Source organism: Amblyomma americanum, chromosome 3 (genome assembly GCF_052857255.1).
Source record: "Amblyomma americanum isolate KBUSLIRL-KWMA chromosome 3, ASM5285725v1, whole genome shotgun sequence".
NCBI classification, from domain to species: Eukaryota; Metazoa; Arthropoda; class Arachnida; order Ixodida; family Ixodidae; genus Amblyomma; species Amblyomma americanum.
This window is the reverse complement of record NC_135499.1, coordinates 65297645-65407629: the sequence shown is the minus strand read 5'-3', so window position 1 is coordinate 65407629 and position 109985 is coordinate 65297645. Positions and strand designations below refer to the sequence as shown.

Sequence of the window (109985 nt, the reverse complement as noted above, 5' to 3'; positions counted from 1 at the left end):
CTATTGCAGTAACCGGTCTATCGTCCTTCGATAAATTGCGTGCAACATTTCTTTCTTTAAATTTTTCTGTCAGCCTTGCTCCTATGTGTTTTATCGCTTCATCCCCTTCTAGTCGAATACCCTGATCTGTAACAATAAACCTTTGTTCTAGCCTAGTCTTATTACTCATTGCATTTAGATACTTCCAGGATTTTTGAGCTGCTTTTCTATCCTTTTTATTTACTTTTGACATCCATTGGGCACCTTTTCTTCTAATTTTCTCATTAATCAAATAGGATGCTTCCCTTCTACACTTTATAAAGGTATCCCATTTTCTGTCTACTTCAACTTCTGGTTCCCCCCTCTTCTTGGAATATCTGTCTTCCCTGGACGCTTCCTGACGTTTCTATATCGCCCTCTTGACCTCCTCATCCCACCAACTCTTGGGTTTGTGTCTTTTCCCTTTTAGCTTTACTCGCACCTTAGCTAGATCTAGCTCCAGTAATCGAGTTAATTTGGTATAAGTCCATTCTGTTTCACTATCCTCAAAAATTACTTTCTCGATTTGTTTGGCTGCTGCTTCCAATTGCTTTTCTGAGTAAAAATTCCCCTCTGATTGTTCATCTCACTTCAGTCCTACATTGGTTTCTCTTGTGAAACTCGATACGCTTGTGGTCACTGCCTAGACTTCTGGAACCATGTTCATCTATGCTCATTACCCCTAATCTATTATACATCCTCTGACATTAGTGCATAATATAATTTGAGTGCAGACTCCCTTCCTCCCATGTTATCAGCCCTTCACACTTCTCGGTACTGTTGCATAAAACTAAATCATGCCTGTCACACATGTCCTGCAGCGTGCTTCCTGTCGAATCTGTGTACCCATCCAGGTCTTCTATATGTGCGTTCATGTCGCCTAATATAATTATCTCGCCCTGTCCTCCTAGCTCATCAATGTCGCCTGCAATACATTCTAAGATTTTCCTGTTTTCCTCTTTGGCATTAGCTCCTGTCCACAAGTATACAAAGCCAATGAGTGTTTGCTCCCCTGCCACTTTTCCTTTTAGCCATAAATGGTCCTTGCATCCCAGTTTAACCCTCTGAAAATTCATACTTTTATGAATGAATGCCCCAATTCCACCCCCCTTTCTGCTGCCCTCTGCTCTATAGCAATATTCCCATGCATAGTCTGGGTTACAGGGTGGTTACTCCATGTCTCTAAGATGCGTTTCCACTAAACCGTATACCATTAATTCCTCCTACCTTAACTGTTCTTCTATTTCCTCCCATTTCAGTCTATTCTTGCTACCTTGCATGTTAACGAAACATATATCTGAATTAACTTGGCCCTGGCGCTTGTGTCTATTTCTCCCATGGTTCTATCATCCCTTTGATCTTGGTTCTTCCTTCTCTACACTGGTTCCCTCAGAGCTCTGGGTCCCCCCAAAAAAGCTGTTGCCTGGCGACCTATCCTACTACCCACCCTCTTGCCAGTGGCACTACCGTAGTGAATGCCATCCTGTGCAAAAGGGAGGGATCTGACCTCGTACACTTCCCTGTCAACTTCCATTACCCCGTATCCTAGTCGTCGACTCATTAACCTAATTACGTGGTTAGCCTCAACGACCCTCCTTTCCATTTCGCTAGACTGCCTCTGGACCTCTGGGATTGTGCATATGGTCACATGCACACTCTCAGAGGCCTCTCTAAGCCTGCGGATTCCCACTCCTGACTGCTTCTCGAGATTCTGGCTTTTCCCCTCCAGCACATAGTTGAGACCAGCATGGATAACGACAAGGTGTTCGACATCCATGTTGCCCCCCACCACCTCCTGGGCTTTGGCCATTGCATCTACCATGCACTTCCCTGACTGGGCCTCCACCTGCACCCGCCTGTCCGCCTTCACTGTCATCAAAACGCCTTCCTTGCTACGTTCGAGTCACCGACTACCAGAACTCTCCTGTGCTCTAACCGTTCGCTTCCTAACTGCGACTGTTGCCCTCCGGATCACACTACCTGTCTCTCCCGCCGCCGTACGCTACTGTTGCGAGTTTTTACCTCTTTCTCTTCCCCACCCAAAGCCTGCTGCGCTACAGTACTGTAGGATCGACGAGCCTCGTCCCCCACCTGACACTGCTCCGAACCCGCGACCTGAGTGCTTTTACCTGCTCTTCTAGCTGGGCCCGCTTTTCCTGCTCCTCCTACAGCTCGCCCACAATTCGCTCCAACAGGTCGGCATTAGCCTCCTCCCTGTTTAGCGACTCGGCGACCCGAGTTTCTAGATTAATCCGTTCCCCTCGTTCCACCTTCAGGTCCCCTTTGAGTTCCTTAATCATAGCTGCCCATTCCCCTTTCAACGTCTGAACAGCCTCCTCAAAACGCTTACATATCTTGCATGCGAAGCTAGCCCCATCTGCCTCGGCTAAGCTCCTGAACTTTGTCTCGTCTAAATAGCACCAACGGTCGCACTCCTGGCACTGCACTAACTCCCTGTCCCCGTCAACCTTGACTTTCCTAGCTTGCCGACCCATCGTCCGGCCGACTATGCAGCGTAAAAGCCCGCCAAAATTTCTACACAGAAACCTTCAGCACTATGCAATGTAAAAACCCGCCAAAATTGCTACACAAAAACCTTCAGCACTACGCAATGTAAAAGCCCGCTAAAATTCCTATACAGAACCCTTCGGCACTGCGCAATTTAAAAGCCCGCCAAAATTCCTACACAAAAACCTTCAGCACTACGCAACGTAAAAGCCCTCCAAAATTCCTACACCAAAAACCTTCGGCACTACGCAACATAAAAGCCCGCGAAAATTCCTACAGAAAAACCTTCAGCACTACGCAACATAAAAGCCCGCCAAAATTCTTACACCAAAAACCTTCAGCACTACGCAACGTAAAAGCCCGCCAAAATTACTACAGAAAAAACCTTCGGCACTACTCAACGTAAAAGCCCGCCAAAATTCCCACACCAAAAGCCTTCGGCACTACGCAACGTAAAAGCCTGCCAAAAATCCTACACAAAAACCTTCAGCACTATGCAATGTAAAAGCCTGCCAAAATTCCTACACAAAAACCTTCGGCACTAGGCAACGTAAAAGCCCGCCAAAATTGCTACAGAAAAAACCTTCGGCACTACGCAACGTAAAAGCCCGCCAAAATTCCTACACCAAAAACCTTCGGCACTGCGCAACGTAAAAGCCCACCAAAACTCCTGCACAAAAACATTCGGCACTACGCGACGTAAAAGCCCGCCAAAATTCCAACACCAAAAAATCTTCAGCACTACGCAATGTAAAAGCCTGCCAAAATTCCTACACAAGAACCTTCGGCACTACGCAACGTAAAAGCCCGCCAAAATTCCTACACAAAAACCTTCAGCACTACGCAACGTAAAAGCCCGCCAAAATTACTACAAAAAAAACCTTCGGCACTACTCAACGTAAAAGCCTGCCAAAATTCCTACACCAAAAGCCTTCGGCACTACGCAACGTAAAAGCCTGCCAAAAATCCTACACAAAAACCTTCAGCACTATGCAACGTAAAAGCCTGCCAAAATTCCTACACAAAAACCTTCGGCACTACGCGACGTAAAAGTCCGTCAAAATTCCTACAGAAAAAACCTTCGGCACTACGCAACATAAAAGCCCGCTAAAGTTCCTACACCAAAAAACTTTCGGCACACACACTTCCGCTAGCCTTCCTACCCTTAACTCGGTTTAAACCAACGCCCGACACCATGTGCAAGCGCAAATACCAAAAAAGCACTTAGCTTCGGATGTAGTCGCTGGAGCTCCGAAAAAAAAGCGTCCTCCTCCGACAGCGTCACGAGCTAAAAAACCTTGAGAGTGTTCACCAGTGCCACCCTCATCCATAGTGGCGGACGTAGTATGTCCTGTATTACCGCGAGTGCCACGTACGAACGTGATCGAATGGTTTGGGCGGAAGCTGTGTGAGAATGCTCTTATGCTACCTACGGACTGCCCGAACCGATGCCCTCATTAAGCTGTTGAGCAGACAAGGGTAGGGTAATGAGGGGCTCATTGTGACATACATGTTAAGGAGCGAAGAGTCATCAGAACCAAGGGGCATAGCAAAGAAAAAAAAGATCCCTTATGCTCCTTGGCTTCGGTGACTGTTGGCTTCGTCATATGTCTGTTTCCATTTGTTACTTTTGGATTTGGCACCGCCTCTGCACAAGCATCTTTTGCGCCTTCCGGTGATTTCCCACTCTATGAGTGTGACTTGTGCCATATCTCAAGCCAAAACTTCGCTTTACCTCAATATGCAGTAGGAGCTGTGGCAAAGCTGCGTTGGCAGGACTTTTTGGGACAGCTCGCATGAAACGATGGAGAGTACTCAATTATAACTTGTTGCTGGGTTAGTTGGTACATGGTTCTTGGTCATGGAGAGTAACTATAGTGCTTTGCTTTGGAATTAAACATTGCATAAACCATTCTGCTATAGACTGTACAATGAAGCAAGAAAGTCAAGGGCGCACTTCGCACCGGGTCATTTAGTTGGCCGTACGGGTGAAACGTTGCTTTCTTTGGTTGCTTTCAGCCACATACAGTCGCATGGTGCCCATTCAGGCTCTGAAACTGCCTGCACAGTTCGGGGTGGGGGAAAGGGCTGCATTGAAACGCAGCTGCAGCGACTACGAGCCAAAAGCCTGGCTTCCTTATTCATCAAGCCAGCTGCTCACAGCCAGCAAGGAACAGGTCAACGGCCTGTTAGCTTCCAGACAGATTTATCACCTGTTACTTCTTGCTGCTTTCGTTGATACTGTAGTTGCAGTATTCTTTCAAGAAAACAACTCGGCGCTCGATTTATAGTTGCACCTGTGCATAAATGTACTGCGCTTGGCACATAATCTAAGAAATGGAATTTTATATTATGGGCTTGTGATAGCAACTAGTGGTAGCAGGGATCCAGCCAGCATGCATGAAAATTATCTGCCCATCACAGCGTTCATTGGTGTGTGCCATTTTATTTTTAGTGCGCACTAGATGCCTCGCTAGTGAAAAAGCGGTCTTATCTGTGGTTGAAGCCTCCACCTGGCACGGTTGGCAGGTGACGAAGTGGAGAGGGAAGACGAAGAGAGCACGACAGGCAATGGTTGTGGGTGGAAAAGCAGAGATGGAAATCCAGCAGCCACTAGAGCGTTCCATAATACCGTCATACGTAACCTCTGCTGAACAGTAGATAGATACATATTGTGCTAGCGCCCTTACATCGCATCAAGTTTAACAAAGTAAATTGGGGGTGAATCTTTTCTTGCCAAGCAGGCCCAAACTACTCTAGTTGCTGTTGGGTTCATTGCAGAGCACGTGTAACCCTTTTTGCTGACCATTTGATCCTAGTATTTTCTCTGGTGCATGCAACAAGCACTTGGTGAATGGTCACTGAGGTCCAACTTTTACTCCTATTTTTTAAATTCGTCAAATTTGTTCTCTTTCAATGTTAGCAAGTGTCCATTCTGCCTCCATTCAACACTGCGACGGGACTTCTTGAAGCATACCAAGTTGCAAGACTTCTTTCTACAAGTTAAGAGTCCAACTTTAACCTGTATTTAAGATGGCCACTTACAAGCCTTCAATTAGAATTGCAGGCCATCGTGCAGAACACTGCCTGCGTCATGCACTTGTGTGGAAATAAGTCCATGTAAATTTGTGTTTTGACAGATAGCATTTGAAACTGAACACTTTGTTGGTTTATCTGCGACTGTTTTATGCGACAGCGGAAGACTCCTGCTCTGCAGAAAAATCGTCTCTTTGGTGGCAACGCGAGCAAAAAATCCGAAATTGGTCAAAAAGAGACTATGTCACAAGAAACAGCGGATTTGTAAAGTTATTAAAACAGAAACCCGGTGATCAGAAGATCGCCACAGGACTCATAACATCATTAGGACATGCAAGCATATAAAATGAACTGTGCTAAATAGAAAATTTGGGTAATAAGTCTGGAATTGAACCCCTCATATGAGAGTCGGATACGCTACTCCTAGGCCACGCAGGCACTATCATACCGCTTGGCTAGAGCTGGCTTTATATGTATGTCATGTGGCCATTCACATAAATTGCCTCAAAGAGGTGGGTTCGATCCCGGCCACGGTGGTCGAATTTCGATGGAGGCGATAATTCTAGAGTCCCGTGTGCTGTGCAATGTCAGTGCACATTGAAGAACCCCAGGTGGCTGAAATTTCCGGAGCCCTTCACTACGGCATCTCTCATAGCCCGAGTCACTTTGGGACGTTAAACCCCCATAAGCCAAACATAATTGCGATTGTGAAAGAGGTAACATGTCCATGTTAGCACGGGCAGGAGGAACCGCTGACTGGACCTATTAATGCTGTTGCATCATACCCTTGAAGGCGGAGCACAATGTCCCCTAAATATGTATGAGCCATAGGCAAGTAGAAATGGTTTAGAATATGCAATAATTCATCAGGGACAATGCCTACGAGGTCAGCATTTTGCTTCCTCATACTTGTTAGCAGCTGCAAGCTGGCTAAACCACTGCGCACACAGCGACTCCTTCCCAACTTGAGAATGACATGTGCATTCCCATTTACAAATTTGGAGTTTGAAACTGCAGACCCTGTGTTTGCAAAGGTGTAGTCAATGTCCCTTCATTGTGGAACACAATGAGAACTTATTGCTGAATTCTAATAACCAGTTCCTGAAAATGAGCTTCTTGTGCTACTAACATAATCCGTTTTGGCGATGAGTGTTGCAGTGGTCATTTGCGAATCCGCTTTTTTCATATTCCTGTGCTGCCACCTCGCATACAACGCTGGAAGCTCACTGCAAGGGTACTGTTCGCCCAACCCGGCCGGACTGAGTGCCGCTGCGGAGCACGTTTTGTTGGAATCTGTCAACCATGGTGTGTCCTGGGCAGCACCTGGTACCCGGAGGATTTCTAGGCTTGACTGATGGCTCGGTGCGAAGTCCGAAGCAGGCTGCTGTGCCCACCGAAGAGCAAATTCTTCAGTATCTCCGATCATCCGGTATGCGATGCGAACGACAGCTGAGCAAGGGCCGCCGCTTCAGAGATGAAGGCTACATTCGGAACATAATGTTCAATGAAATATCCCCGATCAGTGAGGGTGGCATTTTCCGCTGTATATGCCTGCCATCCATGAAAGGTGGATACTACATCGTGCACGCCGTAGCGCAGAAAACGACTGGGGACAACAGTTTTCACAAGCAATCGTTGTGCTCAAGCGCTGCCGAATAGCTACATGAACTACAAAAGCACAAGCGTACTCGCAACATGGCAGCTCTGCTATAATTTCACTTTATTTTCCCATAGCACACCGTTGCATAGGTTAAACAAGCATGCGCGTCCATAAAGACGAGTGCGAGAGGTGCACATTGATCCATTCTGGCGATACCACGCAGAGCTCTTCATCATGGATGTGATTCGAACACATGCATAACGCACCTTCTTCTGCCTCTTAATACATGGCACATACCCACACCGGGGGATTGGCCAGGGCGTAGTGGCATAAACAAGGAAATTTCCATAGGAGATTACGACAAAATTTAAGCCCCATGCGTGAATGCTCTCGTAGCTTCTTTTTCGTTGTCCACTCCATTGCGCATTGAAACGGCTCACAGCCCTTGCCCATTCGGCCTTCTTGCTTGAGAAAGCAAAAAGCGTCAGAACGAAGTCTAAATGCCGCGGTGACATTCGAGGCCTCCCTGCCCATGAACAAAACATTTCATGATAGACTGCACATGCACTTAACCACAGTACCTCGTCCGTACCTGTCACAAAGTGATTTTCGCACAGTCTTGATGTGCTTGACTGTGCCCAAGGGCGGCCACGATCGTGGAGCCGGCGAACTGCTTTTATCCACGCTTCGCGTCGAAGGCGGTCCCGGGAAGCGTTCGGAAAGCAAAAAAATCCGAGTTTGCTTCCCTTTATATATTGGGCATTGCAGCCGTGTGTAAAAGATGTCGTATGCATCGCCAAATGCATCGCGCTAAATGCCCGACGGCTGCAGCAACGCACCCTGCGTAAGAAGCCGGTTTGTTTACATTTCCACGGCCGGTCTCGAGTGGAGCGCGCGACCCTTCCAATATGTTTCGCGACACTGCCGCCAGGGGATGGGCGCATGCGCAGTCGTGTCGTGAAAAAGGCGGATTGTGGACTATTAGCAAGGTGAACAAGATGGCTGCTGGTGCTCAAAAGTGCACACATCGATTGTGCTTTATGCCATGGCAGGCACCAACTGTGCTGCTATTTTGAAATGCTTCAAACGAATCCCACTATCTCTGCCACCAAAGAATTGAAAAGACAAATGCGGAGCATGAAGCTGTGGAATCAAAATTTCACCATGAACAAAGCAAGGATAAGACATTTCATTTTATTCACACCAAGAAATGGTGCTGTACAAGTTACAAAAAAGACGGGAGAGAGGCTCAAGCACACGGTGCAGCAAATTTTGCATAAAATCTGTAACTGTAAAGAACACGCTTTTAAAAAATGACATCTATATATATTTATATATATATATATACGTACAAAATAAGCCTTTTTTGTAGTTTCAACACTTCTTACAAAGGAGGAAGGGCCACAGGTACACCTTATATTGAAAGCATCAGAGCCAGACCACTTGTTGCCTCTCAACAAGAAGTTTTTTCCAGCCAACTCGACAACCTGCTACACAACTTGCGGATGGACAATGCCTTGTAGCTGATGGTTACCAATCCTAAGCTGATGCAAGTGATGCTGCTTGCAAGGCCAATGCAGTGGCCACTGTTGACAAAGGCCACAGCACGCACGTACCAGGCACTCAGGTGTGGCTCTGTCCAGGGACAAAGCAAAACTTCCATGGCAAGTGCAAGGGTGTAGAATGAAAGGCATCTTTTTCCTCCACAAGAAAACACAAGGCCGAGATATGCTTAAAAAGCTTCCCCAATTGTCCATGACAGATAACACATAGTTCCAGCTCTTGTCTTGCCAGATGGCGGTTCAACATCTGTGGAATTCTCATCCTGCGTGCAAAAGCTGAGAGTCCAAAATAAACAGGGCGAGTGTTCTGTCATGGAAGGTTCTGCTTCATCCCTTGTGACCAGAAACTGTGCCGTGCAAAACATACTGTCCACATGTGACAGCAGCAGATACAAAACTCTGGCAGAAAAAGGGGTACTTGCCCCTGTTCGCAGAGCCCCAGCACAAGCACCTTGTGGTAAGGAGGCATGGCATAAGTTGAGTGTGCTTGTGTGTGGCTTATCACTAGTAATAAACCAAATAAAAATGCTCCATTGCAAAAAAGCATGGCTCTTCCACTAGTAACAAATCTCCTGACATTATGCACAACCACAGCAATAAAAAAAGCAAAAATAACGACACAAGAACACACATGAGCCAAAAACCTGCCAAAAACATCAAAGTACACATATATATTTGGCAGGCCTAAATGTGTAACGAGAAAATCTTTCTTTACAGAGCTTGAAAAGGCATCTGGCAAAATGCTCTAGACAGAATAAAGAGGAGAAAATATCAATGAGATTCTACAGCTACTACAGATCCAGCACTCTTTGACGCTGTCCTATACAACCTGCACAAATGCAGTCATGACTTCTTGCAACAGGCATCTCAGTCCTCCTACACAGCATCTGTGTCGCAGCAAGTTTACTGAGCAGCCATGCATGCACTACACTCTGCGCACAACAAACTGCCCGCACTGCTCTCTGGCCCAGCTTGTGCTGCAAAGACTCCTCGGCCACTGTACAAAACGGAGCTGCAAAACCAGTGCTGGCCACCCTAAAAATACACAATTCAGAATCGAGAATATCCCCTGGATAGAGGCAGTTATACAAAGAAATTGGAGGAATGCTTATGTGCCTTGGTATGCACTGCCTTTGCCAAAAGCAACTGAAGCTCTCAATATGTTTAATATAAGGAAAGCCATTGTCCTGACCCTTTGAGACCGTGTGGCCTTTAGGGGTGTCGTCCATAATGACTCCGCTATACGGCTGAGAAGCAAACCACGTAGCTTGGTTACTTCTGGCAAAGACTGTACATTCACACACTGCAAGATGTAAAAGAAAAATGCATCTACAACCTGCACACAGGCCTTGCATGACTGCACATTTGCAGTCAAAATCGGCATGCGGCAGCAATTGCACTGGCTGGCTGGCATCTTCGGCCGAGAATTCGTACCCTTCCAAGGCGAGGAGCCAAGGTGCTTGACATGGGAACAGTTGACAGCATCGAATGGCTCCAGTCAACCAGTGAGCAAACAAAGCATGTCACAAACTAGCAGCTACAGCTTCGCTTGTCTGCAGTGTGGGCACAAAGAATATGATCTGCATTATTCTGTAACAAGTAAACAATAAAATGTGCCATGCATGTGTGCTCGGGCAAAACAAGTCACAACTGTTCGCAAACGAGCTTCCCTTTCTGGCACTTGGGCCATGAGACAGGGAAGGCTGCTGCACAGACCCATTCAAAGCACAGTTCCGGGCTACAAAGGCTCTAGCTGTCGCACTTCCAATTTGTGTAGCTGAAAACTCTTTTCCTCAACACTGTTGCCACTGCATCTGCTCAAAACAGTGTGCCTACTCTGACACATCGTAAACGACTAGAGTCGTTCACAGTTTTCACCGTTCTGTTCGTGAACGTACATGCAAGCCAAACTTCGTGTTCTATCAGGGCAAAGTCTGGCCAGATAGTGGCCTGCTGTATTTCACTGCCATGATGCTGGCCATGTAAGACATGCACCACACCAGTGCACCAAACACATTGGGCCATTGAGGGAACTGCAACTGCTCGGTGGACTGTCCTTCACTTCACACTCCTAAAGACATTTCCCTTAGACTTGGAGACTGTTCTGTCACACAGCATTCCAGCCGCATAGCCGATACTCCTGGCAATAAAAACAAACAGTGGCAGACAAAAGGGAACCAGTGCATCTGAAGTGCAGTCTGCCAGGTGAGGCACGGCAGTTACCACCCTGAGGCTCCTTTCTTCCTATGTACTCCATTGCGGTGGAGCTCGCTAGCACTTTTACTCTTTTAAACCAAATCGTGGCACAGACAAAACGAAAGTCAATGTGTACTCGAACAAAAGAATGAGACATGGCTTCATGTTTAGGTTCCACATTAACATGCGAATTAATGCAAGCTTTCCTGACAGTTTCACTGTGGAAAACCAAGTGGCGCACGCATGGTTCAATCATTCAGACTCGTCTTTTTGAACTGCGACAACACCACTGTCATTTTTTTCTTGACAGGAACACAGTATGCTCAGAGTGGCTTTGCACAAACGAATGAGAAAGCCCAGTTCCCTCAAACCATGTGACGGCGCTATCCTATGCACCACACTGGAATGGCCACCCTGCACGTCTGTACATAACAACATGCACAAGTCACATCCTCATGCACAATGCATGCTGACGTGAAGCACCAGTGCAAGAAGTATAGAGTGTTTTTTTGAGCAGATCAGAGGCGGATTTATGAAAGAAAGTGGGGGCAACCAACCCTTTTTAGCGAGAAATTTTACATAGGAAAAACACGTAAACCTCATTTCTGCGCCGAAAAATGCCCCCCCCCCCCCCCCCCCCCCCCCCCCCCAACCCCCTAAACCGCCCCGGTACAGATCCATTTTACATGGGCGCAAAAGGTTGATTTTACTCACTCATCTAAAAGAGGCAACACAATAAGAAAATTTGTCCAAGAAGGAATCTGCACTGACCATTTCTTGATGTACATTTTTTTTTCTAGCCTATCTATGCTGAAGGCCATTCAGCCAGTTTCTCCATACCAGCCCAAACCTTTGTTCTAAGCTTAAAAAAAAGAAAGAGAACACGACGGAGAGCATCACAAGTGCAAAGTGGGTGGGAGGGGGCAACAAGGGGTCGTCTGCAAGCACAATCATAAACTATGATATTATAACTACATATACTGTCTTATGTACACACTAATTAAACATGCACAGTAAAGCCTTTATCAACACAACATTAAAAAAAGCAGTCATAAAAGCAGCAGGCACAGCTATCGCAAAGTGACATCCAAAGAACACGACGTGAAAAGAACCTGAACCCCTTCTCTTTCCTCACTTCAGGACGATAAAAGTAGCTAGCGCCACAAATGTCAAGAAAAAGCTGACATGCAAAATAACCTGAATACACAGAACAACAACAACAAAAAAAGAGCTCATTCCAGCTCAAGAACTAGGACAACTGCCACATGTAGAAAGAGCAATATCTTTGCCGAACTGAACTGCTGGTAGTTCATAAACATTAAATTAAAAAAAAAAAACGAAATACCCTTTAAGCATTGAGCTGCTAGGCTTTACTAGAACTGTGACTGCTAGGAATGTAACACAAGGTGAAATTGCAGATGTAAGTAAAGATTGCAGCTGCAGCCATACAAGCATGCGAGTCAAAGCAAGGACAATATGCTCATTAAATAAGAGGTAATCCCCCAACCCACTGAAAGGCATGGAATGTTGTGCAGCAAGCCACAAGGCAGACCAAAGCCAAGGGCAAAATTCCAAAAGAAGGTGAGGGCAGAGCAACTGGGAACTGGGTGTGACAGAGGCAGCCTTCTCAGATATCTGCACAACACTGAATTGAACCTATTCATTATGAAAGAGCATACCACTTCTTGTATATAAGCAGCTACAAATGCTGATAAGATAGCGGTGTTTCTAGGCGCTTACGTGAGCCCAGCAGGAGCTGCCCCTCTAGAACTCCAAACTCTGCCAACAAAACAGAGCGCTGACGTCTATCCGAGATTCGTCTCAAGTTCCACGACAACGGAGCAATTCATGATAATGTAATGCAACTAGCCAGCAACAACCTCAACCGCCAACAAGTGGAACCCCCGTAACAGGCGGTCGGTGCACTTCTGCCTTCTTTGTGTTTCAGTGAGTAAAGGCACTTAGTTGTGTGAGATCAGGTGTACAGAGAAATTAAAAATCTTCGAAAAAAAAAAAAGAGATTGTCCTCCAGTAGATCCTCAACCAATGCTGCAACAGAAGGGCAGCATTGGCAACACCAGCACAGGGCAAAGCAGAGCAAGCCCTGTCAGAATGCTGTCATAAGAATGACCTGTAGCACACAAGGTCACCTACAGAATCTAGGGCCCAAAGAAAGACAAAGCAGAGCTTAAATCCAGTGTAGGTTCATGCCACAACTGGGACAACAAACTCCAGCAAAAATGAGGATTGACGTTCACTGTACGGCCACTCCATTGGCACGTGCAAAATACCACAACAGCAAGCACGTGGCCAACAATTCAGCATAATCTGAAACTAGCAGAAATTTGGCGCCACTTTTTTTCCCCAATTCCCGCAACATGCGAGATCCTGAGCGCTTTTAATTTTGTTGCACTATTTGCTGCCTGTCACTTGCAAGTGATGAAGAGTCAGCATGACTCATGGTTCCTTGACAATATGTGACAATTGCCCTCCACAAGCGAGCACGAGTCTGATCTCGTGCTGCTTGCTCCCTACCTTTTTGATGCATCGTTTGCTCCCTGTGATGAAGTCAGCAAAAGTCATGGTTTGACCGAGTGCTGCTTGCTACACTGCATTTTGTCGCATTGCTTGCTGCATGTCACTTGCAAGTGATGAAGTCAGCAAGACTCATGGTATCATTTTATGCTATGCTGTCGGTCACTGGCAATTGATGAAGAATCAGCAAGTTTAGTGGTTTGATCCCAGTTAAAAAAACAATTGACTCCAATTGGGAAATTTTCAATTGGTACCAATTGCAATTTCCAATCATAAATTAGTACACAATTGTACCAGTTGGACCAACTCGAATAATAGTTCCCATTAGGTCCCATGCAGGAAATTATCGAATCTAGGAAACTTTCTCAAAGTCTACCACCCAATTAATTAAGCCGCACAAAGTACAGAATGTGAGAGATATTAAGGTGCAAAAGAAAAACTGATCTGTGAGGACTGCGGGCTGAGATGTTTTACCTCGTACCAAGTTTTTAAAGAGATTTAATCTTTTTCGGAAATTAAACGTATCATACATTACACTCAAGAAACAACTAGTACAGTCACACACCTAACATAAGCCGAACACATGGATGAGTAGAATAAACTTTTGCTTTTGCTTATATATCCCATGTGTGGGACTCCCATAATGGGGCTAGCGGCGCTTACGTGTTAAGCATAGTTATTTAATTCATTTTCGACGGCAGAGATAGCATAAATGATGTATACAATTTAGCAGATTAAGTTGCAGATAGTTCTTATTATAACCTAATTAGTATTGCAGTGTTTATCAAATATGCAGTTGTTCACATGAATATATTGGGTGCAGTTATCAGATCAATTGGATGCAGTTGATAAGACCAATTGGGCTCACCAGTTGGTGAAGACTGATCCAACTGAGCATCCAATGTAAACATGAATTACCAGACTACTGCTGTGTCCAACTGGCACTCTATTTAGACTAATTGGAGCAACAATTCCAATTGAAATTAGTTTGAAACTCAACTTGTCCAGTTGGGTGTCGATTTCTACTGTCCAATTGGAACACCATTCCATCTGGAACCAGTTGGAAACTCAATTGGTCCAATTGGCAGACCATTTGGACTATCCAGTAGGAACACCATTCCAAGTGGAACCAGTTGGAAACTCAATTGGTCCAATTGGCATACCATTTGGACTATCCAGTAGGAACACCATTCCAAGTGGAACCAGTTGGAAACCCATTCAGTCCAACTAGAACCAACTGAAAGCAGCTGGAAACCCAATCGGTTCCAATTAATTTTTCTGACTGGGATCTTATGCTGAGTGCTGCTTGCTACAAAGATTTTGTCATATTGTTTGCTGCCTGTCACTTGCAAGTGATGAAGAGAAAGCAAGGCTCTTGGTTTGATCCTGTGCTGCTTGCTACATAGCTTTTTGCTGCATTGTATGCTGCCTGTCACTTGCAAGTTATGAAGTCAGCAAGGCTCCTGGTTTGATCATGTGCTGCTTGCTACATAGCTTTTTGCTGCATTATATGCTGCCTGTCACTAGCAAGTGAAGAAGAGTCAGCATGACGAGTGGTTCCTTAACAATATGTGACAATTGTCCTACCACAAGTAAGCTACCAGTCTGATCTCATGCTGCTTGCTGCATACCTTTTTCATGAATCATTTGCTCCCTGTCATGGAGTCAGCAAATGTCATGGTTCGTTCGTGGTTTATAGGTGTTTAACGTCCCAAAGCGACTCAGGCTATGAGGGATGCTGCAGTGAAGGTCTCCAGAAATTTCGACCACCTGAGGTTCTTTAACGTGCACTGACATCGCACTGCACATGGGCCTCTAGAATTTTGCTTCCATCGAAATTCGACCGCTGTGGCCGGGATCGAACCCGTGTCTTTCGGGTCAGCAGCCGAGCGCCATAACCACTGGGCCACCGCGGCGGCTTGTCATGGTTCGATCGAGTGCTGCTTGCTACATAGCTTTTGTCGCATTGCTTGCATCATTTGCATGTGAAGAAGTCAGCAAGGCTCTTGGTTTGATCATGTGCTGATTGCTGCATAGACTTTTGCTGCATTGCATGCTGCTTGTCACTTGCAGGCGATGAAGAGTCGGCAAGACTTGTATCAACTTATGCTCTGCTGCCTGTCGCTTGCGATTCAAAAAGAATCAGCAAGACTAGTGGTTTGATCTTGTGCTATGTGCTGCCTGCTACATAGCTTTTGTGGCATGCTGCCTGTCACTTGCAAGTTATGAAGAGTCAGCAAGACTTATGGTATCATCTTATGCTCTGCTGCCTGTCACTTGTGATTGAGGAAGAATCAGCAAGACTAGTGGTTTGATCTTATGCTGTGTGCTGCTTGCTACATAGCTTTTGTTGCATTGCTTGCGTCATCTGCATGTGATGAAGTCAGCAAGGCTCTTGGTTTGATCGTGTGCTGCTTGCTACATAGCTTTTTCCTGCATCATATGCTGCTTGTCACTTGCAAGTTATGAAGAGTCAGCAAGACTCATGGTATGATCTCAAGCTGTACTGCCTGTCACTTGCAATTGATGAAGAATCAGCAAGAGTGGTTTCGTCTTGTGCTGTGTGTTGCTTGCTACATAGCTTTTGTCGCACTGCTTGCATCATTTGCATGTGATGAAGTCAGCAAGGCTCTTGGTTTGATCATGTGCTGCTTGCTACATACTAGATTTTTGCTGTATCGTATGCTGTCCGTCACTTGCAAGTTATGAAGAGTTAGCAAGACTTGTGGTATCATCTTATGCTCTGCTGCCTGTCACTTGTGATTGAAGAAGAATCAGCAAGACTAGTGGTTTGATCTTATGCTGTGCGCTGCTTGCTACATAGCTTTTGTCAAACTGTTTGCTGCCTGTCACCTGCAAGTGATGAAAATCAGCGAGACTCACAGTTTGATCTTTTCGTGTGCTGCTTGCTGACAGCTTTTTGTCCCACTGTTTGCTGTCTGTCACCCACAAGTGATGAAGGGTCAGCAAGACTCGTGGTTTGATAGTATGCTGTGCTGCTTGTAAACTGCAAGTGATGAGTCAGCAAGAGTCATGTTTCAATCTTATGCTGTGCTGCTTGCTACATAGCATTTTGTCACACTGTCTGCTGCCCGTCACTTGCAAGTGATGAAGCCAGCAAGACTTCTTCCCCTATGATATGTGACACTTCAACTCTTTCCTACCATGAATGAGCTGCGAGTTAGATGTCGTGCTGCTTGCTGCATACCGTACCGTTTTGTTGCATTGTCTGCCGCGTGTCTCTTTCAAATGATGAAGAATGGGCAAGACCTGTGGCTATTTTACGATATGTAATATCTCTTCAACTCTGTCCTACCATAAGTGAGCTGTGAGTTAGATCTCGTGCTGCTTGCTATGTACCACTGACAGCTGTTGCCTGAAGTGCAATGAGAAGAACAGCAGCAACTGCAGAACATGTGGGCAGAGGCCCGAGGGCATGAACTGAAGGCACAAAGAGTAGCAAAGCCCCACATGGTACGCCACTGTGGAGAAGAATCACACTCCCCTTGCCCAGAGAGCTTGCCATGCCAGTGTTTCTAAACTGCCAACCATCCCAATTACCTCTGCACAGCCTACAGGTGTTGTTTAACTCTGGCAGAACAGCCTGGCAAGCATCAGCTAGGGCTCTGTCTGAAAACCAGAGGACTGACCAAACTCTCCATACTTCACCGAATGTACGGGCAGTGCTCGATGCTCTCGAGGTGAATCGACAGTCCCCTGCTTAAATATAGACTCCGAGTGCACCAGAATGCGTGTGAGCCAGCTTCACAAGAAACTGTGAATGAAGTGATGTCTCATACACGCTTCCCTAATGCTGTGTCACGTTAGCGCTGCCCATCAAGTGAGAATGTCACAATGGGGGCAGCCCCCGATACACATGTTTTCGGCAGTCATCCAGAGCATAACAGCTGAATGGAAGCAACGAGCCACCTCCATTTGGCGAGCAAAGAGGAACCAGCTGGCTCTATTGTACACTCCACTGGCACCTAACACTGCAGTGCAGTAGTATCGTGGCACTCAGCTGCAGATGGAAGTCATGACTCTGCCAATGCTCTCCCCAAGCCTTGCTGCCTAGCAAGCAACCTCCCCTCCCCCACAGACTGGTATCAAAAATGTGCCAGCAGCCAGTACAAAGACAAGCAGAATAAGAAAAGGTGTTGCATGGAAGTGCATGCAGCCCCAAGGTCCCAGGGCCCCTCCTCCTCCTCTTGACTGGTGGAGAGGCTGGCTTAGATGTGGACAGAGGTGGCGGCTGTGTAGCGGGCCTCGCCGTGCAGCCTCCACTGGCTCGGACGGTACTGCGGTGGGTGCAAGAGACATGCCATTAAAGCATCATGACAGACCATTTCGATTCTGGCCACACATTGAGGGGCACAATTACAAAAAATACAGACAGGCATTGACACGCACTTTTCTCACCGATGTGACGCATACACTACACCTACATCTTCTTATGTCAGATACCTGCACTGCACACACTACCTGCCGGGCTACCCTCAGGCATGTGCAAGGGCGCAGGAATCTGTTCTTCCACTGCCTGCTTAAGTGTGCTGCGCATGATTTGCGAGTTCCACTAGGGGCAGTCACTGTGGTTCACAGCCTCACTGAATGTTCGTCCCAGCCGAGAAGTGCACAAAGTGGTTCATTTAAACAGATTTCTAATGAAGAAATGTGTTATGGGGCTTGAATGCCAGATTTCCACCCACTTTTGCACCTGCCTCCAAAGCTCACCTATGTAAGTGAAGCTAAGTCGAAGCTCACATCAAGAACGGTAAACACTTCCAATGTCCTTAAATGCATACACTGCAGACATCACCCTGTATAATGCACAATGGATACACAGGGCCATGTTTTGCCCAAATTTTGCACCCCAAGGAGGTTTCGCATGCATCAAGTTAAACCAGGTTTCTACCTCAAAAGGCCCATAAAATGTGTAGTTTGTCAGAGCAAAAAGCTGAGAAAACTGGCAGATATTTTGGATCTATTCAGTGTTCACAGCTGACTGCAGGTAATCAGAAATCTATTTTAACCCTTGTTGCGCATGCCATGACTTCCCTCAGATAAGTTCTAAAAGTGCTTGGCAAAAGCCAGCCTCCAACCTGAAGTCTCATTGGTATAACTGTAAAAAGTGCCACACACACTAAAGACGTCCTGCTGCAGAGCGTTTCTAATAGCCACTGGAATGCTGGGTATTTCTAAGTTGTGAAGTGTAACTGTTATGTGTGACTCAAGGTATATATCACATATTGTGATTGTTTTAAAATGAAAGACTGTGACTGCAACAGCTTCATATTTGGTTTTAAGCTTGATTTCGCGGGTTGAAACACCAATCTGGATGACAATAGCAACACCTCCAGAGAGCCTACCAGTCTGCTCTCGGTCATGCTGAAAGACTTTATACTTCTTTAAAATATTCCTGTATTTGGGACCTAAGTTGGTTTCCTGTAGGCATAAAGCCACAGAGGAAAGTGCGTTTAAAAGCTCTTTTACGTCACTGTAGTTTAAAAGTCCAAGGCAGTTCCACTGTATTAGGAACGCCATGTTGGATGATTTTAGAGTGTGTAGTTGTTTTTAAAAACCTACACGATTTTGAGTGTCCCATTATTGGGGACTTTTGTATTCGCTCAAGATAGCTGCGATGCAAAGCAGTAGAGGTGAGCTTGGAGTTGTGTCCATCTCACTAGAGGCTCTGAAGGCCCGCAGGGAACCTGCGGGTGTACGAGTTGCAGGACTCTCCAAGTTGGGGGAAGTTATGCTGACTGCCGACTGAGGGGCCGGCAGGCCGTTTTTTAAAGCTGCCTTCGCTGCATCTGCTGGGTGCGGCATTGGCCTGCCTCAGGCTTTGCCTGGGCAGTGGTCGAAGCCCACTGTGGTGTGCCACCCCTACGCACCACACCGGCGAAATTTGTTCTTGCAGTGGAAGAGAATGTGCTGACATTATGTAAAAATCTTTTCAGTCTTCCAGCTTGGGCAAGACCTTGAGTAAGCGAGGTGATCATTCCCATAATTTGCGCTTTGCAGTTTTCAGAAGCATGCTCCTTTGAGGTGCATTGCGGGCAAGCTTGTCGGCCACGGCAACTATGCAGCCCATGACTGTACTGTTGGCAGCTGAAACACTGGGGTTTGGCATGTAGTGTCGGACTTTTTCAAATAACCTACTTCAACTGATTCGGAGAGTTTGCTCAAGTTGAAGGTGATGACGAGATGTTTGGTTGGTATCTCTCTGTTTTCTTCCCTAATTCTGATGCCAAGGACATGATGACATTTTGGTATTTGAGACATTCCAGCATTTCTTCTTCAGTGAGCTCCAGAAAGTCAGATTCGGAAATCGTAAACACCTTGGACGGCGTTTAAGGATCAGTGTGCAGTTATTGAGGCAGGATTGTCCCCTACTAAGACTGTGTTGGACAGTTTTGAGTGCTGGATATCGTTGTAGTACCACCACCAAAGCATGTGCAAGGAAGACGAAGTGGTGGGCTCACGCAGCGAAGAACGCTTGGAACCACTGCCTCAGCTGGATGCTGCTGCTGTCGCCTCCTGGGCAACCTCCACACTGCCTTTCACTTCTAGAAGGAGTCCACCACTGGGAATTTCTGTCCACTTGCAGCCCGTACCGAAGGCATTGGTCAGACATTTGGGCACCAGGACATTGTTCTTTTTCAACAGTTTTTCAGCTTCTTCACTGTGGAGGACATGGTACTTGGAAATGTTTGTTTCGTTTTTTGAAAGCACTGGGCAATGATGACTTCGGTCCGCACTCTTTTCAGAGCTAGATCATTTTCTGTGGGAGGTGGAGCCATAGAATATGCTTTATGGTCAGCCACGGTGCCAGCAGCCGACCAAGGAGCCCGATGAGGGGATGAGACAGGAACTTGCAAGCAAGTCCTGCCCACGTCAGCTGTACACCCCAACTACAGTTGAACCTCGATAGAACAAAGTACAGCCTAGCCCGGTTATAGTGAAGTCGGCGGGAATTGGAAATCACTTCGATATATCCACAATTTCATTATATCTGGACTATGAAAGAAAAAAGACATATTGGCAAATTGATTTATTGCCGCTGTAAGAACTGGTCCAGCGTTCCATGAACATGTTTTGTGAGTGCGGACTTCAGGATCGCGGCTTCCATGCCATCCAACTGCAAACCGAAGTTCTCGTCGAACTTCGAACTCCCGAGGAACATGCGCAGAGTGTCAAATGCTGCGGTGACCGCTGTGGAGGTCACTGGCTTAGGGGGCAGAACCAGCATCATCACAATTGCTATCGGAGGCACCGTCCACCGTGGCCCTTCACCAAAGGGACTTTCATGTTGGCCATGCTGTCAGCAGTGCGAGCATCGATGAGGAGGCCGCATAATTACTTGGCGCCGGTAGTGGACCTTGACGTTGGCAATAAATAACCCCCTGATCCATGGGCAGCACCTTAGTGGTAGGAATTGGGGGAAGGAACAAAACCTCAACAGTGCTCAAGTGTGCATTCACGTGATGTGATAGACAGCATCTTGGCGAAGCCGCGTGGTTTCTTGGATTTTACAACAATCAACAGGTCTCTCTTGTCCCAACCATCCATGTTTGAGCAGATCAGCACAGTGATCTGGTTTTTGTTGTCTTTTCCGCCCACGCATTTGTCCGTCTTCGCCGCGAGAGTCTTCATTGGCAGCAGTTGGAAAAACAGACCGGTTTCATCTGCGTTGTAAACATCCTTGCCGGAATACGCAAGAATCCGATCACGGTGCTTGGCCATCCACTGCTGGAGCGAACTCTTGTAAATGGACGCAGCCTCCCCGACAATGTTTTTACACGTGATGCCGTGCCTCTCCTTGAACCACTGAAGCCACCCATTTCCTGGCTGGAAGCTTTCGTGACTGAGAGCAAATCCCAAGGACTTGGCCTTTGCCAGCATAATCGGTTCACCGAGTAGAATGTTCTTCGACTGCATATCCAGAACCACTTGTAACACGCGGCTTCTACGTCGCTGTACATGGCGCACCGGATCCTCTTTCGGTCCCCGCTGCCAATGTCATCGTCGAGAACGGCGCCGATCTTGCTACCGCTCTTGATGACATGACTTGGAATCTGCTCTTACCATGACTTGGAATATGCCCTTACCAAGTCATGCCCGCATGCAATGCGTATAAGCTTTAATAACCAAATTGAAAGGCTGCTTTCAGTCGGCTTCCCCTGCGACGTCATAACAGCTGTGGCCGAGAATCTTCTTAGGAAGATAAAAAGAAGAGATCAAGGTAGTGCGAATGAGCCACTGCCAAAAAAGAAGATCGTGGTGGTGCCCTATATACACAAAGTGGCGCACAATGTACAAAAAAGTGGCCAAGAGGCATGGTGTCCCTCTCGTATTTTCTGCCCCACAGAAACTCGCAGGCTTGTGCCCTAGAATCAGTAACCAAGGAGCTAGAGGCAGTGGATACGGCATAAAACATGCTGAAATGTTTGTCAAATGTGCCACGGGTGCGGTTTATGAAATCCCACTCAAGTGTGGAGGTACCTACATGGGACAAACAGGCCGTTGCGCGAATGAACGCGCAGGGGAACATGCCCGATCAATTCGAAATAAAGAAGGAACGAATCTGCCAGCCTCTGCTTAAGAAGATAAAAATTCTAGGAAAAGTAAAAACAAAACAGCGCGTGAACTTTTGGAGGCCTACCACATAAAAGAAAGCGGCGATAAATGTATAAGCGACACTTCTGTCAAATTGTTCAAGAAGGAGAAGAATTTTTTCTGCGCACATGTTGTTGATCAGGAGATGACTGGCTTTACCCCCCCCCTCTCTCATTGCCCTTGTCCTTTTGCTGTGACTCTGCATATATAAGGCACCTTCCCACAAATAAACTCAGTTGATAGTTTGCGCTCTCTCCGTCTTCTTCGACTTTTCCTGTGTTTGCCTCTTTTGAATGTGCAACGTGGTTCTTCATATCGAAAGGCAACACGCTAATCATCCTAGGAGACTTTAACGCCATGAACAAAAGCTGGGGATACCAAACAGCAAACCCAAAAGGCAAAACGATAGTGGAGGCAGCAGAGAACACCGACTGCAACCTCCTCACAGACCCAGACACTCCAACCAGAATCGGAAACAGCGTTAGTACCAACACCCGTCCTGACCTCACATTCATACGAGGAGCGGAACAAGCAGTGTGGGAGAACCTGTTAGAGAACCTGGGTAGTGACCACTACATACTCAAGACGCAAGTAACCTCGGACAGGCTAAAGAGTCAGCTGGGATCGGCAAAAATTACGGACTGGAGCGCTTTTCGAGAGGCATGCGATGGGAATCGCGCCGAGAACGGGATCCAATCGATACAAGAGTGAGGAAACATGCTCAAGGGAAAACAGCGCAAGTACACCAAAGAAATCGCGCGAACGACGCAGACACCCGAGGTAGACGCCAGGCTGCTCAAGCTGTGCTCAAGCTGTGGGAAGCTCGACACGGCCTCACCAAGAGGTGGAAGAAACAAAAGTACAACAGGAAGCTAAAGCTTAAGATGGCAGAAGTCACAGCGAAAGCAGAGGAGTACGCGGCGCAATTGGCAAGGCAAAATTGGCAGCAATTCAGCGACTCCCTCAACGGAACTTTGAGCGCAGCGAGGACGTGGCATATCCTCAAGGCTCTCATAGATCCGACCAAGACCAAGGCAGAAAACAACAAAGCCATCTACCTGTTCATCCACCAGTTCGAGGGACCAGACCGAGAACTCCTGGAGAAGGTACGCGTTAAGTGCTTCGGGGACACAAACCCAGCAGCTTAAGCAGAGCGCTACCGGGGAAGGGAAAACGATAACCTGGACAGACCCATCACGCGAGAAGAGGTCTACGCAGCGATTCGAAACACAACCAGAAACATGGCCGCAAGTGCAGACAAGATCAATAACACACTCATCCGCAACCTCAGTGATGAGTAAGTCGCAGAATTAACCAACTTTCTCAACAAACACTGGGAAGTGGAGACCGTCCCAGAGGAGTGGAAGCATGCGGAGGTACTCATGATTCCTAAACCGGGCAAAAAACCGCAAATTGAGAACCTCAGAGCTCCTGCTTCAGTTTGCCAGCCACACTGCAGTTGCTGCGGCCAGAAAGATGCCTTTCTTTTTTTAGTTCTTCGTAAGTGGCCTTGAGGATTCTCACTAGAAGATCTTCCGTGACTAAAAAGCGCGAAAACAAACTTTCTGACGTGGGCATTCACTTCTCATTTGGTTTTTTGCCCGCACTGCGGACACGTCTTGAGAACAGCGTTCAGAGGTGCCTTTGACGGCCTACCACCACACCGTGAAAAGAATCAATTTTCTTCTTTTCTACTGCTCAGATAACAACCAAATTTGGTGACAATATTCTTCATTAAACCAGCAATCCAAAACAACTCAAACTTAAAAACCGCATTTTTTTCTGAAAATCAGTATCTTAGGTCAAATGTTTACGGGAATTCCCAAGGTGGAGTAAATTTGAAATAAGGAAGTAATTACTCATTGCCATCCACCCAAGAGCAGCCATACGGCTATACAAAGGAAAGCTAAACAGCTTCCTCAGAAACTTCGTAGTTAAAGAAAAATCCGTCCTGGTCAGGGGTTCGAACCCGGGACCACCGCTTCACCAGAGCAGTCGCTCTACCAACTGAGCTAACCGGGACGGCAAGCTTATGGTAGGGCGAGAACGAATTGATCAATAACTCGAACTGGGAACAGTGTTGCTTAACTATTCCGTCCCGGACCAGGACGAATTTTTCTTTAACTACGAAGTTTCTGAGGAAGCTGTATAGCTTTCCTTTGTAGCCGTATGGCTGCGCTTGGGTGGTTGGAAATGAGTAATTACTCCCTTAATCAGTAATTACTCCCTTATCAGTAATTTAACTGCCACCTGCTGGGGTGGCAGGGTGGGTGCGCTGCCTATTCAGTGTGCAGAACGCACTCAACATTACAGATGCCAAGCCACGTCTGCTCCGCTAGATCACGTGGCCAGGCAGCAGCCGCTCCGCGGCAGTGGAACCCCACTGCAGCGACGGCGAAGACTCGGCGCGGCGGCGCGGCAAGACATTCAAGGTCTAACGTGCAGCGACGGCAAAGTCGCTCCGACGAAAGTAGTAAAAGCTTTCACTTTTAAAAAGTTCCGTTGCATCGCGAACTTCGTCTTATTGAGGTTCGCCTGTATAACCCAATATGGTGTAACACAGGGTAGTTGACCACACAAGGTTAACCCTAGCCGCCAGGAAAAACAAAGAACACAAAGGGAGAAGGAGACAGGAAAGTTGTGAGACAGATGATAGGAAAGTGAAAGATGGAGGGGAGGACAGGAAAAGGCGACTACTGATTTCCCCCAGTCACGTCAGTCTGAAGGTGCTGTTAACGGGAACCTGTGGCCAAAGTAGTAAAAATTTTTTTGTTTGCTCTTCTGTATTTCTTGGTCAGCGTCCATATTTTCGCATATTAATATGATTGTCAGAGACCAGGTGAGTTCTCATCCAATTCTAGACTACACGAGACATAGAAGTGGCCTTATGAAACAAGCCTTTCTCGTGTGAGAGAAAAAAAAGGGGACAAAGAAAAGAAACAAGTCTAAACTTGGCTTGTGCAAATGTTTTTTTTTTTTTTAGTTCTCTCATCAATGCAAACTTCAAGGAACCAGAGATTTTGTTTGAATTATTAGAATCTTTTTTATAGATGTCTATGCATACAAATAGTATTTTGGAACCATTCCTCTATGCAAACATAGCTAAGAACATTAGCAAGACATAAAATATGGGTGAAAGGCACTGATGTTTACTTGACCAGCAGTCTCCAATTGGTTGTTTGGCTGAAAAAAGTTAGCAACAATGCACTAGTTTCCCTTGTTAAGTAGGGCCTCAAGGGGCTGGAAAAAAAGATCTCAAATTATCCAATGGTCAAATCATTGCACGGTTACAAAAAGCCCTTCAAAAAACCGCTCTGCACCACAGCAAACTGAACTGATGAATAGGCAATGGTCATCTGCTTATGAGTGAAAATTTTCGCAATTCCGTCACGCTGCGCTGCCTGCTCACTGCCGGAAGTATCAATGCAGAACTGCTAAAAGATAGTAAGGCCCTCCGCGACCTCCTACACAGGCGCGACACAATAGCGGCAGAACCTGCTCGTAAAGACCACCATCCAAACGAGGAGGCTTCACCACTTAAACTAACGACCTGCAGCTCGTGACGAGCATGCATTTTTGGCATAAGAGACCACAGAGACGGAAGCGAGGGGAGTGTACATTTGCACTGGAATGGTGAGACATCTTTAAAAAAAAAGGTGTGTGTGGGGGGGCAAGCCAGTCATGCTGCAACGCAAGTGGAGGGCATAGAAGTCCTGTCGTTTTATCGCCTTTGGTCACCATTTTCCTCAGACTGCTGATCTTAATTATTACTGCTCTACCATGCGGCTGTTGCTCATCGCTGCACGCATACTGTGATGCCCTCCCGCAGACAGCATGTTGAACCAAAACCATACAAAGCAAGCGTTCTAACGATACTCAGAAATTTCATACACCAAACACTTGGATCTAATCAAATAATGAATACTTGAACACTTGACCGAATATTCGAAAGTATCGGATATTTGCTCCTAATCTAAACAGAACAACACCGAGCAGATATCCTACGGAGACACTGAACTCGGATTTCTAAACAAACAAGCAAGCAATGTCTAACACCACATTTCCGTTTTGGATGTTTCAAGCTAGCAGAGTTTCAGAGCCTACCTTGATGAGGAGTTGTCCAGCGGGTGTCTGGGGGTTGCGGTAGGCATACAGCAGCCACACCCCGACGGCTACAACCAGCACCAGGATCATGATGACAGCCACCACCGTGCCCGAGCTGACGGCATGGGACGAGGGGCCACTGTTGCCACCCTCCGAAGGCATGGCTGGCAGGAGAGAAAAGGGCACCTTAAACACTGCCTGTGGTGCCTCGCTTTCCAGAAGCCCAGCCAGCAAACAGCCTTGCGCGACAGCCCACCTTGGCCTAGTCTGCCAGAGGCATTGGTCATGATACAGACAAGTAGGCTGCCCAGAAGATTGATGTGTGGTTTGACTTCCTCGCGATCAATCCCTGTCTCACCAAATGAAGAGACATTAAGTCTAGCACCAAACTTCTTCAGCGACCCTGAAATCAGCCTCTACCAAGGTTGCAAATTGCACAGCCAGCTGTACAAGTAAACAATTAAGAGCATCTTTTGCAGTGCTCCCCGGCTGCCACTTGTATACAAAAGCTCCTGGTGACTTGTGAACTACTTGCACAAAATGTCTCGCATGCCTGTTTTGTCATGTTCACTCAAGCATGCTGCTTGACCAAGCCAACACCAAGCTAGATGAAACAAGCTTCAGGCCATAACTTGCCCATTCAGGCTTCTGCAGTGTTGGCACGAAGTAGAAATAAAAAACACAGCAGCAACCCAGAGGGCTCTTTTCTCACGCTTACACGCACCCGAGAATGAGCACACAGTGACACTGTACTGCATAAAAAAAAAAGTCAAAAAAGAAAGGCCTCTGAACAGCTAAATAAAACATGTCGATGGGCTGGTTGGTGCTGCATTGTCTCTAGAAGAGTAACTGAGAGCTACTTATTTCACACGAGCACTAAGAAAGACATAAGCGGACGGGCGCTGACATGCGCTTCTCTGAAACAAGTACTCAACAACTCTTCTAGAAACCTCTACAGCTGGCAGGCTCAAATCTCATCAGTGCATTGCAAGTGCTGTGTCCAAGTGATGATCTTTCATCCTGAAAATGGTACGGGCACTGGAACACCTTGAAAGCTTGCTCCTGCCATTGTGTCTGCCCACCACAAACAATTGCCACAAGTAATAGAGCCAAGACTGTTAGCTTTGACAGCACACGTCTCTCTCTCTCTTTTTTTTTTTTACCGAGCACTGCAGTCAACTTCAGCCTGCAAAGAACTACTCATTACGCTTATCTGCTCTTGCAAAGCTTCTCATAGCTGACACAGGGTCAGCAAGGTTGCAGTATTGACACCGGATCACCAGGGCCACACATGAAGACTGGTGTCACCTCTGGTGGTCAGGGCACAGCCCCTGGCTCAGATATATTCCTCAGTTGCCTGACAGTACGTCATCTGACCACGACACATGCCCTGTGCTCATGCCCATCAACAAAATTAAAACTTGTTCAGGGGACAAACAACAATTGACAATGACTATATTACCGTTCCACAGCATTTTTGTCTCGCAGAAAATCACAGCGAGTGCAGCAGAACCCACTTTTTGGGCTTTGCCAAGAGCGAAAAAATTGAGCATGGCTGGCAACACTCAGGTCTCAGCAGCTGTTGTGGCATCACACAGCAAGCTTGTGAAAGCATGGCCACGTCATACTGCCACACTTGGGCAATCACCAATGAACATTGCCACTATTTCATAAATCAGTTACCTGTCTCACACAAAGGGCCTAGTTAAGAGGGATGGAGCTTTCAAATCCCCAAAAGTGGGGAAAAAAATTTTTTTTTTGATAGTTGTTGTATCCACTTGCATGCCTTGTTCTTTATGCCACCCTGAAGTTTACAGAAAGTACTTGAAAAAAAAAAAAAAAATGTTTCGTGAATCCTGGTGGCTGCGCACTGCAGGGAAACGCCAGAACAATGGGTGTTTTTCTTCGTTAATATTTTCTGCCTAAATAATAACCTTGCATAATTTCTTCATGACTGTTCTGTCTGTTTTTACCCTATTTGTTTTCTTGCACTCTTAGGACCATAGCTTCAGTCAAGACATTCTTTGTTTTTCAAATTTGTGAGTTTTATATTTTGGTATGCAATTTTGTTCTCACTCTTGATACAGCCGATCACCGAAAATTTGGGCGTCTGGATTTCTCGGACTTTTTCGCAGCACCGCGACATGGCCTACAGAGCCAATGTATAAGAGCACCAATACCCAAGCCACCATATAATGCATACAGTGGAACCTCATTAACTGCAGGAGAGATTGAAAACTTGATCAAACAAAACGAAATTCAAGCTTAAAGGGAGCTTCTTAAATTGAGATGCTGAAATTCTGCGTGAGTCAGTACATTGTGCTCGCGTCATTTTGAATTCATACTGTTCTTGAATGTCTTCTGCCACACGAACTTGAACAGTGGTCAGAGTTCGCGGAACTCATCTGTGCCGAAGTCTTTCGTCCCGAATAAGGAAAGAGGTCGAGCACAAAGAGGGCGTGCGCGGGAGGAAATGGTGGTGCATGTCAAGGCAAGGTCAGCGTACCCGCGACAAAACGCACTGCAATCCTGACTTTTCTACCGTAAAACTGTAAACAACAGCCGTTTCGATGACAGGCAAGACGCCTCCCATTAAACGCAAGCCACCACAGAGCGCATATCGCTGGATACGATGCCAATTTTGGCTCCAGTCACTAGACCTAATATCAAAGGCCAACGCCGGCAGAGCGCTAGCTTCGGCTGTTTCTTGGTTCTTATTGTTTCGCCATCTTCGTGTTCTCGTTCCGGGTCCATCGTACTGTGGGTGCAGCTCAATTTTCGTAGCGGTATGTTCGCTTTCCCGTTTAGACTTTGTCCCAACCTGTGCGTTCATTGGCAACATGCCACGGGCGGCACAGCCAGGCCGAGCTCATGAAAGCGTTCACCGCCCGTCGTTTGTGCAAATGTTGCACAGCGAAATTTAGTCATGAGGAACTTAATAATGTGTGCACTACAACTGACCCCTTCCTCCTGCATAGTGGAAATAAGTTTGTGATTTTTTCAGAGAAATTTAATTTTCCAGGCTGCCTGATTTTTTGGTCGTTATCACGGTCCCTAGAGAGTCCGAAAAATCGGTCGTCGACTGTATGTCAATGGGCACCGTAGCACAAAAATTCAAAACCAAAGTTAGTGCATTGCGAAAAAAAAAAAAATTCTATGAATGTCTTGACCTGCAGCACACCACTAGGTATGCAATGAACCTTGAACCAGTCTTTTTTCACAAGATTCAAAGGAAAAATTAAAAGTGATTAAAAGAGAATTTTCTGGACAAATACGAAATTTTATGAGGGTAGTGATGAACTTACTTCTAATATGCTCGAAAGAAATATTTCATGCGAATATATCAAGAAATGAAAAATTTTTTGCTAAAAGTCCCCCCCGGCTCTGCCTGCACTGCAGTCCCAAGCTGGAGCCTCAAAAAACATTTCCCAAACCAGTGGAGCGTGTCCGAGGTGTGCCACACTCACCAGCTGCACTGTGGGCCGCTGCATCTCCATGCACTTCGTTGCCGTGGACAGGAACCACTTCCGGAACAACCGCTGTTGCTGCCAAAAGATCGGCACTGGGTTTCAGTGTGTGGGAAGCAGCAGCGCAAGCAGGAAACAAGGACGCAAACACCAAATAACAAGGATGCGTGCTACATAAGGTTGGTACGGGTGATGGCAAAGTAGGGCTTAGATTGGAGACGACATTTACTGAAGCAGAAGAGCAGATTGGGCGATTTGGCTCATTCCTGGCATGAAAAACTACACAAAGAGAACATGTGGTGCTCCTTTCTTTGCCATTCAAGGCGGACCAAAATGCTCAACCTACTCGGAAACCTGCTGCCATCATCGCATGCTGCACTCCGTTCATTTGTAAGTGTGCAGGGTTTCAGCTTCCCTGCCCATCCATACAGTGACCGAACAGCCCAACAATGGCTCAGCCCTTCAGAGCAGTGCTAATTCATGGCATGTAGCTGCACAAGAAGAAATAATGCTCACAGGCACGACTCCATAACTGGGTAAAGTAAAACCTTGGTAATTCAAACTTGGCTAATTTGAAGTGGCAGCCTGCACCAGCTCGGTTAATTCAAAGACCTGGGGTGCTAAGCAAGAATGACAGATTCTGATTTCACTGAAAACCGGTAAGCAATGGTGATGCAGATGCCAAGGCTTGATATGCGAAACACCCCAGCCCCAGTACTCCGAGCATGACAATTCACAGGGATACCCAATTACAGCATGTGTTGGCTATGAGACATAATTAGAAGATGTTTACATCGAATTTTGGGTTGTTCTTTCAGGGTCATCTTTGTGGACCCCAAAACGTCTGTATGCACACAACCAGACACCTCTTCACATCATTTCAGCTGGTGTTTAGATGTTTTCCTGAAGGGGCTAGTGGTGGCGACATGGTCACGATGAAGACACACTGAAATGTATAGTGGTCATTTCCAGTCTGGTCATGTAAATTTCGTTCCTGGGTCAGACTGGCAGATGCTTAAATGCCTGGGCAAGATGACATAATAACTCTCTCGAAAATGTGTCAGGTCCAAATAACCTTCTGGGTCACTGTAGACAATGTAGGAACTGCGTCCCGGATTTCGACAAGATTTACATTCTAGGAAAAGGAAAAAACAGACATGAAAGAGACCTACTGGAAGCCTTTCACATTAGGCTGTAAGAAACTGACACGTATGTCAGTGCACAGTCTCTGTCGCTTAAGACTAAAGAATTTAAGCTGCCGAAAATGGGTGGGCACGTGTAGGAATGTAAAAAAACAATTTTTTTTTTTGTCTACGTATCGACTGAAGGTTGAGAGTGTTTTAGGTTACGTTTCATATGGGTGTTTTGGGCGCTCGATACGCATGAGTTCTTTAGTTATCTGGGTAGGCCATCTTTTACTAAAACATCAGTTTTTAGTCCAGAGCTGTCCTGTGTACTTATTCTTGTGCTCCAGCTTCCATTGGCGGTTACACTATGTTGGGCCCACACCAACTAGCCCACATGGTTACATTGCTGCAGTTCTCTTCTTAATGAGCCACTGCTTATATCAGGTACGACCCTAGCCATTTCTAAAAGTCAATACACTGACATGTTATCAGCAGCTTAAGGGGGGACCCTGGTCTTTGAAAATAAATTTTTAATAATGGAGTCACAATTATGCAAACTTCAGGGAACATATATTTTTGTGTGCCGATTCAAAATATGTCATTTAATTTCATGTAAAACAAGTAGGCATGTTCCAATATTTGATAATTCCGAATATTTGGTTAAATAGTGAAGTAGCCGATATCTGACTCGATCTGAATATATTTGGTATTAAAAATTTCCAACCATTTCTCTCGAGCGAATAAGGTTTCTGGAACTGTTGCTCTGTGTGGTTTTGGTTCAGCGTACCTGCTTCAAGATGGCACCCTGGTGCGTGCGCAACCAAAGCCCCGAATCCGCGCCATGTGCCTGTGCTCCAGTGCGTATGCTGGAGCCGGCCTGTGCATGCTCGTGGCAACAGATGCAAGCAGGTGGAAGCGCGATGCCCAGATCGTACCTGCCAGGTGTTCTGTGGCTGTGCACACGTGCCACAACCGGCACGAGGGCGTGCGTCAATAAAGAGATTTAGCATGGTGTGATCTGCTTCTGTGCACCATCAGTGTGCATGTGCTGACTGGTCCTGATGGGGCAAGCGTGCTAACAGCTGGCCAGCAGCTGGCACCTTGTGGAGTCCTCAGGACGATCTGAGCATACGCAGTGGATCCTTGCGGGAGCGGATAGCGGCATGCTAAATCTTGCTAACCGGATGACGCACGGCTCTCTTGACTTCGGCGGAATGAGTCTGAGCTTACTGCAGCTGCTCCAGCCGGTCTTCTCCGAATAAAATTCACTAAACAAGCACCAAAGCATGAGCACGAGAGGAAGCTAACACGAGATGCATAGAGATGGGTGCCCCTTTCCGACGCCTAATGCAGGCTGGTGTTGGACACACGGTGCGTGCGCCTAGCAGGTGTCAAGGAGTCCCCGCTTAAAAGACACCGGTGCGCAACGATGCAACCGCAGTTAAGAGCAGCAGTTGGAGGCGCCCCATATAGACACCACACCCCACAGATATGCCGGCACCACATGTAGGTCGGCCCCCCAAATTTCCGATGGCCATTTTTGCAGAAAGTCGACACAGCTTCAATGAGTGTGGCAAAGCTTCGATGCATTCTCTCTCTCTCTCTTTTTTTTTCATGTAACGGCCTTGTGTGTTCGAAAAATACATGGTTTTGAAAGTGCCTATTGTGCCGTTCAACCTTTTTATGTGCCAAAAGTATTCGAAATAGTCGCTTCGAACCAAAAACCACTATATGCACATGCCAACAAACTAGTCCTTGCGCATTTACGCAATATGTTACGAAAGTCTTTAACAGAGAGCATTAAAAAAATTTTTCACCAGGAAACTTGCTGAAATGCATGCCATTGCTTTTTCTGGACATCAAGAAATGCAATAAGGGTAAAATTACCATCCTGCCTATCATAGAAGCTGAGTTATCAGGTTCGAAATCGCCGCTTCAGAAATGGGAAAGAAAATCAGTATCCATGTTTCTGCAGTGGCAACTTAAAAACCTTACAACTCAAGTTGCGTGATAGGCAGAACAATAAATTTACCCTTATTGCATTTCTTATGTCACAAAAAAGTAATGTCATGCATTTAAGCAAGTTCCTTGCAGGAAAATTTCTTAAATGCACTCTCCAGAAGACTTGCATAACATACTACATAAGTGCACAAGGACTTTTCTTATGTGCAATTAAATGGCATGTTACAATCAGCACACAAAAATACAATTTCCCTGAAGACTGCATAAGTTTGACTTCAATAATAAAATTTTTTTAAAAAACCAGGCTCCTCTAACTTGACTGCCCAACCCATTATAAACGGGGGAAAAAAAAAAGATCAAAGTATTTTGAATTAAGTTATCGAAATTCGGTTTTAACCAAAAAGGTATTCTTGGCATGCAAGGCATAGCTCACTGCATTGTTAGATCAGTAGCACAGTCGTGCGATGTAACTTGTTGCTCCGCTAGTTTACACGTCTCTGCAGACCAGGAAGCACCAACTCTGCGCCACCTACTAGCCAAGCACTGTTTGTTCTCCATCACCACCTGCTTAGAGCAGTGAGCAGGTTAAGAAGGTTAATCAACTGCACATGGGACGCTGACATGAAGCTACGCATAAGTATCATGAAAAAGTATGCTCTAGCTACCGTGATGATTGAGTGGCAGTTCCATTGCTGCCATCAACACGCAGACCACATGATGGCCTGCCCCCGCATCCAACCCACCGCGATGACCCAACGGTCATCATCATCAGCAGCCTAACTACACCCATTGCAGGGCAAAGGCATCTCCCATGTCTCTCCTAACTCTGTCCTTTCCCAGCTGCACACATCCTAACGACAATGATATGTCAACCCAATTCGTAGAAGTAAATCTCCCCTTTCGTTTTTGTCTGCCGGTTACCTCACTTGAGTTTCTCTTTTAATGACGATAGCAATTTCTTCTACAAGCACAGCCCCAAGGACTGCCATTTGCACATTAATTACTGGTAAATAAATTGTTCACAATGACAAAACACAGAGATGAACTTGAAGTGACTTTTGACCACAAATAATTGCTACAGTAAATCACACACAAAAAAGTCAGTATTTCACTTGTTGAAAAAAAAATATTTTCCCCCCAAAAAGAGAAAAAGAAACGTGTTCTGAAATAAAAACCGAAAAAAGCCCTCCAAATTTTCATGAAATGAAAACCGAAAAGTCCCACCCCCAATTATAAGGTAGCCTCTACGTGAGGCACTGCAGCACAGGGGGCCAAAGCTTGCTCACCGTTGCTTGTGTCAGCAGAGCCATTGGCTGGGGCGGTACTGGAGGCATTCGCTGCTGCAGCCGTGGGAACGGGCAGTGGCAGAGACGATGCGGTGCTCGGCATGGCGCTGCACTGCGAGGCATCCTTCTTTTGCTGCAGTGAAAGCAGTGCGTGCGTCACAAACAGTGTCACAGGCAACCCATTCCCCTTTTCAAAGGTGTCAGAAGGGTGGCACACTAGAAGACAGGCACCACAAACTGTGTGGCAGAGAGAAGAGGTACAAGGTTTACAAGCTGGTCAAGGAGAGGACTAATGAACAATTTCAAGAGGAAGGGAGGCAGCACCTGTGCCTCCAAGGATGTTGAATACATTCAAATATCCTGAAGTTTTACAAGAGGAGCCAGACTTAGGCACCCAGTGCCAGGCTAACTAAGCCAGCAAAGAAAACAGTATTTACACTACTCAAGACACATTCTGCACTGTTCATGAGAAAAAGCGACACATGCCCGCCCCCATTCCCGGACACATGCACACACAAGGAGCAAAAAAATTGGCTGTGGTTTAGCTCTGGTTAACCCTAGTTGAATTGCGAAAGCTTCGTTTCCTCAGCACATTGTCTACGCAGCGTCTCATTCCGACACTCTCGAGAACTCGAACACAAACCGGTCTCTTCCGCAGTTGAAGAGCCACTCCGGGACGTGGCATGACTTCTTTTAGCCACATCTTCATTACGACAGTTCTGGAGTCGTGCGGCGCACTCTTCTGGCGTCTTTTGAGAGTGTTGTCTCTTCTTCGCTTCGTTCTATCGTTGTTGCGTCTCTTTCGCGCTCTCCGTAACAACTACAATACACTGAGGGCGCGCGCGCGCGCGCACGCACGCTCATATTCGTGACGCTCATATTCGTCCACGGGCCTGAATTGCATACAGTCGAGCCCGCTTGTAACGAATATGAGCGTCACGTGGCGTTTGTTCGTTATATCCCGAAGTTCGCAGTAAGTGGACGGCAGCTTTAAAGACAGTTGCTTGTCAAAACACAAAATTTTTTCTTTGCGAAAAAGTCCGTGATGGACGTCTGTTTTTTCAGCGCAGATCCTATGAGGGAGGTTTCCAGTTTATTTAAAGCAGAAGAGTGCTCTTCGCCGAGGCCTTTGGCATAGACAAGTTGACTGAGGCTCTTTATGTAGCCCATTGCTACAGGCACGCATATGGGTGCTGGCTCCGAAGTTTCATCCTCATCTGATTCCTCCGCGTCATTCTGCCTAACCTCTCCTATAACTTCATGCTGGTGTGATCGTACAGTTGATTTTCCTGACATCTACATCAGCAAAGCACGTGGAAAGATGCCTTGTACAGACGGCCGCGGGTCACAAGTGCAGAGTTCTAGTTAGAGCCGTCGGCAGAACCATCATCACAGGCTGTCATGTGCTCGATCGCATTATTGCATGCCCGTCTCCATCTTGATTTCGATCTGGAACCAACTTGACTGGCGTCACCACTGCCAATAAGTGCTCCGCCAGCGCCTCCCATTTTGGGCAGTATCTGCTAGCCGTCGCATAATCGAGGCTTTTGATGCATTATCCCTATGGGAAATGCTTCGCAGGGCCCAAGCTAATTTGTCGTAAAATGCGGTTTTTCGCACGAACGGGGGATGCATAATTGTGGTTCCACAGTATGATGCTTCGACAAAGCTGAACTTTTTGTATACGTACCTCAATAAAAATATAAATAGCATAGCTCTGCATGGCAGGTGTCTGGTAACAGCTCCATTTCAACCGGAACCAGAAATATTTAGAGAAGGTGTCTTAACAACCAATAAGAAATTACCTAATTAGGCTTCCATTATTTTCTCATAATATGAAAACTAAATGAGATATACTGAAACTAATTAATTTTTTTAAAACAGGAGGAAGACATACACCTACACACCTAATATCAATACAATATCTCTAATAAAAAAATTTTCATTTTTTGACTCAGTGCCTCCCCTTTAAAGGGGATGCGGCAAATGAAATGGCCAAAAAGATAAAAGTTTACTATTTCTCTATTTTTTTTAACAGGGTAATTTTTTCTGTAACCATGGGCTTTTCTTTCAGTACTTTTTCCCGTAGCTACAGCCTAGAATGTTAAGATCCTGCCCATCAGCGCTGGATGCAGCCTGCACATCAGAGTGCAGCTCAGAAGACTGGATGTTCCAAAAAAAAAAAACAGTACAGCTGACGAATTTGTGCGGGGACCTACCTCAAGGTCGCACTGGTTTTCGAGCCAGCTCTGGCGATGTCTGTCAACACCACTGGAGCAGCGCTGCACCGCATCGCACCACGAGCAGCTGAACGACAGCTGCGCCGAACGACACTCGGTGCACGTCTTCAAGCTCAGGCAAGCTATGTGGGGATGGGAAGGTCACAGTTACAGAAGCTGCCACAGGATTCAAGGAGTCACCATATAGCTAACAATACGCAACGTTTTCTCTTTTGCCCCACAACAAGTAAATACCACAAAGAAGATACACTGCCTTCGCCTGCATGCATGAAATGTTCCACTACACGAAAACTTCGCAAGAGCTTCCGTCTGTATTTCAGTCAAAGTTTACTGCCGGTATGTCACAGCATACCAGCATAAGAACGTAGTATCCCTGCTCAGTGTTGCATCAATGCGTGCTATGAGTTGCTCATAGAAACATGCGTTGCTTATGTTCATGCACAAGGCCAAGAGCACCAAATTGAGAAAGCAAGCCACCATGTTTGTTTCAACCTAAAAACAAGCAACATTCCTCTGAAAAAGCGAACAGCGGGAATGACGTGCTTTCTTGTTCGTAAAATGAACCACACTTTAGAATCAGCTACACAGCAAATCCAGGCACAAGTGTGTACCTGTTTAAAGTTCAGAGGCAAGTGGCTGCCAAAGATTTACACGATACCTGAAATTTTTTTTTTCTCCTTAAATACTGAGAAGCGCCCTTATGCAAAGCTGCACCCCATCAAAAATAACCCCACAACCTTGCACATTGTGATGGCCCCATAAGCAGAGGGTGCAGCTTGAAATCTGGGGGAAAAAAAATCTAAAAAAAAAGGATTTTTTTGAAAATTGTTGTATCTGCTTGCATGCCTCATCCTTTATGCTGTCCTGATGTTTTATGGCTGAAATCAGTCGGGAGGTACCCTAAATATTTTTTTTTGTCAACCGTGGTGGCTCTGCACTGTGGGGAAACGGCCGAACAATCTGTGTTTCTCCCCATTACGATTCTCTGCATAGACAATAACCTTGTAAACCAGATTTCTTGACGACTGTTTTATCTGTTTTGACCCCATTTGTTCTGTTGTTCTCTTAGGACCACAGTGCAGGTCAAAACATTCTTTGTTTTTCAAATTTGTGAGTTTTAAATTTTTGGTGTGCAACTTTCTTCTCACTCCAACAGACACTACATCACAAGAATTCAAAACCAGGATTCTTGCTTTGCGAAAAAAAATGCTAATAACATCTTAACCTGTAGCACGCGAACTGGAATGCAGTGAATGCTGAACCAGCATTCTGCCACATTTTCTTGACTCCGCATCCTTTTCACAAGATTTAGAGGAAAAATATATATATTAGAAAACAATTTTGTGGAGATATAGAAGTGAAATTTGTTCAGAGTGGTCATAGTATTATTTCTATGCTAAAAAAATCTATGAAAATACATCAATAAATAAATAAAAAAAATTCGCTGAAAGCCGCGTCCCATGTCAAAGCTCCCAGTTGAGAAAAGATGCTCTCTCTCCGGCACTGCCGTCTCCAATCCAGCACAGAAAGGCGGATGGAGGGTAGCATACTCACTGGGCAATGCGGTGAACACAATCGCCGTGTTGCTGCGGATGATGTCGCTCTTCTTGCTCACCTGGTGGTACTCGTAGATGGTCTTCCGCTTGACAACTGCACACCAAGGGAGAAGGAGGAGGGGAAAGAATGCTCGGAAAATGCGAGGAATGTGGGTTCAAGGTTTCAGTATTTGACACGCAGCTACACTCCAGCTTGAAAGTGGAAGAAAAAGCGTTCGCAGGTTGCAGCCAGGACCGAGCCTGGCCATGGCAATATGGAGCCATGTGACAGAAACATCCAGCACCAAACATCTCAGGTCAGTCAATCTGCCAAAGAGCACATTGACAGGTGTGTGCCATTTGGAAAGAACTGGAAACACAGTGCTACCAAGGGTGAAGCGCAGCACCATTTTCAAAGGAGGCTGAATGGTGGAAGCACAAAGTTTGGGAACCACAGGAATCCTGAACAGGATGCCAGGGAACAAAGGAGGAAAAGTGGTGGCAACACAAGGGGAGTAAGGGAACTGCGATTGCTTCGAAAGCCCACCATAAGCAGTAAAAACAAATAAATTAAAAAACGGCTGGCAGTTTACCACTTCTAAGCATGAAATATTGTGCTAAGGCATGTTTTTTTTTATAAAAGGAAAGCGTGATTGAGGTGTCCACTGACCAAGGGAGCCAGTTATATGCCTTTCCTTTCCTCAAAATCAAGGCAGTCTAAATCTTCCACTGGTCTTCAGAAAGGAAAGGTGTGTGGCCTCAATGCCACCACCTACTCACAGCGTGACTGAGGTGTCCAGTGAGTCACTTACACTTGCTACTCAGAGGCTTCACATAGACACACATAGCTGAAACCTGGTGAGTGTAGCTAGGAGTGCTATTGCAGTAAAAGAATGCACAGGCAATCATGCGATGTGATGCGACAAACCTGCGTTAGCAGTGTTGGTTGCACACTTCGCTTTAAAACACTCATTGCCGTCCCATTGCATCTTTAAATTTCCTTTCGCCGTGGGCTTTTGGTGGCTGGAAGTGCTGTTACCTAACAATATATCACCAACTCGCACATCCAGATGTAGTGCTGAAGAAGCATGTGACTACCATGTGTACAATCTACCCTTGCAGGTAAGCTTATCTATTGCAATTTTTTATATATCGAACAGGCCTGTGCAAATATTTGATAATTTGAAATACCGTATTTAGGTGCATAATTTGTGCCCTCGCATAATTTGCGTACCCTTAACTTATCACCCAGGTTTAAGAAAAAAAAATTTTTAACTCGCATATTTTACACACCGTGCTGCGCTAGACCACCATCATGCACGCGGGCTCTACCCTATGGCTCTACCCAGTAGCATTCGGCTATTCCGCGTGTTTGTTACGAAGGCTTCTTGAATCTTTTGTGCACTGGGTGTTCATGGTGGAGTCGGGGCCGCTGTTACAATTGTGGCGGCACCAGCAGCATCACCACTCAGAACGGCCAGCAACGCTTCCGGGGAGGATCGGCAGCTGATAGAAGAGCCGTCACCGCTGTTTGTTTGGCTCATGCATGTGACTCAACTGCCGGCGACGCTTTTCTTGGTGGCCCTGACGGCACTGACGGCTTGTGTTTGGTTGTTCGGTTGTGTCTTGCGATGGGATATCACAACTATACGGCAAGTTTCAAACTGCTTCTCAGCGCCTTATCACGACGCGGAGTGGCGAAGCCAGCGAGAATAACCGCGTGCACACAAGTCTGCCCATAGACGACAATCGTTGTGTCAGCAAACTCGTGCGCACATGGCTACTCTCCCTGGCTTCGCCGCTCCGCACCGTGATAAGGTGCTGACAAGCAGTTTGGTCAACGCTCGCGCGGTACTGTTAAAGAATTGTGTCGTGTGATAATTGATTTATTGACTTGCGGTTGCTTTCCCGGACGAAGTTACGAAAGCAATCTTACAGGACCTGGAACTACTGAGCAATTGACTGGGCCGCAAGCGATGACGCTGTTTTAGCATCTTATTGAGCTTCGTGCATGCACCTTCATGCCATCCCGCAAAGGGGGAAGAGTGTGTGGCCTTCCATTTAGAGCAAACTTTTTTTCTGGGGGCGGCCAGCGCGGGGTGCGGGTCTGGGTGCTGACGTATACGCAGCAACATACGCTATACCTATATTGCACGTTATGACCTTTGTGGAGTTTTTTTAAGTCGCGCTCATGAAATCCCCGCGTAATTTGCGCACGCACCCCCTTCTAGGAACCCTAATTTCTGAATAAAAAGTGCGCAAATTATGGGCGTAAATACGGTATTCAGTCATTTTGTGAAGTATTTGATATTCGATTCGATCCAAATGTTTGGTATATGGAATCTCAAAAGCATTTGTCTCAAGTAGATAGCGTTTCTGGAACACTTGCTTTGTTTAGTTTCGGTCCAGCATACCTCCTGCGGGATGACACCACAGCACGCACACTTCCCAAGCATATGCAACGCGTGCCAGCATGCACGTGCATAAGACACAGCCGGTCTGGACACACGATCAGGCGCAAATGCGGTGCACGCATGGTAGAACTGGCATGGTGGCATGCATGAACTGGAGGGCATGCAGCTCCCTTGACTTCAGCAGGAGGAGCTTGAGCTGACTGACTGCACATACTGCAGCCACTCTTCTCGGCGTGAAGTTTGCTAATCACGTGCAATAACGCGAGCGCAAGAGGGAGCTGGCAAGAGGCACATGTATATGGGTGCTCCTTTCCGACACCTAACGTGGGGTGAAACTGGGACCGCCAGCACAGTGCGTACGCCTAGAAGGTGTCCATGTAGCCATCACTTAAAAGCAACAGCTGTGCAATGACACAATCACAAACAACAACAGCAGTTGGAGGTCCCACACTTGACAATTACGTTGGCTCTGCATGTAGATCGACTCCATCAATTTCTGATTGCCGTTTTTGCAGAGAGTCGGCACAGCTTCAATAAGTGTGATAAAGCTTCAATGCACTCCTTCTTTTACATGACCTTGAAAATGCCTATTGTGCAGTTCAACCAGAACAAATGTACTACTGAAACACAGACAAGACACACAAGTGCTGAACTGAATGGCCCCCTTGTGCTGGTTAACTAACCTTTTTTGTGTGTCGGAAGTATTAGAAACATTCGCTTCAAAATTATTTGAAGAAAATTGCTAATCACTTCAAATTCACTACAAACCAAGAACCACTATTCACACAGGCTATATCAAATTATTGATATAGCGATCTATTTCACTATCTTCTTCGCATTCGATATATCCAGGTTCCACTGTAACAGCTTCCCCTCTGTAGCAGCACAGAGCAGGTTTGGTGCTGCTTGGCACAGCGTTGCCAACACTGCACCCCCTGCACTTCACATCCCCAGAAGCACTTTTGCCACTACATGTGAAGGGGACATATTTTACCAGTGCTCTGCTCTACACCAACAATCTGATTATATCGCTGTCAGTTACCACAGGCAGGGCACTTCTATTCTTACAGAATTCCAATGATACATTCACGATTGATACGGAGTTGTAAAATTCCCTGGCTGACGTGCATGTGTGCAATGTGCAGAATTATATGCCCTGAACACCCTCCCATGCCATCACGAATGATGCGAGCCGCAACCTCACCGCTGCGCTGCCCGCACATCATCAATGCCACAATCTGCAGTCATACAGTACACACTGCGAGCAGTGAGCGGCAGCAAGCGGCCCACACATGGTCAGCATTGCGATCACCAGTCACACGATACGCACTGCGTGTTAGCGATCACTGATGCTGTGGGTGAGTGGTGGTGCACGGCCCGTACATCACTGATGTCGTGACTGGCAGTCACGCTGCACACATCATGAGCAGGCCGTAAATAAATCTCGTCATCAGTAAACATATCTGTGTGAATGCATTTCCCATGTTTCTGCATACGGACTGGTAGTTTTGTATGATACGGATTTCGAATGATACGAATATTTTTTGCGATCCCATGAGATTTGTATCACTGAGATTATACTGTATTTCTTTTTTACAGGCCCTGTAGTGTATGTCGGCAATTACAAACCGTTGCCATTTCAGCACTCGTACCTCACAAAGACAAAGCGGAATGTCCCTCACAAATCAACTACAGTAGAATCTCGGTGATACGAATCTTCCGGGGTCACGGAAAATTTCGTATCATCCAAACGAACAAAACTCATATGCAGAAGCACAGGAAACCCTGAAACCTCGGCCGCAGTGCCATAGCCAGAGTCGCCCGCCTGAGCCGTGTCTTCGGACCCCGGACAGCCTGCACAACTCTTGACACATGCGATTTTTACAAGCCCTGAGGGCTCTCCTCCACTCCGCGGGGGGGGGGGGGGGGAGTGATGTGGTGACACACACTGCGCACGTTTCCGCGCAGCCTCCACCGTGTTATCATCCGGCCCAGCGTAACACAGCCACACGCTGGACCGCGTTAACGATAAAGCACAGCGCCATCGCTGCGTCATCCGAGGCACGCGTCCCCAACGGCGGCTACAGTAACAGGCTGCCCGGCTGGGAAGAGCGGCTGTTTTCCTTCCGCTACCCGGACGAGCGTAGCGTGGGTATGCTCATCCGCTGCCGTCGCTAATAAACAGTTGTTACGTTTTATGTTCGGATTCGTCCTTCGACAAAATGGCATCCCACACATGCACAGCCAGTAAACAGGTGACTGTTACTCACAGAAGACCATACGGTCAAACATGTAGGCGTCCGAAATGCCCACTTTGACAGGGTGGCTCCGGTCCGGGATCTCGGTCACAGCCATGGGGAGCTGTATGGGGCAAGACAAGCGGTCAGCGAAACCCAGCAAGCACGCTGAACTGGAAAAGCAAAGAGCATGGCCAATTTCATGCAGGCAGTTTTTTCATCACTGCAACTGTGGACACTATGGCCCCAGAGCATAGGCACTGCTGTCTTTCAGCATGTGGCTACGCCACCGTTGCATGCCTTTTGGCCTTCTGGTCTCAATGGGAGCTGGCACTCTGGCACACTCCTCAAAAAGGGGCACCGAAGACAAACCGAAGTGGACCTGTACCAACAGATTACTGTGTTCTCAGAAAAAATTGGCTACCCTCACTGAAAAAGGAGCTTCTATAAGCTAGAAGAGGTTGAGATAAAAACTAAGCAAACTGTAGTGATGTCCACAGAGTATTCTGTACCCAAATCCCTGAGGCTAAGCTACTGCAGCATCCACTTCCTAACAGTTATCATGCAGTCCTTTTTAATCTTGCTGCTTGACAAAGAAAAAAAAAGGAAGCGCACTGGCCGTGATTTTTGACAAAGTTCTTACACTGTCCAACCAGCTCATAGGCACCTCACAGGTTTCTGGGTAATAAGAGTGATTTCCCTCCTCGCCACTGCCTTCCTCCTACCAATAGCCGCCCGTACAGAGTGATTATGAGAGCCCCAAGGCCTTGCTAATTCAACAGAAGCAAGTAGCACTGAGCAGAAATAATAAAAAGAAAGAGGTGGCAGACAGCGATCTACATTTTTTTTACATGCTGCCTTCAGCCACAACAGTTCACATTTCCTCTCCTCGTGAAAAGCATAACAGCAGGGCTCCACTGCATTTCTGTGTGAAATGCACAAAATAAAAAAAAGCCCATGCATTGAGGTCCATTGGTATTAATGCACAACAATATTAACTTGCAAAATAAATGCCTCTATTTCCAGTATTAAGGTAATTGTCAAGCCCACTGTACAGGGGTGCTTTGCATTTCACCTGCACTAAAATGCAGGCCTGAGGGTGGAACTCCCAATTTCATCCTCAGCTGCCACACTTCAACTATCATCATCAGCAGCAGCTGACTACGCCCACTGCAGGACAAAGGCCTCTCCCATGGCTCTCCAGTTAACCCTGTCCTGTGCCTGCTGCAGCCACCTTATCCCCGCAATCTTTTTAATCTCATCCGCCCACATAACTTTCTGCTGACCCCTGCTATGGCTTGCCTTCCTTTGAAATCCGCTCCGTTACCCTTAAGGACCATCGGTTATCTTCCCTTCGCATTACATGTCCTGCCCACGGCCATTTCTTCCACTTGATTTCGACTACGATGTCATTAAGACGGATTTGTTCCATCACCCACTATGCCGTCTTCATGTCTCTTAACGTTACACCTATCATTTTTCTTTCCATGGCTCGCCGCGTTTTCCTTAACTTGAGCTGAACTCATTTCGTTAGCCTCCACGTTTCTGCCCTGTAGGTGAGTACCGGTAAAATACAGTTGCTGTACACTTTTCGCTTGAGGGATACTGGTTAACTGCCACTCATGATCTGAGAGTACCATCATTAAGCCTCAATCTTTGCTGTTCTCTGCTATAAAGCAAAAAAACAATACTTGACCAGCGCTAATCATACCGGTTGGCACACACACAACCACCTGAGAGTTAGAGGCAGTCCTCCAAAGTAGGGCAATTGCAAACATGAGCGTCACTCACATCTTTGTACACAAACACAATGTCTCCACTCTTGTGTAGCACAGCCTGGAAGGTGTAGTTTCCCCCTGCAAGCAATACCACGCACCATTAAAGAAACTGGGACGAGAAAACTGCACGGTGACGTTTATGTCTGCTACAGCCATCAACAATAATGTCAAACAACACATTGGGCCATCAGCATGGCCTTGCTCGTCCATGCTATCATCTCGGAGCTGGCTAGAAAGCAAAGAAAACATGCTGATTGAGAGAGAGAATCAACTTTATTCAGAGCCTGCAGCCGGTACGGCTACCCTAACATGGGTGCCGAGATACTGATTGCACATCAGGTTTTCACAATACTGCGTAGAGCCGGCACCCACACCAGCCAAATTTCAGTTCAAAGAAAGGCACAATTCTTCAAAAGTCATAGTCATTGTGTGCTGTTCTCATCTCAAAAGCAGGCAACCATTGGGCAATTTTTCATCAAATAAATTAACTATGATGCACGCAGTTCTTGTCATTTTTTTTTTTTAAGGTCATTCGATAATCCGAATTTCGGATAATTCAAGCATTTTTTCTGGTTCCTTGAAATTTGGAATAAGGAGATTTTACTGTATCTGCATTTTGTTAAAAAATTTAAAAGTGATCTATTGCACCTTTGGATAGATGAGCCAACATTTCATAATGTATTTCATCAGTATTTGGTGCAATCTGTTTTCCAGCAGACAGTACTCTATGAATATTTTGAAGGCAAAAATTCAAAAATTTATAAGGCTCATGTGTGTTGGGTGTTTACAGAAAATTTACCTGGTTTCATTTTATTTCTTTTTTGCTTCTTTTCATTCGCGCACAAGTCCGGAGGACTGTGGTATAGCTAAGTGTCCCGAAGCAATAATACAAGCCATAAATTTTTCGCTCACCTACACTGAGATTTTCTGAAACACTTTTTTGAGGCTGGCTTCAGATTTAAACAGCGGCCAGTCAGCTAGGTAGAGCTTCAGAAGCCATTGCTGTTTGTTTGGGGAGACTGATGGCGAGGATGTTAAGATGATTATAACCAGGCAGGTGATCGCCTCCCTGCGGGTTATTGGGAACGTCCCATTTAAAATTGGCAAAAACAGAGGGTGAACTAAAAGACAGCTCATTTTTCCTGAGCTCAGAGAGCAGTGCATGCGTTTTCCTGCATTATTGCACAGAATAAAATCCTCTATAATTTGACCTCTAGTATCAGTTTTTTCATTTCCCCAAAAACAAGAATGGGTGCTTAAGTTTCTAACTAACAAATACAGCTCTGGTAGCTGCTGTAAAAGGTTTTCCAAATCATGGAGGGTTACTGTGACATGTGGTTTGAGATACACGGAGCGGAGCCCACTGTAACGATGTTATACAGCGGTGACAAGAACGTAACATGTAACTACAGACCAATTTCATTAACAAGCGTAGTATGTAAAACACTAGAGCATGTCATTTACACTAACCTAATTAATCACCTATAGAGTAATAACTTCTTTTCACCAACACAGCACGGTTTTAGGGCTGTGTGTTCTTGTGATATGCAATTAATTGAATTTACTCACAATATTGCAGCCTCAATTAACTTAGGTACGCAGGTTGACTGTATATTTTTAGATTTTCCGAAGGCATTTGATTCTGTTTGTCATGCACTCCTGTTACACAAAATATCCCTTCTTAATATACCGGCCAATCTCTTAGCATGGATTCGAGCATACCTGTCTGTAAGAAAACAGTGCGTGGTTCTGGACGGTGAGTGCTCATGAGGTGTGTCTGTATTATCTGGTGTCCCACAGGGGTCAGTTTTGGGCCCCCTACTTTTCTTGATTTATGTCAGTGACCTTACTGACCGTATTACCAGCCGTGTTCGATTGTACGCGGATGATTGCTGTATCTACCGCGAAATCTCGAGTGCGGCGCACTCTCAACATTTACAGAATGACCTGGACTCCGTTTTCTGTGGTGCCAGTCCACGAAGATGTTCCTTAATTTATCCAAGTGCAATCTCATAAGGTTTACAACTAAAGAACAACCAATGCTTACCAATTATGTCATGGATGGAACCTGCCTGTCGGTTGCAAGTGAATATAAATATTTGGGGGTTGTATTCTCTGCCAATTTATCATGAAATGCTCATATACATAACTTAACTCTGAAGGCCAGTCGAATGTTAAATTTCCTCAGACGAAACTTTAATCAGGCACCAACTAAGGTAAAGGAAACATTATTTCTGTCAAATGTACGTCCCATTCTTGAGTACGCTTGCAGTACTTGGGATCTGTCAACCCAGTGCAACTTAACGTGTACTGGCACGTGCTGCTCGCTTTGTGTCATGTAATTATGACTTTTCGAAAAGATCTCGCGATATTTCCAAAAACCTGGGGTGGCCGCTGCTTGAAACCAGAAGAAAATACCTGCGCTTGTCGCTATTTTATAATATCTTTTACTCTAGAACAGGCATTGATAAAGATAGATGTCTAAAGAAACCAACATATGTATCTGCATGAACGGACCATTCCCGAAAAGTGCGTGAATATGCTTGCCAGATAACCTTATTTAAGAACAGCTTCTTCCCTAAGACAATACATGAGTGGAATGGTTTGACTGGAGAATTTGTTTCCGGGAACCCAATGTCTTTAATCCAAGATCTGAAAAATATTCTTTTTTAATGGGTTTTATCACTGCTTTTAACTTCTCATGCTTGTTTTTCCACTTACCATGATACAGTGTGATTAATTGATGCAAATATCAAGGCACCTATGCGTATACGTATCGTTTTATTTTTCACAGCCTTTTCATGCCTTCAATTTGCAGCTGAATTTGTATTATATATCATCTACCGACTCATACTGTTTTTTCTTCTCCCCCTACACTAATGCCCGCAAGGGCGCTGTAGGTATGTAAATAAATATGAAGGGTGGCTGCTCAAGCCTCTAATCTAGTTTTTAGTTTCAGTTAGCGAGCTGGGATGCCAGTTCTTACTATGGCGGCAAGAGCCTACCTGCTCATGGCGCAAAACTTTATACTTAATAACCTTTTGTGGTTCCTAGGTGGGCCCCACTCGACAACATAAAATGCCATTCTGATCTGCTGTCAGGCACCACCCAATAACTTTTCCATGGTTGAATAAAGCGTGTTTGCCTCAATACACATAATGCACCTTTAAACCACACGCTGCCCAAATATTGTTGGAAAACTTGGGCACTTAAAGAAACATAAAAAATAAATATTCCCTGAGTTTTTATTGCACAGCTGTTTTCTTTCGCGGCACCAAAAATTGGCAAAATAGTTTCAGACCAGAACGGCTGCAAGTGGGTAAATGTTTTGGACTGCAAAAGGTTGAACACACTCGTATGCTGGGGGTCCAAGTTTGTTTAGTTATACCCCTGCCACAATGCAAAGTTAATGTCATTCTCATCAAATGACATTTGTTCGACCTAACGTCATTTTTTCTGTGCGCTGCTACACACAAACTAAAATTAAACCCATTTGCAAATGATGGCAATTGTGATGGAGAGAAAGTGCAGCATACAAAAATTTAGATGTATGCCTCAATACATGGCCAAAAGTAATGCTTTGCGAATGAAAACCGATTTTAAAATCTTAATCCTCATTTCAATAATGTGTTGATCACTGCTATCCACCACGAGTCCAAGCCAAGCCAAAGTTCAGCCAGCAGCGGCAGACAAATGGCGGATGTCGCCTTGAGAAATGGACTCACGGCAGCGAGAAGTGAATTCTGCGATTTTATGCTTGCGAGCACAAAGCCGCAGCAGGCTGGCCCAGCATAGAAGCAGATTAATACAGCATAAAAGACCAAACAAGTCCGCATGCGCAACTGCCACAACAACGGGCATAGCCAGCACTCCGGCAACACAACACGCCTGTCAGACCGTCAACATACGGCTGGCTCATGGGCTGGCTACAGGCATTGGTACGGGCCAGGCTATACAAAACATGGCTGCTCATCCATCCGGGCTGGATGGTAGCAAGAGTGACAGTTTCATTTTTCCTAATGCTATATGGCATTTATATATAAATAAAATAAATGACCACACAATTATACAGACAAAGAAATGTTATAACGCTTGTGACGCTTTTGTAAATTATTTTCGGTGTATATTCTCACAGAGTATCTGGTGTTGAGGTAAGTAATACAACATTAGCTCAGAGATCGCTGGTCTCTGGCGTTGATGTAGGTAATACATTAGCTCAGACTGCTGGCAAATGAGTTCTGTAAACTCATTTGATACCCAATGTCGTTTTCATCAAGTGACATTATATTTTCTCGTGTGGCAGCCAACTAATGTCATGTTGAATGAAGGTCATTCGATAGGAATGACATTAAATTTGCCATGTGGCAGGGATATTAGTTAGTTATACTGAGTTTAATAGCACAAAAGCAACTGAGGCTATGATAGATTAAACAAAGGGATAGAGTGTCTTGAGCTCAAGGTGAATCTTTTGATACTTATAATTTGTTTAAAATGCTGGCTTCCTTGAGAAACTTAAAATACATGAAAAATCAATAAGTGCTTCGTCACCTAAAACAGCCTGGGGTGTAATGGGATGTATTCATTGTAGAATGTTGTAAAATACCTTTTTCTTCTAAGTTCCTGCAAACATAAAGCAACAAAAGAGAGTAAATCGAAGATGCCTTTCATGTCACTGAACTTATTTAAAGTTCGCTATTATTTCAGTGTACTATGAATGGCATCTTGTTCTATTTTCGTAGTGTGGAGAACTAGGTTCTTTTTTACGGCCCTGTGATTTGAGGCTCATTTTTTTTTTGGGTTGTTCCAAGGAGCCTCGCCGTTCATCCGTCATCGACAACACAGCACTAGCTTGGCTTGTGTCCATTGCTTCCCTGAACGACATATGTTCTTTAACTTTGAACGTGATGATCTCTTTTTCCTGTTTCCAGGCTGGGCAGACCCACGAGTAAGCAGGATGACTGCCCTCACAGTTTATGCAATAATGTGGTTCAGCTGCACCGTTATCGGTGGAATGGTCGTGGGAGGCACACTTGGCACATGTGGGTTGGCCACGGCAGCTCAGCGAGTGGTAGCAGTATCGCTTGGCCCTTTTAGCAGTGACGTGGGTTTGACATGTACGGTATCAGTTGCATCTCCGTGTAGCCTACCTCCACAGAGTCGGGCAGTATGCTAGATGCAAAGGTAAGGACTAAGTGCTTGGTTGGTGGTTCTTTGCAATCCTGCATGATTTTTAACGCAACAGCTTTAGAAGCCTTAGCAACTGTAACGGGAGCTTAGGTTAAAGCTGAGGCGGTGGCGAAACCACGGCGGCGACAGAGTCTCTCGCCTGTTCAGGTCAGCAGGCGCTCGGTCTGAACGAGGGCAGTGCAACTACTTCTTCTTTTTTTTCTCAGTAAATATAGGATGATGCCCTTCTACTTCCTACAATGAAAAAAATCCGATGCTGTGGTCTCTCATAATATTAGCCGATTCTAATGCTCTCGAAATACCTCAGACATAATACAATTAAATAGGGGTATGCAGATTATCAAACTATCAAATAGTTTTCGAATGGTATTTGCTATCTGATTCGATTTGCACCCCACTTTTACTATTCAAACCTGCTAAAAATTCAAATCAGAAATTATGAATTCCTTGTTTATCGAAACACTGTCGCACTCCACAACGGCAGTATGTTGCACTTGTCACAGGAGTTAACCTGCTCTTTCCTCATAGAATCGATTGCCGGCATGCAGCAAAAGAACACATGCATTAATGTTAGCCCCGGTGTAAAATCAAGGTGCTGATGGCCATTAAGATCCACCGCCGCTTGCTTGTTGGTCGAAAAACGAAGTGCAGCACCACACGGCGCGTCAGTGCATCTAGCCACGAAGCAGTAAGCAACTAGCTATGAACCTGACCGGCAGCGATGCTCTCGTTTCAGGTTACAACAACAAGATGCGCGCACACATAAAAGTGGCCTGACTTGTGGAAGACAGTGCAAGAGGCGAAGCTGTGGCCAATGTGCACTGAGGCGGTTGTTTCGTGGCAACTGCTTTGATCGTTCTCAATTTTCGTCAGTTAGGATTTAGAACCTGCGCTTAGGCCACAGAAGACAAGAATTCACGAAAGAAACATCAGGCTCAAAGCCAGCCCATGCAACAGTGTAATGTAGAATGTAGCATTGGGGCACTGAACGGCGTGGTTTCATTTTCACGTCTTCGCAATTCACGGCAGCGCTTGGGTGGACAGGGGTCCACCACGAGACTTGCAGTCTGGCGAAACCAATATGCAAGGGCTAAGCGGGCTATGTGTCATTGGGAATGCTGTTTTCCAGCCGACATTCTCCAACCGGCGCTCTATCTTTAGGCGTCATAGGGAGCATGAAAAGGATCGTCCCGCTCGCGTTGCAGCTCAGGCTACAGCTCTTCTACTCGTCTCGTGAGTCGTCTTGTAGCGTTTTGCCAGCAGTGCATTGCCTCACCATTAATCGACTACACAACCGCTGTCGTCACTCCTCCAGGTAGGAGGTATCTGGTCACCTTACAATGCTTCGTGACAGCATTCAGTAAGCTCCTATGTCATGCGAGCATTAAGTCAAGCTATGAAGCTAGGCTTTCTTTTCATTGACAACAACTGTTATTCAAAGAACTGTAAGCGAGCTATTAGTCTGCAAAATACAGTTTATTGCTATCACTACTATGCAACTCCCTCTTCCTTATTTAATGCCTCGTAAGCCTTACAAATATAACAAATTATAGACAGAAAGGTTTATTTGAGTGTGCCTCAATCACCAGATGGCCTAAATCAGCACACACTAAGTCAAATACAAATATCATGACACAAATGCCACACATTACAGACAATTTAAAAACATTCTTTTAAAAAAAGCTATGAAAAACAGCAATTTATTAAAATATGTCCATGCTAATAAATGTTGAATTATATGTGATCTGCAAACGAATCATGGGACAAATGGCATGCATCTCATGATAAAGTGTATCAGAACATTTAGCGGCTTTTGCATGAGGCACACGAAATCTCAACGAAATCTTTAATTGTTCACAGCCAGTGGAGCCTCACACGACTTTTTGCAGAAACTGCATGTAACGCATGAGCCACCTGTCATGAAGAGCAGACATACTGAGGTCTGCTAAGAGAGAATCAACGTGGTAGAAACAATGGCGACCAATATACTTATCATGAGCTTACGCTGAACATTTTCAATTCTCTTGCGATAGGTAACAGAGACACTATTCCAAGCTACTGACACAAACTCGACATGCTCTCGCGAGAGCACAGTAAAGAGTGCGCAGACACTTGTATCGATAAAATTTTCTTCTTAATCTAGAAATAAAACCTATTTGTCTCCATGCCCGTGAAACAACTGAAGGTACATGCTGACGATGGGTGAAATCAAAATTTGTTTGCAATATCTCTGTTTCTTTTTATAGCTGTGTTTTGTGGATAAGCATCTCCCTTTAATTCAACTACCTGTACTGATAATCTACATTATTCAATTCGATCTGCAACCAATTTTTATTATTTGTGTTTGTTTTGCATCCAAAAATTTGATAGTCGCACACCTCGAATAAATTTTTTTTTCTGGCCATGTTTCACAAAACACTTCACCTCAAATTTAACTTGGCAGTATTAAAAGAAATATTCAATTAAATTTGCACTAAATTTTTAATATTCAAACTCGCTTCACACTCAAAACTTTGCGATTCACACAGTTCTAAGTGTCCCCGTAGTTTTAATAAGTGTCCCATAGATAATAGTGACATTTTGTTCTTTCAGTCCATCCAGTCACTCAAGTATTTAAGGTAATCATTGGAAATGACCCCCCAACAGTGTTTACTGAGTGACACTGGCTTCAAAGCATGCAATTTCTGATAGTTTTTCATATTAGTGGTTATCACCATCATCAAGCCTGACTACGCCCTCTGCAGGGCAAAGGGTTATAAAGGTCGCTGTTCCGAAACAAGGTCGCTGTTACCTTATTTTTGATCACGTATCCCTGACCCTATTGTTTCTTTTTGTGTCCCTGAAACTACAAACGGCGAGACCAGGCGTGAAGTTATCTCTGCATGTTCACTGTGGGCCATGTGGAAATGTTGAAAGTTGTCCCTATTTTCCTCAAGAACTTTACTGTCATTTTGGTGTGCCCTCTCTTCAGAGGGTGGTCAGATGAAAAAAGGGAGTAGCCATAAAATGAAGTTGTGCTTCAACCGCAGTGCCATCTGTCCATTAAGGATCCCAACAAAAGTATGGGACAAAAATTTTCAAGCAAGCCCTGCCTGCGCCACCTGTACACCCCAACTGTAACCAAAATGGCCTAACTCAGCGTAGTTAGCCACACAAGGTTTACCCTAGCTGCCAGGAAAAAAGGAACAACCAAGAAGAGAGGAGGAGACAGCAAAGTTGTGAGAAAGAAGATAGGAAAGAAAAAGAAAGAGGGGAGGACAGGAAAAGGTGACTGCCAATTTTCTTCGGTTGGATCAGGCCAGAGGTGCCATCTACGGGAAGCAGGGGCTAAAGTGGTGTGCTGCGTCTGCTGAGGGGCCATAAAGGTTGAAACACTTGGCACTAGCTCAACCACCAGGATCCCCTTTTTCCCGGACACAGTCTAACGCCACCACACACGACTACATGTGGGTGGGCAAGAGCCCACATGTGATAGGAACCCATGGTGTTGCAACTCACCACTATCTGTGCGTTGCAGACGCCCCATAGGGGAAGTTGAAAAGGGGGGGCAGAACCTCTGGCCAATCTACTGAACTCTTACTCCCGTCTCCATTTCTATTTTAGAGAAGATAAAAAGATTGATTGACTGAGCTTTTGCTGTTGCCTGACACAAATGCTGCATCTTGCCTAGGCTTCAGCCTGATGGCTTGTCCTTGAAAGGCACTGAGCCCAGCTTTCCATCTCTGTCAGCAGGAAGTGAAAACCTTGCTACTCCACGACAGGCAGGTGGCACAGATATCAATAAAAATTACTGGGAGCACATAAGCGGTGACGCAGGTCTTGAAATGAACATTTTTATTATTAAAGATATTGTAATGAAATTAGGTGTGTGTATGTGTTTCTTCTTCCTGTACTCAAAAATGTAATTAGCTTCAGTATATCTACCATGTTTACACGACTGTAAGTCGACCTGTTTTTCAAAATTTGAAAGCCTGAAGTGGGGGGCTCGACTTACAATCGAAACCAAAGCATGGCACCATAAATAAAGCGAGACAAACAAGATATCAGGCATGCTACAGAGTGGTGCATTTTAAGAGCGTTAGCTCTTACTCATTGCCTTTCGAGATTTCGTGGGGTCTGCTACCACCTTGATTACAGCGCCATCTGTGGCAGCAACTACTCGTCACGTTTCGAGATTCCGTGAGGTCTCCTACCACCCTGAGATCAAAGCGCGATCTGTGGCTGCAACTAGAAAACAGCGCATCTCGCATTAAGACTTGTAGCGCCATCTACAATAGCATTGTAGAAACAACCACCTGCCGCTTGCCAATGATAACGTCACGGTCCAATATGATGGATAGAGGTGGAACTATGTCGTCAGGGGATGAAATGGCGGCATAGTTTCGGTTTCTCGAATACAAGATGGCGGCCATTAAAATTGGTTGTGCTCTCATCCCTCCCCCCTCACCAAAAAATACCCTAAAACGGGTAGGAAAACTGTCCCGTTACGGGACCACTATACATGTACAGTCGCCAACCGATTTTTCGGACTCGAAGGGACCCGAAAAATGCTCTGAATAATCGAAGAGTTCGAAAAATCCGTGAAGTACAAAAAAATCACTTTATTGAGATGAAATTGGCTTAGAAATGTTGCTGATTTTACCTCGTGGCAAATTTCTCTTGCTGGGGACGATTTGCGCCTGTATTTGCGCCAAAGTTGTGCTTTCACCGTACACGCTAGACAGCAAGGTCACCGCATTTAGTTGGAATACTTCCCACGCTTCTTTGACAGACCTGGCGGGGCCATGTTGTCCACAACACGAGTGTGCACCACACCGCTCGTCAAACACACGCAAAGATAAGGCACTTTCTGCTCAAAGCGGCGGAACCGCCGGACGCATTCACAAAACGGCGAACAGATGTAACTTAGTGAAGACTGAGCGCCACTTGGTCGACGCAGTCAGAGAAACCCAAGTGACGAAACGGCGAATGGCAAACGTATGAGACCCGCCGTGGTGGCTCAGTGGTTAGGGTGCTCGGCTACTGATCCGGAGTACCCGGGTTGGAACCCGACCGCAGTGGCCGCGTTTCGATGGAGACTAAACGAAAAGGCGCCCGTGTGCTGTGCGATGTCAGTGCACGTTAAAGATCCCCAGGTGGTCGAAATTATTCCGGAGCCCTCCATTACGGCACCTCTTTTTTCCTTTCTTCTCCCTGTCCCTCCTTTATCCCTTCCCAACGAGATGTGAGATAGCTCCTGCACAATTTCCTTCCGCCAGCAACCAATTTTCAACGTATGGGACAAGCGATAACTGCCCACGACGACGTTGGCGACAAAAGCAAGTTGACGGCGATGACAATCTGGCTGCCTCCTCAAAGTGTCAGAGATCGCAGGGACCTCTACTGGGAACAATGAGGTACCGAAAGTATGTTAAGCCAATCCAACTGCAACGTAAATCCACCTCAATCCAAGATGGCGCCTTTTGAGCTGGTGAAATGCCGATAAGATGGCCGATTTTGGCCTGCAGGCGACTGAAATTATTCCGAAATATCCGTCGCGAATATGCATGTGCTTCTATGGGGTGACTGACGGCGCCTCATCGAGGTGCGAAATATCCTACAAGTCCGAATTACCCTTCGGCTACTGTATACATTTGTTCAGCTATATATACTCCGACAACAACGGTTACCATCCGGGATCAGTTGTATACCGAATTTGGTAGGCAAATAAAACACTATGGGTTGTGGTATAGAAATAAAACTACAATTAAATAATAAGTAAACAATGTATACATGCAATTACTAATTGAAGCCTTACCATATTGCACCGCAAGCAGAATTCTAAGCCCACCTTGACCCCGCAAACGAAGCAAATTCCGTTTTGGACCTATCTTGAGGGGCTGCAACTTGGACAATGGGTAGACGTGCATCATAATTTCTCTGACAGATGGCGCTAGGCGGCAAGCGTGCACGCATAGCCGAGCGGGGTGGCAATCCACACTGTTTCAAAGGGTATTACATTCCGTTTCTTGAGACGAGCGGCACGTTCTTCTTCGCTTTCTTCATCTAGTAAACCAAACAGCTAACGCTCGTTACTTCAACGTCTTCCAGATGGTGGCGGCCTTTTTTGATGCGCGGCTGTCGCACCGCTCTTGGCGCTGGCCTTGAGTAGCTGCTATGTCAATGCGCAGAACCGGCACCTCCTCCACGCGCGTTACGGCCGATGGCGGCTGTCGATAAGCAGAAAAGCGGCACCCCCCTACTCCCCACGCGTGACTGCAGATTGCGGCTGCTAATAAACAGCAGCAGCCCGATAACGCATTCGTGTTCTACTCTTGATAGGCATCCTCAATGTCTGTTTTTTTTTACTTTCAAGTAAACACTCGGCGCTCAAGGAAGTGTCGAGAGTTGATGGAAGGGCCGCTGTTCCCACTGCGGTGGCACCGCCACTTGGAATGGCAGCGGTGCCAGGGAGTGTCAGTAGCCGATAGAAGAGCCGACGCCGCTTATGCATAGTTTCTCTTTGGCTCTGATGCATTTTACTACTGCCAGCCGCATTTCACAAGTATTTAATGTAGTGCTTCATCAGTCATCATTTGTGCTCCGGGTCCAGTAAGCGAACGGCGCTCGTTCACGGCTACATTCAAGATGGCTGTTACTCTTTATGCCGAAGAAACGAACTGTGCGCCGGGCCAAACTTTCAACGTTTAAAATGGGTGATTCCACGCGATGTCGTGACGTGGCTATTAGCGAAGTGCGGGATTTCGCTTCACAACGGCGTTAGAATAACGTGCTGTGGGAGCACAACAGCAATCACGCAGCAGCGCTAGTGAGGACGATGGCACAAGTGTGGACGAGTAGTCCAGTGATTAATGCATTTTCGTTTTGGAATGTGCCCACGGGCACCCCCGTGCACAGCAGCTGATAGCGGCTGGCGATAAGCGGCAACCGCAGGATAATGCTATCGCGTTCTGTTATTAAAGGCCAAACTTAACCTCTTGTGGCGAGAGCAGCGCAGCATGAGACAAAGAAGAGAGAGGTGGCACACGACGCTGGCTAACAACCAGAAGAAGCCTTCAACATCCGACAAAAGAGCGACGTATGCGCCAGCATACCTTCGATAGCGCTTCGTGACAGCAAGATTGATTATCTGCATGCGTTGTCCTAATCTTTTAACACGTGTACATCTTATGTGTTTTTCATGCTTTTTTCTTTTCCGTCTTATACGAGCGAGATGTATCTATTCGACGAACGTGCATTAAAAATCTGGTTGTTAGTCAGCATCGTGTCCCGCCTTTCTCTTCATCTCGTGCTGCACTGCTCCCACCACAAGATCATGCACCAAGCAGCCCAACTTTTCACCTTGTTAAATTAAACAACCTCCAAGTGTTTTTTTATTTTCTGGAATGTGATATGGGGGGTCGACTTACATTCGAGTCAACTTACAATCATGTAAATGCGGTAAATAAGTTCTGCCATCATAGCAAAATAACTGAAGCCTAATTAGTTAAATTCTTACGAGTCGTTAAGACACTTTTTTCTCCATTTTTTGGTTTCGATTGAAATGGGGCTGTAGCCAAACATTTGCCATCTGGAGCTATGCTAACTATTTGTTGCTGAAGTACATCATGATATAAAAATGTTAAATTTAGTCCAAGCACCATAATCGTGAAGTATAGTTAAGTGACATTATGGTTCACAAAATTTGAAATGTTGACTCAGCCAATCAAAAACAGCATAGCTGCACAGTATAGTTCTTTCTGAACTCAACGGTATAAGACTAATTGAAATTGCATCATAAAAACATAATAAAAACTTCCGTAAGACTAGTCATGTTGGCAAAAAACACGAAGTTGAGGAAATCGCATTTGAAGTGTGTGCTCCAGCCATTAAGAGGTCATTGTAGAGGCCTAAAAAAAAAAAAAAAACCGGATTGTGGACGTTCCAAAAAATATTTCATAGTAGTGAGTAATACGAGGTAGTGGGAAAGAGGCCCAGATTTCAAACAAAACCAAGAAGGCGGCCATCAGGGATGCAGTCGTGGGAAACGACGGGTGAAAAGTCCTGCTGTATTTCAGTACGAAATCGCCATTTCCGGGCTTCGTAGGCGCAAAGTATATAGATTAGTAGTTGGAGGTCGAATTTAGATCTTGAAACTTTTTAGACAGGAACTTTAGAAAGTATTGATCCCGAATATGCCATTTTTGCAAAATCGAAATTTTCGCACGTTTTTATCACTTGAAGACCCGCGTCTCCCCTTAGTTACATGTGAGTAATGCAAAAGCAATGCGATTCTATTCCAATTCTAATGTATTCCTTTGTTGATGGTACAGTTGCAAATACTACTAAAGATTATTACTATTTAACATTTCGCATTTTCCACGTTTGATGGCATCACACTGTACCAATCAATAATGACTTTTGTAACGCTTCAACTTTTTGGGAGACATCGGGTCTTCGTGTCGATAAGTCATCTAGTGCTTCCGCATTAATAGTGAATGACTATTCTTGCCTAGCCATAAGGAAAGAAACTGCATTTTAGAAAAAAACTCGTCCTCAGCCAAACACACATTGCTTATATTGTTTGGAAAACCAGTTGGCCGTCAGCTTGCTGCCAAAAAAGAACTTGCAGCTCGCGCCCAAACGGCCACTGAGTCATATATTACATACATTCAGGACGTCTTGGCACTGTGCCGAAAGGTCGATCCCAACATGACCGAAGACGATAAAGTAGGCCACATTCTTAAAGGCATTGCCGACGATGCCTTCCACCTTCTTCTATGCCGGGACTGCTCTACGGTTGACTCCGTTCTGCAGGTGTGTCGACGCTTCGAGCAGGCCAAGCACCGGCGCATTGCACACCGCTTCGACCGCCTGCCTAACACAGCTGCCAGTTCCACGTGCGAGGATCTGCCGACACTAAGGCAGCCTTCCAACCCCGACAACGTGACTCGCATCGTGCGCCGTGAACTGGAGGCGCTGGCTCCTGTTACGCCCAACGCGCCCTTGTCGGACAACACCCTGGCCACAATATCCCTTATTCAAGCTGTCGTCCGCCAGGAGGTCGCCAACTTGGGCATGCCCTCCAGCCATCGTCCCGTCGAACCTCGGAGTGCGAGCCCCATCTCTCCCGTGGTCGCTACTGCTACGGCCCGCAACACCTTCGTCCCACGTTACACAAGGTATCGCAATCCGGATGAGTGGCGTACCCCTGACGACCGGCCGATCTGCTTTACGTGCTCGCGCGTAGGCCACATCTCCCGCCACTGCCGCAGCCGTTGGTCCGCACCTCCCCGACCTTTGCCCTACGTCGACCGCCGTTATGACTATGGACCCCGTCGCTTCACGCCTCGGAATGACCTACCCAGCACCTCCACCAAAAGATGTTACGGGGATGTTACGGCGGTAAGTCTATATGGCGGCTGCTCTGAGAAGGCCAGCACTCAGCTCAGAACCGAGCGCCCCGCTACCAACTGTCAACGTCGTCGTCGTTCCGCGCACCGCCACTTCTTCGTTCGTGATTCGTCCACTTGTAACAATATGTCTATCCTTCTGCCTGTGTGCTTTTCCAGTCTTTCTCAACCCACTACCTTCCCGCTTTCCCCACAGCAGCGCACCAGTGGTCAATCTCACCATTGGGCTTGTCCTGCAGCACAACCTGATGCCACTCCACCACAAAGGACGTGCCTGCAAAAAAAGACAGGCACGCACAGGTTGGAAAGTCAACAAGCAGGCAAAGAAAACAAAACGAAACAAACCGCTACTATTCTTACACTGTAACTGACCCCAAAAAGATGAGTGCTGACTACACATACCATATTAACACATTTAAGGGCAGCACTCTACATGTAAAGGCCACATCCTGTTTTACTGGAGGAAATATTTAAAAAAAAATTCTTGTAAGGGCCACATCCAATGTTTCCACAACCCATGCGGGGATAGCCTTAAAAACGCGCATGCACAGGAGCTTCTAAGCGCCATCCACGGATGTCGTGCGAGCTTTTTGTGGCTTTCAACCGCATGCTCGTTGCGACTTTTGTATGCCGTTAGCTTTTATTTTTTTCATGAACCGCCACTGAGCGTTGTATTTTAGCACGATGTGCAGCACCTTAACAGCTCGGTGGCTGGCTTAAAATTGAAAGTAGTTTGCACAGCTTGTGAATGTGCTTGGCTGGATCTTGTCCGTGAACTCTGTGCCTATGGATATTGTATCCTGCAGTTTCAAGGTGACCAAGATCGCAAGATAGTTCGGCTGGCACTGAAGACGACTATGAGCATGCACTGAAGCACAGCACCAGCTCAGAGTTGCAAGACCCGGCAAGTGACGACCACTGAGGGCAGAATAAATGCAGCCCATCCGCTGATTGGCAGTTCTTACTTAAAAAAAAAAAAAAATATTTCTTGCATTGTGTACATAAGCTGCCCCCCAAAATTGGCCCTTGAATCTAGAAAAAAAGTGCGGCCCTTACACGCATTTGTACAGAATTTCCCGACAGAAACAGAGACAGATATAACTCTTTCTTACAAACAATGATAGGGAATCGAGGGGCTCATTACAACGGACACACGAATAAAGCCAACAGTCACCGAAACCAAGGAAAGCACAGGGGAATGTTCTTTTTTTTTTTAATTTGCAGTGTTCACCAATGAGAAATTAGTAGTGCATCAATTTTTAGCTGAAAATTAACCAATCAGTAAGTAGAAGAAAAAACAACCACATTTTGCTAGTTGGATACGAACCCACAAGCTCCGCATGTTGTGTGCAATGTTCTACCAGCTGAGCTACGGCGGCAGCTGTCCAACCTTGTACTTTGTGCTTCAAGCTCTGCCTGACAGCACGACCCAGATGTGCAAAGATGCATATCCCCACAACTTCCGAAAACAAAACAGGGTTTCCTGAAAGCAACTAGGTTTGTTTTGGTTTTATGGGGTTTAAAGTCGCAAAGTAATTCAGGCTGTGAGAGACGCTGCAGTGGAGGGCTTCGGATAATTACAATCACCTAGGATTCTTTAACAGGCACTGATATCACACAGTACATGAGCCTCTAGCACTTCGCCTCCATCGAAACATGACCGCCGCGATTGAAACAATGTCCACACGACAACCTCAGACCTGCACTACTAGTGTTAGTAAATTTATTTACTCCCTATGTAATTATGTACCAGTTTGCATAAATATGGTAAAACCTTCACACAAACTGCCTAGCCTTTGAGAAATCATTACATTCTTTTATGGTGGTCATGCCATGCTGACAGCAATGTGATTAAGTACTCCAGCTGCACACTGCTTACTGGGTGAGCTGAAGCTGACAGCAAAACGAACTACAGTAGAACCCATCTAGAGTAAAGTAGCTCAGACCAGCAAAAAGCTTTACTATATCAGGGTCTTTACTGTATCAGCTGTTGGTGACGGCATGGCTCTGACTATGCTCTCTGACTGCTCACTAAGCAAAAAGTGCTGGTTTATAGACAAGCGTCATGTTGTTTGTAAACAAAGGTTGTGCTGCGGTTGGCAGCGACGCGGGGTGTAGGCAAAACGCAGTATGCCTATACTGCGCCAAGCGACGCTGCCTTTGAAACCAACTGGTGTATACGAATATTTCAATGTGTGCGCGTCGCTTGTGGTCAGAAACAGTTTTGTTGATGCCCCGGAGAGTAGTTCTGCACTTTTTCACCCTGTTTGCCAGACGGAATTAGCAGGCAGAGAGCTGCATCGGGTGCTTCTCCGCTCCTAGTTGGTGACAAGTAACAGCGCAGCGCTATGGCGGGTGAAAGCGCGAGGTATCGGGAGGAACTAATTGTCCACAGTTCTCAACTTATGGGCTGATAAAGCATATACGATTGCTAGTGCAAGATAGGACGGCGACATGCACGACGCGAATCAGCTTTCTCACGACAAACCTTGCAATGTGCTTCCTATTTTCCCCGAGCCGCTTCACTCCGGAGACCTTGCAAATTCATGAACGCTATAGCTGCTTTGAATAAGGCAAGTGCGACCCGAGAGCCCCATTAGCGCATACATAGACGTTTTCCTAGATCTCCAAATGAAATTTACGCTCACTCTGCTAAGCTATAAAATTTTGCTTGTTATTTAAGAATTTATTCATGTGTGCGCATTCTGCTTGATCGGAGTGGCTTTTGACGTGGAATTTGCTGTGTTCGCCAGGTTCTGATCGACCTACAGTGTGAAAATTCAAATTTGGGAAATAACACTGTGCACTTTGTCCAGATCCTAGCGTACTCACTGGACCGGTGTTGAAACGACACACTTGTTGAAATTCGCGAAATGAAAACAAAGAAAAAACCGTCGTGCGTGCTACTGCCTGAGTACGGTGCTTCTTCAAGAGCGGCACAGTGTGAACGCTGAAGGCAACTGGCGGCAGCTTTTTGTCTTTTTTTTTTTTGCGTGCGCGAAGTGATGTTCGGTACGTTGTCCGTGTAATAAGCATCTGAAAATGGACCCCTGCATTCAACTTACAATCCCAAGCACACAGAATATAGCGCCTAAACTTATGCTGAGAGTTGCAGGTGTTGCTTGATTTTTACACTGTTCACCGCGTGACCAAACAGCAACAGTGCGAAGTCAGAGACACGAATCAACTGATTAGATTTGAATGCAGAAACGCAATATAATAACCGAAGGGGCTAAACGAGCGCGGTGTAACAACCCTCGAGCACGGAGGTAATAAATAGCCGATCCGTTGCCGAACTTGTCTTGCTCCTTGGCCCTTGCCCGCCGCATTCGCGCCTATCTGACTGCAATAAATTTGGGGAAACTTATGCCACTTCCTTTCTTCTACACTGCGGCTCAACCAACCGTACCACAATTTGTCGGCACGCCGTGAATTGTGCCCGAAAACACGCAAGCGTGGCGTACCGAATGCGGAAGGTCCCACTTTTTGCCTACACAACAAAAGTCACTGTTGACACCAGCGCCGCCGCATATCTTTGACGTCACGGCCTGACACTTGTCTATAAAACAAGCACTCAGAATTACCTTAAATCCTGCTCTTATCGTCCCTTTATGTGATAATTATTTTTTATTTATTATCAGTTATCACATGTTATCACGGTTTTGACTTCGTTTACGTCTTGTGGAAGTACCGCATTTAAACAAATACAGCGCAGCTACGGAAATAGAGTTTAATTGCATGTAAAAACCAAAGCTCTGCATGATCATGGCATCATCTTCCATGGCCTCAGCGTCACTTAAAGAGGTAGTAGTTAAGGAATGCGTGCGACGCAGTCTACTGCGGCAAAACCTCGAACACAGTGCTGCCACGCCTCCCCTTCTTGCCGCCGCTTCCCGGCGCTTCGCATTGCCGTGCTATGAACACACACCCTTTTCTTCCCTTTTCTTCTTCTCACTGCACTTTCACTGGCTTTCCTATCACAGCGACCCACGCCACCTTCTTTCTATGTTCATAGCTGGTTTTCCTTTTTCCGTGCGCACTGCGCGCTTTGCCTCATGGCATCAGTCTTCAAACAGTTGGCTTCTCCCGGCTTTTGAGCTTGGTGATGAAGTCACCTGAAAGAGCGCCTTTTTATCGTATTTGGTATGTATTTGCCTCGCGATCCTAGACTTTGCGTGTGCCGCGATGTTATCATTCCACAGGAAGTACATCGCTAAGGCCAGATGTTCTTTACTATAGCCGTTTCTTCAAAAAATATCTTTACTGTAACCAAAAAAAAAAAAAATAGTACAGTCGTCTATAGAAGGCAAAATGGGACCATAGCTTCACTGTACTATATCCGAGTTTTTACTATAACCAAGTTTACTATAGCGGGGTTCTACAGTAATGTGTCAGCAGCAACAGTGGCACATGCACTTGGCAGTCTCTGCGAGAAACTGAGTGACAGAATGTTCGTGAGCCACAAATACTGGGCCGCTTCGATTTACCGCACTCTGGCAGCTGCCAAAATTTCGTTCCTGACAGGAAAGCGCATCATGGTGACATGGGCTGGCAGCCACCGGAATCAGCTGCTGGCAATCACGGTGGCAAGCCAGTGACAGATCACAGAGAGCAGATGCTCTCCGTAGCTTCGCATTCTGCTGTGTCTCGTTGCTATACATGCGTACGGCAGAAATAGGCTGCTTGAGGTCGAAAACAATGACCTGTAGTTACTGAGGGCTGCCGCAGACTGCAGAACAAACAGCTGATTGTGCTCACACCCGCATACATCGGCGACGACAACGCGAGCGTGTGCTGTGTAAGCTTCGAGAAATCCTCAAAAGCACATAATGAGCACTCGCAATTTAACGTCTTTCAGTCGACACCACCTAGGAGGAAAAAACTGCCCATGTGTTGCTCATCAAACGACACGCCGCACTCTTGGATTATAGCGTGTTCGTTTACTATGCAGTAAGTATGACTGGCATGACCGCAGACGATCGACCCTGCATCGTGACTGACTCTGCTGTGGTCGTTGCGATTTCAGCGTTCGTGAACTCCTGAGTGCTGTAATAAGAAAAGAATCAAGATACGTTCTGTTCATTTGTAGTCTGTCGGCCACCAGCTTTGCTGCCAGCAAGGAATGCACGCATAATCTCAACAAAGGCGATCAGCTGATTGAATGTTCATCTAGAACAAGTGGGTGTACTGTACAAATTTAACTAAATATCGTATTTGTAATGCTACAACTTTACCGCAGAGGATTGGCACTCGAATTAAAGGTGCTACAATCTGGTCTTGCGTGCCGTCGCCTCACGTGCGTGTGCATGCATGATGATCTGCGCTGGGAAATTCTTTTTACCTCTTGAATAAGCCAAACACGAGCAGATGCATACGTACGGTTCTTCTAAGATATTTTACGCATTTGTGGCAGAAGGCCTGAGCATCAAGCTGTACGACAGTTAGAGACGACAGAATCAGCACCCACTTCAATCGGCTGCCGTAAGTGAACTGTGTGGCCACATATATGCCCACATAGATGCCTCGAGCAGTGTGCTCATGAGGGTTTTAATAAAGGACATGTTTCAATCAATCAAGCATTTCTGAAACCATATCTGCCTTTCCATTGCACAGAACGCAATGAAGACCATACGCTCTTGTATCGCGTAGCTTGAAGCTGGAATCTGCGGAATCTGGAATCCCTTGAAAGGCCTCGAACACCATCGCAATATCAGCCGGGCGCACAAAATTAACAGCAGAAATATTTTGTGAACCAGAAATATGTGATCGTAAAATGAAGCGAGCAATTTTGCTTGCGAGGTGGTGAGATGATCGAACTGCGTTCACACACACGATGTAAAACAAATAGATAAACAGCGAGAACTATCGCAAAAGGTGCCATTGCAGGCGACACAGACAATATGCACCGTGGTCCAGTCGAAACAAGCACCTGCATTGAGCAAAACGATGAACCGCGGTATTTCTGGTCCATATAAAAATGGCAGCATGCGCTTCCCGCTACCATACCACCTCTCCGCTGTCTGCACAGATGCCCGAGCGCTGCCAGCACAAAATGGTCTTGGCGAGTCTGGCTGCCCACTGGCTGCCCGAAACCGCCCAGCCTGAGAAAAACGAACGCGTTCTGGGCAGCCACCGGAAGTGCGCGGAGCAGCCCGACAAAATCGAACGCCTGGTTCCGCGCTCTGGCAGCCCGTGGGCAGCCAGAGGCGGATAATAAAAGAGGCCCACTACTACAGGGCGATGTAACCTGCTTAAACATCTCACTAAAACCTAGCAGTGTAGAAAGGCATTCGAGTGGATGCAGGAGGAGCTCAAGCAGTTAGCACCGATAAGTTGGGGCCACAAATGCTGGCGCCATCTGCTGGCTCACAACATGAATTCCAGGTCCTTTGAACGTATTCTGGATGCTCCTACACTGGTGCAGTATCAGCCCGTCTTTGTATATTCTTACAGTACGCAAGACTCATCATCCTTTCTAGCACCTTTACTTGCAATCTGATCATTGATAACATGTCACAGCACTTGGATCTTTTCCTGTGAGCGATCAGTGCCGAGTTATATTTGTGCCACTGATTTTGCTTTGTCACATGCTTTCTAGTTCTTTACGATGTGTTTTCACTAATGTCAGAGCTCGCTTTCTCTGCTAACTGGACATTTTGCATTAAAAAAATTTTTGCCTCAGCATTAACAGAGCTTGTTATTCTGTTCATAATTTCTCCCCTAGGTTCATGCCCAGTTTTGGGCTACCAAGGTACTGAAATAAATAACTACCCACGCTGAAGCAAGACCAGATCGTTTAAAATGAGACTATGCTAGAATATCTACCGACGTGCTAACTTCTTATTAAAGACCAGCAACTACTATACTTTTCTGACCACCCACTTTAATGGATCTGTACACAGTACCTAAAGCTACAATCCACAGCTATGCTCTGTTGGCGGCCTCAATCGCAAGTTGCCAATACACCACGACATTGCCCTCGATGTTTATCATTTGCGCACAACCTCAGCAAAGTTTACTGCTGCAAGCTGCCACTCACCGTTGTCCACATACTTGATAGACGACTCGTTGCTGGAGACGGTCTCGAAGTTGGCCATCAGAGGTGCGATGAACTGCGTCGCTGCCAGCCACACATGGAGCATGTAGCCTGTGAACAGGAAGCCTGCCAGGGAAAGGACAAATCCTCACTTCAGACCAGCTGGCAGCTCCCCAGGTGCTCAGTGCACCACGCGAAGGTGCAGCCCTTCGAACGTTCCCTCTTTGAGCATGTGGTAAAAGGCCACACGTTGAAGGGACACTGAGGACAGAGTGAAGATGGCCTGTACCAATAGGTTATCGCATTGTAATGTCGAAAAGACTACTTTCTTTACACACGGAGCTTCTATAAGCGGGAAACGGCCAAAAAACGAAATACAGTAAAATGTCATTAAGTCGAATCCCATTAATACGAAAATCTGGATAATTCGAAATGCTGGCACAGTACCGGAAAACACCCAGACGCTCGCTAATCTATGGCGTTGAACTTGGATGTTATGGGTTTCGCAAAGGTTGCCATCTGTGAGGTGCACGATGGAGTGGAGCTCCACTGCTAAAAATATTCACTGTCACACCGTTCTCATCTCAAAAGCAAGAAAATATTGCCCAGTCTATCACCAACTAAATTTACCATGATGCAGAGTTCTCGTTACTGTAGTTAGGGTTATTCGAGAATTTGAACTTTAACATGTTTCAAACATTTTTTCCCGGTCCCCTGAGGTTCGAATTAGTTTGGTTTGATTTATGGGGTTTAACGCCCCAAAGCAACACAGGCTATGAGAGACACCATAGTGGAGAGCTCCAGAAATTTTGACTACGTGGGGTTCTTTAACGTGCACTGACATCGCACAGTACACGGGCCTCTAGCATTTCGACACCATCGAAATGCGACTATCGCAGCCGGGATCAAACTTGTGTCCTTCGGGTCAGTAGCCAAGCGCCATAACCAATGAGCCACCGTGGCAGCTGAAGTTCCAATTAACGAGCTTCTATTATAAAGGTGCTGCTACAAGCACGCTGCAGTGATGGCAGGACAGTTCGTTGTGCGCAGATCCCAGAGGGTAGGCTACACTGCCATTCACTTTCAAATAGTGATCATGAAGTCTTTTCAGCCTTGTCGTCACGAGTCACGTTACATTTTCAAATCAATTTTCTCAGCAATAAATGATCTTTTGGTGTCAAACATCAACACTACAAAAAAAAAGCCACACAATATATTTTTTTTAACAGAGGCAAAAATTTGGCAGTGGTTTAGCTCTGGTTAAACCTGGAGTGACGCGACAGCTACAGCTGGCCGAGTGGAAATTGGTCACGTAACCAACCACATGATGAACCATGTGATCAGCCACGGTGCCGCGCCGCTGCCACGCTGAAGGCTCCAAATGCTACCGTAATGTAGGTATCACTACAAAATTGTATGAGGCTGTCCCCTTAAACGAAATGCTGCCTCCTTCTCAACAGAAGCGCCACCCAACAGACCAGTGGAGCACCCCGCCTAAAGAAGACTCGAGTGCACACTATTCCACCCCTCTCCAAGGCTGCTCAGGTGAGGAAAAATCCCTCTGTTGGGCACGCAGTCAACTTACTGCACATGCACGGCTACGAACAGTTTTCGCAGGAGGAGACCCACTCACCTCCAGTTGCAATGGTGATGTTTCGCACTGGGTGGCCATAGAATGGGAAGTCGAAGCTCAAGTTGACAGTCTACAAGAAATGAAAAAAAAAAGTCGGGATATGTTTATTCATCAAAAAAAGCAAAACGAACTCCAAAGCTGGAAGTTCTCCATCGCGTATGAGGACAGATGTCCACATTGCCGGGAGAGGGCTACACTAGTGGGCTTTCACATAAATGTTCCACATCAGAGCAGGTAGGAGGCGGCCTTGAACAGCACGGCTATGAAGGACCGGCTCACTTTTACAGACCATACCTGCCTCCATGAGGGCCCTGGACTAGAAGTAAAAACTGTGGAGCGGCCCACACTGCTCCCACCTAGAAACCTTCCAGAATGAAGTTTACTCTTCTACCCAAACCACTTATAGCAAATGGCACCACCTGGCAGGCCCATTTTCTGCATTCAATTATTGCCTTCAACTCCTTTCAAGTAATGAAAAAATGCACCGCAAAGAAGCCTACACAAGATAAGAATGGTCTCCTACTGCATGCAGTGCCAAACTTGGGAACAAACTTCATGGTCAACAAAAAATTTCAATGACATGTCTCAACGATCGTGTCAGTCGATTTCTGCATTTTTGCTAGTGTCTCAGTTTATTTTGAAATACCATACAAACGCGTGTAAAGGTCGCACCCTGTTTTCCCGAAGAAAATTTAAAAAAATAATAATAGCCATGAAGGACCGCACCGAAACTTTTCACGACCCACGCGGGAATAGCCTTCAAAATGCACATGCCGTGGCCTCCGTGATTGGCTCCAGCTGTGAGCAATGGTGCGCTTGATCGCGGAGGCGACGCATGTGCACAGGAGCTTCCAGGCGCCACCTAAGGATGGCACCCGAGGCTGCGGCTCATCATTATCAACTTCTTCCTACGCCGCAAGCTCCCGCTATCCATATCGGCATCAGTGTAACCAGCTCCAGCCTTTTTGTGGCTGTCAAAGGCATGGGAGTTGTCGTAACGTGCTAGTTTACTGTAGTTGTGGCTTTCACCTGCTGCCTCCAAGCGTTGCAGTTTTAGCATGATGGGCAAGCACCTGAATAGCTACACAGCTGGTAGTTTGCTGTTGAACACAGCAAGCGTGCGGCGGGCAGGAAATTCAACGTGGCCAAGAAGTGCGTCCGACGATTGTGCAACCAAAAGGATGCATTGAGGAACACAAGCTGCGAAAAGCACGCTTTCCAAGGCAAGCCAGGATTGTGGGCAGATATTTCGACATGGCCGAAAAGTGCGTCTGATGATGGTGCAACCAAAAGGATGCATCGAGGAACACAAGGTGCAAAAAGCGCGCTTTCTGAGGCAAGCCGTGAAAGTTTCTCAAACTGGAAGAACTGCTCCGCTATGTGATGGAAGTGCGGAACAGTGGCTAAGCGTTGACAGCTGCGCGACTTGTGAGATCAGCGTGCACCAGAGTGCAGCATCAGCTCAGAGTTGGAAAACTCCGCGAGTGACGATTGAACGTAGAATAAATGCCTCTCATTCTCTGATTAGAGTGTTTTTACTTAAAAAAATTTTTTTTTTCATACACCGCGTGTATCGGCCGCACCCCGAAAATTGGCCCTCTAATCTGGGAAGAAAAAGTGCAGGCCTTACACGCATTTATAAACGGTACTTTGAGAATGCAAAGCTGCACACTTTAAATCATGCCACAACCTACGTTCTTTCAAAGGGACACTGAGGAAATCTTCAAGTTGGCCAATTTAGATTGATTGATTGATTACTGCATTGTAATGATAAAATGGCTACATCTGCAAAGTTTTGCTTTTATAAGGTACAAAATACCGAAAAATGGGACACAGGTATCGCTGTCAGCGGATATTTTCACAAGCAAACTGTGATAATGTCACTACCTTTTTATGATGGAGATCTCTGAGGCTAGACAACACCATTGTTCATTTTCAGTGATCACAAAGTCCGCAATAGTCTCAATGACATCATCAACATCACTAAATTGACCAGAGTAGCGGGAACAAAATAGTTACAACTCAATCTAATGAAACCCGATTTTACGAAGTTCCCGATCTAATAAACAAATTTTGATTACCCAGCAAGTGCCATAAGGTTCAATGTTCTCAGTAACCTGAAATACCAAAACAAATGACCACTAAACCTGATTTAACGAAGTTTTCCTAGAATAACCGATTAAAAAAAGTGATACCTCACTTATTTTGCCACGAAGTTTCGCAGCTTGTTGGTAGTGTGTCAATAGTAACATCTAAGTGACCAAGACGTGCCCCTGGCTTTGTTTTGACGGGGCTGCAAGTTGCACCGCGGCGTGGAACAAAGGACTCGGCAGCCGGTGGCGCTTTCACGAACAAGCGATTCGGGCCACTTTCATGGGCTTTTCATACACGCAGGCACGGGTTGTTGGCAAATACGATACCAAGATAGCATACCTTTTGGATGCCACTAAGTGAACAATTACGATTATGAAGGGTGGGAAAATGCCTTAACGAAATAATTTGTGGCTGCTCTTCACTTCGTTAAATCGAGTTTTAACTGTATTCCACTTTAAACTTCCAACTTCTCAGCAGTGAATACATCTTCTGTTGCTGAATGAACGTCAAGAGAGCCACATTAAGCCACACAGTCGAATTTCACTGAGAACAAAAACTGGCTGGACCTGTCTTCAGTGTACCTTAACCTCTTAAGGGCAAACTGAAAAATAGAAACAGATACCAAAATGACTCCTTTTTTTTTTATGATGCGAAATACTTCAATGACATGTTAAAATACAAAAATATCTGTGAAAACATTTTACAGCAGAAAATAATGTTTTGCTAGCCATAACGTACAGCCCACTCTTGGAACTTCAGAGAAAAACGATTGATTTTGATTAGCAGTACACAAAATGCACTATTCGTCCCTTGATTCCCTCCAAACTACTGGAGACTACCAAGGGTGTGGCAGCACTCAAAACACGGCATTCTGCACGCGGCCTTCTTGCACCACTTACACCAGACCCTCATTTCCTTGAAGATGTTCTTGCCGTTGTAGACTAATTGCTATCTTCTTCACTTGAAGAATAAAAATCAAAGTTGACATCCTCATCGTTTACGCTGCCATCATTCGACAGACAACACTCTTCCGCACTATAATGCCACATGGATGACGTTGTGTTTGCATGAAAGCGCAGGAAAATCTTATGCTAACAGGGTGAGCCTTAACACACAACACAAGGAATGCTTTCTGACACTGAGTGCAACAAATCTCATTCAATAAAAGTGTGGATGAAAGGAGAGGTGCTGCCATCAATGTTTTAAATGTAAAAACAACATATGACGAGCACAGTTCGTCAAAGGACATTTAGAAAGCAGCAAAACACCCATGACGAGGTGAGGTCTTTATGTCCCTTAAGGAGTGCTCTCTTTGTCATACCAACACTGCTACACTTTACCCATTGCTGCACAATGTAAACTGCATCGTCAGTGCCCTATCAAAGAAATCAACATTATTCTGAACACAAAGATGCATATTATAAAAACTACTCAACACCAATACTGACTTGCACATATCGCATAAAAGGCACACCATGAAAGTTTGAATTACGGTATTTATTTTACGATTAGTGCACCAACTACAAAGTTTCAACATAACGAACGTCTCATGACGATCACATTTAACTGAGATTCAACAGATCTTTTTATTTAAAAATGGCAGCATAAACTGAGTGTATCTCTGGCTGCAATAACTGGCACATGATGCCAGCCCAATTCCAAAGCAATATATTTGGAGAAGTTTGACACAATATTCCCGATTTTTATCAGGATGGTACAGCAAAGGCGGAATCACTGTAAACAGTTACGACTGCTTACTATAGTATCTGGTTTTATAGACATAAAAAAATTGCAGAAACAAGTGAAATCATTGCCTCTATACACAATGAAGTGACTTTCCCTAACGTGCAGTTATATAAACAGTTCTGCAATGTTAACGGCAAACTGCCTGAATAGCGTCAACCTCATGCTAAGGTGTCAACAACAACGCTCTGCAGATGATGTTTCCTCTCCTCAGAAGAGCAACTTACAGCAGCCCGCCGGTGTGACACAGACAGCATGTCGTGGGTGATGACATGTTCGCTGGGCAGTGCGTCCAGGTCAGTCCAGAGGCTACGCACAGTGGCTGGGTCCTCATAAAATGTAGTGTTGTAGTAGTCGTGGTGGTCCTGCAAGAGGTAGACAGGCTATGTTATTTTTCACTCCTGTGGCAATGCAAAATTAACCACCGCCTGAAAGCAAATGACTAAGTACACGAAACATCATTCCTCCTCTTGTTTATGCTACAAAATGAAAAATGGTATCCTTTGTGAACTTAACTGTGATTTATTAAAAACAAGCTAAAACAAAACAATAAAGTAAGCCAGATAGCACTTGAGAACTTTAAATGAACTCCCAAAGTTCTTCCCCCAAGAAGTACGGGGATTTCTATTCATTCTCTTGACTTACAAAGCTCCGCATCCCCCCCCTCCCAAATCAGAGATGCTGCCATTGATATGACACAAAGGAAGATGGAAGTGCCAGCATTTTAGTGACAAACCAAAGAAAGAAAAACCAGGCACCATAAAGTGAACAGTGCAAACTGAGATGCACTCAACAGAACGAAGAATGAGACGAACACTGCACAGTTCCCTTCCCGATGCTCCATAACCAACTAGCCTGCCAAAACGTCCGAAGGCGAAAGTCAGGCACCACAGCTGCAAAGCACTTTTTGCAAAAGACACCCACATCCATCAAAATGAAGGACCCCACTGCTTTCCCATATGCTGGACTTTTACTTGAAGAGAACTGCACGTGAGTGGCGAAAACAGTGACACAAGGTGAGTCACTACTCCACACGCAACACAGCAATTTGGAAGTGCACAGTACTCCCGTTTGGTCCTCTGGCACTGCGGCTTAGTAAACAACCCCATGATGGCATTTGCTAACTCATTTTTCCTGTACGTAGGCAAGTTTTTGCCCATATTTGCACTGCTCCTTGCGGCAGTAATAGCAAACTAGCACAAAATGCATTTCACTTCATACAATAACAATCCATAGCTAACACAAGACGTGTTTAGTTAGCCCTTTATCCACAGTGTGAAAAAGAATGGCCTTTTCTTCCACCGAATTTTAAGCTACACCTCCAAGTTATGACAGAAATACTTTATGGTTTTTTTAAAATGTTTTTTATGTTTATGGCTGAGCAGCAGTAATGAGCAAGCCAATACACTTCCCAAAAGGAAGACGTGCCTCGATGCAAAATGAGGAGAACAAGTTATGTGCCAGATGCACATACTTAACAGCATACTCTTAACAGCAGGCACTGCTTCGAGTCTCTCATCATGAGAGTGCCTTCCAGGTGACAGCAGCCCTGTTACGACCAAGCCATTGAGGCACAGGGCAAGTGACCAACCGAATGGCTCGCACGGTCACCCAGCTCATCTTAACACACGAATTTTTGGTGGTGGGGGAAAGGGAGGCTACCTGACTCCATCTCCTCCGTGAGAAATCTTCTGTGAGAAAGCCATGTAATAAGAAAACACATTTTCTTAATTAAAAGCCCCTATAAATGAAACACAAAAAGAGGACCCCAACCGCCCTCGCCTTCAAGAGTCATCAATAAATCCACCCTTGCCAACTAGTCTGAGCACCCAAAATTATACACGATCAATGCGACTGATTCAGACAACCCACAGATACAATATTTATGAACAGATGGTGGCACAATGAAGCCCAGTTTACCGTCCTTCTTAACAATGGCAGCCTCACTATTCGGAGCAGCGTAAATGACCCTGAGAGCTTGGGCTTAGCTCCTTCTGAAAGTTGCTGCGCATGTTGCCTTCAAGCAGGATGAGTGAGCTGAATGCGAAGCAAGCAATGCCTTGCATTTTCGTACCTCAACAGGACTCATTGCACTGCTCTCATACTTCAGCAGTACTTCCCATTAAAACAATGCTGCACATGAAAGTGATGACATAATCATGGACAGCAAAGAATTCACTTGATCAAGCACAGCTGACAAGGGGATGGAAAGAGGAGCTCGTTTTGACATGAATGACGGAAGCCAACAGTCACCGAAACCAAGGAGCATAGGGGATGTCTTTTTTTATTTTGTTTTTATCAATGGGAGATTAATAAAACCAGAAGAAAAAAACCACATGCCGCCGGTGGGATCCAAACCCACGATCTCCGAATTTCGCGTGCGGCGCTCTACCAACACAGCTAATGTGGTGGCTGTCCAATCTGCTGCTTTCAGGGGTATTTATGTGTAGTGTAAGCTAACCTTGAGAGTGTCCATAAGTGCCACCCTCGTGCATAGCGGCGAACGTAGTACGTCCTGTATTACCGCGAGTGCCACAAAGGAACGTGGTCGAACAGTGAGGGCGGAAGCTGTATGAGAGCCCTCTTATGCTACCTACAGCATCAAGCCTGCCAGATTCGAGGCCCTCGATGAACTATTCAGCAGACAAGGGAATGGAAAGAGTTAACAGAATTTTCGGGATTATGCAAGTTCTGTTCATGACGAAAATAACACATTTGCAATTTTTGGACCCAAATATCTAAATCTAGCTGGACTCAGTAAACCTCTTTTATGGTCCCTTGAATGTGCATACAGTACAATCTAGCTATGTCTACAGTTTCTGCGATGGTTTGAGGAAATGCCACAAGGAGTGGTCGTATGCATTTCATTGAGATAAAACGGGAAGGCGATGTTACCGCACAGGTGCACCCTGAATTTTTTTGCTGCCTAGAAGTATGGCCAGGAATTGAGGAGCGTGGTATGTAGGCTACGCAGGGAAGTGCAAAATGCACCCTTCAATTCATTGCTCCATGCTTAGATTGCCAAGCAATGAAGCTTTTTTTGATATTGCTGTGTTCCAAAAACTTTTCTGCTCACCTGTACATACTTGCAAAGCTAGCATGCAGCACAATAAAGGTTCTCATGAGCAAGCAGCAAGCGTGGCCTTTCAGAAACATACAAGACAGCTGTTAATGCAAGCCATGGCAATTTTCTGAGGCTGCTTGGTAGACAAAGGGTTGGGAAGACGGAATTTTCAACAGTACAAACTTGAACACTGAGTGGGAGGAACACCTCAGACTGCTGACCAATATTTCCAAACAGGGACTCGTCTTTGTCTGAGCCCTGGCAAGGAAAAGCGACATCAATAATCTGTGCATGGATCCCATGCAATCCTCACCTCAAATGTCAAACTAGGTTAAGACAAAAAGTGCAAAGTTCTGCCTACAGCAATAGGTCCCGCCTGCAGAGCGGTGCACTTTACCATGCCTGCTGATGCAAGGAAGAAAATATTTCCTGGTCCTCACCGTTTGGTTCTGGTACCCTGGCGGCAATGTGACATTGCCAGACTCCACGAGGCTTTCCAGCTCCTCCTCACTGAGGAACGATGTTGACGAGGGTGCTGCTGGCGTTGTTGAGGACACATTGCTTGCTGCTTGAGTTGGTGCCGTCCCGTTGGAAGGCAGAGGAGGGGCTTCAGCTGGCACACTGTTTTCCACATGCTGCTGCTGCTGCTGCTGCGGGGGCTGCTGCGATGGATCTGCACTGGAGGGTGCAGCACCAGGTGTAGCACCAGCTGCAGTAGCAGAAGGGGCCTCTGAGTGCTTGGACTGCTCAGTTGTTTTCACAAAGGGTGGCTTGGTGGGCACCTTCTTCAGATCAGGCGTGGGCTTCTTAGTTACGTCACTGACTCCGGAACCTCTCCTGGCGCGATGGAGCAGCACAAAATCGTCCCTCGACAGCTGTGCCGCAGGACCCTCAGCCACATCATACTGCACGGCTGCAGAAGATCACTGGCAATGAGCTTCACAAGCAAATGTCTACATGTGCAGTCAGCCCGCCTAATACTGATACCAACTAGAACACAAAGATTAGGTGAAGTATGTCGAAAGATCTAGAGGACAAGAGAACTCAAGCTGAGGAAAACAAGGAAAACTAGGGCAAGGGGCAGACAAAACTAAAAAACAATACTGATTTTTAGACTTTTGTGCCAACCTCTGATGTCAAAACCTTCCTGAACAACGTTCAGAGGCCCAAATGCTTTTCCACTCCTTAGTGGAGCCAGTGTGACCCAGTTTGCCTAACCAAGTGGTGAATGGGCGTGCCTCATTTCTCTAGAGTGTACCCTCACTCACATTTTTGCTGCAAAAAATAATGCCGACACTAAAACTAGGAATATTTCTGAGGGCAGCAGTGAGGCAATGAAAAAAAGGTGCACGGTGCATTTTCCCAAAACCTGCCATGTTTTGCACTGTGCTCTTCTAACCTTGTGCGAGGCACAAGATTTCTTCATTAATGGGTGGCTATTTTTGAAGTACTGTTCTGCTTTTTGTGGGAGACTTTGGCAACAGGCATAAGGCTGTTTGGGTCACATACTTCCACATGTGAGTGCTTGAAAGACACTGACACTTGGTGCGCATACAAGAGCCAGATGACGCCTAAATACTCGCCCAAGTCACTTCTCTGTGACACAAAGCCTGTTTTGCAGCAACTACAACAACCAGAACTTCTCAAGAAGTGCCTCCAAGGGCAAACCCAAAATGCCAGCAAGTCGTTTAGCTAAGTCATCTAGGAGTGCGCACCAAAGGATGCCTTCCTCTGAATGCACATTTCCCAATCACCATTTAGATGGTGTTCACATTCAGTGACGACAGCAGGGCCAGACTTTAAACCCTGTGATATCAATGGTGTTATCCCAAGGCATCTGGGATGTCGCAGTGAGTTACACTATGATGTGGTCAAGTGCGGTGGACTGTCATCAAAAATACTGAACCAGGAGAGAATCAGAAAAGATTATGAGGAAGGCCACAGCACCAAACTAGCAAACAAAGAAGTGTAACATTCACACTTATATTGACTACATGGCGAAAATTGAAGTAAATAAGATTTTTGTGAGTGACCATAAATATCCTAAAACACCTTTTTGTCACATATGATCAACTGTTCGAAAAAAGAATAAAAGAAAAAAGGGTGAACTTTTTTCCGGCTTTATCTACACAAAGATGGTTTGGTTAAATGTATGGGGTTTAATGTCCCAAAGCCACAGTACATGTGCCTCTAGCATTTTGCTTCCACTGAAATGCGACCACTGCAGCTGGGACCAAAACCTGCATCTTTCGCACCAGCAGGTGAGCACCACAACCACTGAGCCACAGTGGCGGCTATATCTGCAGGAAGATGCAAAGCTAGTAAACTGGAATCGCACACATCTAGGCAGCATGTTCTTATCTAGAAGAGAGTTATTCTATGAAAAGAGCCAAAAAAAATTATGCTTTCATGAATAACATTAGAAAATGGTGAATATTTGCCTCTACGCCATAATTCGAGGTCAGTTAAAAGAGAGCATGCCTTGAAATACTAGGTAAGCAAATTATGGCTGCCAATCAGGTATAACTTACTGACTCGTTTCAAGACTGCTTTCACAAGTTTATTGTTATATTAGGACAACCTGCTGATCCAGCAGGGGGCGTTGTTGACGGCTATAAATAAACGTGCTGCTGCGGCCGGCCGAGGAAGTCGGGCGCCTGCACTGAACAGCTGACATTGTCGTGTCATTCCTTGGACGTGACAACTGGTCACGAGGATGGGATCCAGTGGCAAATTGGTTTAGTATGCTGCGCGGCAAGCCCGCGCCATTAACAGGAAGATGACCACCGGAAAGCTGGAACCATTCAACGCGGATACAACCGAGTGGGCAGAGTATCAGGAGCGCGCTCAGCTGTACTTCGCTGCCAACGACGTCACCGAATAAAAGCAGAAAGCGGTATTCCTGACAACCTGCGGGCCGACAACATATTTGCTGCTGAGAGAAGTTTGCTTGCGCCTACGAAGCCTGCGGATGCGACGCTCACGGCAATTTTCACAGTTCTGAGTTCCCACTTCAAGCTGAAGGTGTCCGAAGTCATCGCAAGTTTCAAATTTTCCTCGAGGCGGAGGCATGAAAGTGAGTCTGTCAGCAACTATGTTGCGGCACTTAACAGGCTTTTGGATGACTGCAATTTTGGACACGCGTCGCGTGACCGCATGTTGAGGGATAAGATTGTCTATGGTATCAATGACATAGGAATGCAGACACGCCTCCTGGAAGCCGCGAATTTAACCTTGGAATCGGCCAAGCAGTTGGTGACTGCCATTGAAGCCGCGAGGAAGGATGCAAACTGAAAGGAGGTTCGTACACAAATAGGTCTGGGGAAAGAGTTCACGGCGGGCGACAAAACGGCGAGCAGGACGGCGGGCAGCGCCGACGGCCAGCCCAAAAACCAAGCGATCTCGTGCAGCGCGGTGAAACTTCGTCTTTCATCGGCGCTTGGTCAATGATCTGCCTATGCGGCATCAGGCGTGGCCGTCATGGTTCGCTACAACTGCCCCAGGAACAAAGAGGAGCCACCTGGCGATCTATGGCGAAGACAAGAGGAGCGGGTCGTAGTAGGTCTTCAGGCGGCTGACATGGACGGTTTCTCGGCTGCGATGGCGCAAGTCCGAAGAAGGGTTGAGCGGCTCCACGATGTAATTCACTGGCGACGTTTGCTGGACGACGCGATAAGGGCCGTGGTATTCTGTACGGAATTTCGACGACAATCCTGGTGGTGTGCCTGGAACCCAGAGCCAAACTTGGGATCCTATCGGAAAAACGTGGTGCCTGTTATTGTTATCGTGACGATGCTTTTGGCGGCCTTGGGATGCCGAGGTAAAAGAGCGTGCCAACTGGCGGCATTCCTCCGCATACTTTGCGACTTCAGAGAGGGGCGTCCACTCGGAGGCGTCAGGAGTATAAGGCAAGATGGTATCCATCGTGGACGACGGCTCACGCCCGTACAGCAGGAAGAAAGGGATAAAACCAGTGGTTGACTGCGTGGCGGTGTTGTACGCGTACGTCACGAAAGGAAGGACAGCGTCCCAGTTGGTCTGATCCACTGCGACGTGCATAGTGAGCATGTCTACGAGAGTACGATTGAAGCGCTCGGTTAGCCCGTTAGTTTGGGGATGGTAGGCAGTGGTGGTCCGATGTACGATGTGACATTCGGTAAGCAGAGCTTCAATGACGTGGGAAAGGAAGACGCGGCCTCTGTCACTTAGGATCCCGCGCGGCGCGCCATGGCGAAGAACAAAATGATGCAGCAGGAACATCGCAACTTCGCGGGCAGTGGCAGCAGGAAGGGCGGCTGCCTCAGAATACCGGGTGAGGTGGTCGATGCTGACGATAATCCAGCGGTTCCCAGAGACCGTACAGAGAAGCGGTCCGTAAAGGTCAACGCCAACACGATCGAAGGGACATGCCGGGCAAGGGAGTGGTTGCAATGGGCCGGTCACACGAGGAGCGGAGGCGTACATGCCGCGCCAATAGTAGCGCTGAGAAAATCTTTTGAATGTTTTCAGCACACCAGTGTGCGCACACTGAGGGTCGGTGTGGTAAGAGGCGCAAATTTGAGATCGTAAATGGTGGGGAATCGCGAGAAGCCACCGCCGACCATCAGGCATGTAGTTGCGGCGGTATAGAAGGCCGTCCCGGAGGGCAAAGTGCGGAGCCTGACGCCGTAATGTTCTTGAAGGCGCAACGTTTTGTGACGAAGACACGGCGTCTATTAGGGAAGCAAGCCACGGGTCTTTCCACTGCTCCGCAGGCATATCAGCGATGGTAAGAGACGAAGCACGGGATCTGTCGGCGAGGAGCAGGCAGCGTCGCTGGGAATGGGAGACCGAGACAAAGCATCGGCGTCCATGTGCTTACGGCCGGAACGGTAGATGACGCGAATGTCAAACTCTTGAAGGCGAAGAGCCCATCGAGCGAGGCGACCGGATGGATCTTTAATAGACGATAACCAGCAGAGCACATGGTGGTCCGTGACGACATCAAAACGGCAACCGTACAGATAGGGCCGGAATTTCGTTAGTGCCCATACAATAGCTAAACATTCCTTCTCCGTGACAGAATAGTTGGATTCAGCTTTGGTGAGCACGCGACTCGTATACGCAACTACGTATTCTTCAAACCCATCTTTTCGCTGAGCCAAGACAGCTCCGAGGCCAACGCCACTCGCATCCGTATGGACCTGGGTAGGTGCTGTTGGGTCATAGTGTCGGAGTATTGGCGGAGAAGTCAAAAGATGGCGCAGGGTAGTGAACGCTTCGTCGCACTCTGACGACCAGCCAGACATGTCATTGTTTCGGCCAAGTAGCTTCGTCAGTGGCGCAATGATCGACGCGAAATTGCGTATGAAGCGACGGAAATGGGAACACAAACCTATGAAGCTTCGAAGTTGCTTGAGCGACAGAGGTTTAGGAAGTTGCGCCACAGCACAAAGCTTGGCTGGGTCAGGGAGAATGCCTTCCTTGGAGACGGACGATGTGCCCCAAGATGATCAACTTCCGAGCGGCGAAGTGGCACTTCTTGAGATTCAGCTGCAGGCCGGCCTCAGTAAGGCAAGTCAAAACCTGTCGTAAGCGTGCGAGGTGCGTGGTGAAATTGGCGGAAAAGACAACAATGTCATCCAAGTAGCAGAGGCATATCTGCCACTTGAACTTCCGCAAGATGTTATCCATCATACTTTCGAATGTGGCGGGCACGTTGCACAGACCGAACGGCATCACATTGAACTCGTAGATGCTGTTGGGTGTAACAAATGCTGTCTTTTCTCTGTCAGGTGCAGCCATCGGTACTTGCCAGTAGCCGGAACGTAGGTAAAGGGAATAAAAGCACACAGCGCCTTGGAGGCAATCAAGAGCGTCGTCGATGCGGGGAAGAGGGTAATTGTCCTTGTGGGTAATTTTGTTGAGGCGGCGGTAGTTGACACAAAATCGGATTGAGCCATCTTTCTTCTTTACAAGTACCATCGGCGAAGACCAAGGGCTGTGAGACAGACGGATGGCACCACGGTGTAGCATGTCCTCAACTTGTTCACTAATCACGCGGCGCTCTGCTGCTGAAACCCGATATGGCCGCTGTCGAAAAGGCAGGTGAGAACCGGTCTCTATGCGATGAGCGATGGTGGAAGTCCGGCCTAGAGGAATGTGGGCGACGTCAAAAGCAGAGCGAAACGTGTGCAGAAGTGCTGAGAGCTGCGCCCGGTGGGCGAAAGGAAGAGCGTCGTCGATGGTGGCTTGGAAAGCGGCGTCGGGCAATGGATCAGGTGCCGAATCGGAATGAAGAGCGTTGATGGAGGAACGGCGGGAGGTAACGGGGGCATCCAGGTCAGAGAGAATGTGGGCAGGTTGAATTGAACCAAGAGATTCACCACATAGCAGGGTAAGCGGGGAAGAAGATGGATTGCAGATAAGCATCTTCGTGAGACCTCCGTGAACATCTAGAACAGCAGATGGCAGCGGCAGGTTTTTGCGGTGGACAAAGGAAGAAGACGGCGTAAATAAAACGGTGACGGCCGGCGTGGCAGGGCACGAGAGGGGTACAAGCGCTGAAGCCTTCGGAGTGATATGGACGTCTTCAGTGACTGTGAGCTTCTCCGGACACACGAAATGGAGGTCGTCGGCCAGTTCGTCGCACAATGCAGAAAATTCTACCTCAGCGCGGGCGCAATCGACCCCTGCACCTCCACCAAGTGAAAGGGGGTTTGTACACAAATAGGTCTGGGGAAAGAGTTCACGGCGGGCGACACAAAACGGCGAGCAGGACAGGGGGCAGCGTTGACGGCCAGTCCAAAAACCAAGCAGCGCGGCGAAACTTCTCGTGCAGCGCGGCGAAACTTCGTCTTTCACCGGCGCCTCGTCTTCTTCGTCTTTCACCGGCGGCTCGTCTTCATCGGCGCTTGGTCAATGATCTGCCTATGCAGCATCAGGCGCGGCCGTCATGGTGCGCTACAAACCGTAGTGTGCACGCAAGCAGCGTCGACGAGCGAGATTTCGTGGAACGACCAATTTCGGCCAATTTCGTGGAACGGCCAATTTCGTGGAACGACCGCCGAAAAGAGATGCAGTTGAGCGGCGGGGTTGCGTGCGGTGTGGTGGCAGACACTCGGCGACTCGGTGCCGGCACAGCACTAGTGTTTGCTTCAAGTGTGGGCAGCGAGGGCACCTTGCAAGGGTCTGCAGCGACTCAGCGGTGAACCAGAGAAACCAGATGAGACTGCGGTCAGTGCACAAAATGGACGAGATTCCCGAGCCACAGACCGATGACACGGATGCACCTTACGACATGTGGACGTTACAAGCGGCCGGACCCGAGCCCATGGAGGTCCAGGTCTTCATTAATGGTGTACCACTGGTGATTGAATTAGACACCGGAGCCAGCATCTCCATCATAGGTGAGGATAAGTTCAACGTCATGTTTCCTGGAGCACAGTTAGAGCACTGACGTCAAATTGAAAAGTTATTCAGGGCAGCTCTCGGCAGTCTTGGGGAAAATCACAGCCGTTGCAAAGTTAGGAGCCCGCGAAGCAACGCTCCCAGTATTCGTGGTGGGGGAGGACCATGTCCGACGTTGTTGGGGAGAGACTGCCCCCGCGATTACCATAACGAAACCGAAGGACCTTAATGCAGTCTGTTCCGTGACAAGCCTTGTCATGGAATTTGTAGACGTTTTCTCGGAGTCTCTTGGTACGCTAAAAGGCGTACCGGCCAAGATTTCACTACAAGAAGGGGCAAAACCAAAGTTTTTTAAAGCGAGGCAGGTGCCATTTGCACTCCGAGCCAAAGTAATAGAAGAACTGCAACGCATGCAAAGAGAAGGCATCGTATGCTCTGTCTGGACGTCAAGGTGGGACGCACCTGTCGTGCCTGTGGTCAAGCAAGCCGGCAGGGTATGTATTTGTGGTGATTTTAAGGTCACCATTAACCCAGTAATGGTCAGCAAAAGCTATCTAATTCCAAAAATTGAAGAACTGTTTGCGAAACTGAGCAGCGGTGTCAAGTACACCAAGCTTGACCTAAAGGATGCGTACCAACAAGTACAGTTGGAACCAGAGTGACAGGAATTGGTCACAATTAATACGGTGAAAGGCCTTTTCCAATTCACCAGACTTCCATTCGGCGTGGTGTCAGCGCCTGTGTTGTTTCAGCGCGAAATGGTCAACTTGCCGGGGGATCTACCGCACGTTGCTGTTTACTTCCATGACATTTTGGTGACTGGCCAGACCGATGAGGATCACTGGAAGAATATGTGCAGTGTCCTTGGGCGCCTGCAGGAAGCAGGGCTCCGCCTGAAACTAGCCAGGTGCGAGTTCATGAAGGAAACAGTTGAGTACTTCGGCCACGTCATTACAAGCAAAGGCCTGCAGCCGAGCCCTAAAAACATTGAAGCGGTCCTTTTGGCTCCAAAACCACGAGATTGCAAGACGCTCCAAAGCTACATCGGCCTCCTTAATTTCTACAGGAAATTCATTCCCCAGCTTTGAACAGTGCTTCACCCGCTTAATCACCTGCTGAGTCCAGGCACACTGTGGTCGTGGGAGCCCGCTCAGGAAGATGCATTCTGCCGAAGTAAGCATTACTGGCATCAGCATCGGCGTTGGCACATTTCGATCTTGCGAAGGTTACAGTGTTGGTCCCAGATGCGTCGCCCTACGGCCTAGGCACGGTTCTCGCACAGGGGGAAGCAGACGGAGTGGAGCGACCGATAGCTTTTGCGTCGCGAAGCCTGGCCTCGGCGGAAAGGAATTACAGTCAGCTTGACAAAGAGGCACTTGCTGTTGTATTCGGAGTTACGCGCTTCAAGCAGTACCTTTGGGGTCGAAGATTTGAGCTTGTGACTGATCATAAGCCGCTATTGGGTCTCTTGGCAGCAGATAGGCCTATACCAGAGTCATGTTCTCCACGTGTCGTGCGCTGGGCATTGTTCTTATCAGGCTACAACTATGCCTTGAGGTATGAGCCTGGTGGACAGATTCCTCACGCGGATGGCCTCAGTCGGCTGCCCCTGCCCATGAGGGAGGCTAATGTTGAATGTCCTCCAGAAGTTTTCATGCTCCAGGATTGTTATCCAAGGGTGCTATCAGCATCAGTCGTAGCAGCAGCCACTAACAAAGACCCCTGTTTGGTACAGTTGCGAGAAGCTTTGTGGACGGGTAGAGGGCCTCCCTTGGGAGAGCCTTGGGAAGCATTTAAAGCTCGGTTCCCGGAGTTCAGCGTCCAGAGTAACTGCATCTTATTGGGGAACAGAGTGGTGATCCCTGCATTGCTACAGGCTGAAGTACTGCATCTTCTACATGAAAGTCATCCCGGGATCTCAAAAATGAAAGCAGTTGCCCGCAGCCATGTTTGGTGGCCAGGACTGGATGGAGACATTACGGCAGCGGTCCAGGCATGCCATGTTTGTCAGGAGAACCAGCGGATGCCTAGGCCAGCGCCTGTTAGGCCATGGCCTTTTCCCGAGAGGCCGTGGTCTCGTTTGCATGTAGATTTCGCTGGCCCGGTGCGGAATGTGCATTTGTTCATCGTGGTGGACGCATTTTCGAAATGGATAGAGGTCTATCCGGTGACGACTCCATCCGCAGCTGTTCAATACAGAGCCTGAGACAGATCTTCGCAGGTCAGGGCTTGCCAGACGTCGTCGTGTCGCACAACGGCCCGGCGTTTGCGTGTGAGGAGTTCAAGGTATTTTTACAGAAGAACGGCGTCCAACAGATACTGGTGCCACCACACCACCCAGCGTCCAACGGCGCAGCGGAGCGGGCAGTGCAGACCATCAAGCAAAAACTGAAGGCCGGATCGGGAGATATTCGTACACAGCTGGCTAGAATCCTACAAACATACAGGACCACACCACACGAGGTAACTGGCTGCTGTCCTGCTGAGCTGTTACTGGGCAGGAGGCTGAAAACAGCCCTTGACGGCTGGATCTCCAGAAGGCAGTCATGGTGAAACAGCTACACGAAAATGTTCGCAGGAACCGGATGTCAGCCAGGGTGACCAACCTGGAGCCAGGAAAACAGGTATTCGTGTGGAATTTCCGACCTGGGCCCAGTTGGGTGCCGGTAGCGATGGAGTTGGACGAAGGGTTTGCAGCAGTGCTGAAACTTCTGGATGGCCGCGTGTGGACGAGGAATTTTTCTCATCACAGAAAAATTCTAGGTGCACTGGGACATATGCTCGGTAAATCTAATTAAAGAAATGATGCCATTCTGAGTACCAACATGGACATTAGATCAGAAAATGTTAACCGAACAGTGCTTGTGCATTGCTCACAACTGGGTTGGTCCACATCCTGTACACTTGTGAGTTGAATGCATATGCTCAAATCTCATTCTTGCAAGGACAATTTTATAAGTTTTTTTGGCTTCAGTTTCACCACTGTTTCAAAACTACGTTTAATAAGACATAGTTTGTTGTTTTGTTCTGTAAACCAGTCTGACTGTCACTTCGTCCTGATCACTTTCATGAAGTGGGTAATTTTAGGTTGACAAAAAATGAGACCTGATTTCGCGATACAGTCGAACCCGGATATATCGAACTCGAAGGGGATCGCAAAATACCACGTTTTTAGCTTTTACACGCTGCATTATTTGCCTGCTCATTTCCTGCAATCTACACATGGCTAGCAACCCAGCAGAAGGTTACACTTGACTTTTCACGCTTCCACTTCAGAAGTTTCGGGACAGCTGACTTCCAATGCCAGTTTTGTTTGAGAGGTCATCACCTATGGTCATCACAAGACTACAGGTGTTGGTCAATATTGCGTTTTTTTCATGCAGTCATTATTTGCATGTTGCACCACAAGAACCACTCTCCACACTTCAGTAATGTACACAGAGGCATTGGTATGAAGTTAAACAGTTGTTAGACCACTGCTGTTACCAAGCTCCTGGTTTTGCACCACTTGGCTAATGTCATTAAATGTCTCTAAAACTGTGTTTGTGTCTATTTAATATCGTTGTAAATATGTTGTGCCTATTTATAGCATCAATAACATCCAGACAGCAACAAGCGAATCGTTCAAATATCTCGGTAGGCACATTTCATGCAACCAAACTTGAACACGTTATGTTGACCACATTATAAATTCTGCTAACCGTGCTCTTGGTTATGTAAGCCGTAATCTGCTCTTCATTTCTCCCTCTATTAAAAGTTTGCTTTGCAAACGTTTGTGCGACCCAAGCTAGAGCATGCTAATGCTATTCTTTACCCATGCTACAATAACCTTTACTAATGTCTTTGAGTTGGCTCAGAAACGCCCTGCAAGACACATTCTGACAATTACTCTTACAATTCAAGCATCTCAGCATTAAAACTGAAATAAACTTACCTGCTCTAGCCTCACGCAATAGGATAGCAGGTCTTTACCTTTTTCATAAATTATTTAATTCCATGCTTTTGGACAAACTGTACACGAAAAGAGCCCACCGCATCACCCGTTCGAGTCACTGCATCACCCCTTCGAGCCACCGTAATAGAGTGCATCCCCTCCACACCCATACTGCGACTTTTCTGCAGTTATTTTTCTGCACACTGCAGGGGACTGTAATGGCCTGCCCACAGAAGTTGCCACCATCATCGACCCACTAGCATTCAAAATCACCTCGTTGAAAACCTTTCATTGTAAATTTTTTTGTCTCTCATGAAATGCCAACTTCCTTATGTGTAACTATCTGTGTAATACAGTGTATCTGTGGTTGCATTTGAGAAGAGGCAGATTAATGGTTTCAAATAACCAAAAATTTTGCTTTCATGTGTCAAGTTCAATCATGTTTATGTATTTATGTTAAATATGTTTTGTAATCATGCATGGCAAGTAGAATTGTATACCTAATTTTCTTTTTGTCCCTGTGATGATTTTTTCCCTGTAAAAAAAAAAAGGAAGAAAAAGGAAAAACACTGAAGCTTGGCGAGTTGTTAATCGATTGAGTAATACAGCAAGACATGAAACTAGGACGAAGGCAGACAGACAAGGACGAGCACTGCTTGTCGGTCTGCCTTCGTCCTAATTTCAAATACCACTGTGTTAATCAATGTAAAAGCACATTCCTTCACAATTTTGCTCTGTTTTGTAAGAGGTTATTTCTGCTGTTCTGATCTGCGCATGAGTGTCAACCGCTGCTTGTCCCCAGATGGCGTGGCCTCGTCAGGCAGTTTCCTGCCTCTATTTACGTCCCCCATGACAACAGTTCTGCATGATTAGCACAAAAACATTAGATGGCTATGCTGACGCCGGAAGCGTTTGCAAAATGTGTCACTGGAAGTTGGTCCCCTGTGACTTCATCGGTCATATGATGTCATGAGTCATGTAAGTAATGAGACATCAGAATAAAAATAAGAAAAGAAAATTGGGCTCTAGGTGGAGATCGAATCTGGGCCGCACGTGTGCAAGATGGGGACACTGCCACTTCGCCACGAGACCTCAACGTTTGAAGCTGAATAAAGGCTCATCTAGAGAATGCACAGTTCTAAAAAACGTATCTTCGAAATATGTACTGAGGCCTGCATGAGCATGTTCATTACATATGTTGCAATCAGTCAAGAACCAAATTTTCTCCGTTTCCGGTAAATTTCCTCCGTGCTTGATGATGATGATGATGGATTTTTATGGCGCAAGGGCATCGATGGCCAGAGAGCGCCATGGCACAAGGTATTTTTCAAATTCTCAAGTTGGGGTCGAAGACCCATTTCCCAAGCATTTCACCCTAAATAAGCCGAGCACCAGACCAGGGGAAAGCTTGTACCCATTGTATCACCGGTGGGTACCCGGCGGCACTGGGGATCGAACCCCGCACCTCCCGCATGCGAGGCGGATGCTCGACCACTTGGCCACCGCTGCGGTCCTCTGTGCTTGATGTACAGTCCCACACCATCATGCGGCACCCACTGAAAACCCCCTTGCAATGTATGGCGCTGGCCCAGCAGATGGCGCAGGTGGTGGACTGCTTGCAGCTGCATGTAAGGAGACTTGAGTGCACCTCCTAGTTTTTGTCTTGAACTGCACCTCTTTCTTCCTTTCCCTTCACTCTCTCCTTTATCCCTTCCCTTAGGCACAGTTGGGATGTCCACCGAGATATGCCAGAGAGTTACTGTGTCATTTTCTTTCCTCAAAACAAATTTTCAGATCTTCTCCTGGAGGAAGGCTCCATGGATTTGAGTTTTAAGCTTAACAAGGTGGTCCAGTGTGGAATGTTTTCCTTGACAGACACACTGCCACAGATCATGGGCTTCCTTTTTCTTTGCGATATGTACAGCACCACGGCCCACCACTCTCTCATTTGACTTACACAAGAAGCCCATGAGGATTGAGGGACAATCGATCTGAAGCTCAACCATCGGCATTCTCTTTTCCATGGCAAGGACATGCATGGTCAGATGCAGGCGGTTTAAGGCACGTGTGTTAGGGTCTTTGGTGACACAAACACATCAAGCATCCACACCTTGCAGATGGCTTTGCAAGGAGAGCATTTAGGAAAACACAAACTCTGCTGCCCTCAGGAGGCTATACACCGCAGCAGACACAGGACAGAGGGAGGTGACGACACAGGGCAGCACTTGCAACTAAGATCTTTATTGAAAACTAACTTGCAACTAAGATCTTTATTTATTACTGTCCTGTACATCCGTATTAATGCCCGTGCAGTTTCAATGATGCCACTGTTTGAACACATTTGACAGTCGTAACTCATGATCATTCAGTTCAACGACCGCAACAATAACGATTGAATGTTTTTCTTCAAAGGTGCTTTCTCCAACGAAGTGCTCACCATGTTGGAATTCATTCTTTCAGCATACGATAGACATGCTATGATTTAAAGCAGACGTTACCAGACACATCTTGTGCACTGATGTTGTTTCAGTCTGAACAAAGCGTTTGCATTCGTTGCAAGTGCACTTCCATACCCGAGAGGTCATTGCCTTCTATTCAGCCTGACTCGAGATACTCTTTGACAGCTACTTGCAAAGTTGTTTGTGCTGTTCAAACGCAGATGAGGACTGGCAAAAAATAATTCTCTTCACCCCTATGCACACTTCCCATGGCTGCCAAGAAGACTAATACCCCTGTCAAGTGCGCAAAATAAAGTGCACTTAGGGGAGTGTGCTTCAGCCCCTTGGGCACACTTCATGCTACGCAATGCTAAACAGGAAAGCCAAGTGCGCTCGTATTCACGAAAATGACAGCTGACTAAAAGTAAATTTTCCGAAATGGCAATTTGTAAGCGTAACCTTCAGAATTATGCTCTTTTGGAGCAGCAGAGCACATAAAAATGAGCATAACTTAATATTCGGCCACGACAGAATTACATTTGTCCTGTGGTAGTATCGTAGCAAATCAAGACAAGCTCCTAGCACATCCAGAAAACAAACATGGTGGACTACAGCGCATTTCGGTGATGTGTTGTTTTGCTGGTCACTATCATAAACTATTGCACGAATGAAAAGCTATACGTAACAGGTGAAATCAACTTGTATGCGCGTTTTGTTATATATTACATTTTATACCCAAAACATCACTGCCATCGAGGCTACGTACTCAGAGAAAGTGTTCTGTGAATGCACTCTTGCCTGGGTGCGCACTTTGGTGAGTGCACTTTCAGCAAGTGACACTACTCGTAAGTGCACTTTATATTTGCACACTTGACCGAGGCATAACATCAACTCTTTCTCACCAGCAACTACATAGGAACAACTTTTATCAAAAAGATGCACACCTCCAGGCCTGTCAATCCTGTACAAGTATGCAGCAGACATGTCTAGTATCTTAGAAGTACCTCTTGCTGGACGAGTTGGTTCATAGTTCGAAACTGACAATTGCACTAACACAACAGACACAAACAGGAGACGAGGTTGACGGGATTGGAGCAAACTTTTAACCATTTTATAGCTTTGAAAGTCAAAGTTTATATAGACAATGACAAAAACCGGCCCCGAAAAGAGGGATACTCATCAAGCTAGAGTGCATGTTATGCGAAGAAAAATCTGGGGGGAGCTTTCTGAACCTTATGATATTAGTGACACACAGCCTATTAAGAACAGCGTGTGCACGCTAAGCATCATAACCAGCTTTCTTCACTTCCTTTCAGTGAAAGCACTGACTGCAAACCATGTGCAAGTGTGAAACATCTTCTGTCAGTATGATGCAAGCTCGCTTGAGCTCTACATTTTTGTTCTGTCGGTGGCATACTTGTTGCCATTCTCAGAGCAACCACCAGAAAATTTGTCTGGCCATGATCACACCTTTACCTTTTATGACATCAAAATGCTTCCTAGGCCTGAACTAAGCACATTTTCGGAGATGTTCAAGTAGCTGGCTGAAGAAAACATTATGCTTTTTTTGGTCTCGTCATGGCAACTGTTGCAAATGATAGCACAGGACACAAAGTCTGTGGAAATGTTCACCTTTACTCGTGAAGCCATCATCGACACTGCTTTCAGGCAAGCCAGCAACTGCCATGAGTCGGCTAATATCTTGTGCCGTTGACCTCCATTTCTCTTTTCCCCTACACCCATTGCAGCTCTTTTTGTGAATTTTCTCTATATGTGTGTTTTTTCCTTTTCAGTCTCGCTGTTTCGTTTCTCATCCTCACCACTTAGGCTCCTTCAACTTTGCTGTATGCAGCATAAACAATGAGTTCTTAGCCAGTGCCCCATACTGTGTCACCCTGCCCCATTTTATGCACTAAATGTTTTTCATCCCGTTCACCAAATACCCCAACTACAAACTTGTTCCCCCTGTGCCACCCTCGCCCTGTAGTGCAGCTACCAGTACTGAGGATCAAATGCAACTTGACAGCTACACGTCAGCAAGACATGTGATGCAGATGAATACTCTCAGTATCCTCCCGAGACCCAACAATGGAAAATCTGCCCAATATAATGCGCAATGGAACTGCAGGTGTGGGAGCCAGGGAAGGGAGCCACGGACCCAGCCAGAAGTTCAAAACACAACAAAAGATATTTTGATTCTGCCTTTGAAACCCGCTTATCATACCCTAAGTGTTAGATAAATTTAGTGACAATCAGGGACTCCGGAACTTTTTTTTCGTGTGGGGGAGGAAGACTTCGAGCTTATTTTGTTATTTATTTAATGCTCATTTACATAATAAATTTTTATATATTTTTTTATGTTCAAAGGTTGATGCAAACTGTCACGTTGTGGTGACGACATTCCAGCAGACAGGAAGACAACGGAAATGCTTCCAAAAAAAACTGTTTAAGGGGCTGAGTGCCGCCGCAGTGGCTCAGTGGTTACGGCGCTCGGCGGCTGACCTGAAGGACGCGGGTTCGATCCCGGCCGCGGTGGCCGAATTTCGATGGAGGCGAAGTTCTAGAGGGCCATGCACTGTGCGATGTTATTGCACGTTACGAACCCCAGGTGTTCGAAGTTATCCGAAGCTCTCCGCTACGGCGTCCCACATAGCCTGAGTCACTTTGGGACATTAAACCCCCATAAAACATTGTTTAAGGGGCTGACTCGCGTCCACTAAGAACTGAATGACTCGGCGGCGGCGATAGCCACAAGCGTGCTCGGCGGTCATCCTACTGAATGCCAGCAGTTCTAAGCCGCGCTCAATTTAAAGCTGGCAAGCAAACTTCGAGATAAAGAACCAAAGAACCAAAAGCAACAACAACAATCTGGAAAAATGTGGAAGCATTGGCAACCGGCCTCGATCTATGGAGATAAGCCTGGTATAGCATCTCGCATTACAAAACAAAATGATAAAGCCGCGCGTCGGCTGTTTTGAGTGCGAACGAACAAACGGTGCAAAGATTCACGGCAATATAAACCGAATTGCACAGGGAAGCTTCATAGATGGGAAGCTTTACGCACGAGTGATCAATTGCATTAAAAAAGTTTGTGCATTGTTTGCTTAAATTCCGCTAATCATGACCATGTACACGGGTCAGACAGTCGCGACTTTTGTTGGGACATGACTGGTTTAGGTTACTCATATCCGAAATGCTCAACTGGCTACAAAGCCAGGTGACAATTCACACTCTGGATCTCAGGAGGGCATGAACATCAGCAGTTTACCATTATGGCTTTGGAATAGCCTTTGCCTGCCGTACTTCCCAACTGAACGCAGTCGAACTAGGTAGTTGAAAGAAACTAGTAAGCAACAGCTGCAAAACTGCAGCAGCAAGGCACCCTGATGGACTGCGCATGGATCACTAATCAGCAACTGTGTGTCGAACTGTCATGACTCATCTAGGGTTTATTGCAAGCACTCACATTCGATGAGAAAAAAGGCGTGAACGTAATCGCTTACTGCCGAGAGAAGCGATTCATGATCAGCACAGTGCAGGTCCAACCCCCAAAAAGGTGAAAAAAGGAAACCGGGGGCTGCCCACAGTGAAACGCACACTATGTCCACGCAAGAGTGGCGCAACGCCTGCTGCGGCCAAGTGTCTTGAAACGGCGCATGCAACTGAGAAGAAGCAGGAAGAGGATGCGACTGTTTAGACACGTGAGACGCGCCAACGAGCCGCAATTAAACGCGCTGATAGCGGCAGAAACAGGGGAGATAGCGAAGCCCCCACCATCTTTCCTTCTATCCGAGGCGAAGCCACCCAAATGAGGCACGGATTCGCGACAAAGGAGGGCGCCGCGTCGAGGAAAAGGCTGCTCCGTGCACAACGCGCAGGTAGCCGCGCCTCGAATAGAAGCCCCGACGCCCTCGCAGCACGCCCGTCGTGCACACACGGCAAGGTCGTCCTTGTCGGCCGACGAAATCGACGGCAACCGTTCGCTGCCAGCGCGCTTTGCGGCGCCTACAAGAGCGCGCAACGCCAGCGTGCTGCCGCGCCACTGGCAAACAGCTGTTGACAAAAGGGAGCGTCCCGCTCGGCGCAGTCGTTCACCGCGTCGCCGAAGGCCAGCCACCGAACCGCGACTTCCCCGCGCCGCCAGAGGCGACTTCGAGGTCGAAAACTCGAGCGGACGACGGCGTTGGCTGAGGCGGCGATCTCAGCAAAAAGCACGATGCAAGCAAGACCGCAGTCAACCACAGAGCGGTCGCTCGACCGATCTCCGTGCCTTGCTGCACACGCATGGGGCAGCGTGCAGAGAAAAATAAAAGGCAGCAAGAAAAGAGAGCGAACACGAGACTCCGGCGCGTTTCATACGAATCTTGTGACACCAATACGGAAATGACACTGCTACAGGAAACGGCCTTTCCGGTCTCGATCTAGTTAGTGCGCCAACCGTAGCAAGCAAGCAACGACGACGGATGTCTCGGGCTACAGCGACGACTCATCTTGATTTTTGCCAGAATGTAGATCATTCGAGATATTGGTTCGCGCACGAAAATTTACGTCACTTTTTGTCACAGCTATCCGTACGCACGCAGAGGTTTCCGAGTAGTCGGAAAGTTCTTCGATGGGTACCCGGATCGCTAGAGCTCCTTATTTGCCAAAGTAAAACTTTGCAATCAACACGTCACTTACCGTTAGTTTCCACGCTGAGGAACACGCAAAGACACAAAGCCACAACGATACCAATGGAAGAGAATACACTACACATTCGCGACGCCATCTTCAGCAAGTTGACTCGAGCGCCCAATGAACACAGTGCGCAGCTAGCGCGTACAGCGACCAAGCGCAAAACTAAGCCTTCGTGTTTCTCCGCAAGATGGCAGCGTAGTGCTGTAGATGTTGATGACAATTATATGCTGCAAAGTGCTCTGAGTATGCGACGCCAGGCGACGCTCTTCCTTTCGGAGGCCATTTCAATAAGATGTACGCAGCAAAAGTGAACAACGTACGCGTGTGCTCGCGCTTGCTCATGATATGCAGCAGTTTGAGCGATAGATTGCTTTATGCTTGAGACGGCTTGAGAAGTCCCAAGCCCAAGCTTCGCGACAGCAGCGCAATATAACTGCTCTAGCGGTGAGATATTAGTTTTCAGGATAGCGTGCTGAGCCAGCCGAGGTCGCGCGACTTCTTCCGTCAGCCACCATACCCAAGCGCTGGTACGCAGGAAGTGGCATCGTGGCGTACGTCGCATACCACACTATAATAAACGTTGCGCGTCCTGATGCATCCTAGCGACGTGCGCATCACTGGCAGAATGGTGTCGCGTTCTTGGGTTCACACGTGGCCTCCGAGACGCTCTTCTTTCGGAGGCCGCTTCAATAAGATGTACGCAGCAAAAGTGAACTACGTACGCGTGTGCTCGCGCTTGCTCATGATATGCAGCTGTTTGAACGATAGATTGTTTTATGCTTGAGACGGCTTGAGGAGTCCCAAGCCCAAGCTTCGCGACAACAGCGCAATATAACTGCCCTAGCAGCTACTGAGATATTAGTTTTCAGGATAGCGTGCTGAGCCAGCCGAGGTAGCGCGACTTCTTCGGGGGGAAGCTTGAACGCATTACCAGTAATGGGGAGTGCTGCAGAAGTCTAGAAAACAGAAAAAATCCGCGAGACGCGCGCGAAATTCTATCGTTTCCAGGCAAATGGAATGCAGGGGTACCAGCCATCAAAGAAGTGTTGCACCTTATCCACATTTCCCAGACAACACGAAGAGAGCCTTATCGGAATGGAAATGCACGCCAGACTAACGAGCTTTCACTAAATTTTTCATGCGTGCAAAGCCATGATTCAAGTCCATTTTAGGTTCAAATAAATGGCATATTACCGCTTGGCATTGAAGCACATGACAGTTTGGAGTTTGTTAGATTTAGACTGTGTTGGCGGTAACGCGTTACTGTTTTTCACCCGTTACCATTTCGGAACTGTAACGGGTAATGTACTTATGTTAACATTTTTCAGTAACGTGAGGAGTCAAGTTACTAGTTACTTTTTATTCCAATTGGCCCCCGCCCCCTTTTTTAGAAAAAAATTTGAAAGCACAGGGCACCTAAAGTGATGGTGCAAATAAACAAAGTGTGCAGGTGCTCTCGATGACCCTTGTTGCGGCTCGCATGCATTCCAGAAAACACCTCCCTTGGCGACGCTCCCAACTGAAAAAAAAAAAAAAGACTGAATACGTCCATAAAAACACCTTTGCTACCTCCCATTCCAAAACCACTCACACACTCAACTCTCTAAAGAGTGGAAGCATGTCGAGCATTTTGGAACATCAGATTTTTCAAAATTATTGTAAATTTGTTCAGCGATATTTTCTTTGTGAAGATTGAATTGATGATAAAGGGTCATTTTGTGCTTAATGCCACGTTCAGAAAATGGCTTCACCATGTGCCACAGAGTTATACAAGCCATCACATATAACTCTACAGGCAACTTTAGGCCGTTATAACACTGCTAGCTAGGGTGCTAAGCTCCTTCATCTTTGTGCAAAGTATTCTCGTTAAATCAGGATTTCGGGTAAAATCGCTACTTGGGCTAGAGGTTTTATGTGAAATATGAGCTTTATAAAACTGTTATCGTGATTTCTTGCAGCTAAGACGCGCTGATTAAAATTTATGGCCATGGAGTAAAGGCAAAGTAACGTGCGGTACTTTTTTTTTTTTTTGGTACGGTAACGCGCAACGCGTTACTTTTTTTTTTTGTAGCTAACGTAGGGCGGTAACGCGTTCCTTTATTTTTTTTTAGCGTAACGAGTAACGTATTTAGGTACTTTTTTTTCGGTAACGCCTACGACACTGGATTTAGAGTAGTTTTTGACGAGGGACAGCAGCTGATCTAGGATGGATGGATGGATACGGCTGAACCCTTTAAATCGGGCGGTGGCTCAAGCCACCTAGCCATGCATGTCTTGTGAAATTTTACTCCTGTCTTGCTTTTAGCCACCAATCGTATAACCTTCGCTTGGTTACTTCTAACCTCTTAAAATCTACTTTCCCTTCACTATCCCAAAACCCCAATGCCTTGGGTAAGTCAGCCCCGCTGCTTTCCACTGTAGGGTGAAGCCCTTTACAGAAAAGTATCAAGTGTTCAGCCGTTTCCTCCTCCTCTCCGCACGCAATGCACAACGTGTCTATCTCGTGGTACCTGACTCTATACGTCTTAGTCCACAAAACCCCAGTCCTGGCCTCAGATAACAAAGAGCTTCCGCTACAATTAGCGTAGATATTTTCTTTGGCAATTTCCTGTTTAAGGGTCCGGTATGTTCCCAGTGCCGATTTCGTCAGCATCCCTGTTTTCCACAGAGCTCTCTCTGTTTCTTTAACCTTTTTCTTAACCGATAATTGCTGATTTGCCCCCTTACTGCTGTGCAGATATTTGCTTGTCAATTTTCTAGTTCGCTTTCTCCATTTCGTGTCAACATTCTTTATATACATGCAGGTATCTGAAAACTTTCCTAGCCCACTGCTTATCCTCCATCTTTCTTAATCGTTCCTCAATTGCTATCTTACTGCTAGCCTCTCTGCTCTCGAAAGACGCCCATCCCATATACCCCTGTACCCCCTGATTTGGTGTATTGCCATGTGCTCCCAAAGGTAACCTCCCTACTGCCCGTTGTTTAATTTCTAGCCTTGCTTGAACATCTGGCCTCATACACAGGACCGCATTACCGAAGGTCAAGCTAGGGACCATCATCCCTTTCCAGATCCCTTTTACCACCTCATACCTATTGTAATTCCACAGTGCCCTATTTTTCATGACAGCTGCATTCCTACTAACTTTATTCATTACATATTTTTCATGCTCTGTCAGATACTCAACACTGTTATTTATCCACACCCCAAGATACTTGTACTCATTCACTACATTTAGCACGAACTCCTGTATTCTATGCTCGCCGCCCTCTTCACTAAATATCATGACTGCAGATTTTTCCTTACTATACTTGAAGCCTAGTCTATCTCCCTCTGTACTGCATATGTCTAACAACTTCTGTAGGTCTTCCTTGTTGTCAGCCATTATCACTATATCGTCCGCGTATATTAGTCCCGGCAATGTCTGTTTAATTCATTCACCTTGCTTGAAAAAAGATAGGTTGAAGCCTAGTCCGCTCCCCTCTAGCTTGGTCTCCAACCCTTGCAGGTACAACTTGAACAGGGTTCCTCGATGCGCGCGCCCTCCTCCGCCGCTCCGTGCACGGAGGGTGGGGCATAGGGGGGTACAGCCGCGTCGTCTGCTACGGAGTCCGACACATTTGTGCCCACTCCTTTCATCGCGCTTCGGGAGCGCGCACTGGGGCCGAACGCGCTTCCTTGAAAGTAAGCTATTTCGCTCACGGAGCGGCACGCATCACTATGAATAGAACGCGGATGACTCAATGATAAATGTCATACTTTTGGCGAAGTCAGTGGCTGCCTGTTAGAAGGCAGTTATTCTTCGGGAGCACACACACAAACGATGCTAAAGTGCGGTATTTGGAATGTATTGCGGCATCCAATATTTTACGATATTTTGCGAAACCTCATTTTATCTGGCCTTAAAAATAACAATTGTGGTTACAGGAAACGAACGGCGCGGTAACTGTCGCTCTCTTTTAGAAGCACACCTCAACCGCACCATGGGCTATGCAGTAGAGTAGGGAAAGAGGGAAGGGACGTAGTGAAGGACTTCGGAATAATTTCTACCCCCTGGGGAGATTTAACGCTCATTGACATCGCACAGCACGCAGCCTCATTTTGCGTTTTGCCTCCATCGAAATGTTGCCGCCGCAGTCGGGTTCGAATCCGAGTACTCCGATTTTGTGGTCGAGCGCCTTCACCACTGAGCCACTGCAGCGGGACGGCGCTAAACAGCATTTTCTTAACTTGCAAAAAAAAAAAAAAGTTTGCTAGAAGCGCAGCCGTTAAAAACTCCCAATCAAACGAACAATTCCAGTCTATTGAGCTTACTTTGGCAAAAAGTTCGCGTCGCGTTAACTGAACATTTATTTTTTCGTTACAGTAAATAACTTACGTAGAAATCACTGAAAGAATCTACAAAAAGTATGGTGTAGTGATAAAGAGTTTTGCGACAGCACTCTATCAATTTATTACAACGATATGCCAAAATTATGAAAATTCTATACAAAAAATTATATAAAGTACACACCAACTTTATGCACACTATCAAAATTGCGGTGTCACTGTAAGTTTACTCCAGCACACGTTTCGCTTCCGCCGTCGTTGACTTCTCTTTTTGGTTCAGCTGACGCAGGTGAATATGCCTTACATAACGTTTCAGTCTCGCGGTATTTGTAAATTAATAGAAACCTTGAAGCTAACATCATCTGCTGGAATTGACGACATAATACGAAGGTACTTAAAAACACCAAAGAAATTACTAGTGTAATTTTGTCGCATATGTTCCAGCAATCGGATCCCTTCGGGTCCAATCGGATCGGAAAACAGGTAACACCATTCCCGTTCCCAAAAAAAGATCTCCGACATTTTGTCTTGACTACCGGCCAATATCGATTATAAGCGTATGTTCTAAACTGATAAAGCATGTCATATTTTCTCAAATTATGAGGTTCCTCGTCTTTAATCACTCCCTCCTTTATCCCTTCCCTTACGGCGTGGTTCAGGTGCTCGCTGATATGTGAGACAGATACTGCGCCATTTCCTTTCCCAAAATCCAATTTACCAATTCGCCCCCTTGTTTTCTTAATTTACATTAATGACCTTCCTAATGCTATATTTTCTAACGTACGTCTATTTGCTGATGATTGTGTTATTTACCGACCCATTAACGACAGCTCTGATCTCATTTTACAACGCGACTTACAAACAGTAGAAAAATGGTGTAAAACTTGGTAGATGTATTTAAATGTCAATAAAACTTCACTACTCTCTTTCCTCCGCCGCCATTGTTACTTAACGCCCACTTATAGTTTTGGTAACGCTGCAATATCCTCTGTGTCATCTTACAAATATATCGGACTTATTTTCACACATCTTTCGTGGTCGTCACACATAGCTAAAATAACTAACGAGGCTAACCGCACCCTCGGCTTCCTGCGGCAAAATTTTAAATTTACCTCCCCTTTCGTAAAAACCATCGCCTAGAAACCTAGCTCTTATAAGACCCAAGCTTGAATATGAATGCTCAATTTGGGACCCTCACCAGATAATCTTTCTAGCACCCTTGAATCTGTCCAAAACCGCGCAGCCCGTTTTATTTTGCGTGACTATTCTTCTTATGCTAGTGTCACTGAGTTAAAATTTAATGCGAACCTTCCCCAACTGGAAATAAGGCGTAAAATAGCGAGGCTCATTCTTTATAACAAGTTCTATCATGGTCCAATCAATAGCTAGCAATGTAATATCACTCGCTCACTGTCATTCATCCCGGACCAGTTATTCAAAATCAGCATACCCCCCCCCCCCCCCCCACCCCCCATGCGCGCATATCATCGCATCTTTACTTCTTTTTTCCACATACAGCGAAAGACTGCAATGATCTGCCTGAAGAAGCGGTGCACCATTCCAGTACGACACACTTCAGAACAGCAATTGAACCTCTTTCTCTGTGAAGCCGCCCACCCCTCATTTTAAACCCCTATTCAGAGGTATTTGAGGTATAAATAAATAAATAAATAAATAAATAAATAAATAAATAAATAAATAAATAAACGAGTAACCTCATTCGAGCATAGATGGAGATGAGAAGCTTCTGAACGGTTGCATTGTGTACTTGGCAAGCCCTCACATTGAACTTTATTATTTTGCTCTAGTACGTCACAATAGCCTGTAAAGGAGATTGTACAGTAAGAAGGCTTTCAGTCCATTCCGTGACCCCCTTTAAAAGTTCCTCGCACGAATTTAGCATACTCATCACTTCAGGACTGGGATAATGTAGGTTGTCACCGTTCCGGGTGTATTCCTAAATTTAGCCTGGTCAGGTATGAATGCTGACTGTAAGTCCAACCTAGCAGAGCAGCTTTGCACTGCTTGCAACTGTTTATCTGTTTGATAATGTCTTTCGCGAGGAATCCGCCAAGATGAAACAGGGTGCTACATTCTGTAGCTGTCAGTTCTTCAATGAAGAGTATCTCGGAGTCTTTCATTTTAGATGGGTCTGGCACAGCTAGCTCGCGCTTGCCATGTGTGAAAAGATCCACGAGATACTCCGAATTATCGGCAGCATAGCTAGTTGTCTTCGGCGCGTGCAAAAATTGGCATTTCGGGATGGTTTGTGCACGCAGGCACGCAATACCCTAGCATTTCTTCCCCCTCTTGCGGCCAAGAAAAGATTAGCAGTGGTTTAGAGTTAGTTAAACCTGGTGAGAAACGAAATGTTCACTCTGCGTCGCTGGTTAGGCGTACCGCCTGAAGTACTTTCTGCTGTTTCTTCGCAGTAGCACCGTTCCGTCGTTTCTAGACGCGTGTCGCACGTTCTTCTGTCTCTCCGGCACGGCGTTTCTTCCTAGCCTCACTGAAACGTCGAAGCTTCGCTTTCCGGCGCGCTATCACGGCTGGATGTTCCTCCTCCAACGCAAGACCGGTTTCTATCACCCCCCCCCCCCGTAGTAATTAGTAGTAAGTGGTTGAATAGAAGAGGAAAGGAAAAAAAATTGGCGGTGGTTTAGCTCTGGTTAAACCTGGAGTGACGCGATATCTACAGCTGGCCGTGTGGAACATGGTCACGTGACCAACCACGTGACGAACCACGTGATTAGCCACGGCGCCGGCAGCTTCTCCGAACCACGTGACAGGGTGGCGCGCAGCCACAGGGTGGCGGCGCCGCCACGCTGAAGGCTCGAAATGCTACCGTAATGTAGCTATCGCTACAAAAATGCATGGGCCTGTGACTAATGAGTTGTCACCAACACCACTGCCGGCGTGCGGATAGGAAGAAGGACTATAGGTAGAGGAGGAGAGGTAGGGAAGAAATAGAGTATAGAGTCGCTGGAGGCGAAGTCGCAGTCAGCAGCTGCCGTGGGCTAGCAGTAGCGGTCCAGGCCCGTGTCCTCCAAGAAGGTAAGGAGGGACTGGAGGGCCTTGGAAGCATTGGGGCCGGTGGGGAAGAGGATGGAACTTGCTGTATCCGCAGGAAGTCCCAGGGCCCTGTAGCTTGAAGCCAGTTTAGCCTGGTGGGCGGCAAAGGCGGGGCATTCGCGCAGGAGGCGGTCTGTCGTCTCCTCCGGTTGGCCGCAGCGGGAGCAGTCCGCAAAGGTAGTCAAACCCTTCCTGATAGAGCCTAGCCCTGGTCCACAAACAGCCCACCCGAAGCCGGAGGAGGAGGGACCTCTGCCGTCTTGGGATCCCCTTGTCTGGCGGGAGTTGTGGAGGTGTCCGTTGGGCAATCCTGGAGTCGGGGTGCTCCAGTAGAAGCTGCTGCTCTGTGATGGCCCTGGCAGCATCCATAGAGGGGTACCACCACAGTACAGCAAGGGGTATTGATTGATTGAAAACATCTTTATTTACTGGATATTCGTAGAATATGTGGGTAGCCCGCCTAGTCCGGTAGTCCACTGGTTATTGCTGCTGCGCTGGCCCTCCCCACCAGCCAGTGCAAACGGTCACGATCATTGCTGAGCAGAATAGCCTCCCACTGCTCTTCTGAGGGGTTTGAAATGGGGTCAACTATGGGATTAAATTGGCATGCCCACACCATGTGGTCGAGGCTAGCTACCTCTCCACAGTGTGGGCACTGCGGAGAGTGCAGTGTAGGGTACCACTGGTGTATCTTAGCTTGCGTTAGGTATGTGTCGGTCTGTAGTCTCCTAGGGGTGTTCTCTTCTAAATTATTGAGGGATTTATGTGGTGTTGGGTACTCCTTCCTGGCTGTTCTGTATGGCGCCAGATTGTCAGCATACACTGCTAAAGTTATTAGGTCGCAGCACCCTTCATAATCATCAGGGGGAGACGCCCAGTATAGAAGAGCTCGGGCATGCCTGTGAGCGGTTCCGTTTCCTCCTGGTAGTTCCACGTGACCGAGAAACCAGATCACTGAGGCTTGGCTGGGTGGATGGTTAATCAGCAATGACAGCGCTGACCTGGGAATTAATCCGTTATTGAAGTTGCGACAGGCGTTCTGGGAATCAGTGAGCACAACGGCGTTGGTGTTAGATGCTACAGCTAATGAAATAGCTTCTTCCTCTGCGTGTGCGGGGTTGGATGTTTTCATCGAGGCGCAGTTCACCATCGATCCTGAAGGCGTTGAGACCACAATAGTCATCACTCCATTCTTTGGTCGTGCGGCGTCCACGTAAAGGGTGTCAGGTTGCTCGTCTCATTTCTTCTGCAACGTTTCCCCTCTTGCTTTTCTCCTTTCAGTGTTACATGCGAGATGAATATTCCGCGGAATAGGGTACACGCTGATGCGAGAGCAGGGGGTAGACCATCCATGAGCTGTCTTTGCGAAGGCATCAGCAGCCTTATTGCCTAGGTCTCCTACGTGGCCGGGGATCCAGGCAAGGGAGATGGAGCAGGCGCGGAGGGGGAGGAAGGCGCTCCAGTTGCCCTCCCACCAGCTGCTCGTATGCCAGGGCAGTCTGTCCCATGAGAGAATGTGGATGGCTGAGGAAGCGCTCCAAGAGGGGGCGTCCGTCAGGGTCCAGGTGGAGTCGCCCAAAGTGGCGGAGTGCTGCCCGCTGGGCTTGCAGCTCCAGGGGCCACACATCCGCCTCTGCAAATGTGGCAGGGACCTGGGAGCCACGGGGAAGGCCCAGGCACAGACGGACGGCAGCCCTCTGGCAGCACTCAATTGTCAGCTGCTGCCTGGTGGTCAGTCGCATCAGCGGGAGGGTGTACAGGAACTGGGCCCCAGCCATGGCTTGGAAGAAACGGAGACCTTTTTGTGGGGTGATGCCATTTCTTCCGGCCAGGAGTCTCCGGATGGCACCCCGGACGCTGGCTGCCTGATTGCACGAAGCCTTGACGGCTGGCTGCCAAGTGAGGTGGCGGTCGATCAGGAGGCCCAGGTAGCGGCAGGAATGCCGTCATGGAAGCTCCGGGCCTGCGATGCTGAGGCTGGTCTTCCCCGGGCGCGCTCCTGGCCGAGTGTTGAGCAGCATAGCCTCGGACTTGGTGGGGGAGAGCTGCAGGCCCACCCGTTCCAGGTAGGAGCTGACCTTGGTGATGGCCCGCAGCACGTTCCTGATGACCTGAACCCTCCATGGCGCTGCGGTCCGCGGCACCAAAGGGCAATGTCATCCGCGTAGATGGCTATGCGGACGGGGAGTAGGCAACGGGGTAGCTGCGCCATCACCAGGTTGAAGGGCATGGGGCTCAGCACGCTGCCCTGGGGGACTCCTTTCATGAGGCACGGGGGGGGGGGGGGGGCTTGGAGGCGATATCAGAGATGACATCTGCAGTTCAGCGGTAACTCCAGAAGCCAGACTGCTGTTCGGGCAGGAAGCCTGTGACTTCAGTGATCGACTCCAGCCTCCCCAATGCCATAAACTCCAGGAGCTTCACCGCGGCCGATGTTAGCGAGACAGGCCTGTATGACTTCAGGTCAGCAGGCGGCTTGCCAGCCTTGAAGACCGGGACCACCAGGGCTGTGCGCCAGGCATCAGGTAGACAGCCTGTTGTCCAGACCTCATTGTAGGTCTGGAGTAGGCTAGTCTACTTGGCATCGTCCAAGTTCTTTCGCTTCTGGAACGTGATGCCATCTGGGCTAGGAGCACTGCGACGCTTGTAATGTAGCAGGGCAGAGGTGAATTCCATCGTCGTGAGGGCAGTGGAACAGATGGCCGTGATGTCAGCAGCATGTCTACCCGCCATTTGGCCGCTTTTCCGTCTGCGGTAGAGACCAGAAGGAGGGGGCTCCCGAGGGAGGAGGGCCTCTGACAGCTTGTCAGCCAGCTGTTGGTAAGAGAGTCCACCACCCACTGCGATGGCCAGGTAGGAGGCCCGCTGCGTAGGAGGCTCCAGGAGCAACCGGAAAAGGCGCCATACCCTGGCACTCCCTCTGACGGCCACCAAGGAAGCACAGATCCCTTCCCATGACTCTCTACGGCGTCGGTTGTGAGTCCGACGGCAGGTCGCATCCAAATGTTTGTGTTCTGTCCAATGCTCAGGCCTGTCCGCGCGAAGGACCCTCCTATCTGCTCGGCGCCATTGAGCTCTTAGCTGGAGGAGGTGGAGATCTGGGACGGGCTGGTTGGGGGGGGGGGGGGGGGGGGCTCACAGCAGACCATGGCTGCCTCAGCACACCGAGCCACATGGGTCAGGATGTCGTCCTGCATTGCGAAACTGTGGAGGAGGTTCCGGAACTTGTCCCAGGGGACAACCTTGCATCTCCCTCCATCCACTCTCTTGCCCAGCTTAGGAGCCCGAGTGATAGGGAAGTGGTCCGGACCCCAAGTGTCCGACGAGGGGTGCCATTCATAAACACATCGCGACGACCCAATGAAGAGGTCAACGCATGTGCAGACGCCCCCTCAACAGACAAAAGTTGGGACCACCGTGTTCAAGACATGCAATCCAGTGCCGCGAAGAGCCGCAACTAGGTCACTGCCACGACTGTCCGTCCTGCGGGATCCCCAGCGCGGGTGTGCCGTGTTGAAGTCTCCGCAGAACAAAAAACGAGCTGACCAGCTGCGGCAAGGATTCAGCATCCCAAGGGTCCGGGTACGCACGTATACACTTGCCACAGCTGTATCAACTCGACCCAGCCTGACCCTCACAGAGAACTCCATGGGGGCCACAACCGCATCACACACCAAAATCTTTCCCTGGGCCGAAGATGGCTGCCCGGGAGGGTCCGGAAGGATGGCTGTCCTCCAAGCATGGATCTGCTATCATAGACGATGAAGCCTGGCAGGTGAACTTTGTCCTGCTGCAGATAAACCTCCTGGAGGGCCAGGACGTCATATTCCTCTAGCCGGAGGCGGTCGTGAAGCTCGGAGAGGCGGGGCCGGAGCGCGCGGCAGTTCCACTGGAGGACCCGTGGTCTGGGAGTCATCCATGGAAGACTAGCCATGGTGGTTTGGCTGCTGCTTCTGGCCCTGCACCCTGCTCCGTGGTGGTAGGGTGGCTGCTGGGAGCAGCTGTGTGAGGGCTTGAAGTGTTGCAGCCAAAGTCCGCGTAAGTTGTTTCAGCTGGCTGCCCAGAGGGGGAGGTGGTGTACCGCCCTGGGGAAGGGAAGGTCCTGGACCACGTCGAGGGGATGCGGGCTGCAGGGCTTGTGGGGGTGGCCAGGGGGAGTCTACTGTTGATTGCCTGGTGGTCTGGGCATAAGATTTCTCCCCTGTCCGGATGTTGGACCGGATGGCTTTCCGAGACACAGGCTCAGAAGCAGCTGCGACTGCTGCTGCCACGCGTCGTTCCTCCTTCCATTGGGGGCAGGCAGGGTTGTCCACTGGATGGCCACCGCCGTAGTTTGTGCATCGTGGAGCAGAGGTATCACAAGCACCGGTCCCGTGGTGGCGACCGCAGCGGCGGCAGCGCATTGGGTGTGCTCTGCTGGCCGTTGTAGCTTGTAGAGCGCCGCATGGAATGGTGGTTGTGGCGCCACAAAGAGGATCTGCAGGGTGGTGCACTGGCCGTGCCGTACTCCCAGGATGGGTGCTGGGGCCTTCAGAGCTGCAGGCAGCTCGGCCTCTCCCAAGTCAGCAGGAACGCCATGGACGAAACCCGTGGAGGTGCCCTTATCCGCAGCTAGCCGTGGTCAAACCTCCATTCTAACCAGAGAGCGGACGTAGAGGAGAGCTGTCAAGACCTCAGGGGCGACACCTAGTGTGGTGGACAGCTCCGCTGCAATCTGGAACTTGCGGAGTTGCCCTTTCCTCGGCACCGGAAGAGGACCACCAGGTTGTCCACTGTCTAAGGGGGGACGGCGTGGCCGACGACGGCGCCCACGTGGCTCCTTCAGTATACACCCAACTTCCTCAATGTCCTCTTCTATAGAAGTGGGGAGTGCCTCGGGTGTGTGGCTGCTGGGAGACAGGTCCGGGGTGGGCTCTGCTGGGTGGTCCCCGGAGTGTTGTTCAGGGGGCACGAGGCCTTCAACCGTGGCACCAGGCGAACTGTAGTCCTGATGGGGGAGGCGGGTAGGCCGAGAGGTGGTAGCTCGCCCCACCGTCTCGCCGTTGGTACATATACACAGGTCTCCATTTACGTCACAAACAGTGGCGCCGCCCCCGTTGTCAAGCAGAGTATCTATTTCCATGATTGATGTGCTTGTTTAATCAAATTCCTCTGCTCCATCCCCTACGTGACTTCTTAACTTCAAAAGATTTTCAACGTCATAAACGGTACTACACTACCCTCTTGAAAACCTGGCGTAGTGAAGTTCAAAATTGCAATCGGCGGGAAACAGGCCGCCGCACGTGCAACTGGCGCAGGCGGGACAGGGAGTGGGCACCAATATGACGTGCGCCCTCACCAACGCGGCACTAACCCTTTGAAAAGATGTCCCCACAATCCACGGAGAGGCGGAGGGGGGCGCGCACATCGAGGCAAAGAACAAGTCTGAGTATCAGGTACAATTGCCGGTAAAATGACATGGCTAGGAGTAGTTTATTTAGGGACAGGGAAAAATGCTGGCAAGAAAACAACGATCTAATTAAGTGAGCCAATGACGATATAAAGAAGTTTGGAGATGGTGCCGATATTATTATGCTGGGTGACATGATTGGCCACGTCAAGGATATTGATGCATACACAGATTATAACGGGAAGTTAATGCTAGACTTCTGTGAGCGACACAACCTAGTTATTGTAAATAGAGAAACTAAGTGTGAGGGACAAATCACACGGGAATCCGGTAACAGGCAAACGACATTGACTACTGCTTAACCTCGCAAGGGATGTATAGCAACCTCGCAGTAATGGAAATAGACGAAGAGGGGAAGTACAGGCTCGGAAGTGATCATAAGCGTATTAGTCTACAGTTGGAAGCCCTGCTGAAAAGAGAAATGCAGGGAAATCAAAAGGAGGGCGCAAAATTAAATGAAGAAGTAGAGGTAAAAGCGGCCGACATAGAGGAAACAATAGGAAAAAAAACCACGGAAAAGTGGGATTATAATCAGTTAGAACTACTCATTAGCACAAAAATAAAATAAGCAACAGGAGTAAACCGCTGGAGAGGAAAGTGGAGGCCACGAAGTTGATGGAATGAGGAAATTAGAGAGGCTATCGAACAACGACGGCTGGCATCACGGGAACACATTGAAGCAAAGAGGACGCAGTTATCTGAAGAGGAAATAGGCCAAAAAATGGGAATCTTATCGACGAAACAAACAGCAAGCGCAGGTCTTCGTCCAGGCTAAAATAAAGCAGTCCTCTGATAGCTGGCTGGCTGAAGTTGACGATGCAACTAAAGGGGGCCAAGAAAATTCTGGAACCGTATAGTGTGGCTGGGTAAAGCGAATCAAAGAGAGCAGGAAAAGATGCACAATGCCGAGGGAAAATATTCGCCGAGGCGACAGTTGGGTAACACCGCCTTAAGTTGCATATATCCGTTTGTAGATGTTCGGGTGGTGTAATTCTGCGCGTACAGATGTGACCAGATTTGTTTAGAGCGCTCAAGCGGTGCTGTGCGAAGTAAATGAGGTGAAATTCCAAAGCACATACCTTGCTCTCGAGCGCAGCCGATAAGCGACCCGCACAGGCTCAAAAGCGCCTTGCCCTTAGCGATATGTCGGGTTTAACGTCCCTAAGCGACACATTGGCTGTAAGATAATGCTCCATATTAATTTAAACCACTATTTAACGCGGTTTTTCAACGCGCACCCACATGTTACAGCGCATGGGTGTTTTTGCATTTCGCCTCGCATCAAAATACGGCCGCCGCGGTCGGGATTCGACCATTATGCTTTGGGATCAGTAGTTGAACGCCAAGGCACTTAGTCAACACGGTGTGTTGCCCCTAGCGAAGCAGCTGTGTAAAGTTTTAGCTTAATGTGCTCTGCAACACGAAGCTCGAGTGCTCTGCTCAGGTGAGCCGACCTCTGATCAAAATTCGATCGTCATATAAATCCCAGTAAGGCCGCTGCTTAACTGAGCACAAAAACTTCGCACTTCCAAGGCAGCCTGGTAAATGCCCATATGAATTCGTTAGTTCTGTCCTCGTTGCATTTGATTTGCCGATTGCGAAAAATTCAGGAAGTATAAACTGTGCAGGCACAAGTACCTTGGCCCTAGCAAAGCAGCGGCATTAAAGCTCACTTCATTTACTACACAGTACACTGCTCGAGCCTTCCAGAAAAGCTTGCTCATTACTGTATACTTCAAATATATAGCAAGCACAAATGGCTGCGCCAAACTCGTTTACTATTTGCTATCCTCATTTCTATTGAACAAATTTTACTTCAGCAGTATACTGACTCCGACACCTAGGTTGGGGGCAATGTGTTATGGTATGTGAGGTTTAAAAAGGTGCACATGAGCTACGAGGGACATCATAGGGGAGGGCTTTGAATAGTTTCTACCACATGGATAGGGGGTAGCTATCTGTATTGTTCTGAGTAAGTCTCTTAAACGTGATTGAAAATTTGTTGTTTCCATGGTCGATGGCCATCATCTCCAATCACCATTTTTTCCACTTGAGAAAAGCCACAAGACATAAAAGCGATTGTTTTATTTCTCAGAGCTCAAGTGGCAACGAAAACGCCTGAAGAAAACAGCTATACCAACAGAGAATCTTACAAAACTATCAACACGCGACGAAAACAAGGCTGCCCGCATCAAGGAGTTGTCGTCGGCTAGGGTTGCACAACGTGCCCGACGCTCTGCCCAGGTACCATATGTTTGTGTGGAGTATTGTTCCAAGCAAACATTTGCACTGTACGATGATTTTTTTTATTACTGCAAATGTTCCAGGCTGAACCAGTAACACAGCCCTGTTCACCCTCACCCGAGAAAGCAGTTTTGCTCTGGCAAATCAGCTAGTACCAGCACGGTATTTACCATCATTCATCATCTCCCTAACGACACCCACTGCAGGACAAAGAGCTCTCTAATATTTCTCCAATTAACCCTGTCTTGTGTCAGCTGCAGCCATCTTACACCTGCAGACTTCATAATCTCGTCCACCCACCAGACTTTCTGCTGCCCCCTGCTGTGCTTGTCTTCTCTTGGAATCCAGTCAGTTGCCCTTTTTAACGACCATCAGATATCTCACCTTTGCATTACATGCCCTGCCAGTGCTCAGTGCTTCTTGCTTTTGACTAGAATATCATTAACACGTTTATACCCTGACCCACTCTGCTCTCATCCAGTCTCAGAACGTTACATTTATCATTTTGCTTTCCATACCTTGTTGCGTTAAGCTCAAACTCTTTCAATAGCCTCAGTGTTTCTGCCCCATAGCAAGTACTAGCAACATACAGCAAGAGAAACTGGTAAACTGCCATTCACTATCTGAGAATACTTGCCAAATGCACTGCACCTCAATCTTATTGGCATGGGCAACCTGCCATTCATACTGTTTTACTTGTGAAGCAAATCACTTTATCTAAAGACCAAACTTTTCTTTCAGGGCTCTAGTCTGACCTGGTGCTCCAGTTACCCCATGGTTCTACGCAACGAAGACACAGAGATAGAGCACATTTTCCCAATGGTTCTGAGCAGCGAAGACGCAGAGAGTACACTAGGTTCACAGTTTACTTGACACTTTTTTTATTCATGCAATAAGTACATGCATTAGCATGAACGCTACAACTGTCTTGTTTTGCAATGTGTAAATGTGTTGTGTAAAGCAAAACTTGCTTTACTAAGCGATGTGATTGCCACTTCTTTTTTCCAATAGGATTCTTCGTGCACAACTACAGTTCAAGCGCCACAATTTCTGACCAAGCACTCGGAGCAAGAAAGAGATATAGCAGGCATCCTCCTGGAATTAGGCTCACTTAAGCGCTCTACAGAAAACAAAGCAGTGCAAGTGAAATCTGGAGGATTTGCAAAAAGGTTTGCAGACATGATAAGTGACAAAAATGTAACTACATTCACAGGGCTGCCATCAGGAGCAGTTCTGAACGCACTCGTCGAGTGCTACAAAAAGTTGCGCCCACTGCCTGGTCGAGAGCACATGTCAGCAAGAGAGAGGATTGTTTTAACGTTGATGAAGTCAAAACATATATCAACCGCCTTCCTCAGACATTTGTTTGACTCCACAATAACAACATGCAGCAGCATCACTGCAGAAACAGTGCAGGTGTTGCCTGAAGTTCTAAAATCTTTTGTCATGCTCCCCTCAAAAGAGGAAATTGTTGAACACTTGCCAAGCAGTACAAGCAGTTCACTAATGTAAGAGTTGTTATCGACTGCACCGAGATAGCTTTGGGGCAGCCCAATTGTTTGCAGTGTGCACTGAGAGTGTATTCGCACTACAAGAGGGAATTTACAGCTAAGTATATGGTAGCTGTCACTCCAGCTGGCATGATTGCTTATATAAGCGAAGGCTATGGGGGACGCGCATCCGACAAGGCCATATTCGAACAAAGTGGCCTGACTGATGCACTTGAGCCAGTATCAGATGCAATAGTGGCTGATCGTGGGCTTTTAATCGACGAAATTTGTGCACACTATCTCATTGACATTATCCGGCCTCCGTTCAAGAAACAAAAGAAGCAGCTGTCTAAGGGGGAAACTCTTCGAACCCAGAAAATTGCTTCGGTCAGGGTGCATGTCGAAAGTGCAATCCAACGGATGAAAACGTTTAAGATCCTGGCGACAAAAGTGCCATGGAACATGGTTGGGCAATTGGACGGCATCCTCATGATCATTGCCGGTATAACGAACCTTTCATCTCCAATTATTGCTGCACATCGTTTCCTGTGAGATACTGCAATTGTGTGTAAATTTTTGAAGTTGTATGTGAATG

At 47.0% G+C, this 109985-nt stretch overlaps 2 protein-coding genes and 1 non-coding gene across 4 annotated transcripts; 1 reads left to right on the top strand and 2 right to left on the bottom strand.

Moving 5' to 3' along the window:
• Positions 1-11716: 11716 nt before the first annotated feature.
• On the bottom strand, positions 11717-92977 carry l(1)G0289 (plexin domain containing lethal (1) G0289). 2 transcript variants are annotated; one of them, XM_077657433.1, is made up of 14 exons: positions 92812-92976; positions 74811-75283; positions 71534-71671; positions 67470-67539; positions 65840-65962; positions 59021-59074; positions 44235-44299; positions 42477-42567; positions 37812-37907; positions 36237-36379; positions 34018-34150; positions 29643-29720; positions 26176-26339; positions 11717-17753 (listed from the first exon to the last, which is right to left on the bottom strand). In XM_077657433.1, the coding sequence occupies exons 1-14, from the start codon at positions 92897-92899 to the stop codon at positions 17685-17687; spliced, it is 1785 nt and encodes a 594-aa protein (XP_077513559.1). In that variant the 5' UTR covers positions 92900-92976; the 3' UTR covers positions 11717-17684. The 2 variants fall into 2 exon arrangements, with proteins under 2 accessions (XP_077513559.1, XP_077513560.1); XM_077657434.1 differs by having other exon boundaries at positions 17540-17753; positions 29643-29714; positions 92812-92977.
• On the bottom strand, positions 24020-24093 carry TRNAT-GGU (transfer RNA threonine (anticodon GGU)). Its single transcript has one exon. It is a non-coding gene; the product is annotated as a tRNA-Thr (tRNA).
• Positions 92978-109378: 16401 nt separating the features above from the next.
• Positions 109379-109942, top strand: LOC144123788 (uncharacterized; the record flags this gene model as incomplete). Its single annotated transcript, XM_077656540.1, has 1 exon — positions 109379-109942. A coding segment is annotated over one exon (564 nt), but the record flags the coding sequence as incomplete, so codon positions are not given.
• Between the last annotated feature and the right edge of the window lie 43 nt (positions 109943-109985).